Source organism: Phyllostomus discolor, chromosome 5 (assembly GCF_004126475.2).
Source record: "Phyllostomus discolor isolate MPI-MPIP mPhyDis1 chromosome 5, mPhyDis1.pri.v3, whole genome shotgun sequence".
NCBI lineage: Eukaryota > Metazoa > Chordata > Mammalia > Chiroptera > Phyllostomidae > Phyllostomus > Phyllostomus discolor.
The window spans coordinates 1668796-1801137 of record NC_040907.2 but is presented as its reverse complement, the minus strand read 5'-3'; the positions used below and the strand labels follow the sequence as shown (position 1 = coordinate 1801137).

General features: G+C 68.3%; 7 protein-coding genes across 9 annotated transcripts in view; 3 read left to right on the top strand and 4 right to left on the bottom strand.

Moving 5' to 3' along the window:
* CEP104 (centrosomal protein 104) overlaps nucleotides 1-7659 on the top strand; it is a 22963-nt gene extending 15304 nt beyond the window's left edge. The window contains exons 12-22 of the mRNA XM_036025220.1: nucleotides 1-112; nucleotides 262-438; nucleotides 2106-2312; nucleotides 2669-2776; nucleotides 2889-2949; nucleotides 3409-3457; nucleotides 3647-3755; nucleotides 4689-4827; nucleotides 4951-5018; nucleotides 6392-6482; nucleotides 7223-7659. The exon at nucleotides 1-112 is cut by the window's left edge and continues 62 nt beyond it. Of these exons, the coding sequence (XP_035881113.1) occupies nucleotides 1-112; nucleotides 262-438; nucleotides 2106-2312; nucleotides 2669-2776; nucleotides 2889-2949; nucleotides 3409-3457; nucleotides 3647-3755; nucleotides 4689-4827; nucleotides 4951-5018; nucleotides 6392-6482; nucleotides 7223-7338 (1237 nt within the window). The 3' untranslated portion in view covers nucleotides 7339-7659. The remainder of the gene's footprint in view (nucleotides 113-261; nucleotides 439-2105; nucleotides 2313-2668; nucleotides 2777-2888; nucleotides 2950-3408; nucleotides 3458-3646; nucleotides 3756-4688; nucleotides 4828-4950; nucleotides 5019-6391; nucleotides 6483-7222) is intronic.
* A 2929-nt stretch (nucleotides 7660-10588) lies between these two features.
* LRRC47 (leucine rich repeat containing 47) lies at nucleotides 10589-27388 on the top strand. The gene is made up of 8 exons (XM_028512873.2): nucleotides 10589-11240; nucleotides 15684-16136; nucleotides 17214-17330; nucleotides 18061-18176; nucleotides 18594-18696; nucleotides 18878-18967; nucleotides 19120-19379; nucleotides 27368-27388. The coding sequence occupies exons 1-7, from the start codon at nucleotides 10620-10622 to the stop codon at nucleotides 19366-19368; spliced, it is 1749 nt and encodes a 582-aa protein (XP_028368674.1). The 5' UTR covers nucleotides 10589-10619; the 3' UTR covers nucleotides 19369-19379; nucleotides 27368-27388.
* SMIM1 (small integral membrane protein 1 (Vel blood group)) lies at nucleotides 22187-23320 on the bottom strand. Its single transcript, XM_028514233.2, has 2 exons — nucleotides 23148-23320; nucleotides 22187-22909 (listed from the first exon to the last, which is right to left on the bottom strand). The coding sequence occupies exons 1-2, from the start codon at nucleotides 23246-23248 to the stop codon at nucleotides 22783-22785; spliced, it is 228 nt and encodes a 75-aa protein (XP_028370034.1). The 5' UTR covers nucleotides 23249-23320; the 3' UTR covers nucleotides 22187-22782.
* Nucleotides 26145-37929, bottom strand: CCDC27 (coiled-coil domain containing 27). Its single transcript, XM_036025105.1, has 12 exons — nucleotides 37553-37929; nucleotides 36438-36548; nucleotides 35623-35843; nucleotides 33071-33355; nucleotides 31807-31902; nucleotides 31566-31682; nucleotides 31337-31523; nucleotides 31061-31191; nucleotides 28898-28975; nucleotides 28417-28629; nucleotides 27825-27929; nucleotides 26145-26594 (listed from the first exon to the last, which is right to left on the bottom strand). The coding sequence occupies exons 1-12, from the start codon at nucleotides 37872-37874 to the stop codon at nucleotides 26469-26471; spliced, it is 1992 nt and encodes a 663-aa protein (XP_035880998.1). The 5' UTR covers nucleotides 37875-37929; the 3' UTR covers nucleotides 26145-26468.
* A 13014-nt stretch (nucleotides 37930-50943) lies between these two features.
* Nucleotides 50944-87510, bottom strand: TP73 (tumor protein p73). Of its 3 annotated transcripts, XM_028512943.2 has the most exons (13): nucleotides 87410-87510; nucleotides 87040-87163; nucleotides 69070-69312; nucleotides 59086-59272; nucleotides 58687-58802; nucleotides 57302-57411; nucleotides 56869-57011; nucleotides 56525-56613; nucleotides 55684-55811; nucleotides 55152-55300; nucleotides 54779-54917; nucleotides 54293-54386; nucleotides 50944-53066 (listed from the first exon to the last, which is right to left on the bottom strand). In XM_028512943.2, exons 1-13 carry the CDS (start codon nucleotides 87469-87471, stop codon nucleotides 52722-52724), a joined length of 1929 nt encoding a protein of 642 aa, XP_028368744.1. In that variant the 5' UTR covers nucleotides 87472-87510; the 3' UTR covers nucleotides 50944-52721. The 3 variants fall into 3 exon arrangements, with proteins under 3 accessions (XP_028368744.1, XP_035881112.1, XP_028368742.2); XM_036025219.1 differs by lacking the exons at nucleotides 87040-87163; nucleotides 87410-87510 and adding an exon at nucleotides 81262-81547; XM_028512941.2 differs by lacking the exons at nucleotides 54293-54386; nucleotides 55152-55300.
* A 20447-nt stretch (nucleotides 87511-107957) lies between these two features.
* On the top strand, nucleotides 107958-119244 carry WRAP73 (WD repeat containing, antisense to TP73). The gene is made up of 12 exons (XM_028512575.2): nucleotides 107958-108118; nucleotides 111634-111786; nucleotides 112275-112391; nucleotides 113500-113572; nucleotides 114674-114777; nucleotides 115467-115553; nucleotides 115804-115938; nucleotides 116040-116117; nucleotides 117127-117211; nucleotides 118226-118351; nucleotides 118522-118713; nucleotides 118882-119244. Exons 1-12 carry the CDS (start codon nucleotides 108050-108052, stop codon nucleotides 119022-119024), a joined length of 1362 nt encoding a protein of 453 aa, XP_028368376.1. The 5' UTR covers nucleotides 107958-108049; the 3' UTR covers nucleotides 119025-119244.
* Nucleotides 119245-120430: 1186 nt separating this feature from the next.
* Nucleotides 120431-123464, bottom strand: TPRG1L (tumor protein p63 regulated 1 like). Its single transcript, XM_028512536.2, has 5 exons — nucleotides 123175-123464; nucleotides 122993-123084; nucleotides 122713-122889; nucleotides 121421-121574; nucleotides 120431-120773 (listed from the first exon to the last, which is right to left on the bottom strand). The coding sequence occupies exons 1-5, from the start codon at nucleotides 123367-123369 to the stop codon at nucleotides 120579-120581; spliced, it is 813 nt and encodes a 270-aa protein (XP_028368337.1). The 5' UTR covers nucleotides 123370-123464; the 3' UTR covers nucleotides 120431-120578.
* Nucleotides 123465-132342: the final 8878 nt, after the last annotated feature.

Here is a 132342-nt window from a genome sequence, read left to right as displayed (position 1 = left end):
GCTGGGCAAGCTGGAGACGGCGCACTGCGTGGAGAGGACGGTGCCCGTCCTGCTCGCGAGGACCGGGGACTCGTCCGCTCGTCTGCGAGCTGTGGCCTCCAATTTCATTCAGGTAGGACCGGCCCGGTCGGGGGGCGGTCACCGACCCCCACCCCGTATCGCCCGGCGTCCCCCTCAGAGCCGACCTGGGGAGCGTGTGCGGTCTCGCGGCCCGCCCGCAGCGCCCTCCCCGACGCAGGCGTGAGGGGTCGGTCTCTGCAGGAGCTGGCCCTGTTCAAGGAAGTGAGGTCCCTCCAGATGGTCCCGTCCTACCTGGTGCAGCCGCTCAAGGCCAACGCCTCGGCCCACCTGGCCCAGAGTCAGATGGACCTGCTGGCCCGGCTGCTGAGAGACCTGGGCACCGATGGCACGGGCTTCACCGTGGACAACGTGATGAAGGTGAGCGCGCCCTGCGACCCGCCCCCGTGGCCTCGGCCCGTGAGAGGGTGCCTGGGGCGGGTGGGGGTCGAGTCCGTGTTTGTCGAGTGAACAATTAACCGTGGGAAAAGCAGCGTTTGACCTGACCCCGTCAAGACCGTGACTGGAGGACTGGGGGTGGGCGGCGTTGGCCTGCCCTCACTTGGACCGCCGGGCAGCCTGGCCATCCCCAGGGCCCCGGTGTGTGGAACAGCTGTGCCCGCAGAGGGCAGGGAGCTGCCCGGCTGAGCGCAGGGCCCTGTCCTGGCGGCCAGGTGCGGGGGGTTGGCCCAGACGAGGGAAGGCCGGAGCGACGAGTAGAAGCAGGCCAGGGGCGGGGTGGTGACCGCAGGAGCGCGTCATGGAGCAGCCGCAGGAGCAGCCGCAGGGGCCATGACCATCCTCATGGGAGGCCATTGGCTGGAGCTGGGGGCGGGGGCTGGGAGGCGAGGGGGGAGGTGGGGTGCCCACAGCACACCCGGAGGGCGGCCTTGCGGGGCAGCTCGCTGCGCAGCGCGGGGCCCGTGACCTCTGGGTCTGAGTCCAGCTCGGGGCCGGCTGGCGAGACTCCCAAGTCCACCACCACCTCCCCTTCGCCCAGCGAACACAGGGGCAGGGGTCCCGGGTCTGGTGGCTGCCTGGACATCACCTGGTACGTGGCGGATTGGCCACCCTCGCAGGCGGGACACGCGGGGCAGTAGCGACTGGGGGGAGAGGACAGACGGAGAAGACAGAAGGGGTGGCGGGGAGGGATGGAGGAGTGGTTGGGGAGGGGTGCGAGCGGGGAGGCAGGAGGTGGCAGGCTCCAATGAGACCCGTGGGCCGGTGCTCCTGGAGGGTGGGGCGCCTGGCAGTGACGCCCGGGGGGCGCGGCAGGCCGAGACCCTGGACGTGAGGGAGCCCAGGGGGAGCGAGACCGGCACCCACAGGACCCTCCTGAGCATGTGGCGGCAGCCTGAGACAGGACACAGGCCCCGGGACACGTTAGGGGGACAGGAGCCCCTAAAGCACTTAGAATGCGTGAAACTTGGAAACATCGTATGGAGGGCAAAAGGAAGCCAGGTCCAGCTAATACGCACAGCACGGCGTGTGTGCACACACCTGGGCGTGCACAGTGCACAGTAAAGGAAGGCGTGGGGGGCAGGGTGTGCCGGCCGTGCTGGCCAGCTGCAGGAGAACCGCTTGTTGCCCGGAGACAGATGGGGGTCTGCAGGGTCCTCAGGGCGGCTAGTGTCCCAGTGCTAAAAGCAGAGACCGAATGGAACACGCAGTTGTAGTGCTGGCCGGCCGGGAGGGTCGGTGCGCCCAGGCGGGTGCACTTCCTCTTCTCCGTGTCTGAGATCACTGAGGACACTGACCGCGTGTGGAAGGGCGTGGCCCAGGCAGAGCACGGGTGCAGCGAGCAGAAAAAAGCAAAGCACACCCTCCACGTCCAGCCCGGCCCCCCCGTGTGTGTGTGTGTGTGTGTGTGTGAGGTCCTCCGCGCGGGGGAAACTCCAGGTCCCTAGTGGCTGCAACTCCGGGGCCGTTTGCTGCTCCGTCCGTTGTGAATCCGCGTGCTGTGCCCCAGCTCTTCCGTGCTGGCCGAAACAGCCCCGTTACCCCGAGAGGCAGGAACGGCAGCCCCCCCCGCCCCCCCATGTGTCCAGTTCGCAGTGCAGGCCCTGGAGCACCGGGTGTTCGAGGTCCGCGAGGCGGCGGTGCGGGTGGTCCTGGACATGTACCGGCAGCACCGGGCCCCCGTGCTGGACTACCTGCCCCCGGACGACAGCGCCGCGCGCAGGAACGTGCTCTACCGCACCGTCTTCGAGGGCTTCGCGAAAATCGACGGCCGGCCCACCGACGCCGAGACCAGGGTAGGTCCCCTCCGTGACGCGATGGTGCCGTCCGGGCTGGCGAGGCGGCCGACGGGGTGAGCCGCGTGTTCCAGGAGTGGCGCGGGCGGGGGACACGGCTCCCCGGGAGCGTCGGGCCCCGGGGTCGGAGCCTGACGTGCACCCTGGTACCTGCCGGCGGGTGACACGGTGAGGACACGCCCGGCCTCATCTGTCCGGAACGCTCCTCACGGAAGCCGTGAGGCGTGCATTGCACCTCCGTCCCGGGACGAGTCTTAGTGGCCCCGCACAGTGCACGAGAAACGCGTGTGTCCGTGTCCCGGTCTCCCAGACCGCCCCAGAGAGCTCTTCTAACGGAAGGACACCCTTCACGCCAGGCACAGAAGAGAGCGGCTACGGAAGAAGCAGAGAAGCAAAAGAAAGAAGAAATTAAGGTTTTACAAGGGCAGCTGGCAGCGCTGAGAGAAATGCAGGCTGAGTTCCAGGTGGGCAGGGTCACGCCTCGCTGGGCACGCGCTGGCGAAGGGAGCCGACCCCCGGGACAGACCCGCGAGCTCAGCGGCCGCCTGTCCTGACCCTTCTGGTTTTGTGTCCTAGGAGCAGGAGAGCGAGGCCGCCAAGGCGGAGGCTCCGGGTACGTATGCCGCACGCCGCGGAGGTGCGCGCGAAGCCACCTCTGCTCGCTCGCTGGCCGGTGCGGCTCGCCTGCCGCGTTTCGGGTGTCGGGGCAGATTGTGAGCGCTCCCACCTTTACTCACTCGTGTTTTTTAAAAGACTGTTTGTTCCTTTTGAGACAGGGGAAGGGAGGGAGAGAGGGAGAGAAACGTCAGCGTGTGGTTGCTTCCCCAGCACCTCCTACTGGAGACGAGGCCTGCAGCCCAGGCCTGTGCCCTGACTGGGAATCGAACTGGCGACCCTTTGGTTTGCAGGCCGGTGCTCTATCCACTGAGCTACACCAGCCAGGGCTATTAGTGTATTTTTTTTTTAAACACGTTTCACATCCGATGTGACTAACTTAAAAAAACAAAGTGGTCAGGAAACACGTGGAAAGGGTTTCCACGGACAGCTCCTGAGGTTGCCTTGTCTCTGCCCTCCCCAGCCGCTCCCGGGAGAGAAGCGGCCCCGCCCAGTGCTCCTGGAGCTCCGGAGAGCCACTGCCTGGATAAGTGAGTAGCGGGCCCTCACCCCGCCGCAGGGAGGGGATGGGAGGGGATGGCGAGGGACGCGCTGCGAAAGGGTGGGGCCGAGCCGCTACCTGGGGGGGGGGGGGGGGGGGGGCGGGGCACGCACGCACGCAGCCGGAGGGAGGGGCGGCGGAAGCCGGCGGCCCCTCACGCCCGCGCCCCCGCCCGCAGCCTGTGCATCTTCTGCGGGGAGCGCAGCGCGGCCTTCACGGAGGAGGGCCTGGACCTGCACTACTGGAAGCGCTGCCCCATGCTGACGCGCTGCGAGCACTGCCGGCAGGTCAGCGGCGGGGCGGGGCGGGGCGCGGGGTGGTGGGTGTCCGTCTCCCTGCCGTTTGGGGGTGCTGCTGCTTTGTCGTGGAAGCGTCACGTGTCTGCAAATGCGCGCCCGTCACAAGCGTCACGGCTCTCGCTGGGTAGACGCCCGCGTGACCGCGCCCCGCCTGGCGGCCTCGGAGTCGGAGCCGCAGGGCCCGGTCCCCGATGCTGCGGGTCAGGCAGCGCTGCTGCCCCCGGGTCTGTGCAAACGGGGGCGTGCGCTGCGAAATCGCTTTGTGCCGCCCGTTCCTCCATCGCGGTGGGCCCGTCCGCCCTCCTGGTCGGGGAACGCGGGTCGTGTGCGCCCGCCACCGGAGCGGCAGTGCTGCGTGCCGCCGTGCCACGCGAGTCCCCGGCTGTGGGAGGGCCGGGCTCCTGCCCGCGGCCTCTGGGCCACCTGGCTGCCTCTTCATGGGGCACCTTCTAGTCTCTTGCCTGTTTTTAAGTCAGTTGCCCATTTTTTCCTTAACTCACTGGTCTTCATTGTTTACGCACCTGACGGGAGCCCGTGCGGGGCCGCCACCCACTCCGGGCTGGACCGTGGGGTCGCCCTGCGTGTCTCTGGTGGACAGAGCTTCCCACCTGCACGCTGCCCCCTTCATCTAGTCTCGGCCAACGCGGTCCGCGCTGGGTTTGAGGAGCGTCCTCCTGCCCCGACCCCCGCCCCAGCCCCGCTCTGCCGCGGCAGGCTCAGCACCCCTGCCGCCGAGGGCCCTGGCGAGGGCGTGACCGCAGGGGCGTGGTGCAGTGGGTTCCAGCCTCGGCGGACATGCACGCCGACCCTCGCCTCGAACAGCGGGGGCTCTGGCGACCACGGGCACAGGGGGCGGGTGCGCCGGCGGCCCCGGTGTCCCCGTGTCCCCAAGGCAGGCCTTGCCCGGTGTCTCGGAGCCAGGTGGTGGAGATCTGCAGCCTGACGGAGCACCTGCTGACGGAGTGCGACCGCAGGGATGCATTCGGCAGGTGCTTCCGCTGCAGCGAGGCCGTTCTGAAGGAGGAGCTGCCCGCGCACCTCAGGACCAGGGGCTGTCACCGTGAGTCCCCAGGCCCGCCCAGGGAAGGCCCTGCCGCGGGAGGCCCTGGGCACCCCCTGCCCCCCTGCCCCCACCCAAGCCCTGCGGGAGTAACCGAGTCGCCCCTCTCGGACCCCGTTTCAGCCGCCAAGCCGGAGAAGCTGGCCAACCGGTGCCCCCTGTGCCACGAGAACTTCGAGCCCGGGGAGGAGGTGAGCGCCCCAGCCGCCTGCACCGCGGCCTCTGGGAGGGCGCAGCGGGGACCCACGTTTCCCAGCCTCGGCTCCCCCCCACGTGTCGGGCCCCAGCTGGCGTAGTGGCCGGATGCCGCAGCGCTCTGGTGCTTCTTGATTGATGAAAGTGAGCCCGATCCAGTTGGGAAATCCCACTGCCTGCCTGGCTCCAGTCTGTCCCCTGCCCCATGTGATCAGAGTGGGGGTCGGGCCCTCCGTCCCCACCTCCCTCCTGCCCTTCCCCCGCCCTGCTCCTTGGGGGCCCGGGCTGGGGGCGGGGGAGGCTGGAGGGAGTCAGAGCCGCCTGCCGGGTGAGGGCGTGTGCCCAGCAGCGGGTGCTGGGAGCTGCTTCGGCCCAGCTGCTTCCGCTCCAACCCGCTGAGCCACCGCCTCCCAGGCCCGCCGCTCACCACCCCCCCCGCCCCCCCAACCCCCGTCCCAGCCCAGCACGAGGCACCACAGGGCTGTGGCGACCAGCGCTGCCCCACCCTGCAGCTTTTTGTCGGCCACAGGAAGCCCGGGACCCACAGCGGCCGGGCTGCCCCGGCCGTCCTGCTGGCCCTTTACGTGTCCCTCGTTCTCCCAGAAAACACGGGACACCTAACAGGACTCAGCAGAGCAAAGGCCACCGCGGGCTCCCGCCGGGTCCCATCACCTCCCGAACACCTGTCACCCGCCCTCACCCGGGCGCCCCCTCCCAGACCGTACATCACCTCTCCGGCAGACGGCCACTGCGGTGGTCGCCGGCCGTGACCTCGGGGTCAGAGTGCGTGCTCCCCAGGCCCAGGGAGGCCGAGCACTGAGACTGCGCGTCCCCCTCCACGTGCTCTCTGCCCCGCTGCGGCAGGAGGAGTGCGTCCCCCCGAGGCATGGGGCCACGAGGCCGTTCTGCGGTCGCTGCCCCCAGCTCAACGCACGTTTGGGTTCGCCCGCGTCGTTTCCTGGCCGACCTCAAGTGCTCTGAAAGATGACGTCCCACAGCTGGGCGGCACACGGGGCTGGCAACCCCGTGTGGGAAGTGGGGGTCCTCAGGGGCCACACTGAGCGGCCGCCCTGCTCTGCCCGCGTCCCCCGCCCCCCTAGAGGTTGTTTCCAGCAGACTGTTCTCCTCGTCGTCCTGGGATGGGCCCCCGCTTCTTGCTGGCTGTCGGCTGGGGCCACCCTCAGCTCCCAGAGGCCACCCCGGTGCCTGCCCCCGGAGCTCCCCGAGCCACGTTACCTGCCCCCACAGCCCCAGGCGGCCAGTGTGTGCTGCGCTGGGGGCGGAAGCCACGGTGCCGGCGCAGTCCCCACAGCGCTCAGTGTGAGGGGCTGTGAGGGCCCCGGCCGACCCCCCGCCCCTCTCGTTCCAGGCGTGGAAAGCCCACCTGATGGGCCCCGCGGGCTGCACCATGAACCTGCGCAGGACGCACGTGCTGCACAAGGCCCCGCCTCCGCCGCAGGGTGAGGACCCGCCCCTCCCCTGCCGCCAGCCAGCGGGCGTCCCGCCAGCAGCTCTCTATCCTGGCCCTGGGCCCCCGAGTGGTCACTGATGGCAGACTTAGAACGCTCCGCAGGAAAGGGGTGTTTCTCGTAAGAAAACTTCCTCGCCAGAAAGCTGCGGTGCACCCCACTTCAGGGGCGTGAGGAGGGCAGGGACCACCCGCAGGGGCAGCCAGCAGGGGACGGGCCGGTGTGCTCGTCTCCCCGGCGCGGCGCTGGGGCTGCGGCCGCATACCCGAGGGGACAGGAGGCTCACAGAGGGGCTGCCTGCGGCCACTCAGCCAGGCCATGGCACTCTGGTCAGGCGGCTGCCCGTTTCCCCGATTCCAGAGCCGAAGGTTCGGATTGGAACGTGGGCCATGGTAGACGGTGCAGGCCTCCTTCCTCGTCAACCATCGCACGAGTGTGTGTGTGTGTGTGTGTGTGCGTGCGTGCGAGCGCGAGCGAGCGAGCATGCCTCTGCAGCCACCGCCTCAGGGCTGGGTGACCACTGTCCTCTCCTGACCCCGCCACGCAGGCTGGCTCCAGCAGACAAGTGATGGGAGTGTCGCTTCCCCTCCTGCCCGCTCCCGTCCCCCCCCACCCCCCGTGTCTGCTCACTCCCGGCCACCCACGCTGTCCCCGCGGCTTTGGGCTCCGGCTCGGGCGTCGGCCTCCCCTCTGACGCGGTGCCTCTGCTCTCTGTGCCCGTGTCCCCGCAGGCAGAGGCCCAGCCGCCGCCAAGGCCGGGAGCTCGGGGCCGAAGGCGGGAAGCAAGATCCCCACCCCAAAGGGGGGCCTGAGTAAAAGCTCTGGCAGGACCCTCACGAAGCGATGACGCGACGGACCTGTGTCTCCTCCGTCTCTGTGGGGACCGAGCAACTGTCCCCCGTGAACAGCTCTCCTAGAAGCCATGTTGGGGGGGGTGGCGCATGCGCTGTGCTGCTGGCCCCAGGGGCACCGTGTGGGGACGACCCGAGAAGCGGCCTCCGGAGCTGGGACCCGGCCCTCGAGGCACACCCGGAAACAAGCAGGTCTCTGCCGCCCGCAGCCAGGCCACCCCGGAGCGGCGTGCTGCCCGGAGGGCCGGGAGCAGGTGGCGGTCGGCCGGGTGGGCCTGTCGCGCGGGCGCCCGGTTTCCGTGCTGGCTGCGCTGGAACCCTGCGTGTGTGTCGGCTGCCCCGGCCCCCTGCGGGGGCCAGTCTGGCGGGGCGGCGGGCGGGGCGCGAGCTGTGCTCGGACTGCCCCCGGGCAGCATCTGCACGGCCCGCGCTTCCCTCCGAGACAAGGAATAAAGGTTAAAAAAAAAAAAAAAAAAAAAAAACAGCTCCTGGGAACGGGTCCCTCCAGCACTCACGCCCGGTGTCCGCCTCCCCCGTCCCTCTGAGGACCTCGGTGGGACCGGGACTGTGCGGTCGGTCACCTTTCTCACACACTCGGTGGCACTGAAAGCCAACACACCGCTCCCGACGATGAAACCAAACTCGACACCCATCTCCCACCCGCTCCGGCCCAACCCCACGCACGGAAGTGGTTCCACTGCCTCCTCTCCAGGCGGGCGCCTGGGGCAGCGGCGCCCGAGACCTGCTCGCCACACCCGGCCTCCTCCCACCCAGGCCCTCGTGCCCCCAGCGCCCGCCCGGCCCGCCGAGACCAGAGCAAGCTGGGCCTCCGCGTCCCGTCCTGTGGCCTGGCGCCGCGGTCCGCTTCCTTGGATGCCAAGATAGTTACAAAATAACCCGTTTGGGCCTCACACACGCGTTGGCCGTTTTCTAACCCCTTTTCGAAGTGCAGATAAAACACTTTCAAACAGAATAATGAGAAAAGTTAACCGAGAGATTTATCTTTCCAGTCAAAACTTTTAAGGCGTACATACACGTTTTCCGTATATTTTAACTTACAAATATTTGTAAAAATACTTAGTTTCTAGTGGTTGACAAAATTGGGTGCATTAGAAACAGGTTAGCCTCGCTGGGTACCAAAGAATCGCACGTTGGTGGTGGCGCAACTCAGGGTGGCAGTGGGCGGCTGGCAGGAGCCGCGCGGAGTTGCTGACTGTTGCGGAGCCGGAGGTAGAGGCTGGAGACATCCAGGGGACCGCGGGCGCGCTGGCCGTTCGTGCAGGTCTGGCTGCGCGGTGGTGACTGACTGCTGAAGTTTTTCATGGCTCCGTTGTGGGTATTTAACAACATTTATTTCTATTTCCTACTTCAGGATATTCTACCTAATTTAAAAGAATTGTATCTATGAATGGGCATTAGAATACAATTGTAAATCGTTTTGATGAAAATTTGCAACTGTTTGATATTTTAACATAGTTTTCTATTTGTTTTTATTTCAGGTCAGGTGCCAGAGTTATAAAATATCTGAGTAATATATTTTTGTTGCTGTTTCAGGACTTAGTTCATTCACCTGGAATATATTAATATAATAAAAAGACCCCTAAGTACTTGTCACTTTTATTTTGAGGTTATAATTGGTCCTAAAATAAGTTGTCAAAATGAACTTACTGCTGAAGAAGTTGAAAGATTTTAAGCTCCGTGTAAATTAGAGAAGATTACCGACCAGTTTTACCCTGCGGGGGAAAACCAGCCTTCTGCGAGCGCCCACGCTGTAGCCACGAGGGGTCAGTCTGGAGTCTCTGTGGGCTCGCCCTGTAAAGGGGGGCGTGTCTACCAGCGGGCCAGGCTTTTTCGCTTTTCAAATAAGGAAAAATGCAACACTTTATCTGTAGGTTTCTAGAGTGGTTTTATGCTTGTATCAACTTTGGTAACTGTTTCTACTTTAAGTTACAATGTAGTGTTTTCCTTTACACAAGTAGGTATTAACTTGAAACTTAGAGCTTCCCAGTTTAAAGTAGCAAAAATTACTTCCAACATTTTACCCCACCTGGGTCGGTGGGGTGTGGGGGGAGGGGAAGCCTGTGGCTGCAGAGGGTGCGGGAGTCACGTGCTGTGTGTGATCTCCGCGGAGGACTGGATGAAGGTGGTCCCGTAAGTTTTGTCCTTCCTTCAGAGTGCACTCTTAGTACTTACTTTAAAAAAAAAATATGTATTTAAGTTCAGAGGGTAAGGGAGGGGAAAAAGAGGGAGCGAAACATCAGTGCGTGGTTGCCTCTCGAGCGCCCCCTACCGGGAGACCTGGCTGGGAGTCGAAGCAGCGGCCCTTTGGTTCGCAGGCCAGCGCTCATTCCCGGGAGCCACACCAGCCAACTTTTAAAAGGGCCCTAGAAGCAGCGGCTGTGTTATCCCGGTAGCTGCCTCATCCAGGGCCTGTCTCCCGTGTCTCTGGTGGCATCGTTCTCTTGCGTGCTTGGTGTGCTCCGGGGCTGTCCCTCTGTCCACCCCGTCCTTTTCCTCTACCGCCAGAGCACAGCTGCCACCGGGCAGGGCTGGCCCTCCGGCCAGGGCCTCACCTGCAGGACCCGACTGCAGCCTGGGGCCGGCCCTGGACAGTAGGCCTGTGTCATTAAAAGCTCCCCCCGGGAGTTGGGAGTCGCAGTTGCTTGTGAGCTGACGTCAGCCCTGAAAAGCTGGCCCCGCGCTGTGTCACGAGGTCGGCCTGGGGCATTACTGGGCTCCCTCCAGAAAAGGCAGTCGCCCTCGTTTTTGCAGGAGGGTGAATTTGGCTCTGCTTTCCAGGAGTAACGTGCCACCGTCTGGCTGCCCTCACAGACTTAGCACATGGGAACGGCTCACGAGTTCGCGTGACCTTGAGTGCGGCAGGCGTTCGGGCTGTGCAGGTGGAGCCGCACACAGTCTTCGTGCGTGCGGCTCTCCGTGCAGCCTGGGCATCGCGCGTGCTCGTCCGCTTGAAGCACGGCTCGCGGTTTACTGTCCGTTCTCCCGCCGACGGACGCCTGGGCAGGATCCGGGGCGGGCTGCGGTGAAACCACTCGGTGCCACAGCCTGTCGGCCAGACGTGCACTGGCGTGAGCCGCTGCACGTCCCGAAACCCTGCTGCGGAGACGCGAGGCCCAGAGGCAGAGGCGTGGGCGGAGCAGAGGCGTGGGCGGGACCCCGGGGGACCAGCTGGGAGCGCGTCCTCACGCCCCTTCCGGCCCGCGCCGGAAGTGACGCGCCCAGCCCCGGAAGCCCCCGCGGCGGCGGCGGCGGCGCGATGGCGGCGGCGGCGACGGCGCTGTTGGAGTCCTGGCCCGAGCTGGAGCAGGCGGAGCGGCAGCGGCGGCGGGAGCTGCTGCTGACGGGGCCCGCGCTGGAGGAGCGCGTGCGGGCGGCGGGCGGGCGGCTGCCGCCGCGGCTCTTCACGCTGTCGCTGCTGCACTACCTGGAGGTGAGCGGCTGCGGGAGCCTGCGCGAGCCGGGCCCGGGCCTGGCGCAGGGCCTCCCGCAGCTGCAGAGCCTCGTGCTGCGGCGCAACGCGCTGGGGCCCGGCCTGAGCCCCCAGCTCGGCCCGCTGCCCGCGCTGCGCGTGCTCGACCTGTCGGGCAACGCGCTGGAGGCGCTGCCGCCGGGCCAGGGCCTGGGCCCCGCCGAGCCGCCGGGCCTGCCGCAGCTGCAGAGCCTCAACCTCAGCGGCAACCGGCTGCGCGAGCTGCCCGCCGACCTGGCGCGCTGCGCCCCGCGCCTGCAGACGCTCAACCTCACCGGCAACCGCCTGGACGCTTTCCCCGCCGAGCTCTTCCGGCCCGGCGCGCTGCCGCTGCTCAGCGAGCTGGCGGCGGCGGACAACTGCCTGCGGGAGCTCAGCCCGGACATCGTGCACCTGGCCTCGCTCAAGGTCAGCGGCGCCGCGCGGGCGGGCCCGGGCTGGGAAGCTGTCCCCCCACCCCAGCGTGCCCCCAGCGCCCCACCCCCGCACTCACCCGGCTACAGCCTCGGGTCGCACCACCTGTCCATACCTGGGCTTCAACGCCTGACGCACAGTTTCCGAGTTGTCAGCAAACTCGGCTTCCCTCTGGGGTGGGAGGGGCCGCGGCGGGGCGGTGACTAAATGTTTCTATTTGTGAAACAATGGAATGAGCCGCGTGGAGTGGCCACCCGGGCGCGGCCTGAGGGTGTGGAGTGACTGCGGCTTGCATAAGGGCATCGTGTGTGGCATGTTTCACTGGACCCCAGCCACAGCCCTGGACAGTGGGGGGCGGGGGGGGGCTGCTCAAGTAATTGGCAAATAACTAGTTCTCTGCACTGCGCTGTCCCGCATCCTGGACCCACCTGGGGTCCCCAGGCTCCCCGGGGGGTGATTGGCTCTCACCAGGGGTCCATTAGGGCTGTTGAGTTCCAAAGACAGGGTGGGAGGGAGGGAAGTCACAGAGCGGCCACCTGACGCCAGCCTGGGGGCACCTGCCCGATGTTCTTTCCCCCTTTCGCCTTTAAAAGGCAGGCCTGCCTTTGTTCTTCTGTTTTTCATACTTTTAATGCAGAGTTTTCTTAAACGATAACATGTGCATACAGTTTAGCTACTGATCTCTTTGCAAGAGGAATTGCTCTTAAGACAGCCGGTCTCCCCAGTGTGTCTGCACCTGCAGACTGTGTGTGTGTGTGTGTGTGTGTGTGTGCATGCACACCAGCCGGTCTCCCCAGTGTGTCTGCACCTGCAGACTGTGTGTGTGTGTGTGTGTGTGCATGCACACCAGCCGGTCTCCCCAGTGTGTCTGCACCTGCAGACTGTGTGTGTGTGTGTGTGTGTGCGCGTGCACACCAGCTGGTCTCCCCAGTGTGTCTGCACCTGCAGACTGTGTGTGTGTGTGTGTGTGTGTGCATGCACACCAGCTGGTCTCCCCAGTGTGTCTGCACCTGCAGACTGTGTGTGTGTGTGTGTGTGTGCGCGTGCACACCAGCTGGTCTCCCCAGTGTGTCTGCACCTGCAGACTGTGTGTGTGTGTGTGTGTGTGTGTGTGCATGCACACCAGCTGGTCTCCCCAGTGTGTCTGCACCTGCAGACTGTGTGTGTGTGTGTGTGTGTGTGTGTATGTACTCACACACCAGCCGGTCTTCCCAGTGTGTCTGCACCTGCAGACTGTGTGTGTGTGTGTGTGTGTGCATGCACACCAGCCGGTCTTCCCAGTGTGTCTGCACCTGCAGACTGTGTGTGTGTGTGTGTGTGTGTGCATGCACACCAGCCGGTCTCCCCAGTGTGTCTGCACCTGCAGACTGCGCGAGGTTGGGAGCACCGGCCCAGCCCGCTCTGCAGGAGGACAGGGGCTTGCTGACGTTTCCAGGGAGACAAGGTGGGCGGAGTCCCTGTAGGGCGAGGGCCCGGCCAGCGGCCAGGCGTGTGGCTTTATACTGCGCCACGTGAGCGTACAGTTACATTTCTCTTCGAATCTATAGCACCTTTCCCGACCCCCCTCTGTGGTGCCGCCCGTCGGGCTGTCATCCTTATTGCACACAAACACCCTTCCTCGCCGCAGAGGGGGTGTCCGGTTCACCAAGCCCCCCCACCTGGTCCGTTCCTTCCAGCCTGGTGAGACCTCCTTGGGCTCTGTCCCGTGAACAGACCTGCGTCTCAAAGAGCGTCGTGCAGGAGCTGCGCGGCACCCCCCTGGGGCTTCGATGGCCCTCGGGCTGGGGAGGCTTTTGGAGACGCCCGGACATGCTGTGCAAACGCAGAGCGCAGCCGGGGCTCCATGGAGAGAGGCCTTCGTCCGTCCCTGGACCAGCTGGAGTGGAGGACATGGGAGGCGGGAAGCGTGGCTTTCTGCCCAGTCCCCTCACCTGGGGACAGGACGGCAGCGGTGGGTGGGGCCTGTGCAGGTCCTGGGTACATCAGCGCCCTGTGCTGAGACCACAGTGGCTTCCCTCGCTAATGATTCTCCGTTCTGGGGCTCGGGCTCCGCTGGCGGTCGCTGGCTTGCTGGGGGTCACGCACGCGTGGCCAGTTCATCTGGGGAGCCAGGTGGCTGGGCTGTCTGTGTCCCCTGGGGACCCCTCCCTCCCACGTGGCAGCTCAGGACTCCTCAGGCCTTCTGACGTGGCCCCTGCCACAGTGCCGCAGCCTTCCTGCTGATTAAAGAAGTAAAGCCAGGTCCCTAGCCAGAGGCAGGCATCCCCCAGTGACGGGACAGCACACGGGCATCAGCTGCTCCCACTCCTCCCCCCCCCCTCCCCAGCGTGCGGAGGCCGCCCAGTCTGTGCCTGGCGCCCGCCCTCAGGGGTCTGGCCTCTCCCCGGGGCTTGGGGAGCGGGAGCCGAGATAGCCGCACCAGGCTGCCTCCCCCACCGAGCAGCCCACTCTGCCTTTGGTGGCCCCGGCTTTGCCATTGCCAGCCTCTGGCCTGCCCATCTTGCTGTGCCCTGGGGAGACCCGAGAGGGGTGTGGGCTTCCCCCCCCCCCCCCCCCCCGCATGTCTGTCCTGGCGCGGGGTCCTGCTGCTGCTGGGCCTGTCGGGGCTGCCACCACGAGCGCTCTGATGGAGGGGGGATGGGCAGGACAGGTGTGCCCCCAGAGTGCTGGGAAGGGCCAGGCCGGCACCATCCAGGATTCCCCTCTGTCCTGCCAGGAAACCTGCCCACCTGTGTCACCCAGCGTCACTCTCGGGTGGGAGTTCTCGCACGCCAAGTTTCACAGGAAAGTTACACTTTCACGGGGGAACCTTCTGTCCGGTGATAAGAGAACGTGAGAACAACCTTCCTCGGTTCCCATCTTCTCGGTGGCTGCTGGGGCGGGGCTCCCCAGGGGTGAAGGCCAGGTCCCCTCCGCCCACCGCCCACGGGGATGAATATGGTCCCTTGCATCCTCCCGAGGAGGCGGCTGTCTCAGGGTCGCACAACCAGGAACTCGGGGTCCCTTTCTTGGCAACGTGTGCCCTGCAGGCGCGCTGTGCCCAGCAGGTGGCACGGTTCATGGTCAGAGACCGGCCAGCTCCACCCGCCAAGGCTTGTCGCCTGCCGGAGGGGAGCGAGCGCCATCCTCTGTGGGTCAGCCCCAGGCAGGTGCTGGCCGCGTTCTGCCTGGTGCGGCGGTTCACTCCCTGGGAGTGAGTTTGGGTGTCACACCTTTGGTGTCACACACAGGACCCAGAGTTAGCTTCCCAGGAGGGAGCCCTGCTCGGCCTCCTGCCCCGGCAGAGCACGCTCAGACCCGGGGGGGGGGGGGGGCGCTCCTGTCAGGGCTCCCCCCCACCGAGGCTCCTCCCCTCGGCCTCCCTTCCTGGCCGGCTCTTCTCTGCTGCTGAGGCCGGGCTCTCTTTCATCCCGGGGGCAGACACGTCCCGGCCCCCAGCCAGCGGGTTTGCGTGCAGCGATGGGGGCGACACCAGCAGGGTCGGCGGGCTGTTTGGCCAAAGCCCCCGGGACAGCGCAGGAGACCGAGAAGCCCACAGATGAGCCCCTCGCTGCCCCCTGAGCAGGAGGCACAGGGGGACAGCTGGTCTCGGGGGCCCAGCCTGCCCTGTCCTGCAGCCCAGTCTCCGTCCAGCGCCAGGGGCTTCTGAGCAGCCGGCGTGCAGGCCACACGCCTGGGCGGGGACTGAGCGGACAGCGCCCCCACCGCTGCCTTTTAGGTTCCGGGCCGGGTGCAGGCTCCGCCTCTTCTGGGAGGAGCTTCCAGGCCCATGGGGGTGGGGTCCCGCCCGTGTGCCCCAGCCTACCCAGTCCTGCCCCAGTGGGGCCCCGCCCACCCGCTGCCCCTCCTGCTGCCCTCACCGGCCCACTGGTGACCGCAGACCGGGTCTGGCCTCCTCGGCGCCCCTTTCTCTCCGCCCCTGCTCTGAGCGCCTCTTCCAGGTCGCGGCACGGGCCTGGGGACCCTGCGCGGTCGCCTGCCCAGCGCTGTCTGAGCCGCGCTCCGGTCTGGGGCGAGGGCAGGGACTGCAGGTGCGCTCAGCCAGCTCCTTGAGCGCCAGAGGTCTCGGCACCGGCCTGTGGGGCGCCTGCTCGTCACCTGGAGTGCTCATCTGTCCGTGACCAGAGGGCTTCTCCCCTGGGCCCTGGCCACCTTCTGTCTCTCGGTCTAACCGTCTTTCTGCGGCATTGCTGTGGTTGTGACCCGAGGAAGCCGAGGGGTCACTATTACATGTGTGTTGTGGGGGCCCCAGGCAGCGTCACCAGCCCCGTCTCCTCGAGAAGCCGCTGGATTGCCGAGGGCAGTGCCATGTGGGGCTGGGGCAGGTGCCGGCCAGTGCACGTGGGGTGCTGGGACCCACGGGCCGGCGGGTGCCCTCCCGTCCCCGTGCCGGGGCGGGGCGGAGCCCGGGGGTCTGACGCCCGCGCTCCCTTTCAGACACTGGACCTCTCCAACAACCAGCTGAGCGAAGTCCCCGCGGAGCTGGCCGACTGCCCGCGGCTCAAGGACATCAACCTGCGTGGGAACCGGCTGAAGGACAGGCGCCTGGAGAAGATGGTGGGCAGCTGCCAGACCAAGTCCATCCTGGAGTACCTGCGCGCGGGCGGCCGGGGCGGCGGCCGGGGCAAGGGCAAGGCGGACGCGGAGAAGGACGAGGGCCGGAGGAAGAAGAGGGAGAGGAGGAAGAGGGAGAGCGGGGAGGAGGAGGACGAGGTGGACGAGGCCAGCCGCCTGCTGCTCCGCGTGCTGCACGTCTCCGAGAACCCCACCCCGCTGACAATCACGGTCGGCCCCGAGGTCAGGGCCGTGCGGCCGTACATCGTGGGGGCTGTCGTGAGGGGCATGGACCTGCGGGCGGGGAACACGCTCAAGCGCTTCCTCACCTCTCAGGTGAGTGCGGGCGGGCGGGGCGGGGCGAGGGGTGCGCGCGGTGGGTGTGGCTCAAGGGGGGTCCTGGGCGGGGAGAGGCCCTCCCCCGGGAAGCGGGCGCTCGGCAGGCCCCCGGCTCCGGGTGTCAGGAACAGGCCCCGGAAGCGTGCCTGCGCGCGCCCGAGGGCGCCCGGGCTGTCGGACAGCAGAGCGCGCCGGGCGTGTCGCGGGCACCTCGCTCAGACCGAACCCGCGTGGGCGGGGCAGGGGGCCGCCCTCCCACCCTCCCCCGCAGCGCCCACCGCGCAGCCGCATTTCTGAGGACGGCTTTGCCGGAAGCCGTGTGCCTGCAGTCCCTGTGTTTGGGTGGCGTTTCTCCTTTCTGTAACGAAGTGCACTCCCAGTTTCACGTAGGCTGGGATCCGAGTCGTCAGCTCTTGCTCCGGCTGGGTGGCCCAGTGGGTTGGGTGTCGTCCCGCACACAAAGGTCACGGGTTCAGTGCCTGTCAGGGCCCGTGGCTGGGCCAGGGTCTCGGGGTCGGTCCCTGGCCGGGGCGTGCAGGAGAGGCAGGGATGGGTGTGTTTCCCATCGGCGTTTCCCTCCCCCCCCCCAGTAAAACCAGAGAGCGCGTGCTCAGGTGAGGGTTACGGAGTCAAGCAGGTCTCACTAGCAGGCTGTCCCGTGAACAGTTTACTTTTTGTTCAGCGTTCAGCCAGACTTTCCGGTTGCCGGGGTTTCTGTGCACTGGGCCCAGCTTTTGCAGCAAAAGGCAGGTGTTCAACATGGGAAAGAGCCCCCAGCATGGTCCCTGGGGGGCAGGTGGCCCCTGGGGGTGGGAGCCGCAGAGCCCGGGGTGCAGAGCTGGAGATCCGGGTTTTGGAAGGAAGTGCCCGGGGTCACCTTCTCCTCGAGCCCCACCTGTGTTCGCTCGGTCACACGTTCCCGTGGCCTCTCGGGTGGTGTCCTTGCGTCCGGGGAAGGGGCGGTTCTGCCGGGAGCAGGTGGAAATGCAGGAGGAGTAGGAGGGGCCCCCCGAAGGGAGCCGTTGGCCGGAAGCCGCCCGCGCCCAGCGCCCCGCCCCCGCTCTCGCGTTGCAGACGAAGCTGCACGAGGACGTCTGCGACAAGAGGACGGCGGCCACCATCGCCACCCACGAGCTCCGGGCGGTCCGAGGGCCCCTGCTGTACACCGCCCGCCCGCCGCCGGACCTCAAGGTGACGCGCGCCCCCCGGGTTTGCGGGTCTCGGGGCTCCTTGGTGTTTTAGAAACAGCGCGCGTGCCAGGGGCTGCCCCGCAGCGCGGTGGGCGGAGCCGCCGCCCCGGCACCACCCCAGTAACGCTGCAGGCGGGGTTCGCGTCGGGCTCTTCTGGGGAGGTGGTGCCTCGAGAGGGATTTTCTTGATCCGCTCACTGACTCTGAACCAAAGCGTGCGGTTTGTGTCCCGGAGGCAAAGCCCCCAGCAGGACCTGACCCCCGCGAGCCGTCCCGTCGCAGCCCTGCCCGGTGCTGATGGCCTCTGTGGCGAGGGACCCGGGCGCGGAGGGTCCCGGGGGGCCCGTGCGGACACTTTGTGCGCACCCCGCCCCACCGTCCCGCCGGGGGCCGCGTCCCCCTCCACCCACCTGCCCCTGTGGCCTCGGAAGCGCGCCTGTGCGGGCGTCAGGTTCAGGGTCAAGCTTGGTTTTGAAAGTGCTGGAGGGTTTAGGCATTTGGCTTCCTCAGCGACCTCTGAAGGCACCTGGGACCACACGTGATGCAGGGGGCAGGAGAGCTGTCAGCTGTGGGACAGTTGTCCCCTCTCCTGTCCTCGTGGTGGATCACGGGGGCGGGGGAGTCGGGCGCGTCCCTGGTGCTGCCCCAGAGGCGGTGACAGGCCATGGGAGCAGGGGTGCTGGTGTCTGCGAGGGCGTTTCCATGAGCTGACCCGCCGTGTCTGCCCCAAGATCGTCCCCCTGGGGCGCAAAGAAGTCAAGGCCAAGGACCTGGTTCGGCAGCTGCAGCTGGAGGCTGAGGAGCACCGCAAACAGAGGAAGAGGCAGACCGTCTCGGGCCTGCACAGGTGGGTGGGCGGCCTCGGGGGCCGGGCACGGGCCGCCGTTTCCCTCGCTGCCGTCCAGGAGCCCCCAGAGGCTGCTCGCTCTGCGGCCAGGCGCTCCCACGCGAGGGGGAGGCGGGACTGGGAGGCCACCGGCGGTGGGCGCTGCTCCCCAGGGAGCGGGGCGGGACCAGTGTTGGGGGGCCGGCAGCCGTCACCCACCAGCCCCAGGAAGGCAGACCCCAGGCCCACAGCGTGCCGCCCGGGTCTCGCCCAGCCAGGAAACGTGCCTGCCTTAGGCGGGGTGCGTGCAGGACACGCCGCCCCCTGAGCCCGCTGGGTGCGCCCTGGGCCCCCCGCCGCGCCCCTGGATGAGCCCGGGTTTGCCCGGTTGGACCCGGGCGCTGCTGTAGCTCCGCCGCGGCGGGTCTCCCCGCACAGGTACCTGCACCTGCTGGACGGGAAGGAGCAGTACCCCTGCCTGCTGGACGCCGACGGCGATGTCATCTCCTTCCCGCCCATCACCAACAGCGAGAAGACGAAGGTGGGCGGCGCGCGGGCGCCCTCGCGTGCGGGCCGGGTCCCTGGGTCCGTGCGCGGGAAGGCGGCGGTCTGGGCCGGGGGGCACCGCTTCCTGAGGGCCTCCTCAGAGGCGTCGTGGCAGTGGCTGGCGTCCACTCCCGATACCCCGCTCTGTTCTGAAACCTTCCCGATCTCTCTCTCAGATTAAGAAAACGACTTCCGATTTGTTTCTGGAGGTGACGAGCGCGACGAGTCTGCAGATCTGCAAGGACGCCATGGATGCCCTCATTCTGGTGGGCGAGCCGCCGGGGCCGCGCCGGGCCTGGGTTCCCGGGCCCCCCGCAGCTGCCCCCCACACCCGCCTCCCGCAGCCGCCCAGGGCGCAACAGCGGCATCCCTGGGTCGCCTGTGGTCTCTGGGTTGAAACGGTATTTTTCGTTTGCAGAAAATGGCAGAGATCAACAAACAGGCTTTGGAAAGCAAAGAGGAGGGAGCGGTCTCAGATGCGGAAACCGACGCCACCCCAGGACAGCGCGAGGACCCCAGGGCGGACCCCGGCGCCGAGCGGGGCGGGCACGCGCCCCTCCTGGTGGAGCAGGTGCGGGTGGTGGACGAGGAGGGGCGCCTGAAGGTGCTGTACCCGTCCAAGACGGACCTGGACCTCCCCGCAGCCCTCGTCACGGTGCTCCGCTGAGACGCGGCCCGGCGTGGGGGCGGACTGTCGGCCGCACCGCCCCCGCGCCCCGTCAGCCCTCCGCGTTCTTTGTCCAGTTCCGGGAGGCCCTTCCGTACGGGCGTGCCGTGCTGCCACGTGCTTAAACTCTCCTGCCCCCACGCCTTGGGCTGCGGCTTTTGGTGACGGCACTGGAAGGAGCAGGACCCCAGTGCTCAGAACGCTCTGAGATCCGGTGGCCCGGCCAGACTCTGGACGGAAAAGACGCGGGTTCCGCGCGGGGCGGAGACGCGGCACAGCGTGCGTCTCACCGGCCTGCGCGGGGCTGCCCTGCATCATCACGTCTTTCCTGGGTCCACCGTAGAGTGCGGCTTAGAACGCGCCGCCCCGCCCCGCCGTCTCCCGCCCTTCGTAAACACGCGTCCCTTCCGTGAGCTGCTCCGGGCCGCTGTGGCCGCCTGGGGCGGGGCCTGCGCGGAGCCTTCCAGCAGCAGCCGGTCGCCCGAGCAGACGTTGCGAAGGAGCCTGCGGGGACGGTGACGTCGGGGTGCACGTCTGGAGGGAAGGAGGCCGGTCTGCGTCCCAGGAGAGGCCCCCGCTGCCCGTCTGTGGAGGGCGCGTCCCACTGTAGGTGCTTCCGGTGTTGGGCTTCACAGCCGTGGACCCTCTGTGTCTGGGCGTGCCCGTCGTGGGGGCGTGCCCACACCCGGAGCCACGGCGCCCTTGGGGCCAGGGAGCCCGCGGCTGCAGAGGGGCCGCCGGGCACAATCCGGCTGCAAGGCAGAGGGGGCTGGGGCTGCAGCCGCCGTTCCGTGGCGCTGTGCATCCGTGTCCGGGACTGCAGAGGGCGACTGCTGCGTTGTGTTTCGTAACTTGGGGGGGGGGGACCACAACCATCAGGGCCAGGAGCCCCGGATCCCACATGGGGTCTGTGAGCAAGCCCCATGGTCCCCGGGCCCAGCCAGCTTGCTCTGCGGGGGTGGGGGTGGGGCCGAGACCCTGGCCTGGGTCTCCTTGCCGCCAAGCCTTCCCGCCTTCATGCCTGGGCTGATGCAGGCATGCCGGTGACGCTCCCCCCCGGAGCCCCCCGACATCCACGTGTGGGTGTCACTCCAGGGCCCGTGGGCATCAGTGCGGCTGACGGCGCCGTGGCTGGTGTGGGGTCCGCTCTGGGGGGCCGGGGGGCAGGCAGCCAGGCTGTCCTCCTGGCTCCTGGGCCGTTGGGGTCAGTGACCACATTGTATCATCTCTGTGACCTCCATGCTGCTGGAGCCAGCGGCTCGACTGGGGGGGCTGGAAACGGAGTCCTCCTGTGGCAGACCCCAAGGGGCGGCCACCCCTGTACCCGCCCCACCGCCTAATAAACAGTCAGCGCCGGCTCTCTGGGTTTCTGCAGGCGGGGGGGGGGGGCGGTGCTCGAAGACGCCTGGGAGGAAGCAGACCCAGGACCTGCTCAGTGAGCGCCTGCGGCCACCCCCACACCCCACACACCATCCCTTCCCACGCCTTCCACGTCAGGGGGAGCCAGTCTCCTCAGGGCCCTAAGGACTGTGCCCAGTACAGGGCCCTGGGGACCATGGGGCTGAAACCACTCCGGTGCAGCTGGGGACCCAAGGGCCATACCTCTTAGAGGCTGCATGTGCGTGCCCCTTGGTCCCCTAGCTCCCCCGGCAGACAGGGTTGGGGCGCCAACAGCCCACAGGAAGGGGCGATACACAACCACCGGGTTGCCCTTGGCCTCCATCCTGTCTGACACTAGACAGGCCGTGGGGCGCACGGGGTTGGCCTCTGACATCTGCGGTGGCTCCAGGGAGGCGGCTCTCACAAGGACCCTTGTGTCTCCGGGCCACATTGGCCCGAGCTGCCGAGGCCTCAGGGTCAGCTCCCAGCTCTGGGCCTTACCCAAGGACCACACCTGCTGCCACCCCCACCCCGACCCACCCACCTCCCCACGGGCTGCGTTGCCCTCGGCCAGTCACTTCTGAGCTTGGGTTGGCCCAGCTCCGCTCAGCAGCTGTGCGGGAATCTTGGCCTCAGAGCCCACAGGGCAGCCGAGCGCTCAGGGAGGAGCAGTGGGCAGGGGCGGCCGGGCCTCCACTCCCCCAACACCTGCCCCCCACCCAGCTCCCGGCCTGGGCCCTGCACCTGGAGTGGGCTGCCCAATGCTTAGATCCCACAGAGGCTGTGTGGCCCCTGCCAGCCCCCAACTGCCGCAGCACAGGGCCTGTACTGGGAGGGCCTCTGGCAGGGTGAGGCTGGTGGGGGCGCCCCAGCTACACCCCTCCCTACCCAGACAACCAGAGGGTGGGGGCAGGGTCCCCTTGGAGGCAGGTACTGAGACCCAGGACTAGAGCTGGCTGGGTCAGACCCCAGCTGCGGCTGGCCTCCCTCCTCGGGGTCAGAGCCAGAGGTCACTGGGCGGCTTGGCCTCCCTCACCTGAAGTCCTCCAGGCCCAGCCACGCCCCCAGACTGGTCCTGTGGGGTCTCTGCCCCCTGCCCACCTCCACCAGCATGGGTCTTGACACGGGGCCCACCAGGACAGTGACTGCCCCTCCTCCCCACCCTGAGTCTTCAGGTGTCTCTGGCAGGGTCTGCAAGGGTCAAGGGCCAGGAGGGGGCGGGGCCACAGGCCCCGTGTGTGCTCAGACGAGGCAGGAACAGGTCCGGCCACATCCTGGCCCTCAGGTGCTGCCAGGAGGGGCCCTTCCAAGCCCCAACGAGAGAGGCAGGCCCTTCCCACGGGCCTCCTGGCAGCTGTCCAGCACCCTCTGGCTGGCCTTTCAAAGCACCCGAGCTGTGCCTGGCCTGGGGGACCCACGGGAGAGGCTGTCATCCGTGTTCATTCAACAGACGTTTAATGACTGCTCCCAGGAGCACACCGCCCTCCCTGGGTGTCCCTGTGCCATGCACGGCCCAGGAAGGGGGCTGGGGATGGGGTCCCTGAGAGGGAGGGCGGAGGGTCACACAGGGCCCTGCCCAGAGCCGTCCTTGCACACGGGAGTCACCAGGTCCCAGAGGGCAGGAGCCTGCCCAGGGCGACACGGCTCCCCACCATGCCCACCCAGGGAGTACCCCACCCCGGGGGGGCCACGCCCCGGCCCTCGCCAAGGGGGACCTCAGCCACCCAGTCCCTGGGGCCCTGGCCTGCAGCCCCAGCTCAGGCCGGTCCCAGGGCCCAGGCCTCGGGTGCCCCAGGCTGGGTGTGCCTGTGCTGGCTACCGGTGAGTGTCCTCACACACAGGTGTCCCTGCCGGGCACCCGAGGAGGGGCCTGTGACAGTGTGCACACAGGTGCCCGTGCGAGTCCTGCACGCTGGGTGTGCCCCTGGGCCCAGGGACTGGGGAGGGGCTGTGTATAAGGGGGAGGGTGTACAAAGGGGCTCCCAGACACCCACGCCCCTCCAGCCCGAGCCCCCGCGGGCCCGTGGGCAGCGCTCATTTGCACTTGTGTATGAAGTAGCCGGCAACGTAGCCCAGGATGAAGACCACCCAGAAGAGGGCCACACCTCCCAGCACCTTCATGGCGACGCCCAGCTTGCGCGAGCACAGCTTCGGGGAGAGCCTAGGGGGAGAGGGGCCAGCACGTGAGCCCCGGGAGGGCCCTGAGCCCCGTGACAAGGGGAGGTGCTGCCGGGGCAGGTGGGCCTGGAAGGAGGGCGGGGGGGGGGGGGGAGGGGGGCTCTGCTGCACTTGGGAGCCAGGAGGGAGCTGGGTAGAGGGCCCAGGTTCGAGGGGGCGGGCACCCAGTCAGCAGGGGCGGGGGCTGCAGGGGGGCCCAGTGGCCCAGGTGGGCTGCTCACCCCTCCCAGCTGGAGGCCTCCTCCGTGCCAGCGCCGGACGCAGCCCCCACGCTGACTTCCTCCCACCTGCTGTACTGCACGCTGAGGTCCTGCGGCTGCATGCTGGCTGGGGGCGGGGCCTCCGCTGGGCGGGGCCTCGCGGCGGCGGCGGGGCTCTGGGAGGACAGCGGCAGGGAGGGCGCTTTGAGTGAGAGCCCCGGCGGCTGGGGAGGGCAGAGGGGCAGTAAGGTGGGCGGGCCCCTTGGCCCGCACCCTCCACCTTCCCAAGGAGGTGACGGGGACCGGGGACCAGAGTCACCCTGGGAGGAGTCAGAGTGGGAATTCCAACCCCCCGGAGGCTGAGAGTCCGAGAACCCTGCTCAGGAATGCAACAGGCCGAGTGTCCACTGGCCCCGGGGCCTCCCGGCGGGCTGGGCCGGCTGGGCTGGCTGGGCCGATAACTCCCTCCCTCTGCCCACTCCGGGCAGATAAGGCCCTGGGCGGGGGCAGGCCGGGGAGGATGGGAAGGACTGGGAAGGGGGGGCTGGGAGCTGGGGCAGCCTGTCTGGGGGAGGAGGCCTGGCCCCCCCCAGCCCCCACCCCCGTGCAGGGTCCTCGGCCTTCAGCACTCTAGTCCTTGCCCCACTGCCTGGCGGGACGAAGCCGGGGCTGGGGGCTGGGCAGCTGGGTCTGCAGAGGGTCTGGGGCGGGGGAGGCAGGCAGCGGCAGGCCCCTAACTTCCAGGCACAGAGGCTCGGCCAGCCACCGCCAGCCTCGGAAACCCTGCCCTCCGCGGCCCTGGGTCATCTCGGACATGGGGGCACAAGAACACAGAGCGCCCCGGGCGGCAGGAAGCCGGCCCGTGAAGTCACAGCCCGCTGTCCTCAGCCCCTGCCAGGCCTCCCGGGGCGCCCTGTCCCGGTCTGGGGGAGGGGAGGGGGGAAGGAAGGGAACCGGCCTCCAGGCCACAGAGCCTGTCCTTCCAGTGGGGCCCTGGCTCCCTGGCAGTCACTCAGAACAGTGCCGGGCCTGAGGGAGCCCGAGCTGGGGCAGTGTGGGCTCCCCTTTCCCGGGGTGCACCCAGCAGACGGGCCCCGGCCAGCGCTGCTCACTCCTTCCCTCCCCCGCACCCACCCCCTCACAAGCTGTCCCGTCCCAGGAATCCATGTGCCAGCCCCAAGCAGCGGCCTTGGACAGACACAAGTCTAAGCCCTGGTCCCTGCTTTCCCGTGCTGCCCAGCGGCGGGCAGGGTGCTGGGGGATACATGGAGGGTGCACCGGGGGTGAGGAGGCTTCTACTTTCGGAAGGGAAACAACAGCCACCCCCCTCCTTCCTGCCTTGATGTTTTGATGTGATGGCTGGAGCTGCAGCAGCTGCCTTGTCACCAGAGTGCCCTGCAACGCCAGCCCGATGGTGCTGCCTCTGAATCCACACCAGCTGCCCCGCCTCAGGCTTCTCAGTGTGAGGAGGGTCAGCCCCAGTCTGGCCCAGCCCGGGACAGCGGTCCTGATCATTTTCGGGGAGACTAGTTCCAAACTGATGTTCTGAACCGGCGCGGGTGCGGCTCTCCGGTCCTCCCCGGTGGACACGGCCACAGGGAGCTGGTGACGTGCCCGGAGCTGAGCTCCTGACGGCTCCACTGGCTCAGGGACCGTCTGTCCAACCCGGGACCCCGGCACAATGGCCACCCTGTGTCCCAGCAGCCCGGGGCTGTGCCGCGTGGCAGCAACGCCTGCTAAGCCCCAGGAGCCTCCAGGACGCCACCGCTTCCTGGAAGCCTGTGAGGACAGGGGCTCCACGGGCCTCGGACTCCGTCCCCCCAAAGCACCTCTGAGGAGCCCGCAACTCACAGAGGGGGAGTCCTGGCCGGGGGGCGGGCTGGCGGAGCGTCTGGGGCCCAGGCAGGAGGTTGGAGCCGAGCGGGCCAGCCGGCGGGTTTCACCTCCGATCCGCCTGTAGCTCAGAGTCCGAGGCGCCAGTGACGGTCCGATGGTCCGACCTTCAACGACAGAAAAGAAAAAAGGGTGAAGCCAAGCGGCCCCGTGGGGACGGGGGGGGGGGGGGGGGGGGGCGGGGCCAGAGGGAAACGGCCCTGGGGTGTCTCCGAGTGGCTCGCATCCGGTCGCCTCTTGAGCGTCAGGCCCAGGGATCTGTTGGGTGGGTCAGCCGACTGCCCCCAGGCCCCGACCCCCACCCCCACCCCGCCAATCCCGCGGTCCCAGGCAGGCGGATCGCAGGCCGGGAAGGCCGCGGCAGCCAAGACCACCCCTACCCGCTCCAACGCCCACAGCCCCCGGATACGCGAGGCATCTGTACCCCAACCTTGCGTCTCCCCTGGCGCAGACCTGTCCGTCGCGGAGGGTCGCGCGGAGCCCGAGAGGCCGGAGACTTCCGAGAGGAGAGCGGGACCAGGGAGGGGCGAGGCCGGTCCGGAGAGTAGAGCCAGCAGGGGAGGTCCTGGCCTGAAACGGGCCTGGGGGCAGGGCCCTGCAGGGGGCGGGGCGGGGGCGGGGCGCGCGGGGGTGTGGCCCCCGGGCTGCGGGCGGGCTCCGGCCAGGGCAGCTGCGCGGGGCTCCTCGGGACCCAGACGTGGCAGGATCTTCGAGCCCCCTCCGGGCTGTTGCAGCCCCGTGCTGGGGCCCAGCCCTCCCCGACCCCGCCAGGACCGGCGCGAGCTCCGAGCAGGGCTCCGGGAGCCTCCGGGGATCTTGGGTTTGAGCGGAAAGACGAGGAGCTGGGCTGGCGCGCCCGGCGGCCTGCGTGGCTTGGGCGGCCATCCCGGTTCCTGGCTGCGAGGGGCCGGACGCCGCGGCGGCAGAACTCGCACGGCTGCTGCCGGCGCGTAAGGAAGGCCGGCAGGCTGGCGGGGCGCCGAGGGGAGAGAAATGTCCCCGGCCGCCCCGCGCTCGCAGCCCGCGCTCCTGTGCCTAGACCCGGGGTGAGCATCACACCAGGCTGCCTGCCCTCCCGGGGCTCTGGGGGGGTGGGGGGGAGCCCACTCCCACCTGCCTCCCTCCTTCGCGGTGGCACCAGGAGTCCCGGCAGGGGGCCCCGGGGGCAGGGCCTTCAGAGGGGCACAGCAGGGGAGGAAGGACGTGCGTGGGGTCCGTGAGTGAGGTGGGGGGGAGCCTGTTCCATGTGAGGTCCCCCAGGACGGAGCCGGTGGTGCTGGCTGGTATGCTGGCCCCAGAGTGAGTTGTGGAAAGGGGGTGTGGGTGTAGCCCGCGCCGGGCCCAGCCGGGTGTGAGTGAGCCCCTGGGGGAGAAGGTGACCGCCGAGGCCAGCGACAGGGTTTAATCGGGACTCAGAGCTCAGAGCCGGCCCGCGGGCGGCGTCCCGGCCTACTTGGAGGAGGCCAGCTTCTTGGACTTGCCCTGCGAGGTCAGCTCGGACTGCGGCGGGCCCGGCCCCTTGAACCCCCTCTGCTTCAGCTGGCTGTAGTACTCCGCCCTCTCCAAGACCAGCTTCTGCGGAGGAGGAGAGCCCTGCGTCCGGCCACACTGGCCCGCCAGACCCCCGCACCAGAGGCGGGGGGGGGCGCACCAGGGTCTGCAGCGTTGGCCCATTTGTGCGCTGAGCCCCCCACCCCACCCCCACCCCCACCCCCACCCCGGCAGCGGGACTGGGGCGGCTCAGCCCAAAGCTGTCTCTGTGTCCACTGTGAGTCAGAGGGGCCTCTGGGCCTCGGGTCTGTCCCTCCAGGTCCATCCCACACCCGGAGGCTGTGTCACCATGTCCCCAGGCCTCCTTCCCGGCCCCCCGGGCGGTGCTGGTGACGCCTGCCCTCCACCCAGCCCCCTCCCACCTTCTCCCGCCGCCTCGTCTCTCCCTCTCCTCCGCCCCTCCCTTGGCCCAAACCGCAGCCAGGCCCGGGCAGGGGTCTGTCCGCCTCAGGGGTCCGCCTCCCCTCTGCGGACGCCGCCACCCCCCAGGAGCAACACAGGCGGGGCCCAGAGGAAGGAGGGGGCAGGGATCGAGGAAATGGGGCTCTCAAGGCCGTGGGCCCCGCTGGGGTCGCAGGACCCAGCCTCTGGAGAAGGCCCCCGGTGACACGGCACAGGCCCTCCCGGAGCCCGCGTCAGCCGGGTGCTTGCCGCCCAGAGCACCAGCCCAGCTGCCCTCTCTCCCGGGGCAGCCTGAGGGCGGGCACGCTGCCTCCCTCTGTGGAGGGCGCCCTGGGGCCCAGCACGGTGAGAGACTGGCCCACAGCGTCTCCCCCTAAAGCCTCACCCCCTGCCCTCTCAGTCCTCTGCTTGGGGCCAGTGAGGGGTGGGCATGGCCGAGGCCACAGAAGGGGCTCAGCGCCAGGGTCCCGGCCCAGCAGGTGCTGAGAAGCACCCGCAGGGGGCCGAGCTGCACCGAGCTGGGGGCGGGCTCCGGCTCCAGGACCCCGCAGCACGGCCCCTCCCCAGTGGCCCTTGGAGGGTCTGCCTCCCCGGCGGGTCACTCGGCCACTTGGTGCCGAGAGCAGCCTGGCCTCCTCAGCCCTGTGACGCCCCTGCCCCGTGGGGGGGGGGGTCTGGCCCCCTCTGCCTGAGCAGAGAGAGGACAGTCCCAGGGTCACAGAGCAGTGACGCAGCTAGGACCCTCAAGGGACGCCCCCAGTCCCAGCCCAAGCCTCTCGCTCGGGCCCGGGCTGCAGATGCGTGTGGCTGGAAACCCGGGACCCCGGGGTGGCGCGTCCCGACCAGCCGGACCTGCAAGGCTTCCAGGATGTCGTTGTCGGAGATCTCAGTGGTCAAGGACTTGGTCCCCAAGGCGCCGAAGGCGGCCTGGATGATCTTGTTTCTCAGCCGCTCCAGCTGCGGGGGACGCAGACACCGGCGCGGCCTCGGTGGGAAGGCGGGGGCCGCAGCCCCTCTCGGCGGAGGTGCCTGCCCGCCGCCGGCCCGGGGCTCACCGAGAGATAGGAAGTGGCCTCCACCTCACCTCCCGGCTTTGGGGACCGAGGATGAAGGCAGAGGGCCACCATCCGCCCAAAAGCCGGACGGGGCCAGGGGTGGGGGTGCCCACCGTGAAGGGCTTTCTGCCTCACCAACTCGTTTGGTGAGTGAAATGGCAACACTTGAACGTGGTTTTTTAAAAATAACACATGAAGACTCGGAGCCACCCCGGGTCACCCTCCCTTCCCCACGGGAGCTGTGGGCGCCATCCCCTCCCAGGAAGACCCGCCTGGCCCCCGAGCTGGGCTCTTAAGGAAAGGCCTGGTGCTCCCCTCCCCCGCCCCGGAGCCCCTCGGGACTCAGGGCGGGCGGGCCCTGGGGGCGGGGGAGGGCAGGGGGTGCGGACCCGGGACTGGGCGCTCTCCAGGGCCACGCGCGTCTGCTGCTCGGCCTGCTGCGCGGCCTCCATCCGGTCCCGCGTCGCCTCCTGCAGCTGCTGCCAGCCCTGCTGCTGCTTCTGGCTCTGGGCGGCCTGGGCCTGCAGCCGGCCCACCCTGGCGTCCAGCTCGGCCAGGGCGCCATCGCGGCTCGCCAGTTCCTGCTCCAGCTCCCACACTCGCTGGGGGCGGGCGGGGGCGCGGAGGCGTGGGCCCACCTGTGCCCCCCCCACATCCCCCCCACATGGGAGCCCGGCGGCGGCGGGGTGCTGCCTGACACGGGGGGGGGGCCCCCACATCCCTCCCCCCACCCCGCCCAGAGACAGCCACCTCTCTCCGAATTCTCTAAGTCACATGGGAGCCCAGCGGCAGCGGGGTGCTGCCTGACACGGGGGGGGGCCCCCCACACCCCTCCCCCCCCCCAACGCGGCCCGGGCGGCCCGTGGGCACCTGCCGGAGGGCGAGGTTGTCCTTCTCGCCGAGCCCCTTCACCTCCTCCCACTTCTTCTCCTCCCGGAGGTTGGAGAACTGCAGGGAGGTCAGGCGGGGCGCTCAGGGGCGCCAGGCGGGGGCCCAGAGGGGCACGGACCCCCGGGTCTGCCCCCCCCCTCCCTGGGGCGTGCTTCTGATGAGGGCGTTGGAGGAGGAGGGAGGGGCAGCACCGGAACACGGGGCGCTGGAGAGCAGACCCCAGGTCCCGGGGCCCAGCCACAGCAGCCGACAGCAGTGCCCTGCCCCGCCCCCGAGACCCCCCCAACTGGGCCCAGAGGCCAAAAGGAGGAGCCGGGAGGGATGAAGTTTTGGGTGCATCCCCCACCCTTACCCCCAGGCTGAGCTGCCAGAAGCCCGCCCCTTTACACCAGGCTGACCCGGGAGACCCCAGACTCCAGGCGGGGGTGTGGGTGCTGAAGCTGAAAGCCACACCCTCCTTCCCCACTGGGGGCCCAGGGCACAAGGGCAGCGAGGCCCTCGCATCCCGGCCAGGAATTGAACTTCCAGTTCACCGGATTCCAGGGGACTCTGACCCACCAAGAGAAAGACCCACGAGTCCCACGTCAGAACTCCCGGTTGGAACGCCCACGCGCACCCCCGAGCCACAGAGCACAGCACAGCGTGGCCACCAGGGGCCCTGGCGTGGGGGCCGAGTCCCCCCCCCCGGTGAACGACAGACCCAAACAAGCCGGGAAAGGGGACTCACAGGAGACAGACACAACATGAGGGGTTAAAACCAAGGACGACCTCCGACACCGGGGAGTGGGGGGGGGGGCAAGAGAAGATGCTGTAATGGGGAAACAGAGGCTGGGCTTCCGGGAAAAAGAGGCATAAAAGGAGCATTCAGGGAGAAAGAGAGAGACCTCGGACGTCGAAAATGTTATCACAAACGCCAAACTTGGGAGGGGGCTGTGGGTCAGTCACGGGGGTCTCCTGAACCGGTGGGCAAGGGTGTGAGATGCTGGAGGGAGACGCAGGAAGGGAAGAAGGGCCCCAGGTGGCGGGGGGATTCGCTGGCCCTGAGTGGAGGGAGGGCCGGCCAGCAGGGGGTGGGGGGTGGCCAGAGAGGAGAGGAAAGGTGCCTCGAACAGAGAAAAACCCCAGAACCAACGGACGGAGGGACAGGGTTCCCGGCTGGCCCCCGGGGGCCCCGCACAGTGAGAGTACACCCTCGGTAAGGCCCACCTTCGTGAGGTTTCCAAACAGCTGGGACAAACCGGGGCCCCGCGCCCTTCCGGCGCGGAAGCGGCCACCACCAAGAAGTCGTGGGGAGGCACAGGAATTAGGGTGACCTTGGGCTTCCCACCAGCCGCCCCGGACTCGGGGACACAGGGCGCAGGGGCATCACCCCTGGTGTGGGAACGCCTTCCAGGCCGCAATGCTGCCTCCAACCGCCCCGCAACGGCGTGGAGTACAGATGCTGGAGACACACGGCGGGCCCCAGACCCACCCCCACTCAAAACACCTTCCCTCAAAAAACGCCCGGAGGGTGCACCCCAGAGAACACAAGTGTGGACCCAGGAAGAGGGAGATGGGGCACAGCAGCTCTAACACGAGGTTTACAAACGGTAACGTCTCGCACACCGGTTCCAGTTCCGGTTCCGAGCGTGTCCCCGACAACGGCCCCAGGTGTGAGCAAGCGCAGGGCCCACTCACAGACACTGAGGGGAGGGGCGGGGCGACAGGACCAGGGACTCCCAGAGAACAGGTCGCCTTGGGGAGGGACCAATGGGGGGAGGAGGATAGGACCCTCCTGTTCCAACAAGGACACTGGGGGTCTTTGGCTCTTCAAGTTGCACACGCGGGTGCAAAACCTCTTTGCAGAGACAGACCGAAACGCCCGAGGAGTGGGCTCAGCCGAGCGGCGACCTCCCTAGGCGTGGGTGGGGCCCTCTTCCCGGGACGCGGGCCCACAGGCGCTTGGGGAGTGGCCGGAGGCCCGGGAGGCCGGGAGGCCATGGGGAGGCCGCTGGGCAGTGCACCCCGCCGCCATCCGCGTGCAACCTCAGGCGAATCATGCCTGCTCCCCGAGTTCGGCATCTCCGGAGGCGGGATGGGACAGCCGGCGCCGACCCCGGAGCTGCTGGGGGGGGGGGGGGCCCGGGGCACGGATGCGGCCACCTTGTCGGTCATGGCCTGTAGCTGCTGCTTCCGCTCGCGAAGCTCCTTCTGCAGCAGCTGGTTCTCCATGCTGGCCTTCTGCAGCTGGGCCTCCTGGTGGTCCACTTGTCGTTGCAGAGAGATGCAGGCTCCTGGGGGAGCGGCAGGGGGGGAGGGCAGGGCCGGGGGGGGGCCTGGGGTCAGCTGGAGGAGCTGGAGGGCTCTGACTTCCCCCCCCCCAGCCTGCACCGGGGCAGCCCAAGGGGGTGGGGGGCCGGTCCCCCCTCCGCCTCCTGCCTGTTGCCAGGGAGAGTCTGGTCCTGGCGACCTCCAGCTCGAACTGGAACTCCTGGATCACCTGCTCGTACTCCTGCAGCTGGGCCATCAGCTCCTCCTCGAAGTCGTCCTCCGGGAAGCAGGCCCGCCGGCGGCTGCCCGCCCTGCCCTCGGCCTCCTGCTCCTCGTCCAGCTCCAGCTCCACCCTCTGCTCCTCCTCCTCCTCCTCACCCCCCTCCTCACGCTGGGCCTCCTTCTCGGCTCCCTCCTCCGGCAGCCTCTCGGGCTCCCCTTCCCGGCCCTGTTCCTCCTCGCCGAGGGCCTCCAGGTCCCTGGTTCTGTGCTCCATGACATACTCCTCCTGCATCTGGGGGTGGGAGGGGGCGCAGGGCTGTGGGTGCCCCAGGGCAGTGCGGGGTCAGGGCGGCCAAGGGCCGCACCCGGGGGCGCGCCACCGGGGCTGGGCTGCAGGCCGGAGGGGCCGGCCGTACCTGCCTCCAGTGCCGCAGCTCCTCCTCGTCCCTGATGCAGGTTTGCAGGAAGCTCAGCCGCTCCGACAGCTTCGTCAGGGGCTCGGAGGGCCGCTCCTGCAAGAGCCCGCGCGGGCTTCAGGGTTCCACTCGGCCCCCCCGGCTCTCCAGGGCACACGCCTGCAGACCCGTCCTCTCGGGGTGGGGTGGGGGGTGGGCAGGGGGCCTGAAGCGGCTCCGCATCCGGAGGCGGGGGGGCAGCCCCGGGAGCGGAGGGCTCGCCGCCGTGAGCTCCGTCATTGAGGTGCAGCCTCGAACACGCCCACCTCGCAGGTACGTCCCTGCCCCGCTCGGTCTCCCCTCACGCCCAACCCACAGCCCCCGGAGGCGGGACAGCGTCCGGCCTCCCGACTCCTGCGGCCCCGCCCACCGGACACGCCCCGTCAGCGGCGTCTGGGCCGTTTCCTTTGGAGACACCCCGGGGAGATTCGGCGACGGCCTGAAGCACCGCCCCCCTCCCCCCCACACTCCTGTGTGTCCCCAGCACAAAATCAGGCTGTAGCCTCAGGCACGAAAAGGTCGGGTCTTAGAAAGACCAGGGGCGGCTTACTGCGCCCCTCGCCCCTCCCCCCTGCCCCGGCTGGACCTGCTTCGTTCAGGGCGGGCCACCCCAAGTGGCCGCCGCCCTCGGGACTCGGCTAGGCCAGGTCTGGGGGCTCGGCCTGCGGGGGCCTTCCCTCCAATGACGGAGGAGCTGGCCCTCCTCCTCCAGGAAAGGAAAGGAAAGAGGCCAGGGAGAGGGCAGCCTGTCCCGGGGACACAGCGAGCCGGCGGCAGAGCCCAGGACGAGCTGTCCCGGTTACGGCTCTTCTTCAAAGAGCGTTTCCTGACTGACTTAAGGAAGGCGGAGAGAGGCGGGTAGAGGGAGAAACACCGGTGCTCCACTTCTTCTCGAGTCTGTTGGCTGATTCTCCCATGTGCCCTGACCGGGGATCGAACCTGCAGCCTCCGCGTGGCAGGGCGACGCTCTACCTGCCCAGGGCCAGGCCTGTGCCCTTTCTCTGTATCATTCCCTTCTCCCTGCCTCGGTCCTGGCCGCAGAACCCTGAGACCCAGCCCGCGCTCCCCCAAGGGCCTGGCAGCCGTGCAGGGTCACCGGGATGGTGCCGGGGGCAGGGGCATGCACCAAGATCCCGAGCGAGGGTCGCCAGGAGGGTCAGACGCTCTGGAAGCAGCACCCCACGGGCCGGCACCCCACTGGCTGGCGCCCCCGCGCCCCGCTCACCTTCATGGCCTGGCCCGAGGGCGCCTCCGAGACCTTGCTCCTGCGGAGGTCTCTCAGCTGCTTCCGCAGGGCCTCCCGCTCCCCCTGCAGCGCCAGGATCTCCTCGTCCTTCCGCCGCACCTGCTCCTCCAGCTCGGAGAGGCGCTGCACCTCCGCCCCCAGCACGGACAGGCAGTGGTCCTGGGCAGGAAACGGGGGCAGCCCGTGTGCCACACAGCCCCCTCGCCCTCGCCCCCAGCCCCCCGCCCCCCCGAGGACAGCAGCTCCAGGCCAGGAGGAGCACACCTGCTGTCCGGGGACCCCCACATCCCGAGCCCAGGACAGGTGCTTCTTAACGCAGCCACGCCCCAATGAGGGCAGGTCTCAGATCCTTGCCCAGGGAGGTCCCCGGCAGCCTCGCCTTGACTGCCCGCCGTGACTGCGGACACCAGTCCCCTGTGCAGCCCCCCGCCTGACCAGCAACGCCCTCTGGGGGCCTTCCGCCCCTGGGCCTTCCGTGCTCAGCATCTCACTGCCCTGGATTCTTCAGACTCGGAGACACAATGTAGATTGGGGGGGGGGAGGCGGGGGTCGGACACACAAGAGGCAGAAAGGATGGGTCCCTGGCAGACTTGAACTTGGAGAAACTGAAGAGCATTCTTCAGGCAGAAGGCAAAGGGTGCCAGATAGAAATCTGGAAAGAGAGATAACTAGAAATTCCTCCAACGTTTGCAGATTCAGTGGTGGATCTCACACAGCCTACAAGTCAAAGAAGAAATCGCAAAGGAAGTCAGGGAACGCCTTAAACTGAGCGATGATGGACACCCGGACATATTGGGATTTGTGGATGCAGCTAAAGCTGTGACTAAGGGCAAATTCATAGCCTTAAAAATGCATCTATTAGAGAAAGCAGTGAAAAACAACTATGTAAGCATCCACCTGTAGAATTTAGGAAAAGACTGCAAATTAAGCTTAAAGAGCGAAGAGGGAAGACAATGGTACAGAGACGTGCAAGAACGAGTGATACAGGGGGGCACAGAGGGAGAGGGGAGGGGAGACCCCGTACGGCAACGCTGTAACATCCGGAGCCTCTGAAGGGCGTGTGGAGTTATCTGTACGATCAGATTAGAGGCGACAATCGTCACGCAGGCATCACGCCTTCACCGGGCCGTGGCGACTCAGACACACGCATGCGCCCCGAACCAGACAGTGATCGCCACAAGAGGGTGCTCGCTTCCGCCGGGGCTGCCGAGTCGGCACGACGCCCATGTCGTGCTGCAGGTGGCACTCTCGCCTCCAGGGGAGACACGCGCACCTGTAACGACAGCCTCCCGGGGGCAGGAGACCCCCAAGGTGCCGTCTGAGCTCCACAGGCAGCCCGCCCGCAGCCCCCCCCCCGGCAGGCTCCCGGAGAGGAGCCGGGGGCTCCGCTCTGCAGCCAGAACACATCGGCGCTGCCGAGAACGCCATGTTGCCGTTTCGGGGTGGCTGTCCCTAAGGACGCCGTCCGGCTCTTCCCCTGAAGTGGCATGGCCCGGTCCAGGGGCGTCAACACTCCTGAAATGACGCGACCCATCAGCAACGGTAGGGGTGGCCCGTACGGAATCCTCGTGAAACCAGCCCTCACGGACCCACACCCTCGGGCCTGGCCAGCGTCCCCTGGGGACCCACCTGCCACCCACCCACCGGTTTGAGTGACTCATGGTTATCACTGTCATGAAGTCTTCACCGCCTTAAGAAAACAAAACAGAAGCCGGTTCTAAGAAAGGACTGTGAACAGAGGTAAGCTTCGAGCAAGACGGATGGAGAGAAGAGGGAAGGCAACGCCGGCAGCCGGAAACAGGCGGCTTCGGCCAGCCTCCTGCAGGTGGGGGGGCGGGGGGCGGGAGCCCCTTCTGCCCGGGCCGAGGTGAACCCGTGTGAAGACGGACCTGGAGTGGACACATTCCTGAGACAGCGGAGCTTACCCCAGCGGCAGCAAGAGGGAAGAGGAGCTCTGAGTGTCGTAAAAGGAACGGAACTCGTGGCTGTAACATCTGACCCTGTAAGATGCCCCCAGACACGGATTGCCCCGGGGACGAGTTCCTCAGGATGTAACCGAGAAGCCGCTCCTACTGCACGCAGACTCGCTCACAGACAGACAGACAGACGGACAGAGACGTGAGGGGGCTGCGCCCCACCTTCTCCTGGCCACGGGGCCAGGGTACCCGACACCGAGACCAACGGGATCCCAAGATGGCGAGGGGCCGGCCCGCCTCGTGAGCCGCGGGCCGATCTCCGCCTCCCGAGCGGGTCATCCCTGTTTCTGTGACCACGCTCTCCCATGTGGAATGACCGGCCCGAGCTGCCCAGACGGCTGAAGGTCATGATCATGTGTGGGGGGGCAGGCTGCATGCCAGTGGGCGAGTCCCCGAGTCTTACAGTGCCACGGTCTGGGCTGAGGGCGGGCAGGGGCCAGAAGGTCTGTGAAGCGTCTGACCCGCAGATGCCAAAGGAGGAGCCCTAGGTCAGTGTAGACCGCACGTGGGAACCCTGCGGGCCCGGCTAAGAAGGTTCTAGAACAGAGCCCGGGCCGCGCAGGGCAGCCCCTCCCGCAGGGCGCGGAGCTGGGGCGCCAGGGCCGGGGTCGGCGGTACCTTCTCGTGGATGACCGAGATGTACCAGGGGACCCGCTTCCGCAGATGGCTCTGCCCCAGGACCAGGCCGCTGGTGGCCGGGCTCCTTGTCGGGGACATGCTCTGCTTCCGCAAGTAGCCGAACTCGCAGGCGCTCTTGCTGACGGGGAGCAGGGACTCTGCGAAGAAGAAGAAGCGGGGCCTCAGGCTCTCCCCCGCTGAGCGGCCCTGGCCACCGTCTCCCACGACGCCCACCCTCCCCCTGCCTCCCAGAGCCCCTCCGAGGCCCTCCCTCGCCCCCCCACTGGCTCCTCCGGGTCTCCAGGCAGCACACCGTCCCCCATCCCCCAAGCCTGGCCCAGTGTATCTGCTGACAAAGTGGGGGGACGCTCGAAGCCCCCGGCCAGGCTCCCAGAGCCCGGGGGTCAGCGGGACATGGCGGCCCCGGCGCTGCCTGTGCCCAGGTGGCCCTGCACACTTGCCCCGGGCTTTCTGCACTCGGGACAGGTGTGGATCTCACATTTGGATAACGAGAGTAAGTGTGTTTGTCTGCAGGAATGGCACCCGTTGGCCCCTCGGCTCCAGGACAGAAGCATCCCAGGGCCCCCTGTGTGGGGGACGTGGGGCCAGGCAGGGGGCCCAGGAGTGGGGTTCCCTGGAGTGGGAGCAGGAAGCCCTGGGGGGTAGGGCCCCGGCAGGTGCAAGCCCAGGCCCTCGGGGCTTAGGTACCAAGGAGGGGCCCCCTGTGCCCCGAAGGCCCTGCCCTCCCTCACCGTCCGCTGTCGAGTCCAGGCCCTTCTGGCTGGAGGGGGAGTCCTTGGGCATCTTCCAGGCCTCAGGGCTCAGGCACACCACCCCGGGCAAGGCGACGATGGAGGCGGGCCCTGCGGATGTCACAGTGCCGGCGGGTGACGGGTCGCGCCTGCCCAAGACCTCCGGGGCTGGCGCTGTCTTCCTTTTCTGACGCCCGGCAGGGTGAACGGGGACTCTTCTCCGTGGCTGCGTGGGGCGGGGCCCCGGGACTCGAAGGAAGCTCGGCTGTGACGGCTCCCCGTCCCTAGCGTGCCCACCCAAACACGCCGGGGGCAATTCACCTCCGCACACCAGTGCGCCCCCTCCCAGCAAGGGCGGACTCAAGTCCCCTTCTGTGAAAGTGGCTCCTCCTCCAAGTCTTTCAGAAGCACCCCCTCCCACCCCCCGCCCAGCCGCTGAGCCCTGTGAGCCTGTGCGGGTGCAGGCCCCGCACCCAGTGAGTGGTCCTTCCGCCCTCCCCCGAGACCTGCCCACAGGTCACGGCCCTGGAGCGCTGGCCACTCTCCGGGGCCTGGCCCTCAGGGCACAGCTTGGGGCCTGGATGTGTGTTGGGAGGGGGTCCCGGCGGAGACCCATGAGCAGGAGGACCCCAGGCGCTGGCTGAGGGCGTCCCCATCATCACTCAGGATGGCATCACGTGTGGGAGCTCGCCAGCCTGGGGTGCCACCCAGCCCGGCCGGCACTCTCCGACACCATGAGCCCTGCACCGCAAGGCCCTCTCCCCGGGGGCCTCAGGGCGCGTGGGCCAGACCGGGCGGTGGCAGAGGCTCCCGGCAGGGCCGCCGGGGGGCCTGACGTCCTCAGTTCCGCGTCTCACAGGGGATGGTGCGTCATGGGGTATGTTTGGCCTTACAGACCTCTCTCCTGAAGCTTCCAGAACCTTCCACCCCCTCCACCTCTCCCACCCCCAACCCTGCTGACGCCCTGGTGACTGAGACAGGAGGAGCAGGAAGCTGGGAGATGAACAGTATCGGACAGTAAAGGGGGCGGGCGGTCCCTTCCTCCCGCCCTGTACTCCGTGTGCAGGGACGGCCACCGTGATTTCAGAAGCGGGCGGACTCCCAGGGAGGGGGGCGTTTTCTCGGGGGGCCCTCGGGGGCGGCCCTCACGTAACTGGACATGGACGTGGCCCGGGAGCAGAACTGGGGGCAGTCCGGACGCCGCAGGAACATGCGTCGCAGGTCCTCCACCTCCGACGAGAAGCTCCTGTCCAGGCAGGCGCCCTGCGAGGCCTCGCTCTGCGCGGAGGGACGGAGAGACCGGGACGGCCAGGGCCTGGTCGCGTGTGCCCACGGCCACGGTCTGTCCCCTCGCCCTGCAGACCGCGAGCTTGCTGCCAGCCCCACGGAGGGACCCGGCTCTAGGACCCGCAGCGGCCAAGCCCGGTGACTGTCCATTTAGGAAGCTCCCAGGAACGGGGGGACCCCCAGTCTCCCTCAGCTCATGGCGGATGCTCGGGCCCTGGACACTCCCTTCCCTTCTGCCCCCTCAGCCCCTTTTCGAGACCCCTCACGGAAGGCTCGGGCCAGCACCGCACCTCCCCTCCATCTCGGGGCGCTCTGTGGGCAGCCCGGCCCGGGGCCCTCCTCAGGCGGGAGGGCGGCTCCAAGGGTCCCCCCGACCCCCGTACCTTCCTCCAGCTGTACCAGTTGATGGCCTGGCCCAGCCTGTTGAGCGAGTGCTGTTTTGCCTGCAGTTTCCATTCTGAGGCTTGGCCGCCCATGCTCCGGAGGGCCATCAGTCCCTTCTCCATGACGCTGGCAAGAGACCGGGCGGCCCCCAGAGACAGTGTCAGGAGGGGGGACAGAGGACCAGGCTTGGCCACGTGCGAGACCAATTAGCAGATGGCTCCTGTGGGCGTCGGGAGGGACGTGGCCCCAGCGTGGGCCGAACCCTGGGCCGAACCCTGGTCCAGGCCGGGGCCGGATGGGCTTCCCAAGCTCCTCATCCTATAGGATCTGGGGAGGAGTGGATGGCATCACAGATGTCTCCATGGAAACAGAGCAGGACATTCATCTTAATTTCCTGAGTCTCATCTTACCTTTCTACGGGGCAGGAGCCCCAGAATCTGCATCATCTGCTTCCCCGGACCGTGGACGGTCCCAGCACAGAGAGGTGACCCGAGGTGCTGACGGCCGTTCTCCTGAGTCTTTTTTTCTTTTCCATCAACACTATTTCACCTTATTTAAAGCCTGATACTGGGTCCATGGCTCCGATATGAAAATTAGATGTCCTGGTTAAAACCCACTAGTTAGAAGTATTTCTTAACACCTGATATTGTAATTCTTTTTTTTCTAAGATTTTGTTTATTTATTTTTTTAGAGACGGAAGGGAGGGGGAGAGAGAGAGAGAGAGAGAGAAACATCAATGTGTGGTTGCTGGGGGCCATGGCCTGCAACCCAGGCATGTGCCCTGACTGGGAATCGAACCTGCGATGCTTTGGTTCACAGCCTGTGCTCAATCCACTGAGCTACGCCAGCCAGGGGTAATTCTTTAAAAAAAAAAAAAAATAGAACTGGGCCCTGGCCAGCGTGGCTTGGGTGGCTGGGGCGCCAGCCCAGGCACCGGAAAGCTGTGGGTGTGGTCCCCGGTCAGGGCCCGGGGCACAGGTTTGGACTGCACTGAGGGCGCATACGGAGGCAACCGATCAATGTTTCTCTCTCACTTTGATGTGTCTCTCTCTCTCTCTAAACTCAGGACATGCATCCTCAGGTGAGATTTTAGAAAATACTGAAAATAAATAGAAATGAGAACTGGGGGATGGAGAGGGCAGAGACCTCCTCTGGAGAAACGCTCGTCGTGGTTTTGTGAAAACCTCCCTGTCCCAGGTTCCGGACACACAGGCGCGGGGCTGGCGAGGGCGGGAAGAAGCAGCGAGGCCAGTCTGCGTCTGGGGGGCCGCCTGAGACGTGTCTTTACGGCCACTGCATGGCTTTCAAACTGCAGTGAAAAAAAAAAAAAACCCAGGCAGGAAAGGCCCTGCCGTGTGTGGTCACATTGATACGGTGCATCCAGAGCAGGCAAGCCTGCAGAGACAGACCCTCACGGGCCGGGGTTCCGGGGCCGGCGGAGGGAGGCCGGCAGCGAGCGCCCCTGGGCACGGCGCTCCCTCTGTGGGGAGGAGAACGCTCCGGCTCGAGGTGGTGGTGGAGGCCGCACAGCACCGTCCACGCACTGCCACCGCCGATCGCACACTTCGAAACGGCAGTGTTTGTGTTAATCAAAAGAAACAGCCGTTGTTGTAGCATCACGTGCACCTACAACGTGCTACGGTTTGCTTTTGACAGGACGTCAGAGAAATGAAGGGAAGCGGTCCCCCGGGCTCACACGCCTGCCTGCAGCCCGGCGAGCCCCTCGGAGCGCGGCTGGGGGGCAGTGTCTCAGGCGTCCTTCCCACGCCGTCACTCTGGAAGGGGGCCCGTGTGAAGCTGACCGGGAGGAGACGCAAGACCGGGGACGTGCCTAACACACGACGCCTCGCCTCGCCTCGCCTGTGTGGGCCTCTGACATCCTTGCTTCCTTCCTCCCTTCCTTCCTCCCTCCCTTCCTTCCTTCCTTCCTTCCCTCCTTCCTTCCTCCCTTCCTTCCCCCCTTCCTTCCTTCCTTCCTTCCCTCCCCCCTCCCCTCCCTCCTTCCTTCCTCCCTTCCTTCCTTCCTTCCTTCCTTCCTTCCTTCCTTCCTTCCTTCCTTCCTTCTTCCTTCCTTCCTTCCCTCCTTCCTTCCTTCCCTCCTTCCCTCCCTCCTTCCTCCCCGACGAACGGTGGTGTCGCCCGGGTCCGGCTCGGTGCTTCCTCCCAGGCAGGATCCGGTGAACCCTCACGCCCTCTGGGTTCCTCCGCTCCTCACGGAGCCTGCGCTCCAGGGACCACAGGAAAAGGTGGCCCGAAGGATCGGCTCTTGGATAATGTTGCATTCTGAACCTAACCCACAACCCCTCCGGGAGGGCGTTGAAAAGATACAGGAGGTATTTGCACTGGGATGATTCAGCTGCATCATTCAAAGTCACCAAAAGGTGGCAGCAGCCCACGTGCCGGTGGATGGATGGATGAATGGATGGATGGGTGGATCACCAAGATGTGGTCAGTGTCCGTGCAATGGGACATGATGCAGCCTTAAAAGGAAGGCGATTCTGACACGTGCTACAATGTGGGTGAATGACAGGGACATCATGCCGAGGGAAAGAACCCGGACACAAGATGACAAACACCGTGAGGCCCCACTTACGGGAGGACCTGCAGCAGACACACCCGCAGAGACAAGAAGCAGCGTGGGGACGGAGGGCGTTCCCAGCCCCGGGAGCAAGCTCGTCAGCTGTTGGGGTGGGGGGGGGGGTGAGCCTGGCTGGCCCGAGGAGCAGCAGGAGCCACATCTGTGGGGCCTGTGACGGGGACTAGCCATCAGGAAGGCGTGAGGCCTCCCGGAGGCAGCGAGGGTCCCTGAGGGGGACTGTTACCGCGCTGGTCCCGGGCGGGGGGCGGGGGGCTGCCATAGCACACACGGCAGCGTGCTCCTCCCCCAGGTCTGGAGGCCACAGCTCCAAGACGAAGGTGCTGGCGGGGCTCGAACCGGATGAGGCGGGGAGGGGGAACCCGTCTCGGGCCGCCCCCCGGCTCCTGGTGGCTGCCGGCATCCTTGGCATTCCTTGGTTTGTAGACCCATTACCCCACCTGTGCTGTCTTCAGGTGGCATTCTCCTTGCGTGGGTGCATGTCTGTGTCCAAACTTCTTCTTTTATAAGGTCACCCGTCCTATGGGATTAGGGCCCATCCTACTGGGCTATCGCCTCATCTTAATCAATTACATCTGCAACAACCCTATCTCCAGATAAGGTCATTTCACAAGTGGGTTAAAACGTTTGGAAGCAAATTTTGGGGAGACGCAATTCAACCCATAGCGCCACCCTCTGTCCACAATTGTAAGTGCAGGAGTGCTCGGATAAGGGACATATGGTGGTAGGAGGGGCTCCACGTGGGGATAGCAAGCTCAGAGAAAGTCCAAAAGTGCTTGGGAGGTCGGCACCCTGAGACAGATGCAGGAAGAGCCAATCCTAGGTGGACTCCAGGCCCTGCCCTGGGTCCAGGTCCTCACCACCGGAGCCCCGCCCCGCCCCGCGCCCAGGCCCCTCCCCCATATCCCCAACCACCCGCACCCAGGGCCTGCCTCCAGAGTCCCGCCCCGCCCCACACCCAGGCCCCGCCTCCACAGCCCCACCCCTCACCCAGGGCCCACCTCCAGGGCACGGCCCCGCCCCACGCCCAGGCCCCGCCTCCACAGCCCGGCCCCGCCCCGCACCCAGGGCCCGCCTCCCGAGCCAGTCTGGACAAGGGCCTCCGGTAAGAAGCACCGCAGCCTGGACGGGCACCCCCCCCCGCCCCCCCCCCTCGCCACGACACCAGTATTTCCTGAGATCCCCGTGGGCCGAGGACGCGTTGTCGCTTTAGGATTCCGAGCCCTGCAGGGGAGTACTTGCTGGGTGGACAGGCCGCCCCATCCTTCTTCAATTTCGCTCGTTAATTTGGGGAGGAGACCCAGCCGGCGGCCCGTTTTGTTGAGCTGTGACGGGCTCCCTGACCAGTCCCTTCTGTCACACGCTGACGGTGTCGGAGAGTGAGCGGTCAGAGACAGCTCGGGGTCGGGACCTCGGGGACTTGCCACGTCTGCGTGTGGGAGGGGTCTGTCGTCCCCCGTCCAGCTGGCGGCCCCAGAGCTTGCTGCGCTGGCTTTGCCCACCACCGCGGTCACCACCACTAGCCTTCAGCCATGCAGGGGCACGACCTCAAATGCCGCGCAGCTGAGTTCGGTGGAGACGGCCGAGGAGAGCCCCGAGGAGAGCCCCGAGGAGCAGCCCGGCCCGTGGGGGGAGGGAGGGTGGAGGGTGCTCTTCAGAGGCAGTGCCCACCTGCCTGCAGTGAGCATGGAACGCTGTGGATGGTTCGTGGAAACACGAGAAAAACATACACAGAGACAACCAGGTCCTGTGGGGGACTAGGGACAGAATGGCCACCCTCTCTCACGTCGGGAGAGCGCCCCGTGTCCACACCCAAGCAGATTTTTATTGAGAAAACAGACTTAGTTTGTGGATTCACAGTCTGGCAGAAAAGATCAAAAGATGTAGGCAACTTACAAAGGTGGGGGCGGAACTCCTGCTGAGATTCTGGAGAAGGTTTGTGGTCTTTAAGATATGAAAGGGCTACAGGTTCCAAAAGTTTCTTGCCTGCGCTTTTAAATTCCAAGTTAATAACATCCTCCAGCAAACAGATCTCACAGGATCTTGCATATTCTTTGTCCCAGGCCTGATCACCCCGGGGGTCCCGCCGGCTCTGGTCTGGGCTGCCCTGCCCCCGCAGGCCTGAGAAGGCCAGGAGACAAAGGCAGCCAGGAGACTTGGGTTTCTCACATCTAAAAACAAGGACTCAGGCTTTGACAAAGCCGAGGGGGCAGGGGTTGATGTCCATCACCCCTTCATTTCCACAGCCTTGAGTCTCTTCCCAGAAGCCTCCCCGTGATCATGCCTGTCTTAGGCGATTCCCTCCGTGGGAAATCTTACTCGTCATTGGCTAACTGATCAAGCTTAGGAGGTCAGGCACAGAACAGGCAGCGTTCATGCCAGGGAAATAAGTTTTTGTCTCTTTAGTGGCTCCTGGTCTGGAGGCCTCTCACTCAGCCTAAGTCATGGGGGGTTACAGCTTCCTGAGACCAGGCAGGGTGGTCCCCAACAGCCACAGAGGCTCTGAGAAGGGGGAAGATTCACCAGGGACCTGAAGGAGCCAGCCTGGCCGTGCAGGTGCCTGGGGACAACTGCTCTGGGCAGAGAGGACACTCAGCCCTTACAGGCTCCGAAGCAGTGGCCCATGTGGCTTGCTCAAGCACCAGCAGTGGGACCGAGCTAGCAGGGATGCGGAAGACCTGGAGTGAGGGGTGGACCCGGAGGTCGGAGTGGCGGCCAGGGTCGCAGGCCTGGAGCCTGGGGACGCCACTGGGCGGGTGAGCAGGGGGTTGACGGATCTGACTCCAGTGTGGAGCGCCTGGCTCCAGCAGGTCCGCCCCCCTGGGCAGGAGACCGACCACAGGCTAGGGGGCCAGGGCGGGGGCGTCGCAGCGCTGGCGGGCCTGAGGTGTGGTGTGCTCAGTTCCCGACCATCACAATGAATCAGATCACGAACATGTGAGTCAGGATTGTTCTGCTGGTGGAACACCCGGCCTTCGACTTGTAAATAAATACATAAATACAAGCAACACCTGTGAGCTCAGTAAAGCAAAGCACAACAGAACAGCAGAAGGGGCCTGCCTGTGGTTCAGGCCTGGACCAGAGAGGCGGGGGGTCGGATTTGGGAGGTTCTGAGCAGAGAGCCTCGGACACCTGCCGAGTCCCTCGGTGCTGGCCTCCTTCCTGACTCACACCCGAGCGGGACGCGGCCCCCAGCCCTTGGGTCACAGTATCTCCACCCAGTGCTGAGACGAACTGGCCGGGCAGTGGTCCCACCTGGGTTGGAGCTGGCCACGGTCAGCTGTGCCAGAGCAGGGCTGGCAGGTCCCCATGTTCACTGCCACAGAGCTGGCTGACTTTGGGGGTGCCCAAGCTTGCATACCCCACCCCTGACTCTGTCCAGTGTAACTACTCTTACTAGTGTGAACCTCAAAGAAAGAAGACACCTACTAAGAAGGGTCCCAGGTGACTAACTGGACTCAAATTCTTAGAAAGCAGCCTAGCCCTGGCTGGGGTGGCTCAGTGGACTGAGCGCCGGCCTGTGAACCGAAGGGTCACCAGTTTGATTCCCAGTCAGGGCTCGTGCCTGGGTTGCGGGCCAAGTCTCCAGTTAGGAAGCATGCGAGAGGCAACCGATCCATTTGTCTCTTGCACATGGATGTTTCTCTCCCTCCCTTTCTTTTCCCTTCCCCTCTCTCTAAAAATAAATAAACATTTTAAAAAGTAAAAATAAACAGAGCCTAGCAGCCACCTCTGCACACCAGGGAGCAGGCTGCCCGGAACTGCCTGATAAAGGACTTCCTGGAGTCCTGTTCCAACCAATAGGACGGAGGCTTTCCCCAACCAATCAGAGCTGTGCCACTCTGCAGAGTCAGAATGGCTGTATGCTGACCAATCAGGACAGACGAGGAGCATGAGGACGGACCAATCAGGGGCCAGGCACGGGACTTCGGTCCATATAAGCAGCTCCCCTCTCTCCAGCACCCACTTTGCTGTTGGGGGTGGTGTTCCCTTGGCTGCGCTGGAGCACGATGATTTTTTTTCCGTTAGTGCGGGGTGGAGTAGGTGTTGGGGGGCAAGAAACGGACCTGCTTCACGGGCTTGGGGTTTGGGGTCTGGGCTTGCAGCTGAGCGGAGCTGGCTGGCAGGACCGGGGCTGGCTCAGCCCCCGAAGCAGAGCTGTCTGGGAGAACCCGCTTGGGGGGCCTGGGGCTGTATCGCCATCCATCTGCATTGCCCCAAATGAGGGTCCCTCTCTCACCAAACCCCAAGCTGGGGACTCTTGCTGGTGTTGGATGAGCATCAGCCCTCAGCAGCTGGCCCTCCGTGGCACCCAGTGTGGGCCTCCGAGCTGACCGCCCGGCTCCTGGGACAGTCCGAAGCCAGCTGGCCTGGCACCTGCATGCCGCGCGCCCCTGTTGTCTCCCTGCAGTGCCTCCCTGGCCCGAGACACCCCACCTGTGTGGGGGGCGTCTCCAAGGCTTTATTTGTATTGGCTTAGCTCGGGACCCTCAGTGGTGGGCTTAGTTCATGCATCTGGACCGAGGGGGCCCACCATATGACTCGGGTCTGGGGCCTGGGCGGGGCACCCCGCACCCACAGTGGCTCTGAGGGGCCCTCCCCCATCGCATTCATGACGGGGAGGGTGTCCTCCAGGCTGGGACTAGGCCTCGTCCGGCGCGCCAGGCAGCCGGCCCCAGGAGAAGTGCGGGGTGGGCGACACGGGCTCTAAACTTCCCCGTGCCAGTCAGCCGCGGTCCTCACCGGGAGGCCGGCTTCGTGCACTGAGGCCACGGTCCGGGGGTTCCAGTCGCAGTCCCCCACCGAGGCTGCGGTCTCGGGGAAGGAGTACCGATTGTGTATCTAGTACGGCTGCGAGAGTGAAGTGGGCCTTTCAGAACAAACACAAACTTGCAAGCTCAAATCGCAAGCGGGCCTTGTGCCGGTGGCTCGGAACAGGCACTGCTACAAGCTGCAGAGAGGACAGAAACTGGTGCGATTGCTTTCAGCAAGTGCACGCGGCCTGGGGCTCATCTGCAGTGGATACAAAGCAGCTTGAGGGGTGGGTGGGGCTAAGGACGTGCAGGTGTGCACCGAGCTCCAGCTTTGGAGCCCGGGGACCAGCTGGGATGCCGGAGGGAAATGAGGCTCGAGCCCCTGTCCAGGGTGCTGCCCACCGCCCACCTGGGCCCTGTACGTGGTCTCTGTCAGCATGCAGGGCTGTGAAGGGCACGGCCTGGAAGCAACCCGGGAGCTGAACTTGGCCCAGGAGCTCAGCTAGCCAGACGAGCCCACGGGCCCCTGGGCTGCAGCTCAGCACCTGCCTGTCTGTCCTCTTCCAGGTGCCGCAGCCTGGCAGGCCGGTTCTCACACAGGAAGGTCCGGGCCAGCCTCGCCCTGGGGCGGCAGCACCGGGTCACTGCCATCAGCAGCCTGCACCCAGCGGCTTCTCCGTCGGTCCCCTGAGGAAGTCAGGTGGGGGACCCCGTGATGGAGACACCCCTCACTGCCCTCTGGCCAGAGAGCCTGGGGTGCTCAGGAGCGGTCCTGAAGGCCGCGTGCCAGCATCTGCTCCCCTCCAGGCGGGACTTGGTCCACACGGGGGCGCTGTCAGCACGCTTCTGGGCAACCTCGCCCCAGACGGGTGTCCGTCCTGGGAGGGCCTCTGCCCAGGTGAGGCGTGGCTTTCTTTCCAGGCTGTCCTCCCGTTCTCTGGGCTGAACACAGGGAATGAGGGCTGGTGACCTCGTGAGGGACTCCCCTCACCCACACCCCCCACTCTCCCTGAGGCAGCAACTGGGCATGTCTGCTGCATGGGCGACCCTCAGTAACCTCTCCTCCACAGCCAGGAGGAAAGAAGGGTTTGGGTCTAGGACTGAGTGGACAGCGGGGTGCCCTGGGGAGACCGTGGACAACTGTGCTACGTGGGGCAAAGGGCGGGGAGCAGTCAGGGCGCCCTGGGGTCAGGGGGGCTCTCTGCCACCTGCAGGGGAGAAGGGGGGCTTGACCTCCAGCGCTCCCTGGGAAAGCGCTTAGGAGGGGGTGGTGGCAGCTGCAGGTGGTGAGTAGTGACTGGAGTTGGCGGCCAGGAGGGAATGGGCCCCAGCTCCCCAGCCTGGTCAGCTGGTGTGGGGGGAGCTGCATGTGTGGGAGCCCACAGCCCACTGGGGCTGCGAGCCAGGCTCCCGCGGGGGAAGGTCACCGCGTGGGGACCTGTGGTGTCTCCATCTCAACAAGGAGTCCCTCCTGACTTGTGCCCCTGGCCTTCAGCTGCCCGCCTTGTCCTTACAGCAGTGCCCCTGAGCTGTCTGTCCTCTGGCCCCCTCTCCCCCCAGGCTCTGCTTCCCCATCCTGGTGACCTGGCATGCTGACCCCGCCCCCCAATCCAAGCCCTGCCCCCCCCCACCGTCAGTCATCAGCTCTGCAGCTGGGCTCCTGCTCTGCCCTGCAGGGTGCTGTCAGCGCATGTCAGCTGCCACCCTACCCCCCACCCCGTCTTTCCGGGCATCTCCACCTGAGGTCCCAGTCTCCATGTGTCCATGTGAAGGGGACATAGCCCCTGGAACTCCAGGTCAATCCCACCAGACCCCTGCCCTTCCCATCCGCCAGTGCAGCTGGCTGCCCCTGTCCACACTTGGTGCCCACACCCGTCCCCTGAGCCCTGCGGGGCACCGCACTCGGACCGTGGGTACTTGACTCGCCCCGGCCGGCCTCCCTTGCGCATCTGGGGGAGGGCGGGCCCTCCTGCCTCCGTGGGTCACAGCCTGTCACTGCTCTTCCGCTCCCCAGTGCCCGGCGTGCAGAGGGCGCTGAGCGGCTCCTTCCCTACTCCTCACTCACTCCGACTTTCCTGGCGAGAGCTGAGGTCTCCACGCTTGACGACGGCCGTGCCTTCTGTGGGCACGCCTTCCTCAAGGCGACCTCCTCTACGCCAGGTGCCATTTCAGACTCCTGCAGTCACGGCGCACCACGGCACGGGATTGAACCAGGCCTTGACACAGCGTGTCATGGTCCCCCATTCTGAGTCACGGCCACACAGGCTGCGTGCCCAGTCCCTGCCCCCGCAGGTGCATCTGGCACCGGCCGCCCCCATCCGCGCTTCTCCGGGCTCCCCCACTGCTGGGCAGTCACCGCCGGCGTCTCCCTGGGCCCCCAGACCCAGGCGGGGCACCGCCGGTGGGCGGGCAGAAGAGAGCTCTCCCGGGACTTTCTCGGGCCCCGTAGAGGTCGGGGGAGTTCCGAGGAAGAACTGGACGTGCTGACTGGCCCGAGAACATCACTTCCCCTCGGGTTGGCGGCAGTGCCGTGGACGCGCCTTCCAGTGTCTGGCTTGCGTGAGCGTCGTCTGCACCGCGCGTGCTCCAGCTGCGGCCGGTGGGTGTGTCTCCAGGGCTGGCTGCTGCTGCCCCCTTGGGCGAAGTGTGGGAGACGCCGCTGGCCCCGGTGTGGCAGAACGCCGGGTCCTTCCGGATCCCCGGCAGCCGGGGAGTGTCCTGCAGCCTCAGAGAGGGTGGCGGGGGAGGCTGGCCGGGGTTGGAAGGCAGGTGGGCCCCCAGCCTGTCGCCCCCTCAGGGCCAGCCCCCGAGGCCAGTGCTTCCACAGTCCCCCACCGCAGAGGCGATGTCTCTGGCTCCGGCTAGGGGCTCGGTTTTGCCCTGAATCTGTAAACACTCTCTGTGCAGGGAGAGAACCTCCCCGGCTCTAAGGGGCAGGTGGTCTTGGACTCCTGGCCACTGGGGCCTCTGGTCAAGGCAGAAGAACCGTGAAGAAATGGAAGCCCAGACTCTGCCTGAGCTCTGCTGGCCCCACCCCATGTGCCTGTTACCGAGAAACGGACCCACAGCGACACTGTCGTCAGGGGGCCCAGGGAGGGGAGCCATGGGAAACCCAGCCTGAGTCTTTAACGCTGGAGCAGGGTTCCGGGGCCACATTAGAGCCAGGGGGCAGAGCTCAGCCTGGTGAGAGGGGGCGCCCCTCCCTCGGAGGTCTCTCCACGGAGGTCCTTGGAGGAATTCAGGCCGGGGGCAGGGCCTGGACCTGCGGCTCTCCCCGAGAGGCGGGCAGGGCGGGAGGTGGGCTGGTGCTGCGTGTGTGTGCGGGGCGGGCCGCGGGGGTGGCTGGGCCTTCAGGCCATCACAACAGTGTTTCAAAGCCAGACAATTTTCTCTTGAACCTAGTTTGCACGAGAACATTACGCAGCACCACTCCCTGAGAAGTACGATAAAATGCTGCATATTAACAAACCACTTTTGTTCCAGCCTGAGTACGGCCTTTCTCTGTGGGCGTCTGGGGACAGGACGAGGTGCTGCTCCCCCCCCCCCTCCCCCCAGGGGCGTGAGGCATCCCAGAGGCAGCCTCGTCCCCTCCCCCTGGCGGTGACGTGCTGGGGCGGTCAGGCCAGGCAGCAGCGCCCCGGGCCCGGGTCCTGGCGGAGGTGCTGCTAGGCATTTGGAAACGGCTGTCGCATCCCCTGCACCCTGCCTCTACACACGTTTTGCTGGAGATGCCGAGGTCGCCCTGGGACTCCAGCATCGCCGAGTTCATTCCCTGAAGGCAGTCGAATGTCCATGTGTTGACTCTACGGAGAGGAGGCGGTGGGGGAGAAAGGGAGAGAGAATTGACAGGCTGCCTCTCGCACGCCCTCGGCCAGGGACCTGGCCCCCAACCCAGGCGGGTGCTCTGACCGGGAATCAAACCGGTGACCTTTCGGGTCACAACAGTCCAACCGACTCGCCACACTGGCCCCTCGAGGGCATGTTTGAGGACCCTGTTTTCTGTGTTGTATGTGGCGGTGCCTTTCTGGCTGAACTTTCCAAGTCCTCGGTTCCTGCCCAGTTCTGAGCCATTGGCACAGGTGTGATTTGGGTTCCTGTCACCATGATGGGGGGTAGGGGGGCCTGTCGGGCTTAGCCCCCGCCCCCAGGGTGGGTCCTAGGGACAGACGGCAGCTCTGGGGGGGGGTAGCCAGTGGGAGCGGGAAGCCCCGCCCCCTTGGTTTTCCTGAGTTGACTGGGAAGCTGGACTCCTCCCAGCACGGAGGGCTTTGTGACCTTACGCCCAGCACAGGTGACCTTTCTAGGGGGCCTTAGGGGCTCGGAAGAGGGTTATGGCCTGAACCCCTGGAGGCACGGATGGCCATGCCAAGGCCAAGGTCAGTCCCCGGAGGTTAGCCGGCTCTGCTGGGGAAGGAGAGCCCTCGCCCACAGCGGGGGAGGGGGTGGCCGGGGTCCGTCGCCCCGCTGACAACACAGGGAACCCAAAGGGGGTGGCCCAGGCCAGCGTGGGCGCTGCGGTCCCCCCGGCCCCGTGGGAGGCCGTGTATCTTCATGTCTGACCGACTCAGGGGACAGCCACCAGGACATGTGCTTTATTACATTACAAAAACGAAAATCCCCACCAAAACAGCTAAAAAAATAACACATTTCCCCAAGACGACAGAACCCCGAGAAGTGAACACGAAAATATTAACACTGCTGGAAGGTCGTCACGTCACAGACGGGCGGGTTTCCCCGAACCTCGAAGCATCACAGAGCCCCAGCAGACCGCAACAGACACGCCGGGGCGGGCGTGACATGTTCTAAGAGACAGGTTACACGTGACGTCCCCATCCATGTCGGGGGGCCGGGGTCGGGGGGCCAAGCAAACCCATGTGAAGTGGCAGCTCCCCGGCAGCCCGGTCCCACAGCCCACGGTGGGGGGGGGACCCAGCCGAAGCCGGTCATGAGCGGCCGGGGGAACCTCAAGAACTGGTTCACTGGCAGGAACCTTTCTGGGGGGCCTGGACATGCGTCGGTCTGGCTGTCAGCCAGCAGGCGTCCCCACGCCCGGGCAAGCAGTGCCCCTCCCACCTCTATGTGGTCAGAAAGCCCTCCCGGCCTCAGTTTCTCCATCTGGGAAAAGGCCGGAGCAGGTGCCCTGGGCCTTGTGCGTGCAAGATGGGGAGGTGCCACGCCCAGCGCACCCCCCGCCCCCAGCCTGCGGCCTGAGTCTTTGGTCGTGACTGACCTTCAGCCTTGGGGCGGAACTCTGGCCGTGGTGCACGTTGGGCCCACAGCAGCCCCCCTCCCCCACCACCACCCAAGGGGAGCGCTCGCCACTCACTGGCAAAGCCCGGTGCCAGCCGGGACCAGCTGGTTCTGTGGCCCAGAGGGTCCTGCTCTGGCCACCCTGATACGTGTCCCTGGGGAGCGCACGCGGAGGGAACCTGCTCCCGGCATCACAGCGGAGCCCTGCTGTTAAACTATGTTTGCACGGGCAACCTCCCGCGCTGGAGTCCTGCTCTGCAGACGACCCTGCTGGGGGCTTGGGGCGGGGTGGCTCCGGCCTGGGTCACTCCCGTCAGGACAGCTCTGAGCCCCGGAGGTCAACCTTCACCCAGTATCACCCCCCAGCGGCCTTCCCAAGGGCCTGGAACTGTAACAAATTGGCATTTGAACCCCCACTCCCCCCTCAACAAGGAGAGGGCCGAAGCTGAACTCCTGGGCACGCCCTCGCCGGCTCCACACAGGAGGGCCCCTTCTGGGGTCGGGGCCGGGGGCTCTCCTGCCACCGACAAACCCCAGGGGCACTCCGGACCCTGTGTCCACCTTCCCCTGGCCTGGGGGCCTTCCCTGCTTCTGGGGTGGCAGTGAGGAGCACCCAGACTTGAGGGGTCAATGCATGGGGCCCCCGGCGAAAGGACAGCACAGCTGATTGGGAATGCCGGGCAGCCTGCCCGCGGGGCGGTATCTCGGCACCCACAGTGGGGAGGACCCCCCACCCCGCCTGCTTCATCCCTGCCACCCACGTCCCCTGTGGCCTTCTGGTCACTGCTGGGCAGCTGGGCTCCTAAGGGCCCCATCAGACAGGCACTGGGAAGCTGCCTCCGCCAAGCCTACCGGTGCCTTGGGGTCCCTCCTAGCGGCCAGACCCCACCCCCTGCCTCAGTGCAGCCCCATGGGGGGCAGGAGGCAGCCCCCAAGCAGAGCTCAGAGCCTGCCTCTGAGGCCCAGAGGCAGCCCTTCCCCCCCACTGCTCCCTCCACTGGGGAGGGGCTCTCCCGCGGCTCCTCCCCCAGCTTACAAGGGTCCCCGCGGGGACAAGGGTGCTGTTTCAACAGGAGAGTTTCCCAGCCCACCCAGTGCCCTCCCATGGCAGCCTCTCAGTGGGGGTCTCATACCACCCGGCCACACCAGGACCCCCACCTGGTTTGCCCTCCAGCTTTCGTCACCATTTGTTTCCACAGACCTGGGACACCCCTAGGTTGACTCCTGAAGGGAATGTTAACAATGTTTTTAAAAACCGACCCACCATGTAGAAAAGGGTATCGTTTTATCAAATACCAACAGCTTCCTGCCCTTTGAAGGACCTCACTGTGCATGTGTACTGAGAGGGTCGCGGAGCAGCGGTGACTGGTGACTGGCCAGCGATGCCGGCAGGGGCCTTAGTGGCTGGACACTGCCCAAAAGCCCCCCAGGAGGGGCCGAGTATTTGGCAACACCCTCCTCCCAGTCTTCTCCAGGAGGCGGCAGGCAGCCGCCCTGGGGGTGGGACTGGTTATCAAGTGTGTGAGGGACGGGCTGGCCCTCCAGTCCAGCCGAGGGCCCAGCCGTGGGCGGAGCCTGTCTGGAGCACGGCCCCGGGAATACGTGTTCCAGACACAGTCCCCCAAGCTGCCCGTCGCTACCCAGATGAGAAGACATCGAAGAACACTATTTGGCAGTCCCTCAGCAGAGGCCGTCCTGTTATTCCCGAGGCTCTCGCCTGAGCAGCAGGGTCCGGAGGGAGGAAGAGGAGGCAGGGAGGAGGAGGGCCCTCCGCGCACGCTCTGCGCGCTAGCTCCGGACTCCCAGCACGGCCTCTCCGGCCGCGGAGGCTGGACTTGACCTTTCCGGGGCACAGCCCCAGGGGCAGTTTTTGACAAAAAAAGGAAGAAGTAAAACCAGGCTTCTCTGGCTGCAACCCGCAGGGGCGCAGGCGGGCTCCCCGCACCCCCCTGCGTCCTCCCAGCCCGCAGGGGCGCAGGCGCGGCTCCCCGCGCTCTCCTGCGCCCTCCGCGGTCAGTTGGCCTCCCCCTCCGTGAACTCCTCCTTGATGGACTGTCTGCGGGACTTGCAGTCCGGGAGGTCAAAGCCAAAGTCCGCCCACTCGTCGGGGCCCGCGCCCGCCGCGCCGCCCGGGACGCCGCGGTTGGGGATGGTGATGGTGTGGCGCACGCGGAAGTGCACGGCCTCCATCACGCGCTGCCGCTGCAGCTCCCCGGAGCTGCCGATGGAGATGGTGGCGGCGTTGCTGCTGGAGCGGATCAGCTGCTGAGCGCCGCAGTCGTGGCCCTGCTTGAGGTCCTGCAGGCCCCTCCAGATGGTCATCCGGTACTGGTCCGGGATCTTCAGGGCCCCGAGATCCTGCGGAAGCGCAGGCGCCCCGCGGCGCCGTTAAAGGTGGAGCCCGAGGCCCCGCCCCCTCCTCTCCCACCGCGCACCGGGCTGGGGGACCACCCGCTCCTGCGGAGCCCCCAGGACCACTAGGGAGGCCAGGGACACCCTGAGGTGCCGGGCCACCGTCCGTCTTGGTCCTGGAACTCGACGGGAGGGAGGGGCGATAAAGCAGCTCGGAGGGGCTCCAAGGATGGGAGGCTGCGCCCACCCTGTGCAGCTGATCCGGACACGCCCCGCCTGGTGGCCCCGACAGCGTCGGGAGAGCTAAGAGGTGACCCATCTGCTAGTGCAACAGGGCTCACTGCTGGGCCAGGTGGGGCCTGGGGCCCCACACACCACCACAGTGACCCATGGAGCCCCTCCACACCCAGCCCTTTGAGACCGGAACTGATGACCAGGGTCCTACCCCCAGCCTGTGCCCCCAGCACACCCCGAGCACACGCGTCATGCTGGCGAGGCGGGGGTTAACACTGAGCCAGCCCAGCGGCGGGTCTCCAGGGACATTAGTGGACACGCAGACACTGTCAGGGACACCCTCTGAGCACACGGCCCGGTGGTCTGTGGCACACCCTTGGGTCTGGCCTGCGGCTCTGGGCTGGGGACAGGCCCTGCAGAGGGCTCTGGGCCACCGAACTGCACCCCACCTCCCCGCTGGGGATCCAGGCCGCAGCTGTGTCTCCTGGGCTGGCAGCCTGGGAGACCCCCGGCTGACAGCACCTGCCCGCCCGCCCAGGACACCCCAGAGCGGGCCCAGCCCCCGTTCCCGTGCCCGGACGCCCGCAGCCGGCGTCCTTTCGGAGCCTCCCTCTCCCCCTGGTGAGCGGCACTGCACCGGACCAGCTCCAAGGCCCTCCGGCCTCCGCCTTCCGAAACTCTCTGTGCCTTAGAACGAGTCCGCCACCCCGCGCGTCAAAGGCAGCCTGGCCGCTGGGCACCAGAGGTCACGTGGCCAGTCCAGCTTGCCCAGGCCCGCGCAGCCAGACTTGCCCACTCTCAGGAGGGGACTTTGGCACAAAAGCCAGAGGCGGGGACATGGGTGGGCTTGGGAGGAAGGGTTTCCCAAAGGTCGCAGCCGCCTCCCCGAGCCTCGAGAACAGGAAAGGACCGGGGAGCCACCCCAGGAGGAGGAGAGGGAGCCCCCTGCGCAGGGACAGGGCCCCGCCGGCAGGGCGGGGGCGGGGTGGGGGGGGTACCTCCATGGTCAGGTTCTGCAGGTGGTAGACGCTCTGCAGCCCCTGGGAGGTGAAGTGCTCGATGCAGTTCGGACACCCCAGTCCTGTTAAAAAACTGCAGGAGAATTCGCCCAATGAGACGGCACCCACGTCTGAGGAGCGGCCGTGCGGCCTGGCGGGGTGGGCGCCGCATCCCGAAGGGTGACTCCTGGCCACCCCTGCCCACAAGGCCACCACGGCGCAGCCTCCAAGAGACCCCTGGCTTTCGTGCTCCCCCGCCTCCCAGCATCGGCCACATCCCCCCCCCCCCCCCCCCCCCCCCCCCCCCCCCCGCTTCAGGCACTTTCTCTGCCTCTGTCCGCCCCCAGGGGGCAGCAGAGTGACGGAAGCTCGGGACGGGCGGGGCAGCTGGCAGAGGCTGCCCCCAGCCTCCGGCCTGGGGACCAGGAGCCACACAGGGGCCAAGGTCAGTGGGTGAGGGGCAGGGCCTGGCCGCGGCCCACATACCTGACCAGGCTGTGGTCGGCGTGGTAGGGGGGAGGTGGGGTGCAGTGGGACCCCGGGACCAGGGGCTGGGAGCCGTGGCTGCCGTTCATCTCTCCGTTGGCCGGCAGGGCGTGGCCGTGGTTGGGCAGTATCCCCGGGCCTGCCAAGAGTCGGGCGGGACTGTCGGAGGCAAGGCACAGCCCCTCGGGAGCAGGAGCGGCAGAGGGACCCTCCTGGGCCGCACTTCCCACCGTGGGGGGGCCAGGGCTGCCGGAGGGAGGGAGGCACCCACCCCCAAGAGCCCCTCATGCGGGTCTCGAGTGGGCAGCCGTGTCTGGAGCCGGGCCCAGCATCCGGGCCTCCCCCACCCACCCTGGTCCCCATCGAGACTCACCCATGGGCCCCAGGTTGGGCCCGGCCGCCGAGCTGTGTGGGGGCGGCTGGCCCACCAGCTGGTTGACGGAGGGCAGCTTGTTGGCGCCCCCGGGCACCTTGTTCATGGGCGAGAGGACCGGCCCGTAGGACGGCGGCTGCAGGTGGCCCCTGCTCGGACAGCGACAGCCGTGTTGGTGGGGGCCCAGGCAGCTTCCTGCCCACCGGCCACCTCCACGCGGGCCCCTGCCCCCGTGGGTGGGGACCCTGACCCCGAGCTGAGGTGTCAGAGCACCAGCCTCTCTGCCCAGCCTATGACCCCCCAGGCTGCGGCCCCCCAGCCTACTCTCGGGGACTCATGCCACAGTGGGCCCCCTCGCTCCGACCTCCCCTCCTCGTCCTCTCCTCGGGAGACATTTAGGGGAACCCCTTGGTGGGAGACAAAGTCATAGCGATGGCTGTGACCACTGCAGTCAAGGAAGGCTTCCCGGAGAAGGAGGGGACGCCACTCGGGGCCCCGTGTCCCGTGTCCCCTGAGGAGGGGCGGCACTCACGGCCTCTGGAGGAGCTGCTGCTGCTGCTGCTGCCGGTAGGAGTCCACCAGCTGCTGGGGCACCAGCTCCATCAGCTCCAGGCTCTCCTTGACCTTCATCAGGATCTCGAAGTTCTCGCGGCCACGCACCTGAGCAGAGGGAGGGGGACCTCTGCCTGGGGGCACCTGGGTCTCCCCTCAACCCCAGGCCCCCGGTGGCAGCCTCAGGGGACCCTCGGCCCACAGCCTCGTGGGTCACCTGGCACCCGCAGGCCCCTTCTTGCCTCCTTCCCCAGAGCGGGGGACAGGTGTCCCCTGGCCGCCCGACTGCGCCCACCCCTTCCAGCTCCTGAGCCTCCCCCTCCCCCGCCTTCCTCTCCCCCCTCCCCAGCACTCAGCACACTCGGAGTTCGGAGACAAGAAACTCAACAAATAGGGGGTTTCAGAACAAGGGGCTCATTCTGACCCAAATATAAAAGCTCACGTAATGGAAGCCCAGTCCCAGCCACGCATGCAGCGGTTTGGCCCGCGGGCTGCGGAGGGCACATCCCGGGACAGGGCGCGGCCTGCCGGACTCCGGAAGTGGGGTTCCCGATGCCCGCCCCGCCCCCACCCTGCAGGACCTGCGTCGTCCCGCACCCCATGTGAACTCGAGCGGCGGCGTGCGGAGCCCCTGACTCGCGCACCCCAGTCTCCCTGCCGTCTGGCCCCATTGGGCCCGGCTCTCTGGGGCCTGGCTCTCCCTCCGGGGGCCTGGCCCCGCAGAGCCCGGGGTCTGGGGTCTCGGGTCTCAGGGTGGGACGGGCAGCCCCCGCCCGCCGCTGGTGGTGCCCGCCGGGGCCCCGCGGACCCGGGACGCTCACGTGCATGTAGTACGTGTCCTCCTCCCCGAGCCGCCTCTTCTTCACGCCGGTGCCCAGGGCGGGGACGGCGGGGGGGCTCTGCTTGAAGGCTGCAAGGCCGGGCGGGAAAGGCCGCGTGAGCCGCAGGGAGGGGGCGGGGCGACGCAGATACAGCCGCCGGGCGCCGGCCGCCCCACGTGCGCCAGCAAGGGACCCGGCGGCCCCCGTGCCGCAGGGAGCGCACCCAGGGGCGGCCGCGGGCGAGGTGGCCTCTCTGCCCCGCCAGCGTTTCGCCCGCGTCCTGCAAGGTGGCCGGCACCGACCCTCCGGGGCCGCCCGCCCGCCCGCTGCGCCCCAGCTCTCACCGCGCTTGCTGGGGGCCCCGCTCTTGGCCGCGCTCTCGTTCAGGGCCTGCTGCTCGCGGTAGTGGTCCTCGTCCGCCTTGCGGTCTCGGCCGGGACAGGCGCAGATGCGGCCCTCAAAGGACCGGCGGCCCAGCACCTGCCCGCTGTCCGGGAGCACAGCCGCAACCCTGAGCCTCCGGCCCCCGGGCCCTGCCCGCCCTCCCCACCTCCCCGCCCACCTCCGGCTGTGATACAGCAAGGGATCGGGCCAGAGTGCCCGGGACCCCAGCTCCCTGGCCCCCCCAAGGCCCAGCTCTGCTCTGGCAGCCCCTGTAGCCCGAGGAGGCCCCACCCTCCCAGCAGCTCGCCTGGCAGGCCCCTCTCCCCCGCCCCGACCCCCAGGGCCGCACCGCTCCTGGCCCTAGACCCCCCACCCCAAGAACCGTGGACTCACTCCCGGGTCTCCAGGGTGATGATGATGAGGATGGGCCGCCGGTTCATGCCCCCCACGCAGCTGCTGTTGCACATGAAGTTGTAGAGGATGGTGGTGAACTCCGTCCCCACCTGCGTGGGGGGTGGGGGAGGGCAGTGGTGTCAGCGTGTGGGCCCGGCCCCGCCAGAGGGGGGCGGGGCTCCTGACCTTCCAAACCCCCATCTCTTACATCAGGTGCTGCCTCTGGGTGGGCTTGGGGGGCTGGGCCGTGCTCGGTGGTCCTCGTCATCGCCACACCCACTCTCCACCCACCCACCCGTCTCCCATCCATCTGTGTGTCCATCCGTCGACCCCCGTGCATCTGTCCACACACACAGGACACCGGGCCTCAGGGCAGCGCGGGTCCTGGGTGTCCAGTGAGCTCAGACCAGCCTCTGCTCCCAGGAAGCGGGGTGCACAGGTGGTCTGGTTGCCGGGGTGGCTCCCCTGCCACAGGTGGTAGGCGGAGTCCAGGGCTCGAGTGAGTGGGCTCGGGTGGGGGTCTACCCAGCGTGGTCTCTCCCGGGTGGGAGGGGGCCCTGCCCTGCTCGACCCCAGCCCCGCACACACCCGTTTCCCAGGGGTGCGTGGAGGGCGCCTGACCACGTGAGACCGCAAAACAGGTGGTTGTCATGGTCTCCCCAAGTCCGGATGGAAAAGCCCCTCACTAGCTCAGGAAACCCTTGCCTTCCACAGAACAGCCAGCAGGGGGCGGAAGAGCCCTGCTTTCCCGGCTGTCCAGGCGGGTGAGGGTGGGCCTGGATGCAGGGGGAGGGAGGGCAGGGCAGGGGGTCCCACACCTCCGGTGGGTAAGGGCTGGTCTTTGGCCCAGGGCTCCTGGGGAGCCAGGCCCAGCTTTGGGAGTCCAGGGGGTGGTTTCAGAACCAGGTGGAGGAGAGGGGAGGGTTCACTGAGCACCCCCTGTCCTGGCCCCCACACTGCCCTCACCCTGGGCCCCTCCCCTGCCTCTGCCCCCACCTGCACCCCCAGGCCTGCCCCGCCCTCAGGCCAAGGGCGGACCTCCCAGGGTCTCTCCACTGCGCCCACCTCTGGCATGTGCCCCCCACCACGTGCACCAGTCACCCCTCGCCTCCAGGCCCCACCCCTGACTGTCGCCCTCTCCTCCACACCCCACCCAGAACTCCAGTCCTCCGGGCCTCAGCCCCACCCCCTCGAGTCCCGAGAGTGGGAACAGACGGATGGGAAGAGGGGAAAGGTGGGGGCTGAGTTCAGAGGTCGTCAGCCCCCTTCCGCTGCTGATGGGGAGCCAGTGCTGGGAGAGGGCCCAAGGGCAAGGGTCAGGCAGGGGCGGGAAGACGAGGGGGTCCCCTGAGGGCCCTGGTCCCCCCAGTCCCGGCCAGGCCTACCTGTGGGGGCTCGTAGGGCACCATGACGCTCTGCCTGCCCGTGACGGGGTCGTCCACGTACTGCGACAGGTTGTTGCCCTCCACGCGGATGAGGTGGCTGGCCGGGGCAGGCTGTCCTGCCAGGAGGGGGCGCCGCCTCAGAGAGGTGCCGGCCCCCGGGTGCTGGGGCCACACACAGACTGGGGACCACAGGCCTGCCCCCCAGTCCCCGCCCAGCCTCGAGGCCAGGCTGCCCCGCTCTGCTTGGCGCCCGCACTTGGGGCCCCAGGCCAAGCTGGGGAGACATGGGGTGTCGGGGAGGCCGAGCCCGCGGCCAGCGCCCCCACGGCCCCTGCGGGCGGCGCCCGGGGCCCTGCGTCTGCCCCCCCCCCCCCCCCCCCCGGGGCCAGGCGGCCTCACCTTCGTTGAAGTCCCGCCCGAGCTCGTGGTTGGGGCAGCGCTTCACGACCTCAGTCACGTGCTCCGCCTTCTTGTACACCGGCATGGCGCGCACGGCCGTGCCCGGGGGCGGCGGCGTGGCCACCTTGATCTGGATGGGGCACGTCTTGGCGATCTGGCAGTACAGCTTCTTCAGCAGCGGGGAGTACTGGGCGGGCGGGGGGAGCGGGCGTGAGGCCGCCGGCCGGCCTGTGCCGGGCTCACCAGGCCGTCCCTCCGTGAGGTCCGGAGCTCCTTCCCCCAGTTCTCCCACGGCAACCCCCCCCCACCACCGTGCCTGCCCCTCCAGGCGTCTCCCCGCAGAGCGCCTCGCCCTCGGAGCACCCACGGGGCAGCCCGCTGGCTGGTGTGTGCGCAGCGGCAGCCACCGGCCCCGGTGCCCACGGCAGCCAGGCCGAGACGCCTCCTGTGTGGGCCTCACCACGGAGGGTTGGGTTCCTTTACGCCCGTGTTTGGGACGAGGGCCGAAAGGCCGGGAAGGAGAAGGTGCTGTTGGAGGGTGGGGGCTGGGATCCAGGCCCCCCCCATTCCCCCCCCCCCCCCAGTTGGGCTCTTCCCGCTGTGAACCTCAGCCCACCCCGCCCCCCCGCCCATGGCAGTTCGCAGCACGGAGCCCCGGTTTAAAACCCCCAGAGTCAGCTTCTCCGGCATCGGCGCCCAGGACGCACGCCCACTGCGGGGAGACCCGGGCTGCAGAGGCCGAGGGTCCATGTGCAGTGGCTCCGTTTTGGCCACTGGGGTGTGGGGGTCACTGACCATGAGTCCCCAGGCGCCACCTGCGGGGACCCTGTGGAAAGAACCGGTGGCGGCCATCCCGCCCCAGCACACAGCTCCCGGGGGTCCGGGGCACCCCGAGAGGGCCCAGGACGGCTCTCGGCCACTCTGGCTGCAGGAGGCTGGAGTGCCTCCCACCTCCCGCCCGCTAGCTCTGGGGACCGTCGGGGCTCTCATGCTCCCCTCCCTGGGGCAGCGGGGGGCATTCAGGTCCGAGATGCACAGGGTGCTTCCTGTCCCCATGCCCCCCCAAAGCCCCAGCAGCCCAGAGTGACCCCGGCCACGGCCCCAGAGAATGCCCTATCGCCCCTCACTGTGGGGCCACTGGGGAAACTGAGACCAGAGAGAGGGGGTCGCAGGCAGAACCAGGAGGGAGCAGGTCCCGGCCCTTCTTTGCCAAGGGGGTGCCTGACACCCTGACCCCAAAATATAAGGCCCCCCGCTGGCCGCCAGAGCGGCCTCTCTGGCCACTGAGTGGACCCCCGGGGCCTCATACCCTCAGCACCTCCAAGCGCAGGAAAGCAAGGGGGGGAGACCCGGGAGGGGGAGCCGCCCAGGCACCCGGAGCAGAGGGTCCCCAGGACACTCCCAGCCCTCGGGCCGGGTGGTGTGACTGTCCCTCCACGCCTGAAGTGTCGCCCTCTCTGGGCGGGGTCCAAGGGGGGTTAGGGACAAGTGGGCGGGGTCTCCCCTCCTCGGCAAATTGGGAGCCTGCTGAGGACGTGCCCCTCTCCACCCGTCACGGGTGGGAACTGGGTGCCCGTGGGACTCTTCCCTCCCAGGTGCCCCAGCCCCCCCCCCACCTGGGGAGGTGTCCCGTAAGAGAGGTCACCTCAGCGGGGAAATGGGCGTGCAGAGGACGCTGGCCAAGAAGGTGGGGCAGGAGCCGATGGGTGCCCAGTCTCCTCTCGCCGACCACCCACAGGCCCCCATTCGTACTGTCACCCTGGGGGAGGGGGGCACGACCTGGGTGGGGTCATTACGCCCACCAAGGCAGGTCCCAGGTGGGCTGAAGTGGGTGGGCCAGGAGTGACCGGGGCCCGGGCTGGCCGGTTCCTGCAGGGCGGCCCGGGGCGGGAGGCCACCTGGGCTCCCCAGCCAGCTCCTCCGGGGCTGGGCCGGGGCCGGGTGCGGCTGAGTGCAGGTGCCCTCAGCGCCCTCCCTGCAGCTCCCCGGCAGCCCCCGGGGTCTGAACAGCGGCGCGCCACCTCGGAGCCCCTCCGCCCACTGCTGCCCCTCAGAAACCCGGGTCCTACTTCCCGAGGAGCCGTGGTCGGGCAGAGAGGAGGGGGGGGATGGGACTCAGGGCGGCTGCCTGCTGATGCCGGGTGGGGTGGGGGCCCGACGGTGCTCGAGGGGTCCGGACTCCCCAGCTGAGGCCCCCGGAAAATGCAGGATGGGCGGTGCAGCCGGCGGTCAGAGGGGAGCCGGGCGTCCTGAGGCGTGGACGCGGGGAGGAGCTGCGGGGAGCTGTCCCTGGTGCTGCCGGCCCGGCGGGAGGCTGCCGCTCCGGGAGCCGTGCGGCTGCGAGCGAGAAAGCTCAGAGTTGCCTGCTGGGGTGGGCAGGTAGCACCTGGGCACTCGGTGGCCCAGCACCCCCTCCTCCTGCTTCCTGCACGAGGCCCCCACCAACCTTGGGCCTGGCCCTGCTCCCCGGGGTGGGTCTCCAGCCCGGTGCTGCCCCAGCCGCCGGCTGCAGTGGCCCTTGGGCCCTCACAGCTGCCAGCCCCCACCGGGCAGGGAGGGGCCCAGGGGCCTGCTGTTCTCACACCTAGGGCACCGGGTGTGGACACAGGCGGCCGTGGGGCAGTCGGGGAGCCTGGGAAGGCCAAGCACGGCGCAGGGGCAGGGGCAGGGGCAGGGGCCTGCAGCGCCCCACAGAGGCAGGCCTGGGCCCCGGAGCGCCCGGCCAGGGGTTGGTGCTGAGGGAGCCCGGCAGGAAGCGGCCCGGGTCCTTGCGGGCTCTGGAGAAAAGGTCACGTGCAGACACTCCCTCCCCCCCCCCCCCATCCGCCTCTCCTTCCCCGGAACCGCTAGATGGATGTGTTTCAACAGATTCTGAGCCGATAAAATCTTATTTATCCTCGGCTGTTGACACAGAGCCGTCTAGACTTGCCCGTCCTGCCACACGCTGGGGTATGCCCACCCTGCCCGCCCCCGCCCACTTCCCTCCTCCGTCCGAGCCCCCCCCCAGTTCACGATGGGCCCGGCCTGGCTGGGAGCCCCGGGTCTGGTGGGGCTGAGCGGGGGCGGTGGGCGAGAGGGTGGCGGGAGGCACGGCGGCGGCGGTGGCTGTTAATTTCCCCGCGCCCACCGCTCAGCGGCGGGGTGCCCGGTGCAGGCAGGCCCGGGCAGGCGGAGAGAGGAGAGGTGATAATAAGGTGTCTGTCATTTTCCAGGGACGTGTAGCATCTTGCAAACCGCAAATACCGTTAACCAGCTCGGGCGAATCTGTTACAACAGACTCTGGAAGACGGGGCCGCGGCGGGGGGCGCCTACTTTAAATGGTTTTTTTAGAGCCAGGTTCCATCTGCTTTGTGTGTGTGTGCGTGTGCATGTGCGTGCACACGTGTTCGGAGCCAGGCTCCTCTCCTCCCGCGGGCCAGGGCCCCTTTGAGGACCTGTCCCCGGACAGCCCCACGGCTGCCCCGTGGGTCCCTCGGGCCCAATGAGTTCGCAGAGCCACCCCAAGACACACAGGGCGCCCAGCCCACCGGCTCCCTGCCAGTCCCCCCGGGTGAGGACCCTTCTCCTCCTGCCCAGGCAGGTGGTGACGACACCCACAGGAGACTCCCTCCAGCCCTTCCTGGGGACTGTCGCCCTGCCTGGCCCGGGCTGGCCGCCCACCCTCCTGTCCGCCCCCAGCGGGGGGCTGCTGGGGGCACGGGCGGCTCTGACAGGAGTTGGGGTCACAGCCCAGAGAGGAGGCGGGGCTCCCGTGACGACCCCCCGTCTGGCCTCAGAACATGCAGGAGAAACCCGCAGGCCGCGCCCCAAGCCGGCCCCGGGCCGTGGACGCCTGTGGGCCAGTGCCTGGCCCGACAACGCACAGGCTGCGGTGCGGGATCTGAGAGGCCACGGCGACTCCCCAGGAGCGCCTGGCTGGGGGGGGACGGGGGTGTCTGCTGACACCCCTGTGCAGGCTGGGCGTGGGGGTCCCCTGACCGGAAGCCCAGAGGAGGGTGAACAGGAAGCGGACACAGGCTGAGTGACCACAGTCCCCGTCTGGGGGAGCCCCCAGAGGCAACGGACAAGAAGCTGCCCACTGGGGAGAGGCAGGCCTGGGGGGCCCGGCAGCCTGGCCCAAGCTTCCCTCCAGCCAGGCCCTAAATGGGTGAGCAGGAGCCCCGGGGCCCCCACAGCCCCTGGCACAGCGCCAGCAAATGACGCCTGCGGGGCCGGGTCCTGGGCTGAGACCTGTGTGCGGGGAAGCAGGGGTATGCCGAGCTGACCCAGGAGAGAGGCCGTGGGCCCAGGTCCGTGGTGGGGAGCAAGGGTCCAGGACAGCAACGGGGCGGGGCGGAGGCCCACCGCAGAAGCCTGGGCAGTGGGCGGCGGTGTGGCTCGGGGGAGACGGAGGGGGCTGCGGAGGGGCCGGCAGCTGGAGGCTGCGCTGGCCAGCAGGGTCGGGGCCTCCAGCGGCCCTCGCTCTGTAGCCCTGTAGCCAAGGCTTCCCCAGGAGGACGAAGGGGTGACAGGATGTGATCTGGGTCCTGGGGGTGGGGCAGGGCTGGCAGGAAGCCCCGGAACCCCCACCAGCAGCCACCCCTCCCACCCAAGGGCACAGGTGGCCGTGGGACTCCCAGCCTCACCAGGCCCTGACACGGCTCACTGCCCACGAGCAGCATCCCGCAAAGCTCTCCCGGGGAGGGCGGGCAGCCCTGCCTGCCGAGGGCCTTGCAGGGGGGACACTCAGGCAAGGATCGGTGAGCTGGGCCGAGGGCCAGCCCACGACACTGCCCTGCACTGGGCTGGCAGCCGGCCCAGCTCTGTCTGCCGCAGGCAGGGGCTGGGGCAGGGGCTCCTGGGTCTCACGGCCACCCCACTCCTGTCCACCGAGCTGGCCGGGCCTTGTGTGCAGGGTGATCTCCAGGGTCCGCCCACCAGGCAGGCTGCCGGGGTCAGCGGCACCCTCTGCTCACAGGACAGTCCCGGGGCCTCTGACCGTGGCGCACCGCTCTGGCCACGGCCACGGGTCCAGGGCGGGCAGGCAGCGCAGGGCCAGCCCCTTCTCTGTGTGCTGCCGCTTCCAGGACGGACGGCCTCACGGCCGGCGCTGGACGGGCTGCATGTGTCTGGGGAGGGGAGGGAGGGAGGCCGGGCCGGGGCACCAGCTGCCGCAGATGCGCGGGGGCCCTGCCCCCTCGGACTGCAGGTCAGGACCCGGGTCAGGACCCAGGTCGGGACCGGCCCTCTGTGCGGGAGGCAGTGAGAACTGTCGCTTCCCCTCAAATATGCTCGACCCCCCTCCAGCGAGAGAGCAGCCCCGGGTCCGTCCTGAACTCGGGGCCTGCATGCCCCAGACGGGTGGGGGTGGTCATTTCTCAGCCTTTACTTCCAGGGGGTGTGACGGGGGTTTTCGCTGAACCTTGTCAGTGCCCAGCAGAGCCCCAGGCGGGCCGAGTTGCGGCTTCTAAACCGGGGACCCCTGCCGAGGGGGTGGCCGCTGAGCCAGGTCCCGATGGGCAGGGTGAGGCCCACCCACTGCTGACGGTGACCTTGGGCAGGGACCTGCCCTCCATGAACCTCGGTTTCCTCATCCGTAAAGTGGGGTGAATTCTGCTTCCCGGGGAGCGAGGCCAGGGGGCTCCGGGCGCGGCCCCCACTGTCGAGGGGGTGTGGGGGGTGCTCTGCCACCCTGCCGTCAACGCTGCTGACCCTCTCTCTCCCCAGGGCCGCAGGCCTGTCTCCATGTCAGAGCAAGTCCCAGCAGACAGACAATTCTCGGTAAGAGCGCGATCATGCGGCACCCCACCCACAGCCCCAAACCCGTGGGACTGACTCCTGTCTCCCAGGGGACATCCCTCATGCCCCCGGCAAGAACTAGGGGTTGTGAGGTGGGGCCGCCCCCCTGGGACCGGGTCTGAAATGTCCCGGCCCCATTCACTAAGGTCTGTGACCTCCAGGCGCAGGGGCTGCCCCAGCTGTGGCAGAGTGGGGAGGGAGGAGGGGTGGCCCCCAGGTCGGGCCACGGGGAGCCCCGGGGCTCAGGTCCCCGCCCGGGGCCGCCCGCAGGAAGCTCGCCCCGCCCACAGAGCCTCAGACAATGCCCGCGATTTCGGCAACTTCTCCCGGAGCGCGCCCGTTTCCCCCAATAATCCACGTTTCATCTCCACAATAAACACTTTGAGGACGCTTCCCTAATTACTCCCGGTGCCAGTAAAAGGCATTAATTCCACTCCTGCATTCCATAAACTGTGCGGATAGCGCAACTGATACCGCGGTCATGTCGGGGCACCTCCGCGGCTGTGCTCCCGCCTGCGAGCCTCCCGGGGGCTGGGGAGCCTCCTCCCGAACCCATCAGCGTTGACTCAGCCGCCTTCCACTCAGGAGTCCTGGGCGGCCGCCGCGCTCCCGCCGCCTTCCAGGTGCTCCTCCGGGCCGGGGGCGCAGTGCTGCACCGTGGAGGGACATACACGCACACACACGGACACACGTGCACACATGCCAGGTCGGGGGCAGCTGGAGGCCAGAGGGGGCTGTGTCCACGCTGGACCCCCAGGGCTGGCTGCGCCGTCCTACTGTGCAGGACTGTGCCCCGCGCTGCCTGCCCCTGCAGGCTGTCCGCAGGGCCCGTTGGGGCGCCAGAGGGGCCCCCAGGCTGGGCTAGGGCTCTAGCCCCACTGAGCCTGACCTCGGAGCCCTGTCCCCTAGCCTCCAGGACACCCAGCACAACCCTGGGAGTGGGCAGGAGCTGAGCTGGGCTGGGCCGCGTCCGGACGCACATCTCAGGTGCTGCTCCCCCTCTCTGCTCCCCAGGACCCCTGTCACCACCGTCCCCATCACTGCCAGCCCGGGGGGAGCCCCAGGGAGAGCGTGGGGCAGGGGCACAGACGCTTGGCTCCACCGTCCCCAGGCCCAAGAGACAGCAGTGCCCGCGGGCTTCACTCGAAACCACATCTTTCAGGGGTCTGTCCCCCCTTAGCCCAGGCAGACCCTGAAACAGACAGGCCTTGGCCAGCACCGCTCAGAGCGGGGGGCTCCACCCCGCCCCTGCTCATCCGCCTGGACGGTGGCTCGGGCCTGGCCCGGCCCTGGCCCTGGTGCTGGTCAGCTCTGCCCTTGAGCCGCAGCCCAAGCCGCTTCTCCAGCAGCTGTGGCCTGAGACCCTTCTCCCCCCGCCTCTGTGGGGGGCAGTCAGAACCCTGGGCAGCGGCGACTGGAGAAGCCTGCATGTGTGTGTGCGCATCAGACGTGTGCAGGCGTGCCACAGTGCATAGGCACACGTGTACACTGTGAGTGTGCACCTGCATGTGTGCATGCACATGCATGGTGTGCACCATGTATGCATGTGTGCACATAGGTGCGCTGTGTCACACGAGTGCATGTGTGCACACGCACGGCTACACGCATGCGTGGCATGCCGTGTGTGCATGTGCACCATGCACACGTGCACACCTGAGAATGGAGGGCCCCAGCGCCCAGAGAAGCCGGCAGGATAGACGCTCCACTCAGCGGGGCGACCGGCAGGGCCGGCGGGGCAGAGGCCAAAGACCCCATTAACAGCTGCGGCCCCCCGGGGCCCGGAGAGGATGTGTTCCCCGAGTGGGAAGAGGAGCGAAGGCGGCAGTCCACTTGGAATCGTACTTGAGAAAAATGTGAGTTACTATCAGTTACCACCCGCCGGCGCCGGCCGGCAGCAAGCCCGGGCAGCGCCCACGCAGCCAGCCCCCAGACCCGCGAGCCACGGGCGGCCTGGCAGCCCCGTCCTGCCCGGACCTCCTGGGCCCGGAGCGGGGCCTGCGGGGGGTCTGCTCCCAGGGGCCTGAGGTGCCAAAAATCTCATTATCGATGTTTGTCCCTCCCCCGCCCCCTGCATCCCTGGGGGCCGGGGAGGGCACCTCGGCCCCGGCAGCCGCTGCCTGCTCCCCGGCTCAGCTGCCCCAGTGGAGAGCCTCTGGAGGCCCCAGCGGGGAGGGGCGGTGGGGACCACTGGCTCGGGAGTTGGAGTGGGGGTGCCGCGTGGGGGCAGAGCCCCCGAGCACAGGTGAGCCTCCCCTGCCCCCGGTGTGGCTGGTGGGCCGCCCCCATTCTGGGCAGACCCCGCCGCAAGGACGCCTATGGCCAAGAGACCCACGACCAAGCCAGAAGCCCCGTGGCCCCGCGGCGGGCGGCAGGGGCAGAGGCAGCTGGGGGTGGCAGAGGGCCCCAGAGGGTGGAGGCAGCCAGCACAGAGGCAGGTCCTGTCCCTCCTGGGACCAGCTCAGGCCACCGGAGGCTCCTGGAGCCCCCAGACGTGCAGAGACCCTGCCAGCGTCCCCAGGCAGAGGCCGGGAAGGGAGCCCAGGCCCCCAAAGTGCCTGTGTCAGGCCCTGCTACCAGAATTCAGTGGGGCAGGGACCATGACCGACCCTTCCCCTGGCAGGGGGGAGGAAGGGCTCAGGGAGAGACAAGTCTGAATGTGGAATGGGAGTGGTAGTGAGCCTGTCGTCGCCACAGGTATGCAAGTGTGGGGGTGCCATGGGGGCCTCCTGACCTGGCTACCCATCACCCAGCCAGACCTCAGAGTTGGGGTGTGAGGACCGGGACCCCGCAGGCAACAGAGAACTGAGACAACCCCCCTGCAGGTGTGGCCCCGCGGGCCAAAGGGAAAAATGAGGACGACTCTCTGGCCCGATGGCACCGCACGCCACACTGCATGCTGCCCGGCCTGCCTCCTTTAAACCTGATTGTCACTGTCTGTGAGGAGCGAGCAGGGACCAGAGACGGCCACAGGGCCACCACGGACCGTCCCAGGCCCCAGACTGACCCTCTGCAGAACCTGACTCAGGGTACTGGTGGCTCCGCCCCCTCCACATCTCCCCACCCCCCAGGAGCGTGGGAAAAACCTCAGCCACCGGCCAGCAGGGCCGTGGGTTCTTAAAGAGGCAGAGCACTGAGGTTACCTGCTCACTGCTCCCCTGGGGGCAGAGCACAGTCACGCTGAATGGGCATTTTTGCTCAGAGTCCTATTTGCAGGTGGGGGTGAGCGTGGGCTGCTCCCTGGGGGCCGGGGCGCGGCCCCGTGGGACCGCCAGCTGTCCTCAGGTGGGAGCCAGGGCAGGGCTCGCTGCTCCCCTTTTGCAGGCAGGCAGGGGGCCCTGAGGGTCTGGGGGCTGCCTGTCCCACCAGCACCCTGGGTGCCCTGCCCCAGAGGTGCCCTAAGGTCTCTCTGGAGGTCTCTGCACCCCTGCAGCCGTCACCCCGATGGGGGGGTGCGGCTGGCAGCCCCTGCTCCCCGAGCTTCAGCAGGGCCAGTGTGGCTCCGCGGTTAGGAACTCGGAGCCGGAGTCCAGCCCCCGGCTTCCCCTGCAAGCACCCCACCTCCCACCCGCACCCCTCCACTCGAGCTGCTTTCCCTCCCCGAGACTCAGGGTCCTTGGCCGGGAAACGGCAGTGCGCCCAAGGCCTGGCCCTCGGTGGCCGCAGGCACGCCAGGCGCTCCCTGAGTCGGCCCGAGCCCCACGGGCTGGTCTGGGATCCGCAGGGCTGTGGCCCTCCCCGGTTCCCGTCTCACGCCCGTGCACGGAGATGACAGACAGCCCAGCGATGTGCCCGAGGGCCGAGCCCACGCCCGCCAGCCGCCAGCCCAGGGGAGGCGGCCCCCACGGTCCCGGCGGCAGAGCCCCACGCCACCTGCCCGCCCAAGACGGGATCGGACCGCAGCCCCCATCGGAGCACCGGCGGGCCGGCTGGGCAGTCTTGACGTGGGCTGTCATCCTCTGCCCGTGGACCACACTGAGGAGCCACGTCCACCCCTCCGGGGCCCCGCAGGAGGCTCTGGCCACACGTGCGAGGGGTGGGCACGTGCAGACTGCCCAGGCCGAGACACGCCTCCCGCCCGGTGCTCCTCCCGGTGGGGTGGCACGGGCCCGGGGAGCCCTGTGTGGACGGCCGGACAGCCCGGGACGTGCCTGCCCCCCGCCCCGCGCCCCCCAGTGCCCGCTGGGTGCAGCAGGGGCCACCACTCACCGTCCAGGTGGCCGACTTGGCGGTGCTGGACTGCTGGAAGGTGACGTCGAAGTGGTGGGGGCCGGGGTAGTCGGCGTTGGAGGGGATGACCGGGGCTGGCGACATGGCGTCGAAGGTGGAGCTGGGCTGCGCGTACGGCGAGTGAGTGGGCACGCTGGCCGTGTGCTCCGGGGTGTAGGGGCTGGCCGAGGCCGCCCGGCTGCCCATCTGGTCCATGGTGCTGCTCAGCAGATTGAACTGGGCCTGGCGGGAAGTGGGAGGAGAAGGGGAGGCCGCTCGCACGGAGACTGGAGAGCCAGCCCGGCCCGCCCGCCCGCCCGGCGGGTGGTGTCCTGTTACAGGGCCTTAAAGGGCCAGCCGCCCGTCATCCCAAATATTTCTTCGGTGCCCCCCCCCCCCGACAGGTCACTACTTGTGCGGGGATGAACTGACATCCTCACCTCACCCTCCCTCCGTCAGCTTCCCCGGTGCCAGGGCCCTGGGGCTCCCGGCGTACTCCTGGGGCGGCCCCCAGCCCTGATGCCCCCTTCGCTTTGGCCGGACTGGCTAGGGACCCCCCCCCAAGCAGCTCAGGTGGGGAGACCCCAGCCTGCAGGTCTGGGCAGTGGGAGCCACAGGGCTGGGGCAGAGGGTGCTCCCACCCCGGTGCAGGGTAGATGCGGGGGCTGCCCAAGGACCTGGGGGACCAGATCTGGCCCCGAGGCCCAGCCGCGTGGGTGGCGGGGCTGGGACGGGGGCCCACAGCCGGGGCCTCCGTCGGGTGGACGGCCTCCTGCCGCAGCAGAGCGGCCTCCACCGCCGTGCCTCCGGCCGCAGCGTGCTCGGTGGTCCGTCCCGCCCTCTGCCCATGCCCGACCCTGGCACCAGCTCCTCCTCCCCGGGGCCACACACTGGAGCCACCGGGGCCACGCTCTGTGGGCGGTGGGCATGTCCCTGGCTTGCTCTCTGTGGGGGCCCGGGGCCAGGGGCAGATCAGACCCCACCTGGGGCTTAAGGGGGGATTATCAAGGGAGAGGCCACGGCCCCGCTCTGCGCTGCCTCAAATCCAGAGTGGGTCAGACCCCACCTGGAGGGGGGGCAGGAAGACCCCGCCCCCCACCCGGATCTGGACGCTCCGGGCAGGGTGGGGGGTGCATAGGGGACACAGCGTGGCCGAGCAGGTGGCCACTGGCCACAGACGCTGACGGAGCTCCTGGATGCCCCCAGGTCCGAGTGGACTGTCCCTGCCGGCCGGGGGTCCGGCCAATGAGGCAGCTGAGGCAGTGACAGTGACGGGGGGGGGGGGGGGGGGTTGACTTGCCCGGGGCGATGTGGTAGCCCTGGGGGACAACCCGGGGGACCAGCCATCCACGGGGTGGTGAGCCGGCACCTCGGGGCCCACGGAGATGGTGCAGTGGGGGGCTTTCGTGTGGCGGGCGCCCAGCCTGGGGTCCCCATGGCGGGGGCAGGGGCAGACTGGGCAGCGGGAGCAGGGACCCCTTTGCCCCACACCCCTCTTCAGAGAGGGCAGCCCTCTCCCTGCCTCCGGCAAAGACAGGAGACGGCCTCTCCCGCCTCTCCCAGCCGGGGCTCCGCCCTCTCTGCACCCCTGCCTTTTCTCCATCCAAGGGGGGCCGGGCTTCCTACCCTGAGCCCCCGCAGCCCAGCACACCGAGGGCACACATCCCCGTGTGTCCCTGACAAGGCCCTCGGAGCCCCACACCCACCCCTGGCCTGGGGAGGGAGGTTCTTAGCGGGGGAATGCTCCGCCGAAGCCCCCCCCAGCCCAGAGGAAACCTGGGGGGCGCAGAAGGGGGAGGGAGGTGCCAGGTGCCAGGTTCTCCCCAGGGCCCCGACCCCCGAGCCCCGGGGAGGCCAGGCAGGTGCTTCCCCCCGGGAACCCAGCTCCCCGGGCGGCCCACTGCCCCCTCGAGTGGATCTCGGTGCCGGGAACCCAGGGACCTGTCCATCAGTGGGGACGGGGACCTCAGTGCGGCGGGCCCCCCACGGCCCTCCCAGCTTCCTGCACCTTCGCCTGTAGAACGGGGCGGGGGGCGCACCCCCCAACGGGCGAATGGATGGAGTACGGCGGGTGTCCGTGGAGCACCCTCCCTCACCGTGAACACCGGTGAACAACCGGTGCTGAGACCCGGGCACCTGCGGAGCCTGCCCGGGGGAGGAAGCCGACTGTCACTCGGGCACTGCTCGGGCCCCCGGGGCCCGGGAGGGCAGGTCCGCAGAGCCGGGCGCGGTCGGCTGGTGGCCGTGGGCTGGGGGGCTAGGGCGGACGGCCATGGGGTGCAGGGGTTCCTTTGGGGGTGCTGACATGGTCTGACACGGACGCCAGGGGCGGGCGGGCATGCAGATCCGGGAACGAGCCGCAAACCCTCGAGTCTGCACGTGGAACGGGCGAGGTGTGTGTGACGTAACATAAACCGTGACGCCATGGAGCTGTCCACGAGGAGTGGAGGGACATACGGTACCCCCGTCCCGGCCCGACAGGCCGAGAGCCTGGTGGGTGCTGCAGTGGGGAGGCCGGGGGTCCCAGCCTGCCCACCACCTGCCCACCCCCCAGAGTCTGTCTCCCAGGGCACAGCCGAGCCCCTGCCGGGTGGGGCCCTGGGCTGCCCGAGAGCTTCGGGGGGCCTTCCTGCGTCCCGACCTCGGACGCACCCCCGAGGGGGGCGGCCCAGCGGGGGGCTCCAGGTCTGCCCGAGCCCCCCCCCCCCCCGCCCAGCCCCCACCACTCTGTTCAGAAGAAGCCGGGAGGCGGCCTCGCGACAGCGCCGTTCAGATTTTAACTTGTCCGCATTCTTCACCCTCCGCGGCGGTGCCAGTGAATTAGTCACCGCTCCGAGAGGCAGATGGTCTCCTTGCGCCCGGCGGCCCCACCGCGGGAGGCAGCGGGCTCCCCGCGGCCGGCGGGCCCGGAGAGAGACAGCCGAAAGCGCCGTGCTCGGTGCCCCCCGCGGAGGGCTCAGCGGTGGTGGCGCTCTGTGGCCCCGGTGCCGGGGGAGCCTGGGACGGCGCCCGGAGGAGGGCCGTCCGGGGGACGCTGCTCCCTAGCGGGCCCTGCTTCCCGAGGGGGCCTCCGCCTGCACCCCCAGAGGCCGCACAGGTCCCCGTCCTGTCCGTCTGTGTGGCCCCCACTCCAAGCACAGCGGGGAGCCCACGATGGGGAAGCGTGGCGGCTTCTCCCTCCCGCCCCTGCCCACAGGGGGCGCCCTGCCCTTCCTCCCGAGCGGCTGGGGGCTCTGCCGTGCCGGCCCCGCCTGGACCGGAGACTGAAGCCGGGCCGGACCGCAGGCAGAGGCCCGACAGGGCAATGAGAGCCCGGGACGGGGCGGGGGGGGGGGGGTCCTGCGGAGCCGGCGCCCCCAGGAGCCCCGGGCGGCGCCCACTTGGCAGCAGGCGGGGACCCAGGCACAACCAGGGCTTTTTGGGTTTGTGTTGTTCTCAGCGAGAAGTCCCCGGAGAGCGGGCTGATCGGGACACGCCCGGCCCGCGGCGCCCACGTGTGCCTGCATGTGCGTGCAGGGCCCCCGCGCCCGACCCGGGAGGGCCTCGAGCGCACAGTTCGGGGTGAGGAGCCAGCGGGTGGCCTCCCCCGCGGGGACCAGGCAGCGGGTGCGCCGGGCTGGCCCCCAGGCCAGGCGGTGGGTGGGCAGCAGCTCTGGGAGGGGCCGGGCCGGCGGGCCCTCGCTGTGTCCCCGGAGCGGGACGGTGCCCCTGACTCCCGCCACCAGGACCGGGGCAGGTGGCCCCTGAAGGCCATCCCGCCCGCCCACTCCACACGCCTGCACCCGGGGGCCCCCGCCGGCTGGGCGTGTGACGCTGGCCGGGGGCAACGGGGTCAGACCCGCCCCCTGCGTGGGCCGCCTGTGCACCGCCTCGTCCCCAGGGCACCCAGGCCTGTCCCCAGGGCACCCGGCGCTCCTCAGCCGGGTCACAGGCGGCCGTGTCTGCTGCCTGTCAGCCGACGGCGCTCACCGCGGTCTCCCCAGAGCAGTGTGCACATGCGTGTTCACCCACAGGGCCGGACACAGCTGGAAGGATGGGGCTGGAGGACGGAGGCTGCTGCGTGGGGACGGAGGGCAGAGGCCGGCCCCCGCCGCAGGGGTGTCCGGCAGCCCGGTCTCCAGGGAGCCAGGGAGCCAGCCTCTGCCAGGGACGGCCGTCCCGAGGAAACGAGGACACTGCCCGGGGAGCAGCGGGGGCTGGGGGCGAGGACCAAGGGTGCCACCCTGGGGGTCCCTCCCAGCTCCCTTCCCGCCCCGGCGCTGCAGCTGTGCCCCCAACCTGGGGTCCCCCGTGGGGACAAGAGGGTCCAGAAACACTGTGATCTGGGACTTTTGATCAGGAGGGGCGACCCTTGCCCTGGAGACCCCCTGGGTCCAGGGAGCCCACCTTGCACGAGGCAGACGTCTCATCTCATTGCACAAAAGCCCGACCTGACGGGGGTTGCCGCTGGGGAAACTGAGGCCAGGCCAGAGTTCCCTCCCAGAGGAGCAGGTAGGAGACCCGGCCCCCAGGCACGCGCTCAGGGGACAGTCGCTGAGCTCCAAGCACAGGGCTGGGGAGGGCAGAGGCCCCAGGGCCCTGGGCAACCCTGGGACGGTGACTTCCCTCCCGCCCTTCGTGTTGCAGCCGGTACCTTACTGGACGACGCTCAGAAACTCGGGGTGGAAGGGAACAGGCTCCAAAACCCAAGTAACAGACCCTGGAAGTCATGAGGACCCACCATGCCCACTCCCACTCCGGGCACCCCGGGGTCAGCCCGCCTCCCTGGGAGAGCCGGGCATCCCCCTGCCCCCTCTCCTGCCCCCCCCTCACCACCAGCGGGCTCTCAGGGGGCAGCCTCCCTGCCCCCGGGGCTGGTCCTCCCGCTGTGAGCTGCCTGTGGTGAGTGTCCCTCCACGCGCTTGTCCCCTTAAAATCCAGAAATCACCGCAGATGATTCGGGGGGAGTAGGTGGGAAATTCACTGCTGTTCAATGTCTGCACGCCAGCGCCCTCCCGACTGCCCGCGTCCCCGCGTCCAGGGCCACCGCCCCGGCCCCGACCACGCAGGCGGCGGAAGTGCAGCCGGGCTGTGAGCCTCGTCTGCTCGGAGCAGCCCGGGCGGGGGGGGCCTCGGAGTGGGGCCTGTGTTTCCTCGGGGCCTGAGCAGGTCAGGCCGCCGGCAACGGGCAAGGCCCTTTGTTGGGCCGAACCTCCCAGGGCACCCGCTGGGAGACGGGCCCAGGCGCCTGCGGCTGGGGCCGAGTGTGGCAGCCACAGAGGTACCTGTCGATGGAATTTCTCTCGACTCCGGTCACGGCCCCAGAGGCGCGTCTCAGGCTGGCTCACCCAGTGGAGGGGACTTGGGGGACAGAGCAGGGGCACCAGGGAACACGGGGCTCAGGCACCCGCATATCCCTGCCTCCAGGACACAGACGTCTTGCACCTTTGGGGGTGAGAGCTGCCCCCCGGAGCCCCATTTCCTGCCTCCCTTGGGCACCGCTGGTCCGTCCCCTGGGTCTCTGGCTCATGCTGGTCCTTCCTTGCCTCCTCCCAGAAGCCTCCAGGCCCCCTCCACCTATCCCCACGTCCCTGGGCTGCCGCCCCCACCTCTCTAGGTGGCTGTTGTCACACGAACCCCCGTGTGCTCCTGCCCCGCGGGGGCTTCTGTGAGGGTCCAGGAGCTACTCCGCCCAAGAGCTGGGGGCCGCGTGAGCACCCCCCGCCCCGGAAAGCCTGCCCGCCCCGGCTGCTGCCGGCTCCCTCTCCCCTACCCGCCCCCGGGGGGCGAGGGCCGAGTGGCCATCGCTGGGTGCCACGTCGGGGCCGGGAGCCACGTCAGGCATCAGGGCCTGCTGTCGAGGAAACAGGCGGGCTCTGGCTCTTCCTTCGTGGGGAGGGGGGCAGCTTGCTCACTCCACTCTCATTTGCATCCGACGCCCGCAGTGTTCATGTGGTTCCTGCATGTGGTTAGTGTGTCAGACCTGCCGCAGCCCAGGCCCCCAGGGACCCCCTCCCAGCGCAGTTTTGCACCTTGGCTCCACAAGGACCTTGACCTCTGGGGCGACTTGGCCTTTTGGGGGCCACGAGCCCCCTGCAGGGCTTCCTGATTCCGGTTGGTTCGGCATGCACCCCCCCTACACACACACACCCAGAAAGAGCAGAAAGGGCCTCGGTCGGGGACAGGCATGAGAAACCAGCTCAGACAGACCGGCAGCACGGAGCCTGGCCCGCGGCCAGGGCAGGCGGCGGGCCACCGGCGTGGCCAGGGACCCAGGACAACACACGGGATTCTGGAGCTCCATCCTTCCGGGAAGGGGAGAAGTGTCCACGGGCGAGGCAAGAGGAAGCAGTCCACAGCCCAGAACCCAGTGCCCAGAACCCCGGCACCATCCGGCCAGTGCATCTCGGGGGTCAGAGGTGCGAGGTCCTGACAGGCAGGTTTCTTTCCACTGGGTTCTGTGACCCAGCGGGGGACACCCGCCCGGGCTCCTGCCAGCCTCCTCTCGCCCTGTGACCTCAGCCAGGCTCAGAGGAGCATACAGGGGACCCCCAGGGCTGGGCGCTGCACCCTTTCGGAGACCCCTGACGATGCCACGGAGCAGGCGGGGGACCCCCCAAAGCCGTGCCCGAGAAAACCCAGAGGCTCAGACGCAGGTCCGGCAAAATCCGCCCTGATCCTCCCAGGGACCCACCGGCTGCCACGGGCTCCTCCCTCCCTCCTAACCCTGCTGGGTCCTGGCGCCAGGCCCCCTGCGGCCCCGCCTGCCCTGTCCCCTGCCCCACCAGCTTGCAGCACCTACGTGCACCCAGTGCTGCTTGGGGACCTTGCCGGGGCGTCCCCATTACAGCCCCGAGGGACAGTCTCCATGGACGGTCTTCTCGGCTCCCGCCCTCGGTCAGCCTCGGCAATCTCCACCCGCACCTGTGCCGCCCGCCGTGGGCCCAGCCGAGGCCTCCCCGGGCTCTGCTCTCCACAAGCCCATCGCTCCCTGGCCGTGCCACCCCGGCCCCTTCCTGCTCCCTCCGCTGGACTCTACCCGCCGCCTCCGTCCAGGCCCCGCCTGAGCTGGGGAGCCTCCCCCAGCAGCCAGGCCTGGCTGGCCCCTCTGGGCTGGGCTGGGGCCTGGGGCTGAGGCCACACCGCCGGGCACAGGCCGGGAGATGGGTGTTCGAGGCCCCGCTTCACCGAGGCCTGGCCGTGTGGTCCCCTTCTCTGTGGAAACCGGATGAACAGTGCTTCCCCACGGGATCAGGGTGGATCTGAATGGGGGCGCCGAGGGCAAGGGCCTCCGTGGCACCTGGCACGGAGGGCGCCCCGGAAGCCGAGATGCCCCTCCGCAGACTGCCCCCACCTCCTGCTAGGTGCTCGGGTGGGGACTCCTGGGGTGAGGCCCCAGCCCAGCGCCCCCCACGCCCAGCATGCACCCCAGGGGTTCCCCATCGCCCACTCCCCACGCTGGGGCAGGAGCTCCGAGTGGGGCAGGCACATGCCTGTGCCCTCCCCCCGGCGGGCACTGCACCCTGCGTGGCGGACACCAGGGCTCTGATCCCAAGGGGTCCTCCTGGCGCCTCTCCGGGAGGGTCAGCGGGGGCCCCCTCGGGTGTCTGCCGGACCCCCAGCCCCCCGAGCGCCAGGGGAGCACCGAGACCAGACGCTTTGGAAACAGAGGGTGGCGCTTCCAACTCCCCGATCCCCTCCCGCGGGCATGCCTGGGCTTGGGTCCGACCTCACCCAGAGGTGAGGGACTGACATGCCGTCTGGCTCCGGCGGGGAGATAACCCGTCCCACTCCGAGCGAGCCCCGCGTCCCGCCCGCCGGTGTTTCCCACAGCATCTCCGAGCCTGTGATTAAACGGATGGAAATGCCGACAAGATCCGACATGCGCAGGGGAAAGGCTCCCTCTCCACCGGAAAGTATGCGCACACGCTCTCGCCTCTCACCCGGGGCTGAGGCAGGCCTCGCCCGGGCCCGTGCCAGGACCATGTGGAACTTTCCACGCCGCGCCCCGGAGAGACGTGCCCCCAGAAGCCCCGGCTCTCCCCGCCCCCCCCCCCGCCCCCAGTCGTGCGCCTGCCCGCAGGGCAGGAACGGCAGAACCGCGGCTGCTCTGCCCGCCTGCGCCTACAGGTGGCGCTGCTGAGACGCGAGGTCCCCGGGCATCCAGGGTCCAGATGGAGCCTCCCCGGGGTACCCGTGAGCAAGCATGGCTTCCGGGGTGCACAGATGTTACTGAGCCTCCGGGAAATGGGCCCAGGCCAGACCCTGCCTCTCAGGGTGCCGAGGAACGAAGGCAGGCGCTCCGGGACGGGCCGTGGGAGAGGGTCCAGCTTGCGGAGCACGGGGGGGCGGGGGGGGGGGGGCGCGCGTGCGGACTCCCCATCCCCAATGAGCACTGCTCATGCGCAGTCGGCCCTCCCACCCCTGCCTGCAGGCCAGAGCTGACCCAGGCGTTGCCCTGACGTCCTTCATCCGTCCATCCCTCCGTCTGTCAGCCTGTCCATCCTGCACATGCGACTCAGGACACCGAGGGGTCTGGCGGTCTGGGTGGTGCCCTGCTCTCTGGGCGACAGCGAGAGCAGGAGGCTGGAGGGAGGCTCTGGAGGCTGCCCAGTGGATGAAGGGCACGGGAGGGAGAGGTGGGGGTCATGGGGGGCCACTGGGGATGGCCCCCCGAGAGGGCGCCGTGGAGCCAGGACCCACAGAGCAGCTCAGAGGGCCGGGGGCTGGCTCTGCAGGCAGAAGCAGCGAGGGCAGGAGCTGGAGGGTGGCCCTGCACTTAATGGGTGCCGAGTCCCTGCTTTGCTCCTTTTTTCCCCTATTCCGGGCTCTGGGGTGGCCAGACTGTCCCCCATTCCCAGCCCCCCCACCTGGCAGATGCAGCCCGAGCCCTCCCGTGGCCGTCTCCAAGACCATGAGCCAGCAATCTCGAGGGGGCGGGGGCTGCAGATCTGGTTGAAGACAAAGGCAATGCGTGCCCAGGGCTGTGGGCTCTCGGGACGGCAGCAGCAACCCGCCCGAGGGGAGACAGGCCGCCGCCACCCCCCGTGGGTGCCTGGGAAAGCTCCAGGCCGGAGGTCAGGCTGGAGGGCCTGTGGCCAGAGGGAGAGGGCTGAGGGGCAGCGTCCAGTGCAGGACCCTGGCAGAGGGGCAGCCCCTCCCCCTGGAGCAGGCCAGGGCTGCCGAGCGGGAGGCACGGCTCGTGCAAGGGCCCCTGGGGCTGGCCGCAGAGTCCAGAGAGGCTCGGGAGACCCGGCCCTGTGCAGGCGCCGACACTCTCAGAGGACGTGCTGATGGGCTCCTCGTGCCCCGGATGTTGGGTGTTCGGGGAGGGGGTGTCGAGAACAATGCCGGGGTTCGGCCAGGAGAGGGAAGAATGGATTGTCCCCGAGCTGAGGCAGGGACACGTCACGAGGGTGGAGGGGGGCTGGGGAGTGTTGGGGGGGGTGAAGGGAACTCAGCTGGGGCAAGCACTCAGAGGTCCCAACAGACATCCAGGTGGGGTGGCAGGGCAGGTGCCCGGTGCTTAGCCCTTAGGGACAGACACGGCAACTGGCCGAGGAGGTGCTGCTAGCAGGCACCACAAGCCGGAGAATGGGGGTGGCCCCTCCGTCCCCCCTGAATCGGCTCTGGTCCTTCCTTCCAGAACAGTCGATTCCTCCCCAGCCCCCCAAGGGACTTGGGCCCCCTCGGCACAAGGGTGAGGACAGGATGCCCTGGGCCTGTACCCACTCCTCAGCCAGCACCCCCCCTCGGCCGTCCCCAGCCCAGCGTTGTCCAGCCCTGTCCTCGGACTCCTGCAGGGTCCCGAGAGGCCCCAGGCCTTTTCTGTCCTCGACATGTCCCACCTCTCAGCAGCACCCCCTCCAGGCAGCCCCCACCCCTGCCCCTCTCGTCTCCTTCCAGCGTCTCTCCCTCCGCTCGGGGAGCCCCTGCGGGGCCCAGGCCCACCGCTCCCCTCTGGTCTCCCTCCCAGCAGCCCCCACCCCGGCTCTGGCAGGAAACGCCACCCACGCGGGATTCCCCGCTGGTACCCTCTGCCCAGCCAACGGGGCCCCGACTCCTCCCCCGCCCTACAAGGCTCAAGACACGAAACCTGGACGTTCTCCGATCCCTCTCCGCCCTTACTCCTCGCGTCAGCTCCAGGCTCCCTGCTTCCTCCGACCGCAGCCCACCCCTGCCCCGAGGTCCCTTCTGCCCTGCTGTCAGCAGCTCTGGGCGTCCCTCCCTCCCCCCCTCCCCCCCCTCCTGGCCTGCAGTTCTCATCACCCGGTGATGGCGGACCCTGAACGCTTCCTTTTCGACACTCCAAACACTCCCCCTGCAGGGGCCCATCCAAGTAAATGTCAACTCCCTTCACGCGGCCCCTTAGGTCAAAACCTCAGTCGCCCTCACCCTCACCCTCAGGAAATGAGCTCAGATCTCCGGGGCGCAAGCCACCCTGGGCCCCAGCCCCTGGGAAAGCACCATTCACAACCGACGGCTCTCGCTCGCTCTCGGCGCCTCCGCTCCCACCAGGTCCCGGGCGTGGCTCCCGGCCTCCGCCCTGCCCCCTGGTGGCCGGCCCTCGGCACTGCAGCAGAGGGCTGCTAACTGGACGGCATCGCGGCCCTCCTCCCCCTGGGCGCTCTGCACGCAGCCGGCGCTCGGGAAATACTTCCCGGCTCTCCCACCGGGAGCCCTCCTGCCGAGGCCGTGCGTCCGTGAGACCCGCCTGGGTGCCGCAGAGGGTGGCCCGCTCGGTGCCGCACGGGGGCGAAGCGCCGCCCTGCCCCCCCCGCGCCCCACCCCCAACCTCGCCCCTCAGCCACTCCAGCACCAGCGAGTGGACAGGGCGCCACCCGCGGTGCTCCGCGAGCTCCTTGCAGCTCCGCCAGCGGCCCCCGCGGGCTCTCCGCGACAGCGAGGGCGGCGGGAAATCATCTCGAGCCCAACCTGTTTCTTTATTTGGGGCTTCAGGTGTTGGGGGCCAATGCCGCCGCCTCTCTGGGAGGGAAACAGGAAAGGAGGGCACCTGAGCCCATCAGTCCGCCCCGCCCAGTCCCCCCACACCCCTGCCTGCCCCCTCCACCCCCGGCCCAGGGCTCCCCAGACCTTTTCAGGGGGACGGATGGGCACAGCGACCCTGCTCTACAGGGCAGCCTCACGCCACCGCTGGTCCCCAGCGCAGGTGGCGGTGGCGGGGTGGACCCCAGTGTCTCTCTGCTGTCCGAGGCTCCTGCAGGAGGCGATGCCCCACGGCCCAGGATCCGGTCCCCACCCCCCCACCCCTCCCCCGCCCCACGAGGCCCCTCGCAGCCACCCTGGGCGGCCTGGCCCAGCTCGCACTGTGGCGCCTATTTCACTAGGGTGTGGGGGGGTTACGCCAGAGTCTCCCGTGTCCCCAGGGCCTCGGGACAAATGGCCCCCCTCTGTCCGCCTCCCTGGCGGGGAAACCGGCCCCGGTGGAAGCTGGTCCCCGCCCTGCACCTGCTCAGTTAGCAGCCGGGCGCCTGCCTGGCCCCGGGGACCTGGCAGGTCTGGCAACGAGCTCGGGTCCCCGGGGCTCCAGCCACATCGGGCCCCAGGGGCCACGTGCGAGCGGCAGTCCCTTCCTGTCCCTCTGTCAGGCCGGCTGCTCCTCCGTGAGGCCAGCTTGCTGCAGGTCCTTCCCCGGGAGCCTGGACCCCGACCTCGCCAGCTCTCCGCCAGAGGGACGCCCTGCGGCCTCGGCGGTTAAATGAGCAGATTCCCTGGTGACGGTCCTCTTGGCTGGGGACGGGCGTGGCAGCCTCTGGCCCAAGCCCCAGGGAGAGGATGACCTCCAGGGCCCCAGGGGGTGGCTGGGCAGGGCGGCTCTTGGACCCCAAGCCTGGGACAGAGCTGCCACCCCAAGCCGAGGAAGGCTGGGAACTCTACGCCAAGAAGCAGCTGCCCGGCTCCGACCAGACCCCTCCTCTCCCCAGAGCTGGTCCTGCCCAGCCCGTGGGGTGCTGGTCCCTGGGGCACCCCAGGAGGGCAGGCATCTGCCTCCACGCCAGGACCTGCCCAGCCCCTCAGCGCCGGCCGCCAGCCTCTGCTCACCCCGGAGGGCGGCGCCCCTCCCCGCAGCAGGTGCCGGACCCGAGCGCACACAGGACGACGCCCCTCTGAGCCTCCACGGCGGTGGAAGCCCCCGAGAAGGATGGAGACGGGTCTCCGCACGGACCTGCGGGCTGGGCGCGGCACACCTACCGTGACCAGCTGCTGCTGCTGCCTGGAGTCACTGACGTACAGCATGGTGGGCGCCGGGAGGGCCGCAGGCGCTGGGGGGCTGGCGCACAGCGGGACGAGACATGGGTCTGGGCGGCCGGCGGGCCAGGGGCAGAGTGGCGGCCGCCCGGGCGGCCGGGCCTGGCACAGGGGCTCCGAGGCTAGGGGGGCAGGAGCCCCCGGCGCGGGGCCGGCGGGCAGCGCGTGGGCATCTTCCTCGCTTCGCTCCCCGAGTCCTGTCAACTCCCTGCATCCAACAACAAAACGGGCGCCCACCCCCGCCCCTCATGACTATTCATCAGGGCCCAGGCAGGCCCCAGCTTGCCCGCTGCCGCGCTGGACTGCACCAAGGAGGCGGCCGGAGGGGGCGCCGGCCCGGCCAGGGCCAGCTCCGCAACGAAGCCACACCCGCACCCTCTGAGACGCCGCCCACCCGAGGCCCCGGGGGCCATGGCCTCCACCCCAAGCGCAAGGGGGCCAGCCTGGGGCCCCCAGGCCTCAGGAGGCAAGGCCGGGCCACCCCAAAGGAAAGCCGGGTGCCAGGGCCCTGGCGCCCTGGGCGGAGCCATCTCCCGCCTACCCAGGGAAACCGGTGGTCCGCTGGGGCCACCGCTGAAGGCTGAACAGAGGGGAGAGACACTGGAGGAGACCGTGCGCCCCTCCCCGCACCCCAAGGGAGCCTGGCAACGGCACGAGCGGCCCGGCATGGCCCAGGCAGCCGACTGAGCGAGAGAACCCGGAGCCCACGCACTCAGGGCTGCCAGCCGCCGCCGGCCTCGTCCCTGCTGCTCTGAGACAGAGGGAGGCGGCCCAGCGGGAGGACCCCTGGGGCCCAAGTCAGTGCGCCGGCCGTGCAACCCTTGGCTCGGACAGGGGGTCCCACTATGGTGGTGGTCCGCCTGGCAGGAGCTTCAAAGCGGTCACCCCCACGCCCTGCCTGGAGAGTCTCAGCTTCCATTGTGATGAGCCGTCTCCGGCACAAGGTGCAGGGGCCTCACGGGGTCAGGCAGGGCATCTGTTAGGCACCCCCACTGCTGGGGAGGTGGACGGCCACCCTCGGCTCCCCCAGCCCCCGAGCACGGCTGCTTCTGCCCTCAGCCTCGATGCCCCCCCAACCCTCCCCCCACAATGAGCGCCTCCAGGCCTGTGAGCTGCCGGAAACACATGTCGACACCCTTGTCCTCAGGCCTGTTCTCGCCGAGGCCCTGACTGCCTGCCGTTTCCCCGGGAGCCGGGAGCGGCCGCTCCCCCATCTGGGCTGGTGGGAGAGAGAACTGGGCATGGGACGAGCCCCCGGGCACTGCCCCCCACCTGTCGCTGCTGTGACTCCCGGCGGCCGCAGCTGCGGGCCCACAGCGCACAGGTGTCCACCAGCTGCAGGCAGCCCAGGACGAGAGAGGGCCGTGGGGGGGACAGGTGTTCGGGAAGGGGGAGCCACGGGGCCCAGGTGGGCGTGTGGGGACTCCCGGATGCCCCGACGGGAAGACCAGGGCGGGGCCCCTCGTGTCCTTCACTGAGCTTCCTGTGGGGTGGCGCTGGCTGGGCGGGCGGGCGGGCCGGGGGGACGCGGAGCCAGGTCGGAGAGTGGGGGCCGGGCCCTGGGTCCGACTCCCACACCCCAAAGGGCAGGCACTGCGCAACCTGGGGCAGACTCCCGGGCCCCCGAGAGCTGGTGCCGTTCCCACCGTGGAGTGCGGGGCTGGGGAGGAGCCGCCCGGCCCCTCTTCCCTGCGTGGGCATCACGAGTGCAGACGGAGGAAGCCTCAGGAAGAAGAAGAGTTGGAGGCGGAAGGCGCCGGGAGCGGGCACGGTGGCACGGGGGAGGCCCGGGGAGAGGCCGGGCCCGGGGCGGCCTCCACGGCTCTGCCCGGCCAGCGGCCCCGCGCGCCCCGCCCCCGCCGCCAGGGGCTGTGAAGGGGAGGATGGCACCGGGATTGGGCCACAAGCCGGTCAACGTGGTGGGCCCCCCAAAGGGGCCAGCAGACGTCCCCCCGATGGCCTCACGGGACAAACGGCCGGGGCGACCCCTAACAGCGAGCAGGGGCCTCCTTCCCACAGCGGTTGGGACCGGACTCCCCAGCAGCCGCCCGGCGGGGGGCGGCCAGCCCCGGAGGAGACGGAAGTCCTCCCGGCCGACACCGAGGGGAGCCAGCGCAGGGTCTCGGACGCGCGAGACCGTGAGATAACCAACAGCTGCTGGTTTACACGGGGATTTGCTGCGCAGCGGCAGCCGGCTCGCACACCAGCGCAGCGCGGGGAGAGGCCAAGCGCCTGGGCGGAGGGAGCCAGGGCTCCGCGGGGTGGCCCGGGCCTCTGCCTGTGCTCTGGGGCTCAGGCCGGCCAGGGGCAGGGGGCGAGGCTGGGCCCCAGGTGGGCTGGCCGCACCCTCGCTCTGGACCGGCGGGGGGCGGCGGCAGGTCGGAAAGGCCTCCTCCCCGCAGCCCTGGTGAGAGCAGAGGGGACAGTGCCGGGTCAGCGGGGATCCCAGGGTCACCGGGCACCCGCGGTGTCCAGCTCCCCCAGGGCAGCGCCCCCTTCACTGCATTTCTCCGAAGCCCCGGCCCCCTGGGGTGGTGACGGGGAGCCCGGGCCTCGGTTCCCAGGGGCGGGCTGGCCTCCTCGCAGCTGCCCGCTCCAGCTGGCCTCCCACGTGGCCCCCCGACACCCACGGCTTTCGTCCTCTCTCACTAGGGATTCCCCGAGTTCCGCCTCCTCCGCACTCACAGTAACCTCCCGGCCGCCCACAGGCGGGCGGCTCTGTGACCCGGCGGCCGGCCAGGGCTCTGCCCCGCGGAGCCCAGAGACCCTTTGCACAAGGCCTGGCCGAGGAAGAGCTCACTGCCGGGGCGGCGGGGGTGGGGCCTGGATCGGACCTCAGAGAGCAGAGCCCACACCAGCCCCCAGCCCCACCCCCGCCCTCCCCCGGACCACAGACCCTCCTTGAGCAGGGACACCTTTCCTTCCCTCGGCCCACCCGTCCCCTGCCTGGGGGCTGCCCCAGAAATGCCCCCTCCCCGGCCAGGAAGGTTGCCCTGGGTGACCGCCGGCATCTCTGAGCTCCCAAACGGCTGTCCTGCATAGTAGCAGCTTGCGGTTAGCACCTGAGGAGGGGTGGTGGGCGGCCCCTGCTGGCCGCAGCCCTGCCCCCTGGGTGGCCCACCTGCCCACACCAGCTGTTGCCAGAGAAAGGCGCCGGGAGAGGCGGGAAGGAGCCCGGGGGGGAGGGGACTCCAGAGGAGCGGGGGGAGGGGGAGAAGGAGCCCTGAGTCTGTGTCTCCGCTGGGAGACCGGGGCAGAGCCTCGCCCAGCACCTGCGCCCCGCACCCTCTGTGTGCGCTGGGACCGGGAAGGAGCAGAGGGGGGCGGTGACCCGAGGCTGCTAGACTGGTGGAGGCACCACACCAGAGGACCAGTGTCCCCCGCCCCCTCCCCCCGCCCAGGACAGTGCCCGCCTGAGCCCCGCCCCGCCCAGGCCCCTGGGTGCAGCAGCCAGGCCCTGGGGCACGGCCCCCAGCCGCCCACCGGGTGAGCCTGTGAGTTGGCTCCGGGGACCACCCGAGGGGGTGAGAGTGGCAAACTCGCAATGTTCCCACGGCGGGCCCCGCAGGGGGCAGGGGGCAGGGGGCAGCGGGCAGCGTGGTTCCCCCGCCTCTGTCACCGACTCTCACTCAGGTGGCGTGTGGCCTGTGTGTCCCTTGCTGTCCCCAGTGGTGGAAAGCCCCACCCCCTTACTCAAGGGCTGGTGAGAGGCGTGGCCGCCCCCGGCTTCCACCCTGGGGGTGGGGGGCGCACACCCCACCCGCTGGGACCTAGCACTGGCTGCTCTGCCTCCCCAAAGGCAGGACCCCTCCTGACCCTGGGTCGCCCCCCACCCCTGTGCCCTCCACGTGGTGAACCAGGTGGCTGGGTGGCAGCGTCTTGTAGAACTCTGGGAACAGACCTCCCAGGAGGCTGCATTCGGGGGCCCCCTCCCCCACCCTGGACCCTGTGGCAGCTCCGGTCCCATAGCCTGTCCCGTAGAGGGGACACAGGGGGAGCGCCTGACAATTATTCACTTCTTTGGCTGTAACGAAAGCACCCAACCTTAAGCCCGTGATCGCCAGGCAGCCATTGCAAAGACTTCCACCCCTCAACGCACACAGCCCGCCCCGGCTGGCGTGGCTCAGTGGGCTGAGCACTGGCCTGTGAACCCAAGGGTCACAGTCCGATTCCCACTCAGGGCACATGCCTAGGTTTCGGGCCAGGTCCCCACAACCCTGGGGGACGCCCAAGAGACAACCACGCATCGCTGTTTCTCTCCCTCTCCTCCCTCCATTCCCCTCTCTTTAAAAACACACAAACAGAATCTTTTTAAGTATCACACGCCGCCAGCTGCACAGGAGACAGCCAGGCCGCCTCTCCCACGGGTCCCCTTTCCCACAGCCCGGGGCCACCCAGACAACTGCCCGCCGAGCGGCCCTGCTTGTCCCCTCCAGGCCTGAGGGGTCAGACCCACCAAGCCGTGCGGCGGAGCGCGCTCCAGCCCGCCGGGCCCTGCAAGCGGTGGCCCTGTTCTTCGGTCGCACTGACGTTTCCCGGCGGCGGCGGCACCGGACGACCCCGAGGGCCGGTCCAGAGGCAGCACAGGCCCCGCAAGGGAAAGGTCTCCGGGGTGTCTCCGAGGCTGGCAGCGTCCCCACCCACAGGTGAGAGCAACGGGAACCCTCGGGGGGCCCGTGTCCAGGAGGGGGCGGGAGGGCCAGGACCCTTGGCCCCTGGGAAGCAGCTGGCAGCACGGAGAATACCCCCGAGGGAGAGGACGCCCCCCCCCCCCGCTCGCGGGCGACATGAGGCCCGTCCTTGCCTCCAGTGTCTGCCTCGGTTTCCTCGCCCGCAACGTGGACACACAGCAGGCGCTCCACCCGGACAAGCTCCTTCCCCCGCGACGGCCCCTGAGCAGAAGCCAGAGGCCGGGCCAGGAGGCCAGACGCCTCAGGTCTAGTCTGAGGGTCCTCAGAGGACTGGGCGTCTCGGGGGCTTGCTGCGCAGCACAGACCCCCGCCCTGGGCCTGCCTGCCCCAGCGGCTCCCCTCTGCCAGCCCCATGGGGGCCGGCAGGCCCTGGGCCACCCCAGCATCGAGACAGACACAGGCAGAGGACATGGGGACCCTCCTGCCCGCCCCCCAGCCCTGCTCCACCCTGGCTCGTCCACGCAGCTGGAGCCCCCACAGCCCAGATGCCCAAGGCTCCTCGGAAGGGTGTGTGTCGGAGGAGAGGCTCCCATTTCCGGAAGGGGGGCTCTAGGGAGGGGGGACAGGCCCAGTGCCCTCCGAACCATCCCCATCTTGACTTGTTGCAGGGGAGCCGGGCCCACCAGAGACACAGGGGTGCTCAGAGATGGGCACGTGACCAAGTTCAGACCAACGAGAGGCAGCCTGCTGGGTGACGGGCCCAGAGGGGTCCCGCCCCATCTGGAGCTGGTGCTGGTGGACCCTGTACCCCTCAGCACAGGAGGAGGCTGCCTTGGAGCAGAGCCACCATGGGGAAGGCAGGGCAAGGCCCGCGACTACTCCGACACCTGGATCCAGCTGTGCCTGAACCCATCCCCGCCCCTGGCCTGTGCACCGATACATTTTCTCTTCTGCACCTGGAATGAGCTGGCCAACCCACAGAAGAAGCTGGGTGCTGACACCTTGCTCCCCAGTTCCACGGGCTCCCGGGTCGAGATAGGCCACGTGTGCTCCCGCCACCCCGAGTCCTCCCCAGAGGCACCCCACTCACCATGGCAGACGGGTCGGCCATGCCTGGCAGGTGGAAGACACCCATGCTGGCCTCCGCGCCGCCCACCTCCTCATTCCTCGCCCGGCCCGGCTGGGGAAGGTCGAAGTAGGTGCTGTCCGGCTCCCTGGGGGAGGGGACCGGGCCGTCAGCCCCGGCATGTCCAGCCCAGAGCTCAGGACCAGCCTCCGCCCGCTGCAGGCCCCCCCCCTCCTGCCCCGGGGAGTCCTCAACCCGTGTCCCTGGCAGCCTTAGCTCACCCCCACCCCCCCCACCTCCTCCCCTCTCGTGCCGCCTCCCTGGGGCTGGTGTGACCCTGTGACCCCAGGAGAAGGCCCGAGCCGGCCTGAGGCGGCTCCGAGGACACACTCACAGGCAGCTCCAGAGGTTCTCGAACGTGGCGCCCTCGTCGGCGGCGGCGGGCCGGGCCATCATGCCCACACCGGGCCCGGGGAGCGGCTGGCCCTGGGGGAGAAAGGGGGACAGGGAGTGCTCTGGGACGACACCTGTGCGCGCCTCTCCCAGCATCCTCGGGGGCGGGCAGGCAGGGCCACCGGCGACACACGAGGACACGACCCGCCCCCTCCCGGTTCAGGCAAGAGGGCGGAGCTCAGCCCTGCGGAGGTCGGGCCTGGCTTCCGACGTGGCCGGGGGCGCCCTGGACCGCAGGGCCGCCTCAGAGTGCCGCGCACAAGGCGGGGGCCACAGCAGCGTCCCCACTCGGGGGCGGGGGGGGGGCTGCCACGGGGCCTCTGCCTGGGCGGGGTCTGGCCGTTGTCTCGTCGGCGCTCAGAGGCACAGGGTCCCTGGCACTGCGAACTCGCCTCCAGGTGTGGCCTGGGTCTGGAGCCAGGCTTGGGGGCGCCCGCCACCCCAGGGTGTGGGGGCAGCGCGTGCGGGCCCGCGGGTGGCAGGAGCCCAGCTCCGGGCCTGCATGTCTCTGTTCCCTTTGCAGACGGCCTCTGCCCTCCGAGGGGGGCCACCCCGAGACACGGATACGAAAGCAGCGCCAGCCCTCCAAGGAAGCCCACCCAGGCCAAGAATCCCCAGCAGCTCCCCCATCGTGGGAGATGCCTGGGGGGTGGGGTCCCCACTGGTGCCTCTCCCGGGGTCTTCCACGCCCAGGCCCCACCTCGAAGCAGAGCCTCCGCCACCGGGCACCCGCCGGGCTCCACTGGAGCCCCGGGCCCCACAGTGGGAGGGCAGGAAACCCCCGCCCCCACCCAGGCCGAGGTAACGCCTCCCGGTCCTTGGCGCAGGGCCGTGGGAATCGGTCCAGCCACAGCCTGGCAGTGCCCGAGCAGGCAGGCCTGGACCTGCCCGGAGCCATCGGCGGAGGGAGAGAGCACCCGCAGCCTGTCACTCTGCCCCCAGGCAGCCAGGCGCTGATGGAGGCCTGCGGCTTGCCCCCAGGGCCGCCACGTGCCGGGCGTCCGGTCCCTGGACCACAGCAAGAGCCCTGAGGGCCACCACAAGGACCGGGCGGGCACAGGTGGGGGGAGGCCCGAGGACCTAGGCGTGGCTAAGCGAGGAGGTCTGGGACGAGCAGCTGAGACAGGGCTGGCCACACACCAGCTCTCCTGCAGGCTCAGAGAGGTTAAGCGGCCTGCCGGGGTCACACAGCACAGCTCTATGTACCGAAACGGCCAAGTGGTTTTCTCAGAGTGGAAACTGACTTAGTCCCGCCTGCCCCCCAAGCCAACAAACCTACAGCACACCACCCCCAAAGGCTTTCCTGAGGGGCCGGCCGGCCGGCACCTGTGAGCACACCTGGGCTGGGCGGTCACCCCAAGCTGGCCCAGGCCGTCCACAGCCCAGTGGGGCTGAGTGCGGGGCAGGGCCCGGGCCCCGGGCAATCCAGAGTGGGGCGGACTCGCGAGGCAGCAAGGCGGCGGCACAGCTGGGGCTGAGCAAGCTCGCCTCGCCCACTGCCCGGCCGGACCCCCGGGGGAGCAGCAGCCAGTCAGGACAGCCCCTCGGCGTGGGCAGGGCGCCGGGCCTGGGACATCTGCCCACCCCTTGCACTTGACCAACGGGCCACCCAAACCCAGAGACGGCAAACACCTCGACCAAGGTCACACCGCGAGTGGACGGCAACAACCCATCCCCCATCCTGGTCTCACTGTTCCTAAGGACCGGGAACAGCCCCGGCGCGCACCGGGGATGGAGGAGCAAACCGCGGCAGGTCCACGGGACGGAATGTCGCTCGGCCGAGAGAGGGAGCGGAGCGCCAGAGGTGGTTCTCAGAGGGGTGACGCCGGCGAGAGGAGTCGCACGCCAGGGCCCCGCGCACTCACTCAGCCGGCCTAAAAAAGTCCAGGCCCGCGTCCCCGCTCCCTGGCTCTCAGCAGCCTCTGCCGCCAGCACCGAGAACGTCCCTGCAGACCTCAGACTTGGGGCCCCCCGCTGCCCCCCAGAGCCCAGGAGGGAGGAGGGGAAGTCCCACATTTCACACAGCCTGGCAGCTGCTGGCTCGGGGGGCGGGGCGCCTGCGGGCCAGCCAGCAGGCGGGTGCAGGAGCTGAGGTGGGACCGGTCTCCGGGGCTTTGGTGAGGGTGGGATGGTCTGGGGTGGCCAGGCTCCGTGGGGTCAGCAGACTCCGTGTTCACAGGTCCTGTGGCCTCTGCCCCCAAGTCTATCCCCAAACTCAGGACTCTGGAGTCACCGCATCACCGACCCTGCCCGGCCTGTCCCCAGGTCCCACGGGTGGGGCCTCCAACCCATTTCAATTCAGGGGGTTTCCAGCCCGTGTTTGTCACTTGGGGGGAGTGCTGGGGCCGGCGGCCCGAGGGTCCTCCCTGCCTGGCCGCTGCGGCCACGGGGACCCCGCGAGCTCCGGCGGGGCTGGGGTGCGTGGCGCCAGCTGGCACGTGGATTCACACTCCACTGATCCCCGGGGTGACTCAGGGCGTCGGACAGGAAGTTCCGGCCCAACGGCTTCTGATAGATCTGCCTTCCAAGGTCGCCACCGGCCGGGGAGGGCACGCTGCTCAGTGCCCCACCCCGGGGGCCCCTCAGCTCCAGGTGGGGGTCGGAGACCTGAGGGCCCTCCTTCACAGCTCTGCCCCTCCCTCTGAGCCTGTCCCCGCAGCCCCCCAGCCAGAGCCAGGGCCTCCCGGGAGCCCCTGCCCTGTCCCCACACGCCTCCTCCCTGTTGTCCTCCCCTGTCCCCAGGCGCCTCAGCTGGGGACCACCTCGCCCTTGGCCCACCCCCTCCGCTCACCCCGCCCTCCTCCGTCTAGGCCAGGCCTGGCCACAGCCCCTCTAGGGAGCCGCTGTCCTGCCCCCCTCTGGCCCAGGAGGCCCCAGTGCTGCCCCTGCCACCGGCACCCCTGCGACTGTGTGACCCACAGGCAAGGTGTCGGGCTTCCTGTGTCTTTGTCCACTGTGCCTGTCCCTCCCCAGGGCTCCCAAGAGACACCCCATCTGTGGGGACAGCCCCCCGCACCTGCGCTGTGCAGTGGACCCCTGGCCGTGGTCGGGAGGGCTCCTGGGAGGGGCGGGCCCGTCCTGCCGGCAGAGAAAAGGCCCGCGGGCCCCACCCAGCCCGGCAACCCCGCGCCAGTCCTCTGAGCCCTGCAACCGCTGCGCCCCGGCCAGAAGTTCCGCTTGCTTCCCTTTGCTTCCAGTGCGACCCCCGTGGCCTCAAAGCCGAGGTGGCAGGTAAACGGCATCGTCGCAGGAGGGGACCCCAGGGCCTTCTCCTCACCCCTGTGGCCCCGTCTCGAGGGGCCCACAGCTATGGCGCCCAGAAGTCCCCTACCTGGGTGGGCATGTCGAATGGCCACAGTGATGGGTGGCCATCTTCCCCGGGCGGTGCCCAGCCCGAGGCCATGGGGACGCTCAGAGCCGGCCTTGCTGCCAGGAGGGCTCTGCAGCCCCCAGGGTTGGCGGTGGCTCTTGCCCATGGGGTGGGGCCAGGCCTTCCTCCTGGATGCAGGGCAGCACCCCCCGTGACCCACCCTTCCTGCCTTCTCCCGGGGAAGCGCCGGGCCGCCCTCGGTCCCGGCTGGCCAATCGGGGTCGGGGTGGGCAGGACCCTGGGCCGGGACTGCGCCCTGGCCCTCCTGGGGAGAGACCGGGGCCCCCGCAGGGCCCCCGGCAGGGCGGCTGTGGCTGAGGCTGCCCAGCACCCTCTGGTGGCAGCCCACGCCCCGGGCCCTGCGCCGGGCGGGGGTGCGGGGCACCGAGCACAGGCCGCAAGTGACAAACTTAGCCTCCCCACCCTGAGGCGGGGCGCCACTGGGAAATGCGAAAACAGCTGGAGGTGCCCAATGCAGCTGCCCTCTCTCCTCCCTGGGCCCGGCCCATCAGAACAGGGGCCGAGCGGGGCGGCCCCAGGACCCCCCCAGCCCCGCGGCCCCCCATCCTGCTGGCCTCTTACCCCGGGCTCCAGCCTCTCCCGGGACGCCAGAGACCCCGGCCTCTTACCCTGGGCTCCAGACTCCAGCAAGCAAAGGGCCTCCTCCCCCCTGCCAGCTGCGGGTGGGCAGTCCCCTCCGGCACCTGGGCCGGCCCTGTCGAGGGGACTTGAAGTTTCCCAACAGTTTCTATTTTAATCACACAGTTGGCTTAGCGCCCGTGTGAGCACCGCAACCTTCTGGAAAGAAGCAAGGGTTCGACAAACCTTCAGGGTCTGCAGGGGCTCCTAGAGCCGCTGCCGGGAGAGGCGCTTGGCCGAGCAGAGAGGCTTGGGGACGCGGCAGGGGCTGCCCCAGGGCCTCCCGGAAGTGGCTGCCGCAGGCCAGCTCTCCGGTAGAGAGAGGAGGCGAACGGGCGGCCAAACGAAACAAAGAAACACTAACCCCCGAGGGCTGGCGGCCCTACCCTCCCGGGGAAGCCCCCCCCCCCCCCACTGTCTTCTGTCTCTCGTCCCTTTTCACAACCCAAGAGCACACAGCGGGGCTGGGCAGAGAGGGAGACCCTTACTCTGGACCCCTGCCCCCCCCCCCCGGCCGGCTCTCCGGGAGGCGGGCGAGGAGCCGAGCCCCCACCCAGCCCGCATTCCTACCTGCACGGCTGCGCCACACCCAGGAAGTCCCTCGCCCGCCCTTCTTGACACCTTCAAGCATGGATGCCCACTCCACATCCGGGGTCCACATTGCCCTCTGCTGACCTCCCCGTCACCCACCTCCCCACGCCCTCGCTCCCCAAACGTGCAGGTTGCCCCGCACATGCCGGTGCTGGCTGTCCCGTGGCCTCCTGCCCAGGTGGGTGCTGCCCGGACAGCCCCCAGCTCCCCCCTCTGCCCCTCTGCGCGCATAGCTCCCCCACCCCATCTGCCACCGCGGCACCCTGAACGGCTGTCCTCGCCCATTCTGAGCCCCCGTCTGTCTCCTGAGGTGCACCCACCCAGCAGGGCGCTGGTCTGGGCCGGGCTGGGAACTCGGGGAACAGCAGCGAGTTGCAACTGACCAAGAGTTACTCAGTATCAGGGCGGCAGGCCCCTGAAGGGGATAAACCGGCCCCCGGCCTCAGGGCGGCAGGGAGGCCAAGTCTGGCGGCTGCTCCGGCCCCGGCCCCTGTGTGGAGGCCCCCCCTGTCCCCAGTCTCGCCAGGAACGATGACCAGAATGGGGGAAACCCGGCGCCCGATCACAGCAGGAAACCCCACGTGCTACTCCAGGGCCTTGCCAAGGTGGGTGATGGGCAAGCCGCCCGCCAGGGCACGGTAATGCCAGCCTGCTCAGGCTCCGAGGGCTGGGCCCGAGGAGGAGCGGCCGGGTGGGTGGAGGTCCAGACCCCTGGGCGGTGGAAGAAAGTGGGGTCAGAGGCAAGAGGGCGTTGGGGTGAATGGGAGCATGATGCCGGTCGGAGGGGTCCCAGGTCTAGGAAGGGGGCGGAGTGGGGGCGGAGCAGGGGCAGGTCAAGGGTGGATGGCCCAGTGCCCGGAGCCAGAGCACCACCCGGGCGAGGCTTCCACAGCGGCACCCCGGCTCCGGGGGAGCGGGACTGGGACCCTGGCCGGAAGGACGGTGGCACACGTGTGTGTGTCGGAGAGGGAGGCTCAGATCAGCTCCGGAGGCAGGAAGCGGGGCCGGGGCGAGGGGCAGTCACGGCGCCGGGAGACTCGGGAGAGAAGCTGGACGTCCGAGCAGGTGTCGGTGTCTGAGCCCCCGGCCCCGGCACCCTCCTCCTGTGGGGGCGGGAGCCCGGCCCCGGGGAGGGTGGCCCTGTGGCGAGCTCTGGATTCCCCCGTCTTCCCCCGACAACCCACACTGCTCCGGAACCCTGGGCTCCCACCAGGGGGGGCCACCCCAGTCCCAGCCCCCTCGACACCCGGCCCCTGACTGTGGCAGCCTCCTGGCCCGTCTCCCCGCTCCTGTCTCCCCTGCCATCCCCAGCACATCTCCAGACTGGGGGGGGATCACGTCCCTCACCCTGGGGACCCTCTGCTCTGTCTCAGCCAGCACCGAATCAGAAAGCATTCTCCTGGCCCAGGAAGCCCCCAGGACCCACCCCCACCCCAATCACCAGCTGTGGCTCCGCGCGGGGACACCCACGGGCCAGCCCCTGGATCCCCTGGACGCTCGACCGAACCCGCCCCCTCCCCAGCTCCTCCGTGGGCAGCAGGGGTGGGGCCAGCACACCCACAGGAGAAGCCCTCGGGGAGCCCTTGTCGGCCTCGGACGGACCCCTGCTTCCTGCCGTCTCCCCACACTGGACGCCAGTCCCCGAGGGCTCGGCCGCCACCTAACCCCGGGGCCCGAGAGTGGCGGGCACGCAGTCGGGGGACAAGCAGGACCTGCGTGTGCAGGTGGCAGGCACGGGCCCCGGGGCGAACAGCTGTCTTGGCCGAGGGAGCCTTGGGGACCTCGGAGCAGAGGTCACGGTGGGGCCTTGTCCCGCCCTCCTGGCCGCCAGGCACCCCGACCTCTCTCTCCATCTGCCTCCTCCGGCCGCCTGCCTGGCCCTCCCTCTGCCCGAGGGGTCACACCTCCACGAGCCAGCAGCCCTCCAGGAGGGGCTGCTCCGCCTCTGGAACCTTCTCTCTCCAGACAGGCCTGTGGCTCCCTCCGCCACACCCTGCGGGTCTGCTCCCCGCCCGTCACTCTCACCTGGCCGCCCTCCCTGGGGCACCTCACGTCCCTCGGAAGGAGCGCCCCACCCTGAGGTGTCCCCACCCTGCGCAGACCCCCCCGTGCTCTGGGCTCCTCCCAGGAGGCCACGCTTCTTCCCAGCGCTCAGTCTGACCCCCGAATCACATTCCCCCTTGCTCTGAAGTCAGCTAACCACTGATGTGACGTCTGAGGTCCACAGACCACCGTGGTCCAGGCTCCCCCCTTGTTCCAGGAGCACCCATCAGTGGCCCAGAGAGCGGCCTCACCCCGGCCCTCTCTCCGGCCCCCGGCCCCCAGCCCCCAGCCCTGGGATGGCCTTCCTGAGAATGTCACCTAGAATCTACAGCAGCCCGCCGTGCCGCTCCCAGCCCAGAGCCCTCCGTCTTCGCCATGCCAGCCCTCCAAGGCACCCGGGAGGAGGGCACGGCCGTGCCGCCCTGCCCAGAGGCTCTCCTGGAAGCACCCATGGCCCTCGGGTCGGCAGGCGGCTGGAAGAGCCAGGGCACCAGAGGTCTCGGCCATGGCAGGCTCTGAGTCTGGGGGCCACGGGGAGCCAGCCGAGGGCCGGGTTCCCAGGGAGACGCAGTGGGGTTCTGTGGGGGTCCGCCAGGGGCCTGGTGGGCCCAGAGTGTGAGGCAGGCCCCGGTGGGTCCCGGTGAGGTTGGGGAACCCCCGGGGAGCCGGGTGCGGACCGGGTGGGGAGGGGGCACGCATCCTGGCCCAGGCCCCCTTCCCGGGCGATGCAGGTCGGCCGGCGCACCTCCGCGTGAGGGCCTCCCACCAGCCGCAGGTTGCGGTGCCCTCAGTGAGGCCTCTGTTGCCTCGCGTGTAGCGTCAGGAAGGCCACACGTGTCACGCAGGACCGGTCTGGGCAAAAGCTGCCGGCAGGATTTCTGGGCGCACTCGGGGCACTGAGCCCGGTGACCTGCCTGTCTGCTGGGACCGTGCACGAGTCTGAGATTTGGTCACCTCTGGGTCAATCTCCTGGCGCTCCATTCTCCTTGAGGGACGTCGGCAGGGACAGGGGCCACCAGTCGGGTTCCCCGCCCCCCCCCCCCCCCCCCGCCCCTCTCTCAGCCATCAGCGTGCCCGCACACACGGGCTTGCACACATGCACACCCCCCACCTCCCTCGCGGTGAGTCCCCCAGACCAGCCCCTCCCACGGACGGCAAGAGGGCCAGGCAGTCTCCGGCCTCAGGAGCCCAGCCACGGGGGTGGACCGCACTGGCAGGTGCATTGCACGGGGCATGGACTCTGATGTCCAGGACTCAACTGCCCCGCAGGCGGCCGGGGGGAGCCAGGGGGCCAGGCCGCCTCTGGGCCCCATGCTGGTGAGGGGAGCGGAGAAAGCTGGTCCCAGGCTGGCCCAGACCGGACCTGCGGGCCTGGACATTGCTGGGACACCCGGGCAGGAAGCGGAGAGAGCTCTGCGGGGTCGAAGGGCTGCAGGCCATGGCGTCAGAGCCCGTCTGCTCCCGCCCAGTGGGCACCCGGCCCAGGACCCCGTGGGCTGCCCCTCAGCCCCCCTGGGGCAGACGGTCCCCCAGCATGCCGTGAAGCGGGGGCTGGTCTTCCCCGCCCAAGTCCCATCGGGACACTCGCCAGCACAGCCTCCCTGCACTGGCCTGGCCACCAGCCGGCTGTCTGCCGCCACTGCCCCGGGGGCACCAGGTGGCAGGCCGTGGGGAGAGGGCTCTGCACCCTGCGTGGCCCCAACCAGGGCAGGACCCCAAGCTGGTGCCTGGCACCGGGGGGCCAGGCCGACCCCAAGCCTACCTTGGCGGAGAGGGGGCCGAGAGGGTCTGAGCCGAGGGAAGGGGCTGGGAGGCCGGCGGCCGCCGCTCGTGGCTGGGCAGGCAGGAGGTGGCAGCGGCGTCCCGTAGCCTAGGTGATGACATTGGAGCCGCGTGGCCGGCTGAGCCGGGGCAGGCGGGGCGGAGCGTGGCCTGGGGCCCGCGGCTGGTGGCTGGCTGTGCTCCCGCTCCAGAGCCATGCCCCCCCCCCCCCAGGGTGGCAGTGACGCCCTGCCCCCGAGAAGGGACCGAGCTGGTGGCGGGGGAGCTGGGGCTGGAGCTGCTGCCCCCCCGCCCCCCCCCGTTGCCTGCAAACTTTTTTCTGCACCTCCCCACACCCCGAAATTTCCAAACGTGTGGGGGGAGGAGAGAGCCGGGTGCAGGGAGTCTGTCCCCGGCCCGGGCTCCGGCCTGCGGGTCCTTCTCTGTCACTCGGCCGCAGGGCTTCTCACGGACCGGGACTGGTCTCTCCAGCTGGGGAACAGCTGACACTCAGCTGTTTGTGTCCCGCCCACACGCACGTGTGCCACACCGGCACGCACTTCCGGGGGGGCGCGGGCAGGAGGCCTGGGCTGTCCCCACGGTGCCCCGGGGCGGGGGCGGCCAGGGGAGGCCGTGTCGTGCGGTCACCTGGGGAAAGTGGCCTGTCCTCCGGGGCTGCTCCAGGTGAGAGTGTCAGGTGGCAGCTGTGGGCACCGCGCAGACACGTGTGTGCAGAGAGCCTGTGCCACCTGCAGCCCCGGTGTGCGCACGCCTGGAATGAGGTTGCACGGGGCGGGGGCGGGGGGACCGCCCACCCCTCTAGAAGGGGCCCCCACTGCCCATTTCAAGTGACTGATGCGTCCTGTGGGGGTGCCTCCTGGCACGCCCTCCGCTCCCCTGGCCCCCGAGAGAGAGAGGAAGGCCCAGCTCAGCGAGGCTGGAGGCCGGCCCCGTGGCTGGGAGGGTGGAGACACAGCCCCAAACACTCGAGGTTCCCAGCGCCCTGCTCCCAGGCCAGGGCCCGAGGCTAAGCTGGGAAGTCCGGGTGCGACCCTCAGGTAAGGCCTGGCGTCTCTGACGGGGTGCCAGCGCAGGGGCGCCAGGCAGACAGGCGCGGCGAGTCCCCTGTTGCTGCCGTGACAAATGACCGCTCGGCCAGAGGCTTAGAAAGCACACGTTTGTTCTCCTGCAGCCCTGGAGGCCGGGCGTCCCCAGGGAGGCTCGAGGCTGGGGACCACGGCCGGCCGGGGGCGTGGGCGGGGCCGGTTCTGTCTGGACGCTCCAGGACAGCGACTGTTTCCGCCTCCTCCGGCATCCCCCCCTCCCAAAACCTCGGCCGGAGGGCCCTTCCTCCACCCTCTGCCCCCCCACCCCCACCAGCACATCCCTGCCCCTGCCCCCCTCACTCCGTCTTCAAAGGACCTCCGTGAGGGTGACCCAGATGCTCTCGGGTCATCGCCCACCTCGGGCCCTGCTGCTGCCTGGTGACTTGGGAGGCCTTCCTGGCTGACAGCGGGGTCCGGGGGGGCCATCCCGCCCCTCGCTGTCCCGACCCCGGGGCCACTGTCCCTGTCCCTCCACACCTCGGGATTCACCAGCAGCCCCCATTAGCAACGACCAGTCCCTGACCACGTGTCTGTCAGTCCGACAGCAGACCCATCGCCGTGGACACAGTGAACCCCCACCCCCCCCCACCCCCCACTCGGCCGACAGTGCCCCAGACGCTGCTTTCAGCGTCTGCGCTGACGGCACGGCCACCGCGTCCCCCGTGAGAAAAGCCGTGCCCGCGTCTCCGAGATAAGACTGCCGATGCCCAGGCGGCAGGTAGCTGCCCCCCGCCCCATAGGGACGGCGAACCGTGCGGCCGAGGCTGACAGTCATTACGAAATGCCTTCTGCACCACGTCCCGGCAACGCCGGCCGACTTCCGTCCAAACATCAGCTGCCTCTGGTGTGCCCACTGGGGTGTCTCTCGGCCCCGCCTTCTGGCTGCTCCCCAGTGCTGCGCCCCTGTTTTGGGTGGCCCTGCCGTCTTAGGTCCAAGCACCACCCATTCAGCTTGGTGGTCCTGACCTGTCCCAGCCCTGGCCCCGAACAAAAGACGCACTTAAGCCCTGGCTGGCGTAGCTCAGGGGACTGAGCTCGGGCTGCAAACCAAAGTGTCGCAGGTTCGATTCCCAAGTCAGGGCACATGCCTGGGTTGCAGGCCATGACCCCCAGTGACCACACATTTCTCTCTCTCTCTCTTTCTCCCTCCTTTCCCTCTCTAAAAATCAATAAATAAAATCTTAAAAAAAAAAAAAAGACGCCCTTAGTGACTGCTTGCTCCTAGCCCCCAGCAGTGGGGACCTTGCTGGCCACCCTGCCTGGCCCTCGGGCTGCCTGGGCCCTGAGGCCACCGAAGGCGGGGCTGAGGGCCTGGAGCCCCAGAACAGGGCCTGGGAAGCTGCAGGCGCCTGGGGGGGGGGGGGGGGGGAGGAGCCAATGACCCGAGTCCTCAGCTCAGCTCCTCACCCCCCACCTGAATTGTGAGGTGGGAAAAGCTCAGAGAGACCAAGCCCTTCCTCAAGGCTCAGCGTGGCCCTCGGCTGATTCCACACGAAGGTCCGAGTGCCACCCACAGGGGGCGCGAGCGGCGGTGGGGTGGTCCCATCGGACCCCTTAGGGGTGCTGTGTAATGCAGGATTCCAGAGCTACGTTACTTTTCAAAACTATTTTTTTTAAATTCTCCCCCACCGGTAAGTTTATGAATGTTAGAGAGAGGGGGAGGCAGGGAGAGAGAGGAGAAGGGAGGAGGGAGCCCTGGAATCGAACCCACAACGTTTCGGTATACAGGACGACGCTCCAGCCAACGGAGACACCCAGCCAGGGCCCCAAATAATGTTTAAAAATCTGAATTCAGCCCTGGCTGGTGTAGCTCAGGGGACTGAGTGGACTGAACACTGAGAACCAAAGGGTCGCCAGTTCGATTCCCAGTCAGGGCACACGCCGGGGTTGCAGGTTCGGTCCCTGGTCTGGGAGTGCACAAGAGGGAACCACACAGTGACGTTTCTCTCCCTCTCTTTCTCCCTCCCTTCCCCTCTCTCTAAATATAAGTTAGTAAAATATTTTTTTTAAAGCCTGAGACAAGGGATGGTGGGCCCGTGGGTAGTGTGGACCCTGAGGTGGGGGCAGGGCACGTCCAGTCCCCAGGGCCCCCACCCCACCCCCCATCAGCCTCGCCGCCGTGCGGCCCCGGGCTGGGCTACCCTCTGTCCCAGCCTCTCCTTCTAGGACAGGCATGTCCCCTCGTCTCTGGAAGCCGGACTTTAAAAGGTCCCACAAATAAGGGGCAGGTCTGGGGCGGGTCTGCACCCGCCTCCTGCTGACCCTGCCCTCACCCCCCCCACCACCACTCGGTCACGCTCAGCCACCGTGGACTTCTGTCAGCCGAGTGTCGTGGAAGAGCACGAGTCTCACCAGGCACAGAACGGTTCAGGCAGAGAGGAGCAGGCGCCACCCGCTGACACCCTACCCCCCGCCCCGGCTCCCTCCTGAGAGGCCCCCCTGTCCCCACGTCCACCGAGAGGGGGTTTGTCAGGAGATGAACAGAGTTCTAAGACAGCAGAGGAAAGAGAGGGACGCGGGGACTTTGGGGTCTGGGGCGCGCTCCCAGGGACCCCGGCCGGGCTGTACTGGATGTGTTCCGGCCCTGCCACCCACCGGGACCTCCAACGGGACTTCCGACGGGACCTACGACGGACCTACGACGGACCTACGACGGTGCAGTTTCACCCGGAGAAGACGAGCAGCCCGCCCGCTCACCAACGGCTCCTCGCCTGGGAAACCGGGAACCGAGAACTGAGAACCGAGAACCGAGAACCAGAACCGAGAACCAGAACCGAGAACCGAGAACCGAAAACCCAGGGGCACTCCAGCGAGACGCCGCCGACCCGACCTAGGGCATGGGGGCCGGAACCGCGGCTCTGGGTCGGCAGGTTCACGGCCCCCGTCGCCCGGCTCCAGTCGGCCATGTCGCTCTGGTCACCGGAATCCGGCACTTGCGCGTTGACCCAATCAGCGGCCCGATCGCCGATACCCCCCCCTCCCGTTCTCTAATTGAAGAGCCTGGGGACGCGCTCACGACCGGTTCACGCCTCCCGCGACGCCGCCAAACAACCGGCGAGGGGCGGCCCTGAGCGAAAACAAAGGCCCCGGAGCCAGCCAGAGCGCGCCTCCCTCCGAGAGGGAGCAGGAGCGGGGGACCCCGAGCCGCAGCCCCTGTTGGACCGCTGACCGACCCCGGGAAGCAGGGGGCGTGGGTCACAGCCCCTGGAAGACCCGGGTGGTCCTCCCCGCTCACGTGCCCAGGACCGGCGGCCCTCCCCCCTGCGTCCCGGGAGCAGAACCGCCCTGGCACCCTGCAGGAGGCAGGGCGAGGGAGGGGACCTGCTTCCGTCATCGGCGTCCTGCCCGGGGCACACCTGGCCCTCCTGCAGCCCGGAGGCATCTAGGGAGGGCCGCCCCCTCTCTCTCTGAGGAAGTGAGACCTCTCTCCCGCCACAGACACCCTCCCAGCCCCCCCCCCGCCCCCACGTCCCGCACAGGAGGGCCGGACCCACGTGGGGCCTGGCTGCCGGGCTCGCCCCCACACAGCCCCAGCCCCCACGCAGCCCCCAGGGATGTGCAGGAGCCGCCTCTGTCTGGCAGGTGGGCACCGCGCAGGTGAGCCCTGAGGCCAGAAGCCCGAGAAAGTAAAACCCCAGGTGTGTGTTGCTCCTGTGTCTCAGCCCGGCGGAGAGAGTGCAGCCCAGGGCGTCACCTGGGAAGTCCCGGCAAACCGGCGGCAGCAGAGAGCGGTGTCTTCCCGGCCTGCTTTGACGCACACAGCACCCCCAGGTGTCCCTCTCCCCAGGAGAAGCCACTCGCCCGATTAGCCAGAGGCTTCCCGGCATACCTGCCTCGCCCCCGGGGCCGCCCGGGGCCCTGGGGCAGGGGGTGAGCAATTAGCGCCCCCAGCCCCCTCCCCACGAGCACAGGGAGTCTCTGGGGGCGATTCACCCGCTGGCACCAGGTGGGGACTGCAAGGACGGGCACCTCCCCCAGGTGAGGGACGAGAGTGACACAGGCCTCGCGGGGCACCTGGCCCTGCTGGCCGGCCCTGCACCCTGGTGGCTGGGGGCCGGCATTGGCAATGCCCATGATCTTGGTTCCTGCCCGGAGGGAGAGGGGGCTGGACCAGCCCCTCCTGGGCACCTCGGGGCTGCCCTCCGGGCTGCCAGCTGTGCTCCTGAGGGCCACTCGCTGAGGGAAGGGCCAGGCCTCCCCAGAGAGGGGCCACAGGGGCCCCCACCCACGGAGGGAAGAGCCTGGGACTTGACCGTGGCCACGGTGGCGTGAGGCGTGGGCGGCCGTGCTGACACCTGACCTGCCACATCAGCTGCCCCTTCTGGCCTCGGTGCCTCTGTGTGTGGGGGGGAGATGGCGTGCGGTGGGGGGCTCCTGGATGCCTGGCTCTCCAAGCAAGTGCATCGGAGGAGGCACACGGAACGCATCCTGGCAGGACCCGCTCCCAGGCCCCAAACACGAAGGGCAGACAGCAGTGGCGGTTGGGGCTGCCCCTTCGTGCCCGGCCCCCTCCAAGACCCAGCTGCCCCCTTCCCCGGCTCGGTCTTGGGGCAACCTTATCCCGTCCCCGAGGCCCACGGAGTCCCCCGCCCCTGGCTCTGCAGTGGCCACCCACGACGTCCCCGCTCGGCCTGAGCTGAGTCCTGCCTCCCATGCTCTCCTTCCGCTCTCCTCTCCCAGGCCCGCCCTCTCAGGGGCGCCTCCCAAGACCCAGGCTGGCGCTGCCCCGCACCCCACCCGAGCCACCCTGCTCGCGGCCACCTGTTCGGGCGGCCCCGGGGAGCTAACAGGTGCGGTAACATGGGAAAAGGAGAGTTTGTGCCGTAGCCGCGCACGTGCCTCCGCGTCCACTCCTTCGGCGAGAGGCCCCACGGCAGGCCTCGGCACCGACAGGTTCCAGCGGGCGCCCAGCACCCACGAGACCCTGCGGCTCCCGCAGCGCCCGCCATGCGCAGTGAGCACGGGCTACTCCTACTGGGAGCGGCGCACGCCGGGCTGGTGTGTTGCCTGCAGCCGGCGCTGGAGCAAATGCTGAAGTTTCCTTTGAGGGGTGCACAGGTAAAGGTGCCGTCTCCCCCATCCACGTGCGTGGCACCCCTGAATTCTACACCTCTGGCTTACACGGTCTCCAAGACCCCCCCCACACCCAGGAATGGTCCGTGGACTGGGGGTCTCAAACTGTGTCTGGTGTTCACGCCACGCCTGGGGGAGAGGGGACCCCAGCAGCTCTGAGTCCGGGCTGTTCTCCTTTCCCAGGTGTGTGCACTTGGGCCAACTGGTGAGGCCTCAGTTTCTCCCTCTGTAACTGGGTCCGCTTGCAGGTTCTCCTCCGTGGGCTGTTGTGACCATCACGGGGGCTGGGGGATGATTCGGCTGAGCTTACCACCGACCACGCGTCAGCTCTCAGAGGAGGTGTCTGGTGAACACGTGTGAGGCTGAACTTCTTTTCTCTGGGTGTGTGACTCGGGGTGGCGTCTCTGGGCACTTCTGCGGAGCGGCTGTCTGCCCCGCCGCGGAATACTGGCCGCAGAGTAGACGGGGGCGGGGGGACAGACGGGGGGCTGGTGACCGCCAGGCGTGTCTCGCTCAGAGCTGGCTCCCGTGTCGGGGGTCCTGAAGCGGAACCTCAGTGAGCTGGGGGGGCTTTCCCGTCAGTCAGAATCAATCTCCCTCCGCATTTCACAGGAGGAAGGGATTTCCCAGCTGTCCCGTGTGGCCTACTGGAGAAGGCGAGCTTTTACAAAAAGTGTGTGTTTTTTTGGACACCCATGGGTGCTGCTAGTTACGAGCGAGTTTTCTGTGTTTTGTGGGCGGGACCCGGTAGCCCCTGAGATGATCGTCCGGCGTCCAGGGGTGAAGCCGGCCGGGGGACGAGCCCGTGTCACCCGGAGAGAAGCGTCGCCAGTGACTGGTCCACTCACCGCAGCCCCTTCCCCCTCCTTCCTCTGAGGGGCCGAGCCGTCGGACAACGGCGCGCTTTGAGATGGCCCCTGGCATGCTGCAGAAATGCCCGCCTTGGAGCCCGAGGGGCGTGCCGTCCCCCTTCTGGGGGCTGGTGCGCGGGAACACACTTCCCAGGGCGTCTCCGTCTTTCTGCCGGCCCAAGTTCGTCGCGTGCGCCTGGCCTTCTGCAGCCGTATCCGGTTGATAAAGTCCCCTTGAACTCGGTGAGCGGAAGCTGCCTCCGGTCGAGACGAAGACGGGGCCCCCCCGCGTACCCACCCGTGAAACGCGTGCCTCTGGGCGTCGGCGTCTCCGGTGGGTGCCACCCTCGGCTGTGGGCAGGACCTCCACGGGTCCCGCGTGCGTGTCTCTCCTCATTAAGCCCTCCGTCTCCTGTCCACCTCCGCTTCGGTTGTGCTGTTTGGCCGTGTTCTGTGAGACGAACCCGTTCTTGGTTGGGGGGGCACACTCTAGATAAACAGCAAACCGAGGCTCCCTCCCTCCAGCCCCCAAGGACTGACCGGGAGCTGTGCCTCCCCCGCCCCTCCCCACCAAGGGCTCCCACCTCTGCAGACGGCGCAGCAGCAGCAGCAATGAGGACCGACCGCCATCACCCTGGGGCCCGAGTTGCAGGTGCCGGGTGCTGTGTGAAGAGCACTTTGGATACGGCCTCCTGTTCACTGTTCTCCCAACCCTCCGGGGGGCGGGGGGGGGGACAGGGACTACTGCCACCCTTCCTTGCAGGTGGGTGAACTGAGCTTCGGAGAGGCTGGGTAATTTAGCCATGCCTAGTCAGTGGAGAAGAGGGGGTGTGAACCCTAGCATTCTGACTGCCACATTCTGACGGCCACATTATTGCATCAACCACCACACCAGGCTGGCCTTTCCGTGCGGCCACCCTTCAGAATTTGGGGACAGCTACCCTGGTCCCAGAGCCGTCCCTGGAGGGTCTGCAAGACGGCGCTAAGCACCCGTGTGGTTCTGCAGGTGCCCACAGCCGGGCCTGCCTCCCCGTCACCTCCGGAGCCCCCACACCCCAGACAAACGGACGTGGCTTTACAACTCTGGTTCCCGCCTTTTAGTTTATTTTTATTTTGAAGAAGATTTTATTTATTTATTCTCAGAGAGCAGGGAAGGGAGGGAGGAAGAGAAACAAACACCGATGTCTGAGAGAAACACCATCACGTGCCTCTAGCACGCGCCCCGCCGAATGAGGACCTGGCCCCAGACCCAGGCAGGCGCCCCGACCCGGGATCGAACTGGTGACCTTCCACTGTGTGGGGTGACACCTGACCCGCTGAGCCACACCGGTCGGGGCTGGTCTTACTTTTAAAAGGGCACGCAGAATCCACAAAACCTCGTGTTGTTGCAGAATTTCCAACACGCCGGCCTTTGGCTCCCAGTGCGCTGCCTTTTTGAATCTTCTACTGAAGAAATGTAGGGAAGGGCGGCTGCACGGCTGCACGCACGCACGCCCGAGACAGGCGACGGGTTTTATCTGGGTGCACAGAGCGCCTGTTCCCCGAGGCTGGCCACGGAGGCCGAACCCACGGACAGCAGCAGCCCGGGCAGCCCGCCCGACCCAGCCGAAGCCGCCGTGCTGGAGGTCTCCGGGCGCCCGGGCACTGCGCACACAGACCCCGGTGCCTGCGAGCCCCGCGGCCTCTGGGCAGACGACCCCCTGCCCGGTTTTCCCAGCCCCTCGGTGGTTGACAGTGTTCTTCTACCCATCACCCATCTACTTCTGCAGACCCAGGCTCAGGGGCCAGACGAAAATACAGGCTGAGTAAGAAGGTAATAATGGCTCCCCTCGGTTGGAAGGCTGGAAGGCCAGTGGCCGGGGGTGGGGGTTGGGAGCAGGGGGCCAGGGAGAGGGGGGAGCCGGGAAACCAGGGGTGGCCTCCCGCCCGGCGACAGGCCTGTCCTTTCTGCACCTGGGGCAGACCGGCCCCCCAGGCCAACCCAGAGCACCGGCAGGTGCCCCTCTGGAACCCAGCTCCTTAGTCACGACGCCCGGATGCAGCCCAGCGGTCCTGCCTGGCTCCCCAGGACCAGAACACCTGGGCCTCCCCAGCGCTGGGGGTGGGGCGGAGGCCTCTGGGTGCAGTGCGAGTGGGGACCCGCTGGCGGGGAGGGGCTTGTCAGGGACAGGCACGCTCCCAGCTTCCACCTGCCCCTGCACCCCATCCGGGCCTCCCCCCCACACACATGACGAACCTTGCCTCAGAAGCTGGGGTGGCCAAGGCTTAGCAGGAGGAAGGCCCTCCCGAAACCCAGTGAGGCTGCTCCTGGCCCCAAGAGCCACCACCCAACCCCACCCCACCCCACCCCACCCTGCCATCGCACTGAGGGCCCCACCCCACTGCCACTCCGGGGCTTGACTCCGGCAGGCTCCCTGCCCCTGAGCCAATTCCAGGAGCCAGTGGGAAAAATCCCTTGTCACCCTCTCTGCTAGCTCATGTGCAGTCTCCACGCCACCAACTCCCAGGTTCCGGCTGCGAGCAGAAGCGCCTGCTGCCCTCCACTTCGACCCTGGAGGCCGGGCGCACCTCGCCCAGGTCCCCCTGGTGCCGGGTTCCTGAACTGCCTACCTGGTGCTGTGGGAGCCCGGGGCATCTATACCCAAGTCCACCTGGCGCTGGCCCCGGCTTCGCCCCCGAGTAACTCCTCCGTGGGCCCACCGGGAACCGGCTGCAAAGCGAGGAGGTAGGGAGGGCGGCCGCCCGGTCCAGGAGGGTTATATGGGCGCGGAGAGGGGAGGTGCAGGGAGGGGGCGGCCGCGGGCGTTAGCGCCTTTCTCGGCCGACCGAGCGGGAAGAACGCAGGGCGGCGGGGCCTGGCCCCGGCCAAGGTGGCCTACCGGCGCTCCGCCCCTCCAGCTGGCCGCGTCCGAGCAGGGGTCCCGGGACCCACCCCGCCCCGGCGCCTTCCCGCCACCTTTTGGCGCGTGTCACCCCTGCAGGGCCCTGGGCACCAGGCTGGGCGAAGGGCGGGCGCGGGGTCCTCCAGCTGGTGAGCCTGGACCCTCATCCGCGTGGAGGCGGGGGCGACGAGCGGCAGCGGGGGAGGGGGCAGAGGTGCCGACTCCGCGTCGCGACGCCTTTCTTCCCCCAGACGCCGCACCTGCCCCGCCACCCAGGTCTCTCCTCTCCACCCCCGGCCGCGCCGGGCTCCCCTGCACTGGCGGCGCTTGGAATCCCGGGCGGGGGACGCGCCGCATGCCGCGGGAGGTACCGCCCGGATCCGCGCAGCGTCCCCCCTGGCTGTGGCCTGCTGGACACTGGGGTGAGGGTCCAGGCCCCAACGCCCGGAGTGGAGTGAAGTCGATTCCCCCAGGGTGGCTCCGGCGGGTCTCCTGCCGGGGAGGGAACGCCACCCACACCGCTCACGGAGCCCAGGTCCTGGCGGAGCCTCGGCTCTGCGAGGCTTGGCGGATGCCGGGACCCTCCTAGCATCACTCTGCCAGGCACAGTCCGCGCTCTTCCCGGGCGCGGCCGTGCCCCGTGGCATCTACGGAGTGACTTCCGACGCCAGTGCTCACGCGTCGCATCCTGCACTTTGCTCCCTCCCCGGGGCACCCCCTCCTGGCCTGGGGCGCCGGATTCCGCAGGTGCGCGCTGCGTCCACGGCAGCCCGTGGACCGAGCACCCGGAATTGCTCTTTGCGTGCAGAAACCGCCTAGGCCCGCGACGCCTGCGGCTTCAAGGCCGAGACCCCCTCCTCCCCTCCCCCCACCCCCCACAGGGCAAGCCCACAAGCAGAGCGAGTTTCCAGCAGCCCTTGGCGGCGGGCACCTGCGGTGCGCTGACCCCTGGTGCTCTTGCGGCCCGTTTTCTGTCCCTGAAACGATCCCCCCAGGCTAGGGTGACCCTCCCGGCAGTGTCGCCGGTGGAACTGCGCGCGAGCCGGGCCGGCGCGGAGCGAGTGCTCTGGCTGCACGAGGTCTGCACCGCACCTGGTGCGTGCGCCGGGCTGACTTCTTCACGCCTTATTGTTCGCCTACTCCTCGCGAGGTGCGGGGGGAGGGGACACAAAAAACGAATCACACGCACATGCTAATAAGGTCGGGGACGGAGAAGGTCGGCACCGGGGCGTACAACACTCGCAAGCGTCCCCCACCAGCGCTCGTTCCGGGAGGCTGAGGGGTGGGAGCCGGCTGGCCCCGCGAAGGCCTGGAGGACGCGGGCGCGTCTCGGTTCGCAGAACGCAAGGTGTTGGGGCGCGGAGTCGCGGTGCGCGCGGTCTGGCAGGCTTCGGAGGTTCTGTCGGGGCCTCTCTGGGGACGCACTCAGGTGGGGGCGGGGGGGGGTAAATCGCCCGAGTGGACAAGAGGACAGAAGTGGGTCGCAAAGTCCTCAAACCCAGCGCCCACGCAGGAGCTCGCTGCGCCCCGCTAAGAGTGGGCCCGGTCCCAGCGCAGAGGCGCGAGTGAGGCGGACTGGCCGCTGAGCGCGGTCCACGCGCTCTCCCTGCCGAGTGAGCGTCAAATTCGTTCTCCGCGGATCTCAGCTGCACCCGCGCGCCCGGCGGGGACTCACTTTTTTTTTTTTTTTTTTTTTTTTTGGCCGACTTAGCAAAAAAAAAAAAAAAGAGACAGAGAGAGAGAGAGAAACGAATGTTTATACACCACGTACAAAATATATGCACATGCCATACGGTATTATATATTTACACACAAGCGCATGTTTTATGCCAGTTCATTTACGCATAAACGCATTCACAAGCGTAAATACTTATACAAATATACAGGCAAAGGACGCCCAGTTAAAGGTGAAATTTCAGATAAGCAGGCAATGTTTTAGTACAAGTATGTCCCGTGCAGTATTTGGGAACATATTTATACCAAAAAGGATTCGTTGTTTATCTGAAATATAAGCGCGCGCCCTGCGTTTTATCTAGCGACCCTGGCTGGAGGGACGCACCGGGGAAATCCCGGGTCGCAAGAAGCGGGGGTGGCGCCTCCAGAGCGAACTACAAGTCCCATAATGCCGTGCGTGCTGCCCCTGCCCTGATAGGCTGCAGCGTGTTTCCAGCCGCCCGTCACTTCCGGGCGCGGCGCTGGCGGTTGCGGCTGAGCCGGGGAGCTCTGCTGCGCGGGGTCCGGCGCGGCGGGCGGGCGGCGGGCGCCATGAACTTCTCCGAGGTGTTCAAGCTCTCCAGCCAGCTGTGCAAGTTCTCCCCGGACGGCAAGTACCTGGTGAGCGGCCGCGGGGCCTGGGCCGAGGGCGCGGGGAGGCGCGTGTCCGCGCCGGGCGGCGGGGACCCCGAGCCGGGGCGCGGAGGCGGCCGCGGGGCCTGGGGTGGAGGCAGCGTGGGGGTCCGCGGGGGCGGGACGCGGGCGGGGGGGCTGGTCTTGTGCCGCAGAGGGGCGACCTGGGCAGCAGCCTGGGGCGACCTGGGCACAGCCCCCGGGCGGGGGCCGGCCTCCTGCACCCGGGCTTGCGTCTGTGGACGGCAGAGCAGAGCACAGCAGGGCTGTGTGGGCGCATTCGAGGACACCGGAGACATCAGCTCGTCGTCGTCGTCGTTGCTTTGTCACCAGAAGGCGGACGGAGACGCAGTTCTGTCGTCTGTCTGCGCACGGGGGCAGCGGGGCAGCTGCGTTTTGACCCCTTTCCCGGGCCTCGACGCCGGTTCTACCCCGTGCCCAGTAACTGGCTTAACTAACTAGCATTCCGTGTCCAGATGCAGCGAGTTGTCCGCGCTGCGGGGACTTGAGCTGGCCGTTCCAGGGTGGCAGAGCGGTGGGGACATCGCGGAGCTGCCCTGTGCAGTGCACTGGTGTGAAAAACACGGATAAGACCAGTGCCTGTCCCCGAGGCCTGCGGGGTGGGGGGTGTCAGGTAATTTCCATTGCAAAGCCTGTTAAGAAAAAAGTCATGCCTTGTAAAAACTATTCTTTTAAAAAAGGGATTTTTAAAATTCATTTTTAGAGTGGGAAGGGAGGGAGAGAAACCAGTGTGTGGTTCCCTCTCAGAACCTCCCTGCCCCCCACTGGGGCCTGGCCTCCAATCCAGGCTTGTGCCCTGGCTGGGAATTGAACCGGCGACCCTCCCTATCACAGCCTGGCACTCAGGCCACTGAGCCACACCCACCAGGGCTAAACAGTGTTCTTAGGTCCATCAGTCCTCTCGTGACTGACACTTCATGGTTCTTTTTCAGTTTGGGCTGTTCCTAATACTCCTTTCATTCTCGTCTAGGTCTTTGAAAATGTAACTCCCAAGTTACATGTCTGCTTTTTTTGTGGAAGTGTCATTCAACATCATGTACAGTAGCATTCAGCTGCAGCAGGCAACATGCTTTTAGCTTAAATGGCACACCTCGGCCAAGTGGCTCCGTCGGTTGGAGCGTCGTCCTGTGCACCAGAAGGCCACGGGTTCGATTTCTGGTCAGGGCGCATGCCGAGGTTTCGGGTTCGATCCCCAGTCAGGGTGTGAACAGGATCCATGGCAACTGATCCATGTTTCTCTCTCTCTCTCCCCCCCTTCCTCTCTCTCTAAAATCAATACATCTATCCTCCTGTGAGGATGAAAAAAAAGTGTCACTCCAAAACACTTGGTCCATTTTCCAAAGTGCCCTTTATAAATTAGTTTTAGTTTCTAAAAAACCATTTATGAAAAGAGGGAAATTATATTTCCTTGCTTCATTTTGGTATTTCTTTGATTTTTACACTCTGGTCAAAATGTTGTGAGACACCTGGTGGTTCACATTCGTGGAACCCTATTCTTCAGGGACCTGTCTCACCTGCCGGGGAGGTGGGGCCGTGTGGCCATTTTTAATATCTTGCTCAGATTTGGCACCTTTTCTCCCCGTTTTGGTAGCAGCACTCCATCTCCCGGGAGTCCCCGTAATGGACACAGTGTCGGAAGCTACAGCGAAGGGACAGACACGCTTGTTCTAATCCGCAGGGGCCTGGCCTCCCTCCTCTGTCCGCGGGGAACTCCTGCGGCCCTTTCCTCAACGGGAGTTCGAAACCCCCAGCCAGCCCTCTGGTGCCACCCCGAGGAGCACGAACGGAAGGAGTTACCGTCCAGAAGGCAGCCGATGAGCGCGCTCAGGCAGAAGCTGTCGGCTCAGACGCGGGCCCGGCCGGGGCACGGGGAGACCGCGTCTCTCAGGGACCCGAGGGGCCCAGCAGCTCCGCGGTCCGCACCGGCCGTCCATTAACGTGTGTGAGGAACGCCTCCCATCCGCCCCTCGCGGCCACCCGGCCACCGGCACTCACAGCACCTCCGGTCACCAAGTGTGGGGGGTCCTCCCCCCGAGCAGCTCAGCGGCACCGCCTGACTCGGACACCCTTCCTGCAGAGAGCCCCGGATCCCGCAGGCCCGGGGCCTGGTCCCGAGAGAGCGCCCCCTTCAGGTGCCGGTCACAAGCAGCAGGTGCCCAAGTTACTCTACCGCAGCTGTGCGGCCTGGCTGCCAGTGGGGGTCTTCCCCCACCCCCCGCGGGTTCGGTGAAGCTGCTCCGCAGCTCCCAGAATCGGGGAGCGCTGACCCACGTCACCGGTGTGTTGAAGGAAATGATGAAGCACACAGATGTGCGGCCGACAAAGGAGGACGTGGGGTGAGGCTGTGGGTCCCGAGTGCCGGGCGTCTGTCCCCATGGAGCCAGGCTGCCCCGCCCCCGCCATGCCCCGCCCCCACCATGCGTGTGGACGAGCTCACCCGCCTGACGCTCTCTGAGGCCCGCATCGCTGCGGCTCGCGTGGAGATTTCCTCACGTCGGCGTGACGGTCCTTAAATCCCTTCTCAGCCGCCTCCCCTCCCAGCGGCGTGGGGGCGGGGCTGCACGTACCCAGCTCCTAAGGGCTGGTCTTTCTGGGGACCAGCCTCACCTGGGAGCCCCCAGTCTCCTCATTGGAACAGAAGGCGCTCCTGTCACCAGGAGTCACCGGGGCCAGGAGTGCAGGAGCCGGACCGGGGGGGGCAGGGACAAGTGTCTGTTTTCCACTGTGTCCCAGGAGGCGAAGGAGCATTTATGACACACCCTTCCGTCTGCAGAATGTAAGGCACACATTTTGGCTCCAGTGGGTTTCGCTCCGAGTAGGTTTTGTACGAAAAGGAACTGTTGGTCCTGGCTGGTGTGGCTCCGTGGACTGAGCGCCAGCCTGCAAACCCAAGGGTCACCGGTTCGATTCCCGGTCAGGGCACAGGCCTGGGTTTTCAGGCTAGGTCCCCAGTAGGGGGCGCTCGAGAGACAACCACACAGTGGTATTTCTCTCCCTTTCTCCCTTCCTGCTCTCTAAAAATAAATAAATAAAATCTTTGAAGAAATAAAAAAGAGAACTGTCGTTCCTCCGGTCATCCACAGCAGCAGCAGCGCCGCCTGGAGCCCGGCTCCCTTGCCAACCGTCTGCGAGCACCGCCACCCGCAGAGGGCCGGGCTCCGGGGAGAGCTTTCCTCCCGTGCTCGGCCGGCTCGGGCTCAGTTTTAACACACAGTGAAGACGGGAGCAGGAGATTTCTTAAGTGGGGTTTTCAAACAATACTTTCTGCTGGACTGTAGCAGTTTTAACACCTAGTCTGTCTGTTTCGGCTTTATCTTTTTGTTAACTCATGTTCCTGAATGGGCTGTAAGTCTGACGGTGAACAGGAAACCGTCAGAGAGGAGAGGAGGCGGAGTTCCCGAGTCGGGGTGGGGATGTGGGTGGGGGGAGCTCAGGCGCTGACCCGGCTGGCCCCTTCTCACGCACCGCCCCCCCCTTCCCAGGCCTCCTGCGTGCAGTACCGCCTGGTGGTCCGGGACGCGAGCAGCCTCCAGATCCTGCAGCTGTACACCTGCGTGGACCAGATCCAGCACGTGGAGTGGTCGGCCGACTCCCTGTTCCTCCTGTGCGCCATGTACAAGCGGGGGCTGGTGCAGGTGCGCTGTGGGCGTGCGGGGCCGTCCCGGGAGGGGCCCGGTGGCGCGGCACTGACCTCCGCCCCGGTCTGGAGGGGGCGGCCCCGGGGGGCTTCCTGTGAAAGTCGGGGTCGCGCGCTCGCGGCTGCGGCCCTTTCCAGACGAGAGGCCGCCGCCGTGCTCTGGGTCTGCTCCGGGCACCAGACGCAGCTCGGCCCGGGCAGTGTGTGCAAACCACCAGGTCGGCCATCCACGAGGCAGGCGCCGGGGAGGCACTGAGCTGCAGGGCGGGTGCCAGAGCCTGACCAGCTGGGGCTCTGGGGACGGCAGAGGGGCGACGCCTTTCAGAACCTTGACACAGTGACCCCCCTCCCCCCCGGCAGTGTGGGGTGTCATCGAGAGAGACGGGTGGGGCGGCCTGTCTGCCCTCTGCGCTCGGCCCCCCGTTGTCGGCGAGGCTCGCCGCCCCCTGACTGGGGGCCGCCCCGTGTGTCCGCCCTGTCGCCCAGGTGTGGTCCCTGGAGCAGCCCGAGTGGCACTGCCGGATCGACGAGGGCTCCGCGGGGCTGGTGGCTTCCTGCTGGAGCCCAGACGGGCGCCACGTCCTCAACACCACCGAGTTCCACGTGAGTGACGCCCCGGCCCTCGCCCTCCGACCCCTGGGACGCACCGCGTTCCGTGCAAGCGACCCCTCAGCCCCCCCTTAATCCAGGGAGGCGACCCTGGGCGCCCCGAACCCAGTACTTGGGAGCCGGAAGCAGACGGTCCGTAGACAGGGTTTGCCCGCGTGGGCCGTCACCCCTGCGCGCAGTCAGCCCCTGCGTGCCGTCGCGGTCTTCCCGTCCCGTCCCGTTTGGAAGGACAGCGGACAGATCTCTAACACACCTCACGCTACGTGCTAGGGGCCGAAACAGCCCCTGTAACCTCCCGATGGCGAATGTGCTTCCGTTTGAACCGGTTCGCATCTCTCTGACCTGGGCGAGGGTGACGCCTCATAGGCCTGCCCCCCACACGCCTGTGCCCGCTGGCCTGTGTGGGCTGGGGCGGGGGCACGGAGTCCGGGGACCCACGGCCGACACACGGTGACACGTCCGCCGCCAGGCGTGGTGGCCGGGCTGGGGTGCACCCGCTCACACTCGAGGCGCTTGGCGGGGCCCCTGGTGCCCGCGGTGGGTTTTCAGGCACAGAAACCGCACGAGCCCCGTCCGGTGCTTTCTGGGGCGGCGCCCGGGCCCCCGTCCTCGGGGCCGAAGCCCGCGGTGCTGTCGGCGCTCAGGGCTGCAGGGTGGTGGCCTGACCGAGGGCTCCGCCTGGGCCGGCTTGCACGTTGGGTGGGGGGCGGTGATTCCCGGGGGCCCTGGGGGTGACACCCGTGGGTGGGCCGCCGCTCCCAGCGCCCGGGGTGGGGGAGGGGGCCAGGGGCAGCGGGGCGAGCGTCCCGTCTGGTTTCCTGCGTGAGGACGACTCTCTGGCCGGCGAGCGCGCGCCTCGTCGCAGGGTGGAAGCGGCCCCCGCGGAGCTGCAGGCCCGCGTGCACCTGCCTCCACCACGCGTTTGGCCCTTCCGCTCCGTGTCGCTCAGGCCGTCTCGTTACCACGGGAAACCGCTCGGGAGCGCGCCGAGTGGGCGCCGAGGTGGCCGCAGCGGCGCGAGGGGGTCCCCGGACCCTCCGGGGAGAGCCCTGCCTCTGCGGGGACCTGACGCCGACCCCCCCCCCCGCCCCTTTGCCCACAGCTGCGGATGACGGTCTGGTCCCTGTGCACGAAGTCCGTCTCCTACATCAAGTACCCCAAGGCCTGTCAGCAGGGTGAGTCCGCGGGGGCACTTGGGGTCCACCGGCCGTGGCGTCCTGGGAAACCGCTGAGCGGGCGCGCCCGCCTGCAGCCGGTCGGTCCCCTCTTCATCCCCGAGCCCCGGGGTCTCGGGCAGCGCACCCCTGACCCGGGGGCTCCGTCTGAAGACACCCCGCCCCCACCCATGTTTCGGGAGACAGGGCCTGTGCCACGAGTCCCAGCCACTGAAGTCGGCGTGTCCGAAGGGCGGACACCAGAGGCCGGGGCGTCAGGAGCACGTCCCCCGCCCGCTGCGGGGCTGGGTGTCCACGCCCCGGCAGTCACGGCGGGCGGGGGGCCCGACCGGGCCTCGAACCCTGACCCCCAGACCTCTCCGTCTTCCGCTGACCGGAGCTGCGGTCTCTGCCGAGGGACCTGGTGGCCCGTCCCATCTGGACGTCCCACTGGAGGGACGAGTGACCAGTGTCCCCCGAGAAGCCACAGGGGAGAAGGGCCGGTCAGATGCGGCCCCCCACTCAGGTCACGAGGCCGCGGAGCAGGGCCCCGTCGTAAACAGGGATGCGCGGCGTCATTCCCCCAGGGCCTCCCCGGTCCCTGCTGCCGTCAGCCCTTGGGAGCTGGCGTGTGAGCGGCACGGGGTTGCACACGTGTCCCTCACTTCTGCAGGTTGGTGGGGGCGTGGCCCCGGGACGCGTGTGCGTTTCCTGTGTGGAGACGGCCCCTCCGGGGCTCGGGGGTGCTGTGCACGCAGGCGGGGGACGGGCAGGCACACGCAGCCCGGGAAACGCAGTCCACGCCCCCGACGCCTCACCGTGCGTGAGCCTCCTCCTGCCCGCGATGGAGCGCACAGTGGGAGCGCACAGTAGGCGTACACCAGCGGGCGGGCTGCCAGCCGGTGCGTGCCCTGCGTGTGCCTGCTTCCTGGGAGCAGCCGATCCACGAGGTGCTGCTGGGTTTTGCAGTGCCGGTCTGGGGGTTGTCGGGGCAGGCGACTTCCGTCTCTCTGGGTTCCCGGCGGGTGTCACGGCCCTCGCCCCTGCGTCGAGGGGCAGCACTGCCGCCGGCCGGCCTCCTGCTCGGCCCCTCGGGTCCAGGCCCTCCCCTCTCCCCGGCAGGAGTCAGCTTCTCCCGGGACGGCCGCTACCTGGCCTTGGCCGAGAGGCGGGACTGCAAGGACTACGTCAGCATCTTCGTCTGCAGCGACTGGCAGCTGCTGCGGGTGAGCGTCGTCCCGTCCGGCGGGCAGGGAGTGGCCGTGCCTCTGCTCCCAGCTCTCGGGGCCCCTCCGGGTCGGGTGGGGACACGTGACTGAGTGCACGGTCCCCGGGGCGGCGTGCCACCGGGGGCTGCGAGGAGCACCCACCGGGGAGCTTTTGTAAGGCTCGGTGGAGATGGCGGGTGCCCGTGTGTCCGGAGCCGGCACCCCCCCGTGGGTGCCCTTTCTCTGTCTCCCGGCCCGTGTCACTGCTTCGGAAGGAGCGGGGGGCTCGACTTAGACCCTGAGCGCCCGCACTGCTTCGGCTCCTCCAGGGCCAGAGGCTGGGCTTGGATCCCGGATGCCGGATCCCGCTCCAAGGAGCACACGGATGCTGGCGGGATGGGGCGGCAGGGCGGAGGCAGAGAAGCCGCGGAACGTGGTCAGAGCGCAGGGGGCGTCACCAGGCCCCAGGCCAGGAAGAAGGGTGGGTGGGCAGGAGCCGCAGGCAGCACCAGCTGGGCCGGCCGGCCGAGTGCTGCCCCGGAAGCCCCGGCACTCGGGCACGCAGCAGCAGGGGTGGGGGGACGGACCCCGGCCCTGCATCCGCTTCTGTGTGAGGCCACGTGCTCAGAGCAGCAGACGCACGGTCGGCGTGTGTCTGGCCGGGACGGCCCTTCCTGACGGGCCGGGTCTCCCCCTCCCCCGGGCAGCACTTCGACACGGGCACCCAGGACCTGGCCGGCATCGAGTGGGCCCCCAACGGCTGCGTGCTGGCGGTGTGGGACACCTGTTTGGAGGTACGGGAGGCCCCGCCCCACGTTCCCCTGGTGGCGCCGTGGGCAACTCCAGTGCCGCTCGTCCCCGAGTCTCGCCGCTTGGCTCGTCTAGCGAGCGAGACCTCCATTCCGGCAAACGTCCCCGTGTGCCCGCGCCAGAGGGGCGGCCCCTGCCACAGTGCCCCCCCCCCCCCCCCCTCCTGTCCCTGTGTCACACTCACCCTGTCCCGGCCGGGGGGGCGCCCGCTGACCGCGGCTGCGTCCCCCGCAGTACAAGGTCCTGCTCTACTCGCTGGACGGCCGGCTGCTGGCGGCCTACTGCGCGTACGAGTGGTCCCTGGGCGTCAAGGCGGCCGCCTGGAGCCCCAGCAGCCAGTTCCTGGCCGTCGGCAGCTACGACGGGAAGGTGGGCCGGGCGCCCGCTCGCCCGCGGTGAGCCCCGAGGGCGGGAGGGGGCCATGTCCCCTGCGGCGGGTCTCACCTCGCCCCCCCCCCCCCCCCCGTCAGGTGCGCGTCCTCAATCACGTGACCTGGAAGGTGCTGGCGGAGCTCGGGCACCCCGCCGCCGTCAGCGACTCCAGAGTAGTAAGTCCGCCCGCCCGCCTCCCTGCGCACGCTGGGGGGCGGGGGCCGCGCCTGCCCCCGCGGCGGCGTCTGGGCCGGTGCAGGGGCTCTGCTCGATGCAGACGAGTGACCGGACCTGCCCCCGACACACGCTGCCTGGGTCCCTTGCCTCGTCCCCGCCCCGCCCCCTTCCCGACGGCTCGTCCCGGATCTGTCCCGCACACCGCACACGGCCTGGGCCCCCTGCCAGCCAGCCCCGAGCAGCCACAGCCGGGCCAGGCGCTGTGTGTCGGGCCACAGAGAGCAGACCAACCCCGCCCTGTGGGGTGGGGGACGAGGGCTGGGAGCCCTGGGGTCTCCCCAGGGCAGCAGGGACACTGCCTGCCCAGGGACGGCGGGGCGCAGGCCGGCAGGGAGCCGTGCGGGGTCTGGGGGCGGTGCTTCAGGCGGCAGAATGGCAAGTGCAGGGTCCCGAGGGGTGGGTATGCATCCTCGGCAGGTACCGGGGGACAGCGGGGGACGCAGACGGAGGCCCTGGCCTTGGGGAGTGTCCCCACGGGGGGCATGCCGAGTGAGAGACAGGGCGGGGGCAGGTGCCGCGAGGAGGGAGGGAGCTGGCGGGCGCAGCGCGAGGTCAGGGCCGGGAGCTGGAGGGGGAGTGCGGTCAGGAGGAGGGGGCAGGGCTGTGCTGGCCTCCAGGGGCCTTGTGTCAGGCAGGCAGCGCTGCCCGCAGGCCCCGGAGGACGCCGCTCCTGGACGCTCGCCCTTTCCCTGCTGGACTTCAGGTCCCAGCCCTGTGTCCCCCGGGCCTGTCTCCACCACCACAGGGGGGGGGTGGCCTTGGCTCGCTGGCCCAGGGGACAACACGCAGCCGCCACCCACCGTCGCTGCGGCAGGCAGCAGGCTCGCAGGTGGCCCCCCCACCAGAGCCCCAGAGGGGCGGTGTCCCCGAGCCTCCCCAGGCCGCAGCGGCAGCACCCCGGGGCCGGGTTGGACGTCACCGCCGTGCCCGCACGCCCCTGTCTTCCAGGTGGTGTACAAGGAAGCCGAGAAGAGCCCGCGGGGGTCCCTGGGCCGCCCCGCCTGCCCCCCCCACAGGGCCGCTGAGAGCAGATGTGAGTGCCCTTCGCCTGCTCTGTGACAAGAGGGGCCCCTCTGTCCAAGCGTGTGTCACACCTGCTCCCCCCTGGGTGCTCCACAGCTGGCCACCCTCTGCCCCCCCGCCAGTCCCTTGGCGCGCAGGCATGGCTCTTGCTGACAGAACCGCGGCTTTGGAAACCCCGGTCTGACCGCCGGCACTCGAGGGCCTTACTTTAATAGCGAAACTCCCTCGGGTGAGCCGGGGGGTGGGGGGCCAGGGGCCGACAGTGACGAGGGGCTCGGCCGGGCTGCAGAGCCGCACGGTGTCCCGGCCACGCGGCCCGGGCCAGTCCCCGGTGCGCGGCTCTCACCCGGGCGGGGCACGGGCGTTGAAGCGGAAGCCAGGGGCAGCTGCGGCCCCGAGAGTGCTCACGGGGACAGCCCCGACCCGGGCATAGGCGCCCCACGACTCCCGGGCACCCGAGGGCCGGCTCCGGTCTGCGGAGCTCTTCTCACGCAAGTCTGTCTCCCGGGGCCGTGTTGGGGTCACCGCAGCTTTGAGGGAAGCGGAGAGGTCCCCCCGCAACCCACACGCATGGGCGTCCCACGGTCGGCACCCCCGCCGCCAGGGGGCGTCTGCCGCAGCGGGTGACACGGAGCTTGCAGGAGCTGTGACAGCACAGGGCGTTCCCGCTCCCCCGGGGTCCCGTGTGCCGCACGCTCCTCCTGCACCCGCCAGGCCCGACCAGGGCGCCGGGAGCGGGAGATGACGGGAGGCGCCGGGGCACTGGACCTGCCGGGTTGGCGCTGGCCAGGACTCCTGGCCCCAGGCTGCGGGGGTGGGGGGGTGGGGTTGCCCCAGGCAGGCTTCCCAGCATCTCGACCCCCCGTCAGCCCAGGTTTTGGGACGTGTCGCCCTCGTGTTTTCAAGGCCCAGGGGCCTGCCCCTCCGTCTGGACCGCGGGAAGGGGCCGCAGGCACTGCGGGCCTCGGGTGCGCTGGGCGGTGCTGAGCCGCGGCTGCGTGGGGCCTCCTTGTTCACGCTGCAGATGAGGTCGCCGAGGTGCCGGTGTCCCTGCAGACCCTGAAGCCCGCCGCAGACAGAGCGAACCCCAAGATCGGCATCGGCGCGCTGGCCTTCAGTGCCGACAGCTGCTTCCTGGCCACGAGGAACGGTGAGTGCCGGGGCCCGTGGGCCGCGGTGCCCGACCCGGCTCCCTCCGGTGCTTGGACGCCAGCCACCGGCTCCCGTGTCCCAGTGCCAGCCGGGGGGGGGTGGGGAGGGTCAAGAGGCCACCCGGGGTGACGGGCCCAGCACCCACCCACGTCTCGTCTCCCCCACCAGACAACGTCCCCAACGCCGTGTGGGTGTGGGACGTGCGGAAGCTGAGGCTGTTCGTGGTGCTGGAGCAGCTGGGCCCCGTGCGCGCCTTCCAGTGGGACCCGCAGCAGCCCCGCCTGGCCGTCTGCACGGGCGGCAGCAAGGTGTACCTGTGGTCGCCCGCGGGCTGCGTGTCCGTGCAGGTGCCCGGGGAAGGTGAGCCTGGTCCCCCGGGGCCCTGAGCTCCACGGGGCGGGGGCCCACCCAGCCAGAGGCGGTTTGGGGCTCTAGCTGGGCCCCTCCCTACGCCCACGGGATCCGGCGCTGTGCTCGCCTGGGGCCCCGCTGCCTGCTCTCACGCTCCGGCCACCTGCTCCCCTCCAGGCGACTTCCAGGTGCTCTCTCTGTGCTGGCACTCAAACGGGGACTCGCTGGCCCTCCTCGGCAAGGACCACTTCTGCCTGTGCTTCCTGGAGACGGAGGACGGGGGCGGCAGCGCCCTCGGGCCGCCGGGCAGCCTCACGTAGGGCCGAGCTCGGGCAGCCCGGCAGGTGGGGGGGCCTGGGCGGGCCAGCAGGGAGCCAGCCTCTCCAGGCCGCTCTCCAACCGCTGTGGTGCACAGGAGGGGGCTTGCTTTTATTTTTCTATAGCGAGGCATTCTTGTAAATATGTATGGTCTGAAACTGTCATTTTTGTTATTTAAATATTTGTTAATTCGTTAAAAGGCTGATGCTGGTTTTCTTGAAAGGTCTGGGTCACAGCCAAATTTCAGAACTGAGCCCCCAGCAGCCAGTACCCCCGAAAGAGACGCCCCCCCTTGCTCCGAGCCCCTGCTGGGTCACTGCCGGTCTCAGGAGGGGGGCGTCTGCGCTGGGGAGCAGGAGGTAGGTCGGCCCCCCTTGGGGTGTCTGCACGGAAGGGCCCCGTCAGGTCAGCCCCGACCAGTCTAGCCGGCCCCCCGGCACGTCTCCGGCCTGGCGGAGGCTCTGGGGCACCCTGACAGGCCGCCAGGGCGAGGAGCTCCTCGGGCCCCTCCCTGCGCCGGACGGCGGGTGACAGGTCCCCAAAGGGAGGACGCACAAGCTCCGGCTTCAGAACACCCCTGCGGGAGGCGGCTTTCCTGGTCGTCGCACCTGCTTCAGTAACCTCCCTCCCAAAGGGACCCAGCCGGTCACTTCTGCACGTCTGCGGGAGCCCCGAGCAAAGGCTCGGGACCAGCCGGCTGGCCCTGCAGCTCCCTGGCCAGCAGGCCGCAGCTGCGCCGGGCTGGGCATGAGCAGGGACCTCGTGCCGGCCCTCGGAGCCACCGGGGTCGGAGCCTCTTGGGGTCGATGAGCTCCCTGGGCACCGGGCCCAGGCGTGCTCAGGCGAGGGCTGCTCCGTGGGAACGACAGGCCCCGTCAGCCAAGGACGCGCCCTCTTCCCACGCAGACAGAGCAGCTCCCCTTCCACACACGGACACGGCAGCTCGGGCCCAGACGCGTTAGCTCGTCAAGCTGACGTGCGCCAAGACCCGTCAGGGTGACCTCCTCACATCAGTGGGGTCTGCAAACGGTCCCTCCACACCCTCGGGCCTGGGGAGGGCGCCCCCTGGCCCGCACTCACAGGAGCGCGACCGACCGGTCGTTCGGGGGCTGACGAGGCCGCGGGCCTCCTCTGGACTTAGAAGGGCTCCGGCTCCCAGACACAGCACCGGACCCCGCGCGCCCCCCCCCCCCCCCGGGGAAACCCGGCTGTGCCTGGGCACCGGGGTGGGGCGCCTCCTAGGTGACGGGTGAGGACCACGGGCGCGGGGCCGCGGGACGCGCCAGCGCAAGCTCACGAGGTTTATTGACGTGCTACGGGGCGGGGGAGGGTGCGGATCCCAACGGCGCCGCTGCGGGCACCGGACGGCAACTGGCGCTCCGGAGGGAGGAGGACGGCTCGTTCGTTCCGTGTCTGCCCGCCGCTCAGGAGCAGATGTCCCCAGCCGCCTAAGTACACGGTCTCGTGGCTGTATCCTCATCGCGCTCGGACCCCCGGAGGGAAACGGCCCTGGCGCGGGCGGGAGCCGGCCTCTCCGGAGGTGCCCGGCGCGGCCCCTAGAAGCCGATCTTGCCTCTGGTCATGGAGTAGCCCAGCTTGGCCTCGTTGTTGATGAAGGACATCAGCCCCACGTAGGTCTCGATGAGGAGGGGCTGCTCCAGGACCAGCACGCTGTTGGCCTGTCCCGGCACAGGGCTCTCTTTCTGGGCCTTTTTGACGGCCTGGATCAGCAGGGACTTGAAGCTCTCCAGCTTTAGAGAGAGAGAGCACATGGCTGGTCAGAGCGGTGCAGGGAGGGAAATCCCTCTCCAGCCCGCCCAGGGCCCTCCCGTCCTCCTGCCCTCGGACAGGGGCGCATCCCAGCGGTCCTCGGCTCCCCTCCTCGGGGGGGGGGAGCCCCCTGGAAGCATCGGGTCGTGCCCCGTGCTCCCAGGCTGGGCGGTAGCTGGCCCTCGGAACCCTGCTCCGGAGCTCTGAGTGGTCTCGGCGCTGCGGACCGCCTGACCCTCACCACTGCCAGGCCGGGAAGCAGGCCAGTGCACGGCTGGCAGCAGGGGACCCCCGGGGCCCAGACCCCGCCCTCCCCACTGGCCCAGGCCCCCGCCCCCGGCGAGCACGCAGACTGCCAGCTGTGCTGCGGGCCATGCCCTGCGGCCCTACCCCAGAGCCTCAGGCCAGCCTCCAAGACAGCGACGGCTACACGGGCCACACTACGAAGCTGCACTGACCAGGAACCACTAGCCACATGGGGATGTTTTAATAAACAAATTACTAAACACGAAAACCTCATTTCCTAGACACTCTTCAAGCGCTCGGCAGCCACATGCGGCCGCCGGGCAGCGCAGGCCCAGCACATCACCGTCACCACGGGCGGTGCTGCCATCGCGGGCGGCCTCACCTGGCACAGAGAGGCCGTCTTCTCGTCCGCGCCGGCCATCGGGTGCTCGACGAACGTGGTGTAGGGCACGCTGGTGGACCAGGGGTTCCACCGGTCTATGAAGGACGCCCGGCTCCGCTTGTCCCACTGGACTCGGATCCCCCAGCCTTCCCGCCTGTCGGAAGAGTGGACGGACTTCACCCCGCAGGCCTCGGCCCCCGCGCAGCCTGCCCAGCGACGGGGCGTGGTGTGGAGGGTCAGTCCACGGGGGATGCGAGGCCTGTGGCGGCTCACAGCGGAGGAGGGCCTGAGGGCTCCGGCGCTGAGCCCTGCCCCTGAGAAGAGCTGCCCTGAGTGCTCTGAGATGGGAGGGACTGAACGCGATGGCTGGGTCAGGCTGAACTTGGCCTTTACCCAGCTACTGACGTGCACGGGTAACAGGGAGACACGCCGGGGGGCCTGCAAAACGGCCAGCATGCGTGTAACCGTGAGTCCGACTCCCCGAGCGCCGCAGCCCTGGCTTCGTCTGCAGTGCACCCACGCTTCCCCAATCCCGGCCCATCCCGACGCCGGCACTCGGACACACGCTGTCCGGTCAGGGGACTGTGCCAGTGTCCAGGTCTGTGGCATTTCGGGAAACCCCCTGGGGCGTGAGGACCAGCCCTGCGAAGGGGGCCACCCCCCGGTCTCCAGGTTCCCCGACCGCCCCTCAGGGGCGTCTGTAATCCCAGCCACATGCTGCCGTTCTCTGTTCCGGGTTAAGCCTGTACGGCGGCCTCGGCAGCACCCTCGGCAGCACCCTGGGCACACCCGCCGCACTTCTGAGTCACGGTCATCTGCCCCTGACACACTACCCACGTTACACGTCCTGGGTGAGTGTGGCATTAAGGGGACAGGTGACTTCAATGTGCAGTGCAAAGTCTTCCAAAGTTGCTTTTGTAGCATAATAAAAAGAATCGGGAAATACATCAAGCCTTCCCATCAATAAAAAATATAAATAAGTAAACAGGAGAACTGACGTAACCCACGTATTCCTGGCCGGAGAGAAAATGCTGTTTGGTCCTCACGTGAGACTGTCCGTGTCGGGCCCACTACCACGCGTGCTGGGCTGCCTCCACTACAGTCCTAAAAGCCGTTTTCTGTGGCAAGATTCCTCTCAGTGCACGGGCTGCCCATGGTCACTAGCTTCCGTTCTGAGAAACTCCTGGTTTCGGAGCCCAGGCTTTCCTGTTTCCAGGTAACGGCAGACGGGAGACAAGGCAGGGGCTGGCTCTGGAAGCGCGGGTGCCGCGCCCTCTGCCGACCAGACTTACTTGTTCAGCGATTTCGGGGGGAACTGGAACTCCCCGCAGGAGATGGTGTCCACGGCGCTGAGGGTCACCCGCACCACCTGCTGGCACTGCAGACTGATGAAGTCGTACTTGCAGATGAGCAGCGACTGGTCGGTGATGAGCACCAGGCGCTCCTTCTCGTTGTTCCAGTGGTCGACCCTACGGCACCGAGATGCGTCACCGGCGCGCCTCCGCCCGCCACGGCTGGAGCGCTGGGGCGCGAGCAGGGCCGGGTCCCCCACCCAGGACACTCCCCGCTTACTCGGTCAGCAGCCACACCCCCTGGATGTCGCCGTCCTCCACCGGCCGGACCACCACGCGGATCTCGTCCACCGCCTGCTCGATGGTGCCGGGCTGCGCGCGGGCACAGGGCTGGGCTCACTCTCCGTCCCCGGTCCCCGCTCCCCGCCCCCAGCCCCTTCCCCGGGCCGGCCCGGGCCTCACCCGGAACACGAAGTACTCCTTGACGCGGGCGCGGCGCGTGGGGTCGTGGACGTTGAGCGGCCACAGCGTCTGTCGCAGCGGCGTGCCCGGCCGCCCCCCGCCCGTGCCGCCGCCGGCCCCGACCTCTTCGCCGGTCGCCAGCACCGCCGTGGGGCTCGTGCCCGCCGAGTCCACCGAGTCCCGCAGCTGCAGCATCCTCGCGCCCGCCGCCCGCCGCCCACCCGGACGAGGACCCTACTCCAACGCCGCCGCCGTCCCTCCGGCCCTCGGCCCTGCCCGGCTTGGGCCTGGCCCACCCCGCGCCGCGCCACGGGCCGCGGCGATTGGCTCCACCTCAGAAGCCCCGCCCCCGGGCACCGCCCCCTCCGACCCTCGCGATTGGATTTTTGCCAACCGCCTTCCACGACTGGCTCATCCCGCCGCCGTTCACAATAGCTCCCGCCCCTCGCACGCCGGAAGCGCACTCCAACTTCCTGTTTACGAGTCTGAGAGGGGCGTGGTCGAGGCCAGTTGCCAGGGAGACGGGGAGGTTGCTCCAGGATGCCGACGCCCCTTTCCAGTAAACGGCCCTCCGCGGTGGCCCGGACGTCCAGGCGCCAGTCGCGGCCTGCCGCCGGGGAGCCGACCCGGACGCGGCCGAGGCCACTGCACCAGGGGCTGAACGAGGACTCCTCCTCGTGGGTCTGGGTGCAGGGGTGTAGTTTGTAGAACGACACCTGTCCTGCCCTCCCCGGCGTGACCTCCTTGCGCGGAGCGAGTGTCGCCCGGCCTCCGCCGACCCGCCCGCGTCCCTCAGCTCCGCGCGGTGCCCGCGCTCGGACCGCCACCCAGCTGGGCATGTCGGACGGCTGTCGCCAGCCACCGTGTCCGTCCTGCGACGCCGGGCTCCGGCCCACCCTCCCCAGGACACGCTGCCGCGGTTCAGCGCGCGTCCGCCGTGCTGTGTGCTTTTCCGTGCAACAGTCTGCCGCGCGCGCCTGCCCCGTGTGCCCCGAGAGCTCAGTGGAACTGCTTCCTCGCGTGGGATCCACACTCCGGCCTTGTGACGCTTCCGTCGTTCCTTAAATGTCACAACAGCCCGTGAACACGCTTATGGACACGCTGCCGCCGACGCAGCAGGTTGGGATAGGGCCGGCGCAGCTGTGCTGACGAGCGAAGCACCCCCTGGTGTGAGCACCATTCAAGGGCCCTCGCAGCCTCCCGCGGGCGGCGCCTCCCTCCCGGGCAGCAGGTCCAGAGGCCGCTCAGCTCCCCTTGGATGTCCGCACTGACGAACGGGGCACTGCAGCCCCGCAGACGCTCAAGTGTTCTTGGTACTTCCTTAAAAAACAACCACAGTCTTTCAAGCGTGCTCGCTCAGCGAATGTGTCCAGCCCCTCTGACCCTCGGAGGCAGGGTGGGGGCAGCCGCTGCCCCTTCCGTGGACCAGGGGGCACCCCCTGGCGCCCAGAGCCCCTAGCTGACTGTGCTCTGCCCAGTGTCTGCGGGGTGGGCCTGGACCCGGCCCCTGAGAGGACTGGACTTGAAGTGCCGCCGACCCTCTCCTGCGTGTCCCTTCCCTGCGGAGGGGCTCAGGGCAGAACCAGGGGCCCATCAGGGCCTGCAGCCGTACGCATGGGCTTGGGAGCTTGCACTCGAATCCTGGCGGCTCCACTCTGCCCACTCGGGTTCGGACACAAGTGCTCCGTGCCTCGGTTTCCTTTTCTGGTGCATGGAGACAACGATCGTTTCTACCAGCAGAGGGTCCTGGAGAGCTAATGAGTCTGCAGCTGTGACGTGCTCAGCCCCCGCCCGGCTCCCCTGGAGGGTCTCAGTGCCGCTGTCGCTCACGCTGCTCGTGGAGCCTCTCAACGCCGGGCGTGCTGCAGGTGTGCCCTCACCCCCGACACACGTGCGTGGGCGGTGGCGTGACCCCTGCTCCCGGGCAGGAAACAGCCTCACGGGGCTGTCACTGCGAAGCTCACACGTAGCAAAAAGCCAGTGTCACCAGCATAGGTTCATGGTAGTCTCCCCCATAAGGCCGCCAGGCCACCGCTGGGCAAGCTGCCCGCGGAGCAGCCCGGCACCAGGGAGCGGACCGGAGTCGCACACGGCAGCTGCCGCTCCTCAGCCTTTACTGGACACAGCGTCACTCAGAGTAGAGCATCAACGTACATTAGTGCCCTACTCACGCTCCTGACAGTCTAAGGGAAGCATGACACACAGCCGTCAGTGGGGGGCAGCAAACCCGGGTCCCGGAGTCGCAGCCTGCAGGCCCACGAACGAGGAGGCCCGGCGGCCGAGGGAATTGCCGGTGTCCTGCCAGGACAGGTCTGCGGGGGCAGGGGACAGCGGGGCAGAGCCTCCAGCGGCCGATGCCAGGGGAGACCGGCGTGGCGTGGAGCGCACTCCGGGGCGTGGGGCTCGGCGGTCTCAGCAGTGGTCTGGGCCTGCCTCAGTTGTACTGGAAAGTGATGGACTCCGCCCTTCTGGGTCTTTTTGGTAAATGTCTTGGCACTCCTGATGGTGAGTGGGGAATCTCCGCAGGGGCCTCTCTGCGGGGGGCCCCGCTCTGCAGACATGGCTGTCCGGTCACACACGTGCGGACATCGTAGGCTGTCTCCCTGCCAGACGCTTCCACTCGGACTTGAACTAGTTTCTCTGGAACTAAAGCGTCGCGGCCGCCTGGCAGCCATCCTGGTTGCCGTGGGCGACTCTGCTTTGCCGTGTGCACCGTGTGCTGTCTGGACCAGGCCGAGGCCGTTGTGCTGGTCCTGCTCTCCGGCGCAGCTAGGACCTCGTGACATGTGCCACCCGTGCTTCAGCCCCCCACCCCCACTTCCCGTGCCCGTGGCTCCTGGACAGAGGAGAGCCCCGCCCTCGCTGACACTCTCACCACTTGTGTGCACACTCACTGGCATGCAGCGTGCTCACACACGCTCAGACATGGCCGCGAGGGAGCGACGGGTGTTTCCTTCCGAGGCTGCGCTGCTGTCACTGGCCAGCGTCCGGCGTCCCGGTGGCCGGGAGAGGTCTCCAGAGGAGGGGACCGCGGGGCAGACGGAGCCCTCGGCCCGGCCTTCAGCACTGGGGTAGAACGAGCGGTAGACCGCAGCAGGGAGGGGGATGGGGCGGGTCTCACGCGCTGACTCAGCGGCCCTGAGCCTTGTCCAATCGCATCGCCAGGTGTTCCCGCACCCCAAGAAACACTGTGTCAGCAAGAAAGGAGGGGAGTCCTTGAACCTCTGTGTGGTGCTTCCACTGCCTGGGAGAGAGAGCCTGGAAACTGTGCTTCCCTCCCGGGGCCTGGAATGCGGGAGACGGCCCCGGCACCCACAGAAGGAGCCCATGAAACAGCTTCGGTGAATTGCCTGCCTCCGGTCGCTGTCGGTTTTAGGAGGGAGTCCCCGATGCTCACAGGAAGAGCCCATACACAACTCTGGAAAGTGCCCCAACTTGAATCAACAGCCTCCTGTCGGGTGTCTGTTTCACAACAAGAGGAACAGATGGGGTCTGGAGCAAGATACGGACTCGGGCTAACAGGCCCCCCACACGCCTGAGTTTGGGTGGTCATGTCCCCCCAGGAAAGCTGGCACCGCATTTACCCTATAATCAATATGTAACTTCTCTCTCCCCTCCCACCAACCATGTAAGTCCTCAGAACAAAGGACTCACTCTCGCTCGCGCTCTCTCTCTCTCGGGGGCTCCGGGCGCTCCAGGCTCTCGGGCCACCGGCCTTTGACCCCCCGGGGGCTTGCCACCTGGCCTTCCGCTGCGCTTACTTTGGCCGCCCTGCTTTGCCCTGAACCTCTGCCCGTCACGCCCCTGACCCCAGCCAGTCCCGTTCTCTCCCATGGGCACGAGTCTCTAATACACTGACTACACGTAACGGCTGTGCCGATCTGTGATTCTTTACACGCGTCGGCAAGAAGACCAGGTCCTCGACAGCAGCCGTCCCCGGGGGCCTCGGTCCGGGCCTTCTCGGCGAGGGCTGGGGGAGGCGAGGAGGGGGGACTCGGTTCGGGGGGCAGGCTGAGGCCGGGAGGCTGGAGAGGGAGCAGCTTCGGTGTCTCAGGGAAGGCAGCCGGAGGGGGTGCCGGGAGGAGGCAGCTGGAAGGGGTGCCGGGAGGGGAGGGGGCAGCTGGAGGGGGTGCCGGGAGGGGAGGGGGCAGCCAGAGGGGGTGCCAGGAGACGGCAGTGGTGTGGGGTAATTTTAAGGCACAGCAGGCCCCTGAGGGCCCGGCCTACATGACCTCGAGTGGGTCACGGGCCCGGGAGGCTTGTGGTGGAGACATCCCCCCCGGGAGCTGGTGGGAGTGGACTGGTGTGAACCAGGGGGGTTGGCTGGGCGTCTGTGGATGGAGACAAGGAGAAAGGGGCCCGGCCCTGTGGGGCAGTACTTGCCAAGAACTGCAGGGGTCGGAGATTCCCCCCCCCTCCTGAGAGCCAGCCAGCCAGCCTGCCGCGGTTTCGGGGGTGCTGGCGGCGGACACGAGCCCCCGGTCAGGGAGGACAGACTGTCATTCACAGGAACGGCGGTGGCCCGAGTGTCAGCCGGGCGCCGGTCCCCGTGCTGCGGCCAGTGGGTGCCTTTCAGCAGAGGGGCCGGCCCGTGGGCATGCTCTGTCCGGGCCCAGGATGGGGTGGGGGGGAGGCCCCGGAGCAGCGGTCAGCGCTGGTGCTCCTGTCCTGTCCAGCAGGACGAGTGGGAGTGTCCCCCAGCGTGTCAACATTGGGTACCTTGAGTCCAGGCTTCCCAGTCTCACTGAGAGGGCAGCGCATCTGACAGGGACTGGGACCAGGAGAGGGTGGAGGGAGGGGAGCGCAGGCCTGGACGGAGTGGACGGAGCGGGCGGGGGGGGGGGGGGCGGCCTGAGTGCCCGGGGGCTTTGGTCTGGGAGTGGGCCGCTGGGGGTGTTGGGGCTGGTGGGGGGGGGGAGAGAGACGGTGAGGGAGATAGGCATTCCCGGTGGCCCAGCGACCCTCTGGGCAGGCGGGGCCCAGACCAGGCAGGCGGATGGTCCTGCGGCCCCCGGGAGGCTGACAGGTGGGGCATGGCGGGAAAGGACGAGGGAGGTGACCGCACCGCTGCCGGCTGACCGGCAGTGCCGGCTGGCGCGCCGGGTTCCCAGGGCTGCCGCCCCGAAGCGCCCCTCACTGGGGGCCTCAGTCAACAATGGGGACTCACTGCCTCATTCAGGGGCCAGGAGCCCAAGACCCTGGTGCCCCCAGGGCCGCGCTCCCTCCGGAACGTGTCCGGGGATCTCTGTTCTTGCCTCTTCCAGCCGCGGGTGACACCAGCACACCTGGTGTCCCTGGGCCTGTGGCCGTGTGCCCCCGGTCTCCGCCTCCGTGGCCCCACGGCTGCCGCCTCCTCCCTGGGTCTCGGTCTCCTGCTATAAGGACGCCAGTCGAGCTGGGTGAGACCCACCCAGATGCCTGCGCCTCGGCCTGTCCCACCTGCCAACACCCCGTCTCCACATAGGGCCGTGCTCACGGCCCGGCGCCAGGGCTTGGGCGTGCCCCTGGGGGACACCCTTCTCCTGCAACAGGCGGGGCCGCCGTGCGAACCGTGAGGCGGTGCAGACGGAGTGCTCGCCTGCACATGCGCGCGCTGGGCCTGCAGGACGGCCCACGGCTGTGATGGTCACTCGTGGCGTCCCCTGGCGCTGGGCCCCTGCCCTTTGGACGTTTCTTTCCTGCGGCTTTGGAAAGGCTGTTCCCACTCCCGTCGGCAGGGGGCAGGGTCCCCGCGCAGAGCCGCAGAGGTGCGAGGGGAAGCCTCAGGGGAGGCGTGCCTCCTCTCCCTCCCAGGTGCTAGCGGCTCCCGAAACCAGTGGGTCCCACTGTGGACATCTGTCTCCGATGGAAGAGGGAGAGGTGGCCGGAGGAGCCCAGCCCATGCCAGCAGGATCCCCAGGGTGGGACCCAGAGCTGCTGGGGGCTGGGGTGCTCAGACGCTCGGGCGCTGGTTGCAGGTTAATGTGCAGCCTGCGGCTCCTTCCCCTCTGCAGGGCCCTCGGGCAGAGCTCCCTTCCAGAGAAGCAGCAGCCCCGGCCACGACCCCCTCCTCGAAGGAGCAGGCTGCCGGCTCGGCAGGCCCCAGGCCCACGTCCCAGGCCGGACGGTGCTCGCGGATCCAGAGACGTCCCCGGGCTGTGGCTCAGCCAGAAGGAGGCCGGCGGGGCCCGGTCAGGGAAGCTGGCGGGCTCCCTCCCTGTCTGGACAGAACAGAGCCCTGGGGACGCTCCACGTGTGCGAGGCTCTGCGTGTGCGAGGCCCTCCCGTGTTCAGGGGGGCCCTGAACACACCTGTCAATCAGTCCTCCTGCTCGGGCCCAGGGAGTGTCTGCAAATCAGACTGGCCCCGGGGTGGGCGGACCCATGTCGGGTCGGGAGCTCCGGGAGGCTGGGCCGAGCTGTCTGCGGGCCCTCTCTCCTGCGCTCTGGGGTGCTAGCAGGACCTCGAGGCGGCGGCGGCGTTGGCGGGGGCAGCGGCGGGCTCTGGGGGGGCGGGAGGCTTTGGCCACGGCCGGCTGAGCTGGCGGAGGCGCTCCCTCCTCCCCACGTGCGCTGTCCCTGCGCCAAGACTATTTATTACTTCCAGCAGCGAAGGAGAAAACAACAGGGAAAAGCAGTGTCTCCTAAACATGCTCTTCCCGAGAGCTGGGGCGGCGGGCTGCCAGATGTGGAAGGGCACGTATTCCCCCCCGCGTCCCCGCCCGCGTGAGGCTCCGAACCCAGCTGGACTCCACGCGAGATCCCAGTGGCCGCCCGGTGCCGCCAGCGGGCTCCTGAGCGCCCCTCCAGGGCCGGGCAGGCGTGTGACAGGATGGCGTAAAGAGGGAGGGGGAGCGAGCTGTGTGGTGGCAGCGGGCCAGGCTGCTGTCCACCCCCCTGGCTTCCACGTGTGCGCCTGCCGCTCGGGGCTCTCTTCCTGGCCCGAGTGAGGCGCGTAATGTTGATCCTAGAAGTGAAACAGCCCGTTACTCTTATCAGCGCACGGGGCCCGCTCAGAGCAGCAAAGCACTGCAACTGGGGACGAGCAGCCGAGCCCCCGCTGCAGGCACGGGCCACAGACAGAGGGGAGGAGCGCTACCTTGTATCGAGAGCGAGAACGGAAGCTGGCGGGAGGGGTGCTCTGGCTGGAAGAGGAACGGGGAGAGGTCCGGGAGCTGATGTTTCCCATTGGCTGGGCTTGTTGCTGGGCCGGGAGAAAATCTTCCTCCGGCTGAGGTCCCGGAGACACTTCCTGTTGGGAATGCCAGTCCTGGCTCCCTTCCTGCAGCGCAGTGTGATTGGCTGCGGAGGCGGCGGTGGGCAAGGTCGCCCCAATGGCCCCCCCCCCCCGCCTTTAGGTGAGCGATGCGTTATTCAGGTGCTGGCTCCTGCCTGGTGCCCCGCCCCCCACAAGCCCGCGGACTGTGAGAGGGCCCGCCCGCGTCTGTGCCTTGGAGGTCGAGTGAGCGAACCCCAAGGTGGAAAGGGGATATCTTGCTGCAGTTTGGCCAGAGGCGTCTGGGGTGGGAATCTGGGCTGGGACCTGAGACCTCAGGCGGGCCAGCACCCCTTCCCCTTCTCCACCTTTGACCAGATGTGTGTCTTGGATCTATGGGAGCCCCGCGGGAGCAGCGTGGGGGCCCCAAGTCTCCCATCCCGCCACCTTACACCAGGAAACGCTGCCCTGCAGCGCGGCTGCACGCAGGGCGCGGCTTCCCGCCACAGTCCCGGACCTTCCCAAAGCCGGAGGATTGTGAAGGCGGCAGGACTCCCGGAATGAATGAATACGTGCCAGCGAAATGTCCAGTGCAGCTGCGAAGGAGCTGGATAGAGGGGCCCCCGAGTCCATGGGGAAGGATGACGGGCGGGACCCGTGTGGTCTGGAGGGAAAATACACCAGGGGAGGTGCTCCCCGTTGGTCACCAGGGAGCCGCCACCGGAGCGGAGCGGCGTGGCGCACTGAGGACTCCTTCCGGCGGCGCAGGGCAGGGAGCGAGCCCTGCACGGTCGGGGCGAGACTCCGAGGAAACGCCCACGGGCGGAGGGGCGGAGTCTGCGCGGTCCGCCCAGGTTGGGTTGGGGCGCGAAGCCACGGCTGACGGCACGGACCACTGCACCCTGCGCCGGTCCCCCGAGCCCGCACACCGCAGGGCGAACCCGTGTGAAACGGACGCAGGCACCAAAGGCAAGACAGACAAACGCAGCCATCACCGCCCCAAACCACGTGCTGCTTTCCGAGCGACGCCGGCCGCTGCCCAGCGGAAAGCTGCCCGTCTGGGTGAATGAACGGCAGGAGGAGCCCACCACCGCCCACGGAAGCACGGCCCGCGTCTTCCCTGGGAAGCTGCCCCCCAGGAGAACGTCGGCGGCGGCCCGCACGCTCTCTCTCCGTGAAGGAAGCGGGCACCGACGGGTCGCTCTCGGGGAACAGGCAGTGTGTTCTGTTTCGCGGGGGGGGGGGGCGGTTACTGCCCATGAACGCGTGATCCAGTTAAACCTGTGGATAAAGGTGCTGCAAAACCCGCGCGCGCGCGGTTGGAGCGCCCGTTTCAAATACATGCTCGGGGCGCCCCCTGGTGGCCCGCAGGCCATCTGGTCTGTGCAGGAAGACACCCCGCGTTTCCACGGTGTCAGGCCGCGCCCAGGAGACCTGGGGGTGCCCGGCGAGCATCGGGGATCCGGGCAGTCTTTGCGAGGGGGCTTTGCTTCAGGAGGGTCGTTCCTCAGACCTGTGCCTGAGACGGAGGTTCCGTCTGGGGCGGCAGGGAGGCCACGGACTTCCCGAAGTGAGCGAGTGGGGGGTGGGCGGGTGTCCTCGCCACAGGGACTTCCAGCAGGAAGTGCGTCCGCTCCCCGCTCGCCCGCCTGCCCGCCCACCTGGCACCTGGCTCAGGGCTGTTAGCCTGGCGGATTACCGTGGCGCCCGGACAGCGGGGTGATGCTGATACAGCTCGTGCTTTCGGGGTGCTTCCAAGCTTGGGGGAGGGGATGTGTGCACACTCATGTGTTTTTGTAAGTCAGCAAAGTAAGTGATGTTTACACTGCTTTCCTTGAAGAGGGCCCCCCAATTTTATCCGTTTCTGTCCCCACCAAACCTGGATCCCCTGCCCAGTGGCCTCCATTTTAACCCCCCAAATTTGGGTCCACTCAAATTTTTCCTCTGAGAAGCTGGAGAATTTTCTGTACCGAT

What these genes read in the sequence shown, in the direction of transcription:
- SMIM1 (XM_028514233.2), bottom strand. Translation starts at nt 23,248, where the DNA reads ATGCAGCCGCAGGACCTCAGCGTGCAGTACAGCAGGTGGGAGGAAGTC. An exon ending in GAGGCCTCCAGCTGGGAGGG is followed by an intron (nt 22,910 to 23,147) that starts GTGAGCAGCCCA and finishes CTCTCCCCCTAG; the next exon opens with GCTCTCCCCGAAGCTGTGCT.
- TP73 (XM_028512943.2), bottom strand. Translation starts at nt 87,471, where the DNA reads ATGATGGCCCGGCCCGCCGCCGCCGACGAGGGCGCCACGTTCGAGAAC. An exon ending in CGGGCGGGACTTCAACGAAG is followed by an intron (nt 58,803 to 59,085) that starts GTGAGGCCGCCT and finishes CCCTCCTGGCAG; the next exon opens with GACAGCCTGCCCCGGCCAGC. An exon ending in CGGGGCCCCCAGCAAGCGCG is followed by an intron (nt 56,614 to 56,868) that starts GTGAGAGCTGGG and finishes CCGGCCTTGCAG; the next exon opens with CCTTCAAGCAGAGCCCCCCC.
- CCDC27 (XM_036025105.1), bottom strand. Translation starts at nt 37,874, where the DNA reads ATGGACAGTCACCGGGCTTGGCCGCTGCGGGTCCTAGAGCCGGGTCCC. An exon ending in CCTGGACTCGACAGCGGACG is followed by an intron (nt 35,844 to 36,437) that starts GTGAGGGAGGGC and finishes TCTTCTTCGCAG; the next exon opens with AGTCCCTGCTCCCCGTCAGC. An exon ending in CCTCGGGCCAGGCCATGAAG is followed by an intron (nt 31,903 to 33,070) that starts GTGAGCGGGGCG and finishes GGGCTCTTGCAG; the next exon opens with GAGCGGCCCTCCGAGCCCCT.
- TPRG1L (XM_028512536.2), bottom strand. Translation starts at nt 123,369, where the DNA reads ATGCTGCAGCTGCGGGACTCGGTGGACTCGGCGGGCACGAGCCCCACG. An exon ending in AGGAGTACTTCGTGTTCCGG is followed by an intron (nt 123,085 to 123,174) that starts GTGAGGCCCGGG and finishes GCCCGCGCGCAG; the next exon opens with CCCGGCACCATCGAGCAGGC. An exon ending in GGGGTGTGGCTGCTGACCGA is followed by an intron (nt 122,890 to 122,992) that starts GTAAGCGGGGAG and finishes TCGGTGCCGTAG; the next exon opens with GGTCGACCACTGGAACAACG.
- WRAP73 (XM_028512575.2), top strand. Translation starts at nt 108,050, where the DNA reads ATGAACTTCTCCGAGGTGTTCAAGCTCTCCAGCCAGCTGTGCAAGTTC. An exon ending in CCGTCAGCGACTCCAGAGTA is followed by an intron (nt 116,118 to 117,126) that starts GTAAGTCCGCCC and finishes CCTGTCTTCCAG; the next exon opens with GTGGTGTACAAGGAAGCCGA. An exon ending in CGTGCAGGTGCCCGGGGAAG is followed by an intron (nt 118,714 to 118,881) that starts GTGAGCCTGGTC and finishes GCTCCCCTCCAG; the next exon opens with GCGACTTCCAGGTGCTCTCT.
- LRRC47 (XM_028512873.2), top strand. Translation starts at nt 10,620, where the DNA reads ATGGCGGCGGCGGCGACGGCGCTGTTGGAGTCCTGGCCCGAGCTGGAG. An exon ending in GCCCGCCGCCGGACCTCAAG is followed by an intron (nt 17,331 to 18,060) that starts GTGACGCGCGCC and finishes GTCTGCCCCAAG; the next exon opens with ATCGTCCCCCTGGGGCGCAA. An exon ending in ACCGTCTCGGGCCTGCACAG is followed by an intron (nt 18,177 to 18,593) that starts GTGGGTGGGCGG and finishes CTCCCCGCACAG; the next exon opens with GTACCTGCACCTGCTGGACG.